The sequence below is a fragment of the Gobius niger genome (genome assembly GCF_951799975.1).
Source record: "Gobius niger genome assembly, chromosome: 11".
NCBI classification, from domain to species: Eukaryota; Metazoa; Chordata; class Actinopteri; order Gobiiformes; family Gobiidae; genus Gobius; species Gobius niger.
In genome coordinates, this window is record NC_136862.1 from 20,254,233 (window position 1) to 20,398,411 (window position 144,179).

Below are 144,179 nucleotides of genomic sequence, written 5' to 3' on the forward strand. Positions count from 1 at the left end.
CTGGGGTGATGTGTGAGCGTCTGGAGGTGTTGGAGAGGAGACGAGCTGCTGCGTTTTGTACCAGTTGAAGCCGATTGAGGAGTGATTGGTTAAGTCCAGTGTAGAGGGCGTTACAGTAGTCTATCCTCGAGCTGATGAAGGCATGGATGGCCTTTTGCAGGTCAGCTCGGGACAAGAAAGACTCGATCTTACTGAGGAGCCTTAGCTGGTAAAAGCTCGCTTTCACAACTGCACCTATCTGCTTGTCAAAGGTCATGCCGCTGTCAAAAATAACACCCAGGTTACGGATGGCGGGGGCAAACTGAGATGTAGGAGGACCAAAGCTGGGAGAACTGTGAGGTGAGTCCGGGGTGAACAGGATGTACTCAGTCTTTCCTTCATTCAGGTGAAGGAAATTCTGTGAGAGCCATTGTTTGATGGTGTGAAGGCAGTTGTAGAGAGGGTCCAACGCAGCACTGTTGCTCAGAATCACAGGCAGGTAGATCTGGAGGTCGTCTGCATAGAAATGAAAGTGGACGTTGTGTTTAGAGATAAGTTGACCAAGTGGCAGCATGTACAGTGAAAACAGAATAGGGCCAAGAATGGATCCTTGGGGCACACCGGATGACAGAGGAGCAGCTGAGGAGGAACAGTCATTGAGCATTACTGAAAAAGTTCTGTTTGTGAGATATGATGAAAACCATCTGAGAGCCATGCCCTGCAGACCGACAGTGTGTTGAAGTCGGGAGATGAGGATGGCATGATCCACGGTGTCAAACGCAGCGGTCAGATCCAGTATTACCAAAACCACAGAGCTTTTACTGTCCAGGGCTCCCAGGATGTCATTATGGACCCTCAGTAACGCTGATTCGGTGCTATGCCTAGACCTGAAGCCGGACTGGAACTTATCAGCTATTGCGTGCAGTTGGAGGTGAGACTGAAGCTGGGAGACAACAAGCTTCTCCATCAGCTTAGACAGGAACGGCAGATGAGATATTGGGCGGAAGTTGGACAGTGTGGAGGGATCAAGGTTGGGCTTCTTGAGCAGCGGTCTGACAATGGCATGTTTGTGAGCAGTGGGAACAGTGCCCAAACTGAGACAACTGTTTATAAAGGAGACAAGGCAGGGACCCACGATGTCAATAGCCTCCTTCATGATCCTGGTAGGAACAGCGTCTAGAGGGCAGGAGGTCGCCTTCAACTCATGGACTTTTTTGAGGTCCACAAGGGTAACTGCCTCAAAGTTCACCAGCATACATTGCACCGCTTGGGAGGGCATGATAACAGAAGGGGCTTGTGTGATGGATTGCCTAACAGATGAAACCTTGTCCAAAAAGTACTGTTTGAATGCATTACATGTTTGTTCAGATACATCAGTCAAACCAACAGACACCGGATTTATCACAGAGTTACTAGTGCTGAACAGGATTCCAGGGCGATGGCTATTGCTATTGATGAGATTGGAAAGGTATTGTCCTTTAGCTTCCTTCACTGCTGTCTGATAGGTGGCAAGACTGTCTCTAAACATCTCCAGTGACACCTGCAGCCTATCCTTCTTCCATTTGCGCTCTGCCCGTCTACACCGACACCTAAGAGCCCGAGTTGTATCATTGAGCCAGGCGTCTGATGGGCCTTTGGTACCCATTGCCTTGTAGGGCGCAACAGAGTCCATAATGTGGGAGCAAATGGTGTGAAAGGAGGAGAGGAAAAGGTCAGGACATGGAGGCGATGCAAAAATCAGCAGTAGAGCAAAGATCAGAGACAGTAAAGGCAGCAGTAAAGTCATTAACTGTTGATGAGGTAATGATGCGCCGACGTTGGGGGGCAGTGGATGTGGGTGCAGGTGGAACAGCACGGATGTCAAACCGTATGAGAGAGTGGTCAGATACGGGAAAATCCAGGACCTCACAAGTTGACACTGTCACCCCACGTGAGATGATGAGATCAAGAGTGTGACCTAACCTATGAGTTGGGCAGGATATGGACTGGGTCAGATCTAGTGAGTCTAAAAGTGCCTTGAAATCATTAGCAGATTTATCAGAGGGGCAACAAACATGGATGTTAAAGTCACCACAGATTAGGATGTTGTCAAACTTTGGCAGAAACTCTGACAGAAACTCTGAAAAATCATTTAAGAAGTCCTATCCCCCCGCGCCTACCCGTTTGCCGTTTCCAGAAATCAGCAACACTCTGGAACTTTGGGTTTCTGAAATATCCCTTTAAGTCTTTTCTCTATTCCTGCCTTTGGTATGTCTGAACAGCTCAAAAGGACTTTTCCACAGCATTTTGTCCAAAAGACGAAACTCCTGTTCACAGAGTGATGTACACGCCATTCAATGTGCGTCCTTCTTTAAACGCCACATTCAAACAGTCTGTCCCTGAGACATAACATGTCCCTGAACAGTGGTTATCAGTAAACCAATGATACGCCACATTCGATTTTTAACATCTGGGGCCACAGATAGGTCAAGCTTATGAAATATTATGGAAAAAGTCCTACGTACACACTTTATACAAGTGTATAATGCACTTGTATAAATGCAATATACAACTTTTTAAGCAGAAAGAAAACCATAGTGTGTGTGTGTAATTTGTGAGCCAATGGCTGTATGTTAGCTTTCCATCACGGTGGCCTCTATACAGGATCGTTGTTTTGCAGACTTTCTGGGGAGGGGGTTAGTCAGTGGTGAAAACTACCAGAAACTCTAAAAACATCCTGGGTCCTGGAGCACAGAGGAAACTGTGATAGAAAGTAAAGGCGCCATGCTGACCACACTTTTTTTTTCTCCACATAAAAAGTCCCATAATGCACCTTTAAGGCATGTTTCCTTTCTCCGATTGGATTATACATTCATGCTGTTTTAACTTAAAGAAACACCTCTTTACAGTATTAAGTATTAATGATATAACAACTACTAACACTAGCATTTCTATAATAGCGGTATTCAGGGTCAGACTGAAAAGTAGAGAGTAAATTTTACTCTGTTCAGAGTGTATTTGGTCCCACTCTTCTCAGAGTAACTGTGCGTTGACTCTCTTCAGAGTTACACGTCAGGTTAGATAATCTGACACCATGAGTGACCGTAACATGGGCAGCACGGTGGCGCAGCAGTTAGCGCTCACGCCTCACAGCTAGAAGGTCCTGGGTTTGATTCCCACCTGGACGGGGCCTTTCTGCGTGGAGTTGGCATGTTCTCCCCGTGTCTGCGTAGGTTTCCTCCGGGTACTCTGGTTTCCCCTACCACTAAAAACATGTACAATAGATTCCCCTCTGGGGCCAGGACTCCCCTGAAAAAGAGATTCTTAATCTCAGTGGGACTTCCTGGTTAAATAAAGGTCAATAAACATGACGTTAAACAGAATGTGTTAAAAACGCTCACGACTCATTGCACAGTCTGTTACAGACCGACAGATGAAGAAGCAAGAAATCCAACTAGGCCTTCAGCTGGAAGTACAAATTAAATATTGAAAATCAAGCAGTTATTCATAACAATTAGGTAAAAAAAAAAAAAAAAAGCTCCAGTATTGTATCTGATGTAGGGTCATTTGTGTCCCTGTTCCTCTGAGTCATGGTGGACACAGCAGACGTGGACAGGACTGTGGTATCCGCAGTTTTAATTTGGAGAAAGTGAACTGACCCTCAAGTGCACTCGGCTGTAACATGGAACCTGTCCACATCAGTCATGGTCCACCCTGACTCACACTTGACCCTGTAATAACGACACTCAAATTAAAGGATTTTGTTTGTTTGTCTCGTTATTACAAATGATGAACAGGCCTTTTTGCACGTTACCATTTAAGGTCTATATTTGATTATGAAGTCCCAGAAGCTCTGCCTAATGCAAAACTTGCATGACTTCCTTCTTCACCTGTCGGTCTGTGACAGACTGAAGTGTGGCCTCAGCACTTTATATTGAAAACAAAGAGCCCATTATATTAAGTGTCACGTTACTGTCACTCATGGTGTCTGATTGTCTAATCTGTTTTACTCTGAAGAGTCAACTCACAACTCTGTGAAGAGTGGGACCAAATACACTCTGAACAGAGTAAAATTTACTCTACAACATTTACTGTGTACTTAGTCAGTTTCTTTGCTCAGCTTTAAAAATAAAAATGATAAAACTCTGATTGAAACTGATGTATTTATTAGTAACAGCATGTTCATAACAACACTGAATTAAGTCATGAATCGCAGCACGTTCACAACCTGCTGCTCATGAGAGGAAACCACTGAAGAATTACATTTCTGAAACAAGCAAATCAAACTGGAAATGTGCTTTTTATGACTGATTGTTACAAGATTTTATTAAAGTTTGCAGTTCGGAGAAGCGTGATGCACATTTCGAAATAATACTTGCAAAAGATACTAAACAGCAATAAGAATATCCATGGATTAATATCTGTCACAGTGACAGTAAAGGCTGTAATAAATCACATTTAAGAAAAGAGAATAGGGCTGCACAGTCTATCACCAAATTATTGTTATCTCAATATCAGGAGGCATTCACACTGCGAAAAGCAGAATTGCAAAACCATTGGCTTTTCATTTGACTGAGACACATTTTGCTAAAACTGAAAATTAAACAAAACAAAGAACTTAAAAATGTGCAAAAGCTCAGTTTTAGTCATGATTTTTCATATTTAGTTCAATTTTAGACCAGTTTTGTTCCAGATCTTATATTACTTTCAAAGTGATAAAACAACTTGTTTCAAATGTTTTATTTAAATTCAATGAACGTATGGTTTAAAAGGTTTAGTAAAATATCGCAAAAATAATAATATCACAGTATTTAAGACAGTTATGGAATATCAGAACTTTCCCCTCATATTATACAGCCCAAATAATCAACCCAAAAAGAAACAACTCAAAGCAGTTTAATGGAATGACTGGACTTCATAGCACAGATAAAACCGCTCTGAGTTTCATCTTGCACGCACACATTTTCACACGTACACGGCGCACTATTAGTAAGGACATGAAAATATCCAACAAAGCACATTGGCATGACTGTGACGGTAAAACCACCACCCACTGATGGGAGCTCGCAATGCAGTGACGGACCAAAACAGGTGCAAAAAAAAAAAAATCACAAAAGTAATCAGTACAATCTTTAGCACATACAGTACGGGTCTTTATGCTGTGAATGACAAACTCGTACAAACATTCTTAGAGCAAATGTGGCTGAAAGAACTTCATAGACTACAGTTAAGTGTCTCCAGAATGAAAAAGCTTATAAATAGGAGTTTAATAATAATTGTCCGCTTTAAATTCATCCACAAAGAGACACAAGCCTGTGAACTCAGTGTGCCAGTCTCAAGATGAGATACGTTGGGGGGGCATCTGGCATAAAAACTTAAAGTGCAAATCCCTGCATACTAGAATATAGCAGATGTTCTGCAATGGCACAAAGCTCAAACCAACGAACATGTGAATATTCACAAGTTAATGAAGTCTAGATAAAAGTAGACAAAAGCAAATAAAGTGGTAAAATCTTTCAGTCTTGGTTTGCTCAAACTCTGTAAATAAGAAGCTCAGACTCAGTAATAGTGGCATATCTGCATCCTGCTGCCGGGGTCGTTCTTCCCGGGGCTGAAGAAGGGGAACACCGGCTCGTCAAAGCAGGTGTTGAACATGAACAGTCTCTTCATGGTCACAGCGTCGTAGAAACTCAGACGCCCGTTGTCGTAGTCGAGGTAGACTCCAACGCGAGGGGAGTTCCAGTAGTCTGCCACAAGGATGCGCCCGTCCTCCCCGTTGGCATAGAGACGGTCCTGAAGACACAGACTCCAGTAGCCGGCGGAGGGGGTCAGATTGACAAAGCCCTTCCTGTTGCTGCATTCGGTGGTGACTCCCAGGTACCACACGCCCTTGTCGCGCACGTCCACCTCCCAGTAGTGCTGCCCACTGCCGTACATGGCCGTGGCCAGGACGCCGCAGAAACGGGTAAAGCGAGCCGGCAGGTCAGGCTCCTGGATGCGGATCCTGCTCTCTTCCACTTTAGTGTCAAAGTCCGAGATCAACAGGTTTGGATGGGCTGTGTCGGGGTCCAGGGTGAGGTTCTGAGGCACTGAAGGGGCAAACAAAAAAATACTCTTGGTCAAGGCTTGCAATGTCTGAAATCTATGATTCAAAAGGTAAAGGTGATCATATATTTGTCCAACACAGGGACATTTAAATGTCTTGTTATATTATTTTCTATGTCTGTGAAAGGCGCTATATAAATAAAGATCTTCTTCTATATAAATAAAGATCTTCTTCTATATATATAAAGATCTTCTTCTATGCAGTTAACTTTACACTTGCATTATTGTTATTATTGTTTTAAGTTATGATATTTTCCAGTGCATACACAGGATCTGTACAAACATGTTGCACTTTACTTACAGCAGAGGTAGGTAATAGGATGGAAATAAGCATGGTAACTAGGGACAACCTGAGATAATGCATTTTGCAGTGCTACCAATTTAAGTACTGTAAACATACTTGTATGTAACACATGCATCATCTTCTTCCACATGATCAGCTGGAAGGGCCCTGAGAATTCAGAGAAGTCCGTCTGACAATCCACTGGTTCAAAGGATTCAAAGAATTTGCCGGATATAGCTCTGTCAAAATAAAATACAATTATGTAAAGTATAATTATCAGAAAGTAATTTCAAGATGAATCTAAAAATAACATGATACTTACTCATTGTATGATTGAGACAAGCTCTGTAGGAAAGAAAAGAACAATGTCAAAGATGTACAAATATAAACAACATTTAAACCAAGGTACAAGGTTTTTTACTAAAACTGGTACTGCCAAATCCTGCAGCTACTACTGGACTACTAAAACAACAAAGAGTCTCATAGAGTCACAAAGAAACAGACCTCGAAGCTCGTCTTTCCTCCCAGGTGTGAGTGGATGTCAGCGATGGCTTTGCTCACGGCTGCATGTTCTTCCTCAGCTGATTTCAGGTTTTCATCAATGACCGCCATTGTGACCACTTCCTCAGCATCAAGGCTGTCCAGCAGCGAGTCCCTTTCATCCAACAAAAACTGCACCAAAGCCCCAACATCAGCCTCTATCTTCTCCTTCAGTCGGTCCTTCCTCCTCTGGAAGTCATAAGTCATAAAGCCATTTTGTGTTATTAACAAGAGCAATGGAATAACATCAGGTATACAGCGGCTAACATACCCGGACTTCATCTTTGGTGCGTTTGTCTGCACTGATCACATTCATGTACTGCCCCTTGTGCCAGTTCAGCTGGATCAGTCTGAGTTTTAACTCCATCTGCAGAGAGAGAAAAAACAAACAAAGTGATGACTGAAAATGAGGCATTGAAAGAAGTTACCAAAAAGAAAAACGGCATTTTTTTTAAAGGCCTGTATAATTTCAATGGCTACAATTAGCAAAATGCAAAGATTGCAATAATTGTGGATACAACAAGGAAAGGATTTATCAATGTATAAACAATAGGCTTTGATGTCTCAATGTACATGTTCTCAAACATCTGGGATTCTTGTATTAGTTTATTTCATGTGCTAATGCACCTTGATGTGTTTAATGTGCACTGTAAACAAAATGTTTATTTTAAAACCCTTATCTAATTGTGTAGTACTTATAATACTCTTTTTCCCCTAAAAAAAAAGAAGCTTTTTTACCTTCATCTCATTTGCAACTTCTGGCAGCGGTGCAACCTCATGGTGTCTAAAATGAACACACACAAAATATAACATTAAAACGCACAAAATAACTACCAACCTAATACTGTCTGTAAATTAGATTTTTCCCCGATTGCTCCAGTTGCTATATTATGTTCTCAGAAAAACCCCAAAGTCCTAATTTTCGTTCTTATCTACTCATATAGTGTCTAAAGCAGTTCAAGGTTAGCCATGATAGTTAAAACAGAGCCTGGTGGAGCCTGGTATATCACTCATAGTCAAAGCTGAGAAGTGATAAGTTGTGCCTTCCAATAACACAGCTGCTGAGTCATATGCCACCCGTGTTCCCTAACAGATTTCTTATAATAGGCTTGAGAAGCACTGGTTTCTATAGCCAGTGTTTTTAACATTGGCCACAAACAATATAAAGAGAAGAAAAAAGCGCTGCTTAACAACTGCGTCAGCTGCTGAGTCACTGAAGGCAAATACTCCATGTCGGGTCCCAATGATTTTTTGTGATCAATAACACCAGTATTCTACATTTTAAGATGAAAAGAGAGAAAAGCCCAATCCTTTATTTAATATAACATTAACATATTTATCAGAATAATTAGCGGTTATGACAGCACAATCCAGACAGGGCTTTCTTGGAGAGGTTTGTGAAAGCTCAGCAGCAGTAGATATTTGTCAACAAACGCTATCCAGGGCAAGCTGTGCTGCCTTTAAGGTAGATTGTTGGATTAGGGGCTTGGATTTCTCTTTTATTTGTTCTTTTTGCTGAGTTGACAATTTAGTCATCATTAATAACAATTTCTTTATAGATTGAGTAAGCATAAATATGACTAGTAAGCTGATGAAAACTCCTTCCTTCCCTAAACAAACCTGTGTGCCCGGGACTCCCTGCAGACCACACAAATGGGCCTCTTGTCACTCTGGCAGTACAGCTTCAGGTCTTCCCCGTGCTGGTCACACTTCCCATCCACTTTGGTCGGGTTGGGAGCTTTCGGAGCTGAGCCCAAGAAATTCAGGTCGGTCATTCTGTCCACAAGGTTTTGCACTGGGTAGTTTTTGGTGAAGGTCCTCTTGTTAAAAACCTGGACATGGCAGAACGTCATAAAGCATCAACATTACTTTTGAGCATGTACCTGTCCTCCTTACTCTAACTTCTGAAGGACAGTAGCGTTGATGAGATCAGTAAACTTTTGTCCTATCTGTTACATGCAGGGAAAATTGCCAAAACTTGTCACGAAGAACACGCGTAGGAAGCAAACAAAGTGTGCTGGTGAGCTAAGCGCAGTTTGTAAAGAAGGGATTTTAGTTCGAAGAGAAATAAATAAGACACAGTTGAAAAGGAAACGCTGTTGCCATGACGGGGTGCTGAAACTGACCGTTCTGCACTCTGGACACTGGTATCCGTAGTCGTCGCCATTTTCATCCCAGTGCATACAAATACAGAACCGACAGAAATTGTGTCCACATTTGAGAATAACCGGGTCTTTGAATAAGTCCAGGCAGATAGCACACGTGAGCTCTTTTCTCAGGTCGTCTCCAGCTGCTTTTGCCGTCGCCATGTTTACACCTGAGCACAGCAGCAGCGCAGCCTGCCCGGAAGTGAAGCCCGGTGCGCACAGGAAGTGGGGACGAGTGTGACGCACGCAAACTAAAAAAAAAAGAAAAAAAAAGTGTATATCTTTTTTTCCCTTTTTTTGTAATCACTGAAAATTATAATTAGCGAAATTGATGCAAACATATTTCATTTTGAGATTTAATTAATCACACATTAAATAATTAAAAATGTGAGAGTCACAGATTTTCTGACCAGCAGGCAGTTTGGATTGACCCTGGACTTAATTTTAGGCCAACATACCCAAAAAGCAACAACAACAAAACTTGCTGTACCAGTCAGCATCAATATTTATTTTTAAATACATATACATAAAAACCCATTCATAAAAAGACACAAAGTGGATATCAAGTTTGATTGTGCTAAAACTGTTGTACACATAGAGAGAATCTGCGTGTGATGAGTACATTACATTGCATAGTTTGGCATGTGAGGAGTCAGTGTGATTGGAAAAAGTGCGTACAATGTTCGAAATGGTGCTATTTCCAAATTTTACAAGGCATTCATTCGCAAACAGGCAATTTACCACCCCTCACTCATACATAATTAATCAGATACAGTCATTGCATTAGTAACTCTCGCCTTGAAAAATATTGGAAACAAATTATGCAATGATGACAAACGACACCAGAAGAAGACACACAAAGACATTGCAATATTGACAATCCACAGGCAGATATAACCATGTAAAACAATTACGTAACCAGTGGCATTGACTTAGTTGTACAAATAGCAGTCTTGAATACGAATCACATCAATTGTACTCTTGTTGCAGGTCCCACGCTTGTATAAATAGACAGTTGAATTAGAATATAAGTAATTAGCCACATATTTTGATAATACAATCCTGAGATGATCAGTTTGATAAAACATAAGCATTTTATGAATAAATAAAATACAAACAGAGATTAACACGTCATAATAGAACCAGCTGTAGCATGTAAACAATTTAAGGAGGTAACAGAAATGAGGTTTAAAAAATATTTTAAGAAATGCTATTACATCATTGACCCAACACAAACATCTCAGTAGATTTTGGAACACATTTCCAGTCAAAAACATATGACAAAAAGAACATAGAAAAACATTGTTACATAGCTCAAAACAATAATATCAGAGGTTTTGACAGTCAGGTATCTCTCTAGTCAGGCTTATCCAATTCCTAAGCCTACTTTAATGTGAGTGTTGCAACAAGAGGGGCACCTGACGTAAAAAAAAAAAAAAAAAAAAGAAAAGAACAGCAAAGCACAGATGATTTGCTGCAGCGTCCACGTGGTAAAAAAAAACCCAGAAAGGAAACGTTGCGATGTGTGATTAATTAGAAATTCCTTTAAACTGTCTAAATGTGCATTCTGTATCGAGCTGCTTTAAAAACTGCTGTGGTCGTTGTGATATTTGACATGTGAGAGCCACTTGTTTCGGTTGCTGGGTGCATTGTAGCCTAACCCAGGAAGTAAAACAGGAAATACCACAAAGACGGTTAAGTGAAGTTTCATCAATGTCCGACAGAGGTGCTGTTTTTATGTAACCTTTTAAAATACAGTAAGGGAAGTAATTCTGTGTCAGTCTCCATATAACAGACATACACATATCCACCAACACACATGAACACGTTTTTGGTGTTATGAAAGTAGTAAAAAACAAGAAATACATTTTTATAAAACCCCCACATGCTGATTTTGTATTTTGAGTCCATTTGTCCATTTGAACATCTCTCAGACCTCCGAGCTATTTTGGCAGTCCTGCATCCTCACAACCAGCATCGGCTCTGTGCTGACCGACCCCTTCACCACCTCCTGGACGCCCTCCCTCCAACCCTCTTTCCCATCTTTTTGTCTCGATCTTAGGACAAGTATAACAATGACAATTATTAGAATGGTGAGCAACATGCCAACTAAAGCTCCCACAACAGTCACGATCCCCTCCTCTCCCTCATGTGCGTTCAATTCGCTTGTTTTATGTCCACCCTCAAGCAACGTGTTGGACCCCACTGCTCGCCTCTTGGTACGATCCAAAGCAATGTGCATAATATTGGTACCGCGGCTGTTTTCAGCACTTATATCTTCAGCCACATCCGGGATCTCGTCGCCTACGGACCGTTTGGAACGGTGACCGAGGCCGTGTGATGATAAGGCTAGTCCAGCATCAGCAGAGGCAAAAGAGTGGTACTCAATACTGCGCTTTCCTATGCCCCTGTTGGCATTCTCCCTCGACCGCACTGTATAGATGGTGTGGATGAACCACTCACGGCCTGCAGCAACCTGAACAAAATAAAACAAAGTAAAAATCATATTAAAAGAAAATTATTGCTAACAGTATTCTATTATTTATTCAAAGCCGACCCAGACAGAGGTAGACTATTACTACTTTGAGTGTCTAGAAAAGTGCTATACAAACAAAATGTGTTCTGACAGATTATTTTCTGACATACCCCTACATACCTGGAATTGGGACAGGCACAACATATAAATTGGCTTTTAACCATTTACAGTTTATGGAGCACTCCAGATATTTATTTATAAAGAGTTGTATTTATAATGATTAAAACTGTATTCAACTACAACTATTGAAAAATGCCTGCTTCCTTACCTGGAACATGGCAGTAGAGTCCACTCTGAATCCATCAGATCCCGATTGTCTGACCAGAGGCAGAGCTGAAGGGTCATCCAACGCCAGGACCGCATTAAACGGGACATCCCCAAATACTCTCGCCTGTGTCTCGGGTTGAGCTTTGTCCTACAGAGAAAGAAGATTTCTGAAATATGTACGGTAGTATTTCATTGATCACAGCAGCTTTTCTTTTCTGTGGTCTTACCAAAATCTTAAACCTGTAGAGCAGTGATGGAGAGTCAGCCAGGCAGCCAAACTCAAACTTAGTAGGATTGTATTTTGGCACGTATCCATCTGCTCCAGTGCAGAGGAAGACCTTCTCGATGCTACAGAAGAAAGAGTCGCCCAGGTTCTGCACAGGGTCCACCATCACACGGCCATAAATGGTATCCCCTGTGATAAAATAGAGTATGAGTAATGGAAAGAAAGATAAAACAGTCTTGCACCTTTCACTAATAAATATTACGATACACCCCACATAAAAATAATATCTAAATAATCATTTTAATTAATAACTAAATACATTTTTCTACAAAACAACCGTCAATTCTAAAGAAAACAGAGAGTACTTTACGAAATAACTTGGCTAACTCATTTGACAACCATTTGACTTGGCCTCTGGACTTTCTAAGTCAGGATAATACATTGTGACATGGTCAGCTGATAGTATAAAGAACCATTCAGGAAATAGCATAGTTGGCTTGGAGTTCTGGATATGTAAATGGTAAATGGACTCAACTTATACAGCGCTTTTCTACCTTCATCAGGCCCAAAGAGCTTTACAGTGAGAAACCAGTCACTCATTCACTCTCTCATTCATTCACCAATGTACGCAGACACTAGAGGCAAGTAGGGTGAAGTGTCTTGTCCAAGGACACAACGACAGTGTGCATTTTTTTTTAATATCGTTATTTGAATTTGCAAGAGCTTGGATTCGAACCCACAACCTTCCGATCATGAGACGACCTACTCTATCACCCCACCGTCGCCACAATGTACTGTATATGTGCTGCAATCTAATCCCAGGGCATCACACTATAACTGAAATTATAATAGATTTGATCTCCTTGACTCACCTTCTGAAAAGGCCACATCACTCTCTTGGCCAAAGCCCATGGATCCATCTGACAGCCACAAATTCTTCTTTGACAACAAAAACATCTGAGTGTTTAGACTGAACTCCACGGCCACTGGGTCACTCACCTGCGGACACAGAAATTATTCAGGGCTGTTTTGTGATATTTGCCACTTTGAGATTTCATGTGGCTATGAAACATTAAGTCAATTGTAAATAACAGCGAACATCTTACTTGCTGGAAGCGTATATCCAGATCAAAAGTCACTGGTTCTCTCGGACTACACACGGGCGGGATAGTGTACTCCATATTCTGGGCAGTGGTACATGGGATAAGCCGCACTGTGTAGGTGCCAGAGTAGTCTCTTACCTATGCAGAGTATAAATAATGAACACAACTAAGTGAGTGTGATTCTGATTTATAATTTAAAAAACAAAAAGTCAAGCTTCAGTTTACAGTACACATTTTAAACATTCAGGGACATTAACATTTGAGAGAAGCTTCAAATATGAACTTTTGACCTAATACAACAACCACATGCTTTTCAAAACCTTTTCAGTTTGTGGAGTTCTAAATGATAAGAAACATAAATACATGATGTAATAATATATAATAAGTAACTCACTGCAAAATCAGAGGTGAAAGTCCACTGCTGCACTGGCTGGTTGTATGTGGGCTCGCTGTGCACCAAAGTTAGGTTGAAGGTGAGGCCAGGGTGGTCCACACTCATCACCATGGAAGAGACTTTATTGGCTGAGCACAACATAGTAACATGTGAACAACGCCGCACAAGGGTAGATAAATACTACATACGCGTTCCTGCACACACCTGCTCTTTTTATTATTCCAGCAGAATGCAACTCTACAAACATCCCCCTGAAGCGAGCCTTGGTCCTGAAGTTCACCACCAGACGTCCCTGCTTGTTGATCCTCATGCTGGTGGGGTATAGGGCGCCTGGGACAAGCAGATACATTTATTACAGGTATAGTTCTGTGGGATGAATTTTCTGTTCTCTCACTGTATGGTACTACATTGCAAAGTACTACATACTGTTCTGGGTACAGTTAAAGGAACAGGCCACCGTTTTTCCATACTGAGATATGTTCTTACCTGAGCTTAGACGAGTTGATTATTGAGTATTCAAGTACAGTCACACAACATGAAACAGGTTGATTTTCTTGTTATTACTTCATTTTGTGTAACTATACTTGGATCATGTAACTACTCACGTGACCGTATTTAAATGGTTGCTTCAAACTTCACCCCCATTTGGCCCCATAGAAGACAGGAGGAGAGGCTAAATACCAACAACATCTTTGGTCTTTTTACGTGACAGAGCGCACAAGTAAAGGCCAGACAGGTACGCATCAACTCGTCTAAGCTCAGGTAAGAACAAATTTCAGTATTCCTTTAAAGGGGCTAGATGGTCATTTTGTACACACTACTGCCACCTCAGGTCGTATGTGTAACTGCAGCTTCTATATTAAGCTTGTGTATGACGGCACTTCGGACCTGAATTAACAACTTTTTGAGTGACAGTGCAGGTTTTAGAAGCAGTTGTGGCTCATTCTACACATTAGGACATGCTGGAATATGTGGGGAGGAAAATACTTAATTTTAACATATTTAAACTCTTTATAGTCCCTTTAAGAACTGAATCCCAGTCAGTGTCTCACCCTGGAGCTCTGCTTGAGGAGGGCTGCCGATGCCGTCCCGCCACAGAATGGCCGTGTCATACACAAAGGTGAGGCGCAGCTCGGACTGCAGGTCAAAGTGCTGCCAGCCCCCGGTGCCCACAGGAGAGTGGAACACATAGGACACATACAGAGGGACGCGCAGGGTCACGTAGGACTGGACCAGGTTCAGCACCTGTCAAACGCAGACACAGCATGAGCATAAAGTGACAATAACAATCCATCCGTAATAAAACATCATGGGGAACAAGCATTAAAAGCATTGTCTTAAAAGGTTCGCTCTGTCAATGTAGGTAGATGTGATATAATAGGCTGTGAGAGCTGCAGCAGATCAATGCCGTGCCTCCACAAGGTGCATAACCTCCCACTCAGAGTTATCAAAAAGCAGCATAAGACTTTGCCGAGTTACTTTAAAACAAATGTGGGTTTCACCTCTTTCTAGCATTATTTAAACGTGCGTCTTTATTGCAAAATGTATTAATTATAGCAAGAGTTTTTAACATAAAAGTATATCAATTATGGTGAGATCAGCTGTTTCATATAAGTTTGATGTTAAAACCTATCAGCCAAGTCTTTTATTTAAAGCTGAATATTTATTTAATCTGTAGCATGTGTACTGTTACATACATTTAAAGTAATGCATTATTTAGGTCCATGCACTATCAAAGACCAGCCACTAGATGTCCCTGCTCACCCATAATGTCGAACTTCAGTTTGGCTATGAAAAACAGTGATCACAGGTTATTTAATTTATTTCTAAATGGCATTGAAATAATTTGCAGGCGTGAGATTAACAGATAATCTTCTGGCAGACAGTGCGCAACGATTTCAAACACAAATTACTACTTGTGAAGATCTGCATTCTCTTTGTGTCTGACTTTAATACAACTTCAAGCGTGTAATAGTAAATAAATAAGTCTACAGCTTCAGAGAATAGCTCAGTCGACTCAAGGATAATTGCTGCTCAAATACACTGGGATCTGCAAGGATTTTGTGCGTGTCTTCCTACAAAACTTTCACACACACAAAAAAGCTTAACAAATAGTCAGTCTCCTTAATAACACGGACTAAGGAAAAGGGATGATGGGCAACAAGTGTAACAGGCAAGTGCAAGAGTTTCCTGCTATGACTAAGACCAAGTAACTATTTCTCTGGCTCATTCTGTCTGTGTGAGGTCCCATACACGCTGATCTGCATGCGCACTCATAATTCAACAGTGTTTTTCCAGCAATGAGCGGCGCGATGATCAAAGCCCGGGTGCACAAAAGAGCAGCAGGACATGAGCAGGGGAGTGAGGCTCAGTCTTCGCCGTGAAAACACAGCTATAACAAAAACAATTGCAACAGCCTGCACAGTGATGCAACGGCAGATACGACTGCTGCAGGGAAGTGAGGACCTAATTGACAACCAGTGTCAAACAGTGGCACTAATGGCACATTGTTATGGAGTATGATCGTGAGTGTGTTAGTACAATATGAGGAATTGATGATGTACAATGTAATAATACCGATATTCTCATCATATAGTGCATCATTTTGGAAGTAGGTTCAATATTTCTGTATGACAAATCCCTCTAGGCTAACTAAGAAAAAGGTTGACTGTATTCATTAGTATGGTGGTGCAGCATGTGAAAACATTGAACTATGGACTATGTCAGTGGTTCCCAAAGAGGGGGTAGAGACCCCACGCGGCTCACCAGCACTGAACAAGGGGTTCCAGGACGATTACAGGATATAGTAACCTTTTATCACCCGCATTAACCGAGTGTATTCTCTTCAGTTTGGCTTCACCAAGTTTAAAAGCTTTTCGACTGGAGCTCACAGCCTATAGGCCAGGGTAATGCCTCTTTTGAAAGCTAAGGCCCACTTTTTTTTAAATCATATGTTTGCTATTGTTTTGTTTGCACTTTTGTTGATTCTTTGTGGCCTTTCGTTTTTTTTTTTTTTTTTCACATTTTGACACTTATTTGTTGTTGTCGCAATTTTGTCACCGTTTGTCAAGATGCTTTTAGATTTGGGTAAAGCCAAACTGGGGAAAATGTACTCGGTTCAGGTGGGGATTTAGAGGTTAAGGAAATATAATGAATTTGTTATACATTTCAATCTCAAGCATAAATTTGTGAATTTAGGGGAGTGTAATGTAAATGCATATTACTACACCAAATGTAAAAAATATTTCTGTTTTATACTATTTACACATTGAGTGCCAAAAACGGAAGAACTCATTTTTGCATTTATTTATTTACCAAACTAGACACTATAATACACCTTATGTGTGATTTTGGTGGCTCTGTAATGAACAGAAGTAAAATAAACTTGTGAAAAGTCACAACTGGACATTTCATAATATTATTGCGTTTCTTTTTTTTGCTTTTCTTTTTAGTCCGAGGGGGCGTGGTGTTGCGCAGCGAACAGCTGTAAACCCGAAACTTCCCTCTCGCTCTCTGGAGCGCGTTTCACAAAGCAGAGGGGCTCCGCATTAAAAGATCCAAACAGAGATTTTAACGTTTCTCTGAGTTTTTAAATGGTCAAAATCGGTCCAAGGACGGCAGAGAAACATCCGGGTAAAGTCTTTGCTGTTTAAATGCACATGCGATAAAATTCGATCAATCTGCGGCAACACGCAGTGTTTCAAAACGTGTCGTTGACGTTAAATTGACTTGAAAAGAATATATTTAGGCCTGGGAAATGTTTCATAAAAGACGCATTATCTCCGTTTCTAGAAAAAAATCTTTGATTTTGATCAAAACTCGCCTCTGTTTAGCTTAGATTTGTCAGGAACCGAGGCACGCAGAGTTCAACTGTTTTCACCAACGGAGAGCTTAGAGTCTTCAAACGGGCCGTAGCATGTGTCCATAACACAGAATACGCTGTGATGCTACAAACATCTTGAAAAATGGTCTGTATTGCTGGCACTCAATGTGTTAATCTTTTCATTTATTTTTTGCTTTTTGTTGCATTTTTCATTGCTATATTGTCATATTTTGTCACGTTTTTGTTGCTTTTTTTTCTCTGTGTTTTCACCTTGTCTTTGTCACTTTATTGCTGCATTCTCATCCTCGTTTTCTGTGCTACTTTCAAACTTTTTTTTAAGCTTTTAGGTTTTGGGTAAAGCCAAACTGGAGAAAATGCGCTTGGTTCAGGCGGGTAAAGACGTTAAAAACCTCTGTACAAAGTCATCACTGTGCATTCATATTACATTTTATTGAGTTCAGACAAGTGGGTTAAATGTCTCTCTTAAACAAACTACTGTAATACATCTAAAAAGACTAAAATGAATTCAAGAGAGAATACTGATAATGCAGATCTGTTATCATACTTTCCATTCACTGCAATGACAGAATTGAGATCTGTCTACACAAACGGTGACTCATAATCAAAAGTAATTTAAATGTCGCTGCCCTGTCCTCGTTGTAGTGACAGACAGAAGGCGGCTGTTTAAACTTGGACACCGAAGATCTCGGCCTGTGACATGTCGAGAGACCTGCCGGGGGGTTGGCTGGTTAACACACGCGCACCATGAATGAGATTGAAATGGAGGTAAACAGATGTGGAGCCGCTCTGTCTGTGCGCCCTTTTCAATCACATCACTGCAAACAGACTGAACACACACACAGAGCACACAGAGCAGCACGGGGGACACAGGTAAACGAACATCTGCCCATGCGCCTATTAGTGGTGGTCATAATGTTAGTCGAATTTCCAATCTCAAACTTGGTAATCCTCTGCTATTGGCATGGGACATTATAATCGCCAAGTCAATGAGCCAAAATAGAGACAGCAACCCACAATGACAGATCTGTGTGTGTTAAATGATGCTGGAGTGGAAATGAATCAATGTTTTGTTCTGTGACTTGAGTTGAGATTTAAAAAGTTCATCTTGTCTATGTTAATGAATCATAGTAAAAGCTATATTTATTTGTTTGTAATGTGATCAAATAAAAACATGTAGTAAACTGAGATCAATATGAGGAAAAAAATATGCATATGTCTATTCCAGTGGTTGCCAACCTTTATTCTCAATCTCTCTCATACTATTTGGACTTTTTGTTGTTACTCTCCGCCAGCTCAAGAATGCTACTTTTTATTTAGAAAATCAACTATAACTTCTATTCATTAGAAAAATGAGGATGTGTGGGTAGTGCAAAAAAAAAAAACACTCCCAATTCACATCTTTTACTGCACTGAAATAACATTCACTTGAGAATAATTTTCAAATACGATTAATTTTCACCTTGGCGTGGATTTCCCCCAGCAAACCTTTTGCGACTTTGGAAACACTGGCCAAAGTCGAACTAATCTAATGCTAATTTTTCATCCTTCAAACACTTGTGGTTTGTTCACTAACAGCCTACTATATTTGGCTGACCGGATGAGAATATATCTGTTATTTCACTTGTCAGTCAAAGGAACATAACACAATCCATCGAAAAGCGTGACCCATACACAAGCTCACTGACCTGTCCGTCCGTGCCTATAGTGCCCCCGCAGTCGGTGAGCAGCTCGGACATGTGGTAGTAGCTGCTGAACTCCCACAGACACGCCTCGAGGTTCAGGTTCTTGTAGAAGCGCAGGGTGCTGTTTCCCCGCAGTTTCCCGCTGTACTGGTAGGGGGCAGCGTCTCCCATGCTCTCGGGGCTGCGGGTCAGTGCTGTGATGAAGCTGTGGCCCGTGGTGACTTCATTGTGGTCCAGGAGGTTTGAGCAGCGGTGGTTCCCAACGCGAGTGCCGTCGGGGGAGAGGGTGAGCTCAAAGTTCATGAGGGGACGAGTGGAGATGACCGGGAGCATTCCTGTGAAGGGACGCAAAGACATTAGCTGGACTCAAAAAAAGGGATGGAGTGAAGTTTCTTAAGTCTGCATGAGAGTGGATTTCAAGGCTGAGGTTCAGTTATAATTTATTGCATGAAAGTATAACTACGACACCTCTTCCTTTGTTTAGACCCTTTCCTTTAGGCAACGTGAAACAAATGAACACAAAACCCAGTAAAAGTAATTCTCAAATACTGATTAATAGAAACATCTTGTCCAGCATGTATTTAAAAATGTGTCCGTTCCAATGATTTTGGTTTTGAGCCAAAAGCAATAGTTTGAAATGTGTCCATAGATGTTTCTTACATTCAGTAATTATTAGAAAAAGACAAATTGTGTATTTTTCAACAAACAAATCTTTGGAATTTTGAGTGCAACTTCAAAATGAAAGTGGTGCACATACACGATGTCGGGTAAAACTCGAACGATAGCGAGTGAGAAGGAAACCAGGGGAGACGAGGCAGCAGCAGACATTAAAAATCAAGAAGTGAATGTTGAGCAGCACGGGGCTGGAGGCTCTTACAGCAGGTTTTCCATACAACACTGTGCCATCTATATTCTGCCCGACTCTCGCTGTTCGGGATCCCCCCGATCCTGAATATTACACATACATCCAGAGGTAGTGTGGAGCAGAGGTGGTGATGATTTACATTTACTCCAGGAAAAGAGTTGAAGAGTGGGGAGAGACATTCTGCAAATTGTCAGAGCAGGATTGGATTGTGCAATGATGAGATCAGTGCATAACTGCTTTATGCTAAAACAATAAACATAAGTTACAACAATTAACCCTTTATAGGGATATTCATTGAAATAAATCATTTCAACTTAAGAGTGTTATTGGGGGACATAACACACGTTTATTTCTGCTGTAACATTTTTCAAAATCTTTCATTATTATGCAGTAAATCAATGTGAGCGAAGTTACCATATTTGGTTCCTTGCCCTAAACTGGTAAAAGAAATTACTGTAAACAAAGCTACGAATGATCACACCTGTCATAGGCAAGAGTTTTTGTCATGTGATTGTGCTTTATGTGTGGGCGGAGTCAGTCACCTCCAATAATGTTTGCCTAAAAATTTTACTAAAAATAAACTTTGGCTACATAAAAACATAGTCCTGGGGTTAATTTGTTCTTTAGTCAAGAAAATGCTTCAAGCATGAATAATAAGTACATGGGGAGGGCATGCCCAAATATGGTCAAAACTAATTAACTTTACGTTTAAGTGATCAAATATGGTGCCCTCCTTTTTATGCTGTAATTTCACTTCATCACTACGTCCTCCAAAACCAATACATATATCATCACTTAGCACAATTATTCACCAATAAAATGTGTGAGTTTCATCAACTTACCATGGTTAGTTTTCAAATTCTGTAAAGAAATGTCCATGAATTTAGCCAAAATTGGGTCTTTTTCAGACTTCAGAGAAAGGAAGTTGAGAGAGCGACAGGTCTCTGCTGATTGGTCAAATTCCACAGTAGTGGGATCTGTGATGTCTTCTGATTGGCAGGGTGGCCATATGTAAAGTGAAATGACCAAAAATAGTCACTTGCCCCATAAAGGGTTAAGTAATTCACACAATCTTGGTAACTTTTAATTAAGTTACGGTAAGTTAATTCTGTTCAAATCCTGGCTGGAAACTGAACTGAAAGTCCTTTGTCTATGTCTATGTTTGATGCTTTTTCTTAACATATCCTGCTTGCAAATTAACTTGTCTGGTCTTGCCTAATTAACTGTTATTATTTGATAATAGTCTTTAAATTGTATTTAAACACTGTACGATATGTTTTCCACGCATCTTTTCTGCCTCTCTGTAATATAAACCTGAAATAACATTAAATACTTGCATTATGGGTGACTGTACACTACAGCACCACAGGCACTCCATCAGTCCTGTCATGTGCAGGTCCACTCACCGTCGATGTGGGGCATGGTGACAGTGACTTTGATGAGGTTGAGGTGCTTGGGGTCGTCCGCTCCGGTGTAGCGCAGTTTGGCTGAGAACGGCTCGGCTCCCACTGTCCCCATTTTACGCGGCTGACACATGCCTTTGAATGAAGGGGGAGAGAGACGACGTGTCAGTGAGAGGACATCATGTACAATCCACCGGACACGAGAAAAGCTATCAAAAACCTGTCTAAAACATGAAGCACGGGGAAAAAGTTGAAAAAAGGTTATCTCAAGGTGCTTTAAGTTTTTATAAGTAATTATTTCAGAAAGAAAACTGGAATCAAAGAAAAAACGATGTGAGCCTTATTTAGGTCCAAGGATCACTGACAATTTTCACACAGAGTGGGTTTGTGACCTTTAAAGCAGAACTAAGTAACTTGTTTACCTTAATACATCCTTTTTTACTGTTTATGGGATGATTGGGGGGTCTTTCATCTCCCCCTGGTGTCTCTGGCCAAAAAAACACACTTGCAGCTTTCCCTGCACCGGGCCGGAGGCGCAATACACACTAATAGAATCATGAAGAAGAAGCTAACAGGCTAACTGCGGCAAGCGCCACTTAAACAGTATTTACAGCCAAGTTTGAGTGAAAAAAAATATCTCTATTGTGTAATTGGGTTGTGGAAAATTTACAATATCCCTCTCTCTCTTTGTCTTTTCTGTCAGCGTAGTATTTACTCTCACAGTATTTACTCTCTTACTGAGTAAAAAAATGCAACATGCTATGACAACTGCAGTGGCAATTATGGCCTCTAGGGGCATGAGTTACTTAGTTCTGCTTTAAATTCTAAGTTACTCCTTAAAGGAATAGGCCACCGTTTTTACATACTAAGATATGTTCTTACCTCACTTTAGACGTGTTAATATATCCCCGTCTGGTCTTTGTCCGTGCGCTCTGCCAGGCAAACGGAGCACATACGCAGCCTCTCCCACATGTCATATAGCTCCAAAAAAGCTCACGATAGAAGCTACCAAGCTCTTCCACGTGTTCCCTATTTAAATAAAGTTACGTGAAGTGTTTTCATGCGAAGTATATTTACCCAGAAATGTAGCATGTCGATTTTATAAGCAAATAAAAGGGGGGACTATATTGTGAGGCGTAATGATACGAGGAGTAAAACGTCCGCGCAGTAACTCCTAAAGGTTATTGACGGAAGTGAGCGGGGGAAGTCTTTAGGAGTTACTACGCGGACGCTGTGCTCCTCGTATCATTACGCCTCACAATATAGTCCCCCCTTTTTATTTGCTTATAAAATCGACATGCTACATTTCTGGGTAAATATACTTCGCATGAAAACACTTCACGTAACTTTATTTAAATAGGGAACACGTGGAAGAGCTTGGTAGCTTCTATCGTGAGCTTTTTTGGAGCTATGTGACATGTGGGAGAGGCTGCGTATGTGCTCCGTTTGCGTGACAGAGCGCGCGGACAAAGACCAGACGGGGATATATTAACTCGACTAAAGTGAGCTAAGAACATATCTTAGTATGTAAAAACGGTGGCCTATTCCTTTAATGCTCCAGGAACAGTTTAAAATGTACACAGTGAATTGAAACATGAGGCGCAATAAATACATATTGAGATTATATCACAATGAGATTTGTAGGGCATTAGATTTCTAATACTAAGGTTCACCGAAGACCAGTGTTCCTACAACTGACGGCATTTTTTTTATTGCTTTAGTCGTAGTTCAGACACAGTTTTGTCCTGTAACAAACTAACTTTTTTCTTTTGGTGGTTCTTGGTGTGAAAAGTTGGAGAACCGCTGCAGTAGACCAAAGATCTAAACATCATTAATCATTGTAACTCCCACGTTAGTTGGCACTGGGCATCACTTCTGCATCCTCACCTTCCTCGTGGCTTACAGTGACAATGGGACTGCTGAGCTCGAGGCCCTCGTCCCCATTGGAAGTGACAGCGCGGGCCGCGCACTGCACCCTGGAGCCGGCCTGGAAGTAGATGGAGTCCAGGGTGATGATTTTGGACGAGGTGAAGAAAGTGTCGAAGTCCACCTCTCTCATGGGGCTGGTGACGCCGTCGGACCCGGTGGGGGCGCTCACGAGCCAGCGGTAACGGGTCAGCGTGTTGTTGATGTGCTCGCTGACACAGATGGACCCCGTCTTGTCGAAGTCCGAGTATTTAGTGTCACAGGCCTAAAAGGGGACAAACAGGGACGGACAGAAAGAAAGTTACATTCACAAAAAAGACTAAATAAGAATACTGCTTTTATTTTTCCAAACTAAAGATAGTAAAGCATAGCTACTCTATACTGCATTATTATGAAAACTTTGTGTTCCTTCTTTTTAACAAATCATAAAGCAGTTTCATAAAAGGTTTATCTGAAAGACTGCCTGCTATCATTTATTTTCTTGTGATACGGACATAGAGCTGATTCATATCTCAATAATTTTCAACATAATGTGCAGCTCTGCCACATAATATGAAAGAAACTGGGCAGATCAAAGCGTGCATGAATTTAGCAGAACTGGTGTGTTGCATACATAAACACAGTGCCTTACCATTTGACTCTAGGGATGGGCACAGTTTAATTTTTAATAAGGCCTTTGTATTCCTCCATGTTTTTGGCTGAATCGGTAACATGCGAGGTGTTGTGTGTTTTGATCCTGTTGGCTGCGTGTGCGTTCGAGTGCACCTCTCCACTCCTCGGTTTTAACAAGACTACTTCATTTTGTCTCCACAGGGAGCCTCCTACGCAGCTGACCAAAACACAGGCACACTGCGGTGGACGGCGGTGCCCACAGCTGTCACCTGAGCGGCGGAGGACTTAACGCAGCATGGAAATCCATTTAAGTATTGAACTTAGCCTTTAGCAGCTCTCTTGGGTGTAAGCGCATGACAACTGTGGCCTAATAAAGAGAGTCTTTAAGGACAGAGACTTCCTGAAGGACAAGCTCTGTTACACTGCACTTCTCACAGGAAACTGGCTTTAGAAATGAAGTCACTGTTTTTAAATGTTGATTATAGTGTGTTACATTATTAAGATATTTGTGAGGTCTGCATTTGGAAAAATCTAAAGTGTGAATGTTGTAATTGTAGATTTGCAATAAAACAACAGAACGTTTGCTATTTTACAATTTCAAGAAGATACAACAAGAAGATAAATTCATCCTTTAATCTTTATCCTATCTGGAGTCACCAGAGTGAATCTCTTGCTGTGCACAGTGATTTGCCATTGATTGCACCTACAGCGAATGGTGAATGCCTGAGGCCCTTCCTGACTTAATCCTGTCCAAATATTGCATTTTGGGTCTGGATTTTCAGCTGAATTTTGAGTTTCAGAGAAAGGCCTCTCGCAACAATCCAGTTTACAGCGCAAGGTTATCTGAGGTCATAAACAGTAATGAAAAAAAGAACAAGAAAGTTGGTATCTTTTCTATTTCTACAGCTTGATGGTATTGACGGGGAACATTTCTTGGATTTGAAATTGTCCCGAATTCACGAGTGGATGATGTCAATTTTATAATTTCCTATCCAAAAGCGGTGCCTCTGTCCCCCTAAATTCTCTGGCACCGTGGCACTAGCCTTTTTGAGATATTTTAGAGTGTGGACACATTTGGTGGACTGCCAAACCTGAAGCAGCAACAGCAGCAGACAGACAGACCACCGACCAGGCAATAAAACGGCAGGTAGTGACAGCCGCGAGAGGACATGAAGTTTACCAGATGCAAATTGTGGATCAAAGTGAGTTTGAGAAAGTCTGACTCATGATAGGGCTGTACAATATGAGACGTGCAATAGTTGTCAGGTATTGCAACCAAGTACTAGCCTGCGAAAACTGGGTGGGTGGATTAAAATTACAGGTGGGCAGCGTGGGCGAAGGTAATACATTTGATTAGGTGAGCAAAAATTAGATTTGGCTATTGCTGAACTAACTTGGACACAAATTGGCTGAAAGAGGAATACTTTCAGTACTCCAGAGTACACTGTAAATCATCATTTAGTTCCTTGTGTTATGGCATTTGCTATTACTTTCTGATATATTTAGAGCAACGACAGTCTAACTGAGTGGTTCTCAAACTTTTTACACCAAGCACTACCTCATGTTGGAGGACGACTTGTCTAACTCATACTGACACAGATGAATGGTTATCTAAATGTGGGTGGGCAGAGCGAGTGTAAGGCTGTAGCCATAGCCGTAGATATAGTTAGTAGTAACAATGCCAAAACAAAACATAACAAAACATAACATAACAAACATAATCATTAATTAATTACATTATAAGCGAGGAGTGCAAAAGAAATACTTTCAGCCGTCATATGCACTGCGAACAACAACAGCCTTAATTTGAAGTACTGTAGTAGGAGTTGAGCTGTGTCTCCAGATTTGATAAGCATAAAACTGAAACAGCCTCACCATGTTTAGTCCTGACTCTGAGTACCAGCAGGAGACCACTCCCGAAGCCGTAATTTGGTGTAGTTACTAATAGGATTCACAGATTATTGAGTAGTCATAGTAGCAGAAGTAATGTGATGTTGTTGTAACCCTTGTAGCACTGCTAGAAGAATCTGTAGATGTAGTAGTGGTAGTAGTGCTGTAGTACCAGTAGCACTGGTTAACTGTATTTGTACTCACAGTGACGCAGACGACGGGGTATCCGGCTGGTGGGCGGAGCTTGTCCTGTGTCCTGTCGATGTCGTCGTAGTGAAGCAGCGACACGACGTGAGGCAGAGACGGAAACGTGACGTCCGCCATGCTGTTGGTTTCCTCAATGTACACGATCGCTTTAGTCACCTGTGGGAGGGCAACTCATAAGAGCTTCAACTCAACTTGACACAAGAAGGAATAAGAAGCGGAAAGATACTGAATGTAAAAACCTACTTGAGATATGTTTCTAGCTAACAGTAACAGTGGTAGAGATGTCAGCAGTAGAACTATTCGCAGATGTCGTGGTCCTATAGTATCTAAAGGGTCTTTTTGCAGTCAGACGCTTCAGAAATGTCTCACACAAATCTGTTTCTTCCAAACTTCACTACCCTCAAGAAAAACACTTTTCAAGACAGCCTCTTATAATTATATTTCATTGTCTTTAAACCTCTTTGAGAAGCACCATAAAAGCATTATGCGTTTTGAAATCAGAGCCACCTCTATTATAATCAAACACCTACACTACATGTGCGCTCGGCTCAGTCTGTAGAGGAGTTCAAAACCACCTTTTTGCTTTGGCCTTCAGTTCGATGTAGACAGTCGTCACAATTTGTACCTTTTTAGGCAACGCTTTATATTACGGTGTGCTCGTATGCTTGTAAAGTTTTAACACTCTGCGTGTTATACTTTTATCTGTTAACATACTAATAGGCCATTAATAATACGCTTATTCATAGCCAACCCTTAACCTAACCCTAAAATGATTACTAATGCGTATTAATGCTTAATGAGCACACTTTAATCTAAAGCGATACCCCTGTGTCTAAGTTTTATATTGTACATATTGTTACTGTACCTGTACAGCACTTTGGTCAACTGAGGTTGTTTGTAATTGTGCTTTAAAAATAAAATTGACATTGACATAGACCAGGACAACTAGGCACGATTGTATAAAAAAATTACCTTAAATGAGACCTTAAAGTTTTGAGCAGGTTTGGACTACCTTGAAATCAGATGGCCAATGGAACAAGCATGTATCCACTTGAAATAAGAGAAATTTACTTGCACACTTAATAAGACCAAATAACAATTGAAATAAGAATCCCAATTATGACAAAAAGTGCTTGTTTAAAGAGACGAGATGCAAGTTGGACATTTTATGCTCACTACTGCCACCTCAGGTCTTACGCGTAACTGCAGTTTCTATATTAAGCTCATGCATGACGGCAATTCGGACCCGAAGTAACAACTTTTTGAGTGACAGTGCAGGACTTTAGAGGCAGTTGTGGTGAACAGGTCTGGGCTCATTCTACACATTAGGACATTGCTGGAACATATAGGGGGAGGAAAATACTTAGTTTTACCATTTTTAAACTCCCTATAGTCCCTTGAATTGACAATACATTAATCTAGTCTGAATCAACTCACATTCTTTTAATTCAAGCAATTTCAAGTCATCTACATTTTTCCCAGACAGTGTTGTTAAAGTCCACAGTAACTTGTGCAAAGCTTAGTTTTTTTTTTTAAACGTCTTCAGTAATGTTTAATAACCCATGTCACCTTAAGACAGCATTAAATGAATAATACTGTCATAGCCTGTTAGTATCTGCCTTTTATTCCCCACATTTCATTTCTTTGTGTCTGTTCTCATTCTTACAGCTTTTCTTTGCTAATCTATTATTTAAGGCCAATGTTTTCATCCCTCTTTTGGCTGCCGTAAAGTGCTGCCGATGTCTGGTCCAGGACACTCTTGTAAACCTGATCCCGGCTCTCGGAGGAGCTGACCTCCATAAATATGGGTCGATAAAAACCATAAAAAAACTTTTCTTATCACTTTACAGCGGCGTTGGCAGGTATACTTTTCAACTATAACAGAACACTCACTGGAAACTGAAGCGGGAGATTTTAGGGTGGTGATGTATAGTTGGCGAGCTTACTGGCTTGACAACGTTAATAATATTATATGATAAGATAAATGAAAGCCTTGCTCTGTATCTTCACCTTCCCATAACTCATTATACGTTCATCTGACCTGAGTTTCAGCCACCATGTTGTCGTCTGGCTTCAGGTGCAGCGTGAAGGCCTCCCTCATCTCCCTCACTCCGTCGAACAGCACCTCCACCTCCACCACGTGCTGCTTCTCGCCCCGCTTGAACTCCACGTCTGAAAAGGCACACGACCTGTTTTAAATGTAAATCCAACCAACACAACGCCGCCTCGCGAGTCTCATTTGAATTTGTGATAAGTCAGATGAGTTTTTCGAGTCATCTCCCTCGAAATGAACGGGGGGGCTTTGATAAAAAATGTAAAGCTGCAGAAGTTATCAGAGTTTGTGTTTCATTGGTCCAGCTCAATACACAGTTCGCTAAAAGGCTTCATCGGTCTCTCTTTGCAAACTGCCAAAGGTGCTCTATCTCCATTATATTCCTTTGCATTAGAAATATGCTTTGGGGAGAGAAAATATCGAGCAAAATGAGATATTTAACGCTGTGTGGTGTGAAAGGAGGGTCGGCACATAAAATTTGAATATATTCCTATAAATATTTCAAGCCATGATTAAGCAAAGAAAGGTGCTCAAAGTTTGACCAACACGAGGACGGTTTTACCCTGCTGACAAAGCTTTGACAAAAGTTGAAATTCAATTAAAATGTACATGGGGCTCTGATGGACTATTGAGAAAATTACCTTTGAACCATTTGGGGATGGAATTGGCAATCACCGTTCTGGTCCCAAATACAATCTTTCTGCCATCGCTGACTTTCATTAAATAGGAAACTATAGGTTGAGCTCAGATGCACAGGAGACGCGCCAAAACTGCAGGAGGTATTTCTTTGCGCGGTAAGCAATGAATCCTGCGGAGCTTCAGACCACAGGTGCTCTTCTTTACAAAGTCCAAACATTTATTATTTACATGGTTTTTATCCGACATTTATTCTAAGACGCCAACAGTGAAGGAAGAGTCAAGCATTATGATAAAGCATTGGCCTAGAATAGTGCGTACTCTCTTTGAAGTTGTGTAATTAAAACTGTTCGTAAGATTATACAATCCTTCCTCAGTTTAGAGACCTTGATTAGTTCTCATTTAATTTACTTCAACGTTTGTTCTCTGCTGATTGAAGCATCTGTTTTCGAGGTTGACCTATATGGGTTTTTCAATGCCGATTTTTGGGGATTTTTATTGGCCAATAAGTGCGGCCGATATTTTTGACTGATATTTCTGGCCGATTTTTTTCAAATGTCTGGTCTATCTATAATCCTGTAAAAACAAAAAATGCACACCAATTTTATTTTATTACTTTGACTATCATACTTTCTGTCCCAGCTTCTTTGATTAGCTGCCGTTAGCATTAGCATACTTTTCCTAACCGTGGCAGTTTTTTTGCGACAATCAAAAATACATTTGTGGAGGTTAAAACTAACTCAGTGATTGAATTCTCCAGGCTCTGTGATTGAAAAGGACGTCCATATTGACTGAGGTTTGGTGAAACTTGTGTTTAACAAAGTTGTAGCTAACCAGTTTTCATCACAATGTTTTTCTGTTCCCCTAGGGAGCTATGAGTTGACTCGTTTTAAAGGAACAGGCCACCGTTTTTACATACAGAGATATGCTCTTACCAGAGCTTAGACGAGTTGAAGTGCTCATAAGGTATTATTACGCCTTACAATATAGCACCCCTTTTTATCCACGTTGAAAATCAACATGTTTCATTTTGTGTAACTAGACTTGGATTGTGTAACTTTCATGTAACTGTATTTAAATAGGGAAAACTTTGAGGAGCTTGGTCGCTTCTAGCTTCACCCCGTTTTGGAGCTGTAGGAATATGCTGGAAGAGGCTAAATGCTAACAATGTCTTTGGGCTATTTGCGTAACTGAGCGCATGCACAAAGACCAGACAGTTAAGCATCAACTTGTCTAAGCTCAGGTAAGAACATATCTCAGTGTGTAAAAACGGTGGCCTGTTCCTTTAAAGCCTTTACTTTGCTCTTTCCAATACAAAAAAACGGGAAGTCTATCACTTCCGGTCCCAGAGATGTCATTTTTTATCGGCGTTAGATTGGCCGATATTATATATATTGTAAAATCTCCAAACATTGGCCTGATATATCACCCGGCCGATATTCGACCTCTAATCTGTTTGATTCAGTAGTACTGGTTTGCACTTTCCTGAACAGCACAGAAATATCATATTTATAGGAAGGAAACAATCAGGAACAATGGATAACATTACATTCTACACCATGTTTCAATATTATTACAAAAATACAAATTTGTTTTTATACTGGGTTGGAGCTTATTTGTTTGGTAAATCATTATCATTAAATAAGGTAAAATAGTTGCATAAGGGATTCACATGCCATTTTCAACCTACAATACTTCAGAAAATGGCAATAATAAAACTCACTTTCAGGAACAACAGATAAGAGAGTAAGAAAAAGTAATCTGTGTTTGTGTAGAGTTATGGAACCTATAAATGCACTGTAAAGAAAGCGCAGGAAGGTGATGTGTCAGCAGCAAAATAAAGTATCTGTGCCTCCCTCACCTTGAGAAACTGGGTGATAGTCCTCTCCGGAGACCGCAGACCCGTCTTTGGTGTGGACTCGAACCACTGACACTTTGGACGTGTCGCCCAGGCGCACCACGGGGACCTGCACCATGGCAACAGAGCCCGCCTCCTTCGGCTCACTCACACTGAACTTAGACTCAGAGAAACGAATGATGGGCTCTGAAGGGCACACATAACACGCGGAATATATTTGTGAGCATTCAAACAAATTAAAAGTACACTTTCAGTAAACAGCAGCAGAGACACCCAAATGGCCAAAGTGATTGCACTGATTATATGCAGTGACATGCTTCTCATTTGTATCATAATTCAATGTCTACAAATAGATGACTGTATAAGCCCTGCTATTGCGTTCAGTTAATATTTGTTTCATGCATATATAACAAAACAGAAGCAATTAAAACAATCTCAATACAATTATTCTTTGTTTTTGTAACCATACTTTAACTATAGAGCAGATTTTAGACATAGCCACCAACCGTTTTATTTACAGGAGCCTTTTGCATGTGTTCATTATATGTTTTATTTCTAATTACCCATTGTGATTATTGTGTTTATCCTTTGATCCTAGCATGAAGCACATTGAGTTGAATGTAGCTGTACTTTATCCCGCACTCCACACAGTGCTATTAGAACGTACTGTCTGCAGTGTCCTTGATCTTAACCAGAGTCTCATTCAGGTCTCCAACTGACGCCCCGAACTGTGAGTCGCTCTTGGGGCTGCCCAGGACCAGCCGCAGCTCCTCTCCCTCCTCGAACAGGGAGTCGTCCACCAAAGACAGGACGCACGGCTTCTCTGCCTCCCCTAGAAACACAAACCAAAAAGTTATTAGTCACTGAGGTCAATCAATACTCTCATATTGGCAAGGCAAGTTTATTTGTAGAGCACATTTCATACACAAGGTAATTCAAAGTGCTTCACAAGTACATAAAATTATAAGAAGGCAGGTCAAATCAATTGAATATTTATGTAGTGTAGTTTATGCAGTGGTCGAAAAGAACATAATAACCTTTTGTACTGCTCTATTGCAGTATGTGGCAATGTGTGGTATATCCACACTCATATCTGCTGCTAACACTTAATGCACCTTTACCTAATCTTATAGTTTTCAATTTTCATACTTAATTGTTTATCTACATTATGTGTACGTCATGTATTTTCCGGACAATAATTCGGCCTTTTTTTCATAGTTTGGCTGGGGGTGAGACATATACTCAGGTGCGACTTATACTGTATATAAAAATACGTAATTTCACATGTTTGTTATTTTCACACTAACAGCGCTAGAGGGCACTTTAGGCTTGTGTACCAGTATCTGCTACACCTGTGCGGTTGAACAATGACAAATAAAGCACTCACTTACATACGTACAGCGAAAATTTCAAAAAATTGTAAAGTTTGGAAAGAGCGAGAAACTAATGAGGGACTGGCGAAAAGTGGAGGTTACCCTTCCTGCAATGAAGAGAACAAAAAAGCTAATGGCGGGCTAAAAGCTCGATGGCCACAGCTAGAGGAACAAGTTTGCAAATGAGTGCTTGAACAACGTGCTGCCGGGAGATGCTTGTCTACGCCTCCATGCCCAGGGAGTTGCCAAGGCTGGTGCGACTTACACTCGACCGAAAAAAAAACGTAGTTGTGAACCTGTTCATAACCATGGCAATAAATACAATTCTGATTCTTAAAGCCACTACCTGATTTTTTTTTTGTAAGAACATTTGTTTTGTACTCATTCCGTATATTCTAAACAAAGCTAATTGAAGGAAAAAGACATCAAATTACAAAGCATTTGGATCAATTGCAGGAACTTGCAGTGACAGTTCTCTGAAAAAGTGACCCTGCTAGTTGTGTTTCACTTAGAAAGGCAGCCCTGTATTGAATTGGGATGTTAAAATTGTGTTAGGAATCTCATGAGTTTAGACCACAACTGACATTTCAAATTACCGTATTTTCCGGACTATAAGTCGCTCATGAGTATAAATTGCACCAGCCTTGGCAACTATCTGGACATGGAGGCTTAAAGGCACTGTTGACAAGCCTCTTCCTGCAGCATATTGTTCAAGCACTCATTTGCAAACTCATTCCTCTAGCTGTGGCCATCCAGGTTTTTAACCTGAGATTAGCTTTTTCTGTTTTCTTCATTGCAGTAAGTCTGACCTAGGCTTTTCACCAGTCCGTCTCAAGCTTCTTGCTCACTCCACACATTTCTGCTGCTTCATTGCTGTTTTTTAAATCTTCAGTGGTACAAGAGTAGCAGATACTTGTACACAAGCCTAGAGCGCCCCCTAGTGGCTGTGAAAATAATAAACGTGAAATTGTATGTTTTGATAAGTTGCATCCCCAGCCAAACAATGAAAAAAAAAGCGACTTATAGTCCGGAAAGTACGGTACTCACTCTCTCTTGCATTGTAACGAAAATGGCCTTAATTTAATTTATTCAGTAAAAGTAAAGATACTCCTCGTAAATATTACTCCAACTGAAGTATTTTGTCAAAATTATTTTCAACATAATTCAAAATAGTAAGTCCAAATGATCTAAATCCATTCTGTTTCAACAACAGTGCTTTTTTTAATATTACATCTTCACATATCCAAAATTGTTCTGCAGTCTAAAGACAAAACACAGCCAACGTTGTACTTTTTTACTGAATATATTATACTGAAGCCTAAATAGAAATGCAATAGCGGGGAGAGATTTTATTATTATCTTCCCAGTGTCTTTTCAAATGTAGTGGAGCAAACGAACAAAGCGCTCACATAAGATACAGATCCTTAAAACTGGCTAAACTAAATCTACATCTAGTTTGTTATTGACCTCCTCTGGATTTGTGCATGAAAGGTTTTTTGTTGAACAGTCTGTTGCATAGCACTTTTCTACCTCCACTCTACTTCACACAAGGAACCATTCCTGCATTCACTTCATGCATTTGCACTCGCATTCATCCACCAGTGAAGGCAGAGCAATTAAATGAAACAGATGATGAATGAATTGTATTAGGTATACCTGTTTAACTGCTCGCATCGATAGTGTACCAGCCAGCCTGTGCTTTAAAGCTTATAGAAGAGAACGGCGGCTTTCAGAAGTTCAAATCGTGCATCAAAAGGAAGAAAGAGGATTTAAGTGACTTTGAACGCTGTACGGCTGAGTATTTCAAAAACTGCTGTGAGACTGCTGGGATTTTATGCTCAACCATCTCTTGGGTTTATGAAAAATGATCCAAAAATCACACTTGTACAGACCAAAAAGAAGTTGAATATCCCCCAAAAATTACTGCTGGCCTCAAAGGAAAGGAATGTCAAACTTGAACTCGTAAGGTGTACCTCTTAAAGTGGCCAGGAGGTGTCTGTTTATCAGTAAAATAATAACCAAATTGCGTGGATTCGATGGAGGAAAAACTCAACTGTATAATATTGTCTCTCTTCCTCACTTCTCCAGCTCCTTTAGACGTTAGAGAAGCTGTTTGCTTACATACAGAGTGGCAGCGCAGCAGGTAATGTGTTACTTTGTGAAAGTGTTGACGTGGTGAAAAAGGTGACAATTCTCTAGAGAGCTGTTTCTTAAATTAAAGCAGCGTCAAGTTTGGTGAGAAAGAAAGAAAGAAAGATTTGCTTAAGTTCACCTGGCTGAAAGGTGATTACAGAAGCGTCGGTGTTGGGACGCTCTTCAAAGTCAGAGCCGACCTGAGCCGAGCCCTGTCTGGTGTAGCAGCGGACGCTCGATTTGTGCCGGATGTCGCCACTGCGGTAGAGCATCGCCGAAATCCGCCCATCGCTCTCCTCTCCGGAGTACAACGGCTCACGGAACTGCACCTTTGGCACTGACGAGGCAAAAAAAAAAAAAGAATGAAAGAAAGAAAGGCGCATTGTTTAGTGTTTTCAGACAATATAATAGATGGCAATGTCACAGCAGGTTTGGTTTTATGTAAACTCTGTAATTAATGTTGTGGAAATGGTGAGAGAATGATGAGATAAACAAATTAGCATGTTAAAATGCAATACACTGTTGAAATATCCGCAATAACACAGTATAATTATTTCAAGCTAAATAAAATGCTGTCAATTTGGCTAACAAAAGAGAATAACACAGTGCTTTTATATTTTACTTGTGTGTCATGACTTCCTCTATGGTGTTGGGGGAGGATTTATGCCACAACATTCATCATAGGCACTGGTATTGTATCATTACTCAGTGCCCTTAATCAGTGTACAATAACTAACACTCGCCCCCATAACTTTGAGATGCGCCTCAAGTAATTCTGAAGGTAAGGTCACATTCACTCACGGTCCGACACAGAATCGTTGATGAGGACAGAGGCTTTGGCCGGTTCCCCCAGCACCCCGTTCATCGGCATCCGGAGCACCAGATCAAAGCTCTCGGGCCCCTCCAGCTCGGGACGTCCCAGGTCATCCAGGATGGTCACTTTGAAAGTCTGCATGCTCACGCCGGGCGCGAAGTCCAGGTTACGACTGATGCCCACATAGTCCACTCCGGCTGTAAATTCAGGACAGTTTCATGAAGAAAGGAGTCAGTTTTGTGTGACAGGGGAGTATTTGTATATATTCTTGTGTCATTGGACAATATGCCTCAACAATGTCAATCTGCTGACACGCTTCAATAAGGGACGTTTCGACTGGCTGGTGAACTTGTGGAAAAATTCAACATCAAATGAATACAAGACAAGATGTTCCACCTGTAGGGGAGGTTTGAGATACGATCGGCCGCTTACCTTCTGCAGACACAGGCTCAGACTTGCGGGACCGGACGGTGACTGTCCCGGTTTTGGATAGGTCTGTTCCTGTCCTCCACACTTTGACCTCCACATGTCCAGCGCTCTCATCCACGCGGTACTCCACCTCACCAAAGTAAAAGACGGGAGCTGTGAAGACAACTTTACCGTCAATTCAAAATCGTGGTACAACACAGCTGAATGTAAATCAACAGGTCTTCCAGCCAATTCAGCAGTAAAAGCTTTCACCTTGGAGGAATAAAATGGAAGCCTAATTGCGTTAAACGGTACAGGAGAAGCAAGCATTCATTTGCTTTCAGCTAGCTCGCCTACTTGTAGTCTTTATACATAAATGCTGTATTGCTTCATACAGGACAGTTTTAAATGTATATCTAAGTTACTTAAAGGGGGGGTATTATGCAAAATCAACTTTTCAAGCTTTACATCATGTTATTATGTCATTCCCTCATTAAAAACATGCCTGAAGTGCTGCCTTGGCACATTCACGTATTTTTGAGTAATCTGTAAAAACTCTGATGGCAGCCATTTTAGGGATAGGTTTGCCTGAGTCCTCCTAGGAACGCCCCCACCTCCTGGACACGCCTCCGAGCTTTCGTCACCAGCCGAGTAACCGACCACTGCTCCTCAGCAGAACCCCCTCCCCACTGATGCCACAGACAGCGTGTGGAGGGGGCGTGTCGGAAAGAGTCAGAGGTTCTTAAAGAGACAGAGGCCTATTTCAAGACATTCACTATAGCCATTTTGAGAGAGCAATTTTATACAAGGCAGTTATTCTAATTTACTGCATTTCCAGACCAACAGAAGGTTTGGTCATCATTGTAGTGTGATATAGACTGGTGCTAGGTGATTGAAAAAAGCATAATACCCCCTCTTTAAAGCTACTCTGTGGGACATTCCAGGTTAAGTGTCGTTATACGTGAGAAGAGCAATTACACCGCCGTAAAGGTTAAAGAATAAACCAACATGCCAGTGAGATATCACATGCTCGTTTGCGTAGTGTGTATTGAAAATGAGCAAATGGAAGAGGACTTAAAGTATTTAAATCGTATGTAATGTCATCTCTATGGAGACGGGCTAGTGATGTCATACCAGAAAGTGATCAGTCAGGTGTGAGAAGAGAAGAACTCGGTTTACCTCTTACCCCCCACCTTAACGGAGCGCATTTTCCCCAGTTTGGCTTTACCCAAATCTAAAAGCTTCTCGACTGGAGAGCAAAAGTGACATGCCTCATTTGAAAGCTAAGACCTACAAAGCGTTTCAAGCATTTTTGTCGTATTTTTGTCCCTTTTTTTTGTGGCTTTTTGTTGAGTTTTTGTCACATTCTTGTGTCACTTCTTTGTCGGTTTTCGTTGCTTTTTCATCGTTTTCGGTTTTTTTAAATTGATTTTTGCCACCTTTATTGTTGTTTTTTTTAGCTTTTTAGATTTGGGTAAAGCCAAACTGGAGGAAATGTGCTCGGTTCAGGTGGGGGTTAAGGGCATTGTTACTGTATATGGCTCGCAATCTGTGTCAACTCATGTTAAAGACCCAGAGAGCACTGTTTTACAATTTGAGGTATACGATTATAAACTGTGACAAAATAAAGGCATGGATGCATGTAAACAAACTGATAGACTCATATTCTCAAAGTGAGTTGTCAGTTGTTACTGCAGCAAAGTAAGTACTGTGTCCTTGTTCCTGTTTGCTGCTCTGAAGTGTGCTTATTCCTCTTTATGTTCTGAGCTATAGTAGATACCTACAGAATCCATTATATCCATTTGATGCACTAACGTAACAAACAACCTTCAGTCTATTTTCAAGCGCTAAAACTCTGTTGTCTGGCTGTCCTTATGTGCACCTGTGATAACACCAGACCTGTGCTCAACTTGGACAGCTCTCATTTGTACAAACAGTCACCACACACAGAGGTCAAAGCAAGACAGTCCATTAGTCTGACTTAAACCACAGGGAGGAGGTGACCTTTAGCCTTTCGCTGCCCCCTCCTGGCCTCTGTCCCTCTTTCATTGCCATCATTCTTCAGGACTAAAACCTCTCTAAGTACCTGGGGAAGCAGTGGCATGGAAAACAAAGCGTGGATGCAGCGTGTTCAGCCTTTTTCTAATTATTATTATCAGTTTGATATCAGATTATTTTTAATAGTGAAAAAAAAAATCTACACTGGCGATGATTACCCTTCATTACAGGGTTCTCTTATCTGTAAAAAGAGCCACAACCAATTTTGAATTAGCATGTGAATGTGGAGACAAACCAGACCTAAACCAGTGGTAAATTAGATCTAACTAACCCTAGTGAGACTCAATTACACCATGACTAAAACGTTTACAAACCTGGACTGGACCAGGACTACTTTCCCAGTGACAGAAGTATTCAGACAATATACAACTGCATTTTAGAAACTGAAAAGATCAATCCTCTCGGTCTCAGTCATAAGTTTCATAAAGCTTTGAAAGGAACAGGCCACCGTTTTTCCATACTGAGATATGTTCTTACAGGAGCTTAGACAGGTTGATACGTACCTGTCTGGTCTTTGTGTGTGCCCTCAGTCACGCAAAAAACCCAAAGATGTTGTTGGCTTTTGGCCTCTCCCAGTATATTCCTATGGCTCCAAACGGGGGTGACATTGGAAGCTATCACGCTCTTCCACGGGCACGCACAAAGACCAGACAGGTACGTATCAACTCGTCTAAGCTCAGTATGGAAGAACTGTGTGTGCTCAATCATACAAAAAGACCAAACATGTTGCTAGCATTTGGCCTCTCCCAGTATATTCCTATGGCTCCAAAACGGGGTGAAACTAGAAGCGACCAAGCTCTTCCACGGGCACACACAAATACCTGACAGGTGTGTATCAACTCGTCTAAGCTCAGGTCAGAACATATCTCAGTATGGAAAAACGGTGGCCCGCTCCTTTAATGTACAGCCTCTATACAATGCCTGGGTGAATATTCTTATTTACAGTTTATTCAAGAAGAAAAGTATGAACATTTTCAGTATTCCAACAAAGAAATAAATGGCAGGGAATGAATACTTCCTGAGCCCACTATATGTGTGTGTGTTTCAGGTGGTATAGTGAGAGAAAGCGGGCCCCCAAGACTGCTCAAAGGCTTGTTTGAACTGGCATTGTTTCCTGAGGCAGCAAAGAGGAGGCAGGCCAATGTGGATTTAACAACTTCATACTCTCACCGCCGAGCCCAAACAACAGACAGAAATGAAAGTTATCCCGCACCTGTTTTAAGCTCTTTCCTATAAAGTGAGCGGCATAGTCCAGAAATAGCACATTACATTTAGATACAGAATAATAAACTTGATGGAGGCGACATTTTAAGTTGAACGAATGCAATTTTAGAGGAAGGTATATTGCTTTACTGTAAAGTGAACGGAACTGCCTATTGAAGCCGTCTCCGTCCAGGCAGAGCACATGTTAGAGTTCACGTCACGAATCCAATACTGCTGCAGAAAAGCTATGAGGAAATCACTGCACAATAGGAGACAAAGGGGTAAAAACGCCTGAAGGATAGACTGACCGCAGTAGTTAAGACTTTTGACTTGACTGACTGACACCCAAATGTTACGGCATACGTCCAACACTTCACCTGTGCCCTCCTGTTTCCATCTCAGACCGGCTGTTGTTTCCCTCCCACACACTTCGCTTCACAAAACAGATGTAAAAGCCAGATTGTGATGCAAATGTGGTATTAACAGAGATGAAAACAAACAAGCAAACAAGGAACATACAGACTGTGTAGGAGGGGAAACATCCATGGGTGAACAATGGGGTGCGTCGGCTTGTTTGTTCAGCAGTAATTGTTTTTTTCTGAGTGTTGATAGTTATTATTGTGTGTATTTATCGCATTTCTAGGTTTATGTATCAAGTACTGAAGCGTTTACAAACAGCGAAGTCAAATTTGCTAAAGGAAACTAGATACGTTTGGGGTAAATGATGGACTGTAGTGCCCTGACCAAAGCAAGTGTATGTATTTTATCCATAACACTAACATTATACTTTCCTGCCTCAATATATTGAACTTCAAATTTGTTATCGTGACAGGCCTAGCACGATAAACGATATTATTGACTCTAACAATACTAGATGCTGTCAACTCTCAGGTATAAAAATGACAGTAAACCTTTGCTCTAAAACTGCATCATCATATACTAAAACCCCACACAAGCTGCAATGAACATGAAATATAATGTAACTCACTTTTCAGTTAGAAATCAAAGGGGAAATGCTAATAAATGCACAGACGAGAAATATCGAGCCCAAAATATAACCTTTATCTGTTATTTTTTTTAAACGATAGGTCGATATAGTAATTATCGTGACAGCCCTACTTCCTACCACAACAACTAAACAACACATTGTTACTAACCTCTTAACCCCCGCCTTAACCGAGTGCATTTTCAGGTGGGGGTTAAGAGGCTAATTTGACATTTAAAATAATCAACACATATTCTAGAAATACATAATTGTTCTGTACTAACAAAACAATTCATACTGTCTTTTGTACAGTCTTTAATGAAATCACAAAAGCGCAACAGTAAATTATTGTTTGACAAGCGGATTTATCAAAAAATAATAACTGCAGTGCTACAAAAGATCATACGTTTGCCTGTAATAAGTCCTATGCCAAAGGATCCTGGTTTGTGAGGCATATGACTTTAACCCTAAAACAGGAAACGACCACTGAGCCGCGTGTTCGCACATGCCCCGAATGAATCTTTTGAGTGATGAGCGCGACCCTCTCCCTCCAGGGGCTGCGCAGCTTCAGCACTTTGCTTTAGCACTTAGCCTTGTGTGAGGGCTGCGAAGGTGTGAAGCCAAATTGGGATAATTACTGAGAGTGTGCGTGCGCTCGAATGTAGCATATTTGTGTGTGTGTTGTTAAATACCGTTTACAGAGCATTCTCAGCTGTCTGTGGAGCGCGGATGGAGAAGGATGTGACTAACAAGACCTAAGTGATGCTCCTTTCTGCAGCTTTTATCCTCCACATGGTAATTTCAGACCGCACATTTCTCTACTATGCGTTATAGGCGAAGGTGCTTATTTGACAAGTGGGAAAAAAAAAACATAACACGTTACATGTATTTAGGGTAAAACAGGAGACTGCAGGCCGGAAAATGTAAAGAGGGAAGTTAAAAACGTGTTCAGTCATGCAAAGAATACATGTATTATAGATGTCTGGGCTGATCAGGAGTTTCCAAAAATAAATAGCAAAAAGTTATCTGCATATTTTAGTGCATTTTTTTTCTTGTTTTTGCTCATTGCTGGCAACGCTACTTAAAGCAGTAACTTGTTTTCCTTAAGTTACTCTGGGGGTAAGAGGTGTTAATGTGATGATTGGTGGGGTCTTCCATCTCCCCCTGGTGTGTCTGGCCAGAAAACCACAACTGCAACTTTGCTGCCTACGGGTCAGAGCCACCAATACACACTAATCGAATCACGAAGAAGAAGCTAACAGCTTTACAGCCCAGTTTGAGTGAAAAAAATGATCTCCATTGTGTAATTGGTTGTACAATATCCCTCTCTCCCTTTCTCTTTTCTGTCAGCGTAGTATTTACTTTATTTAGTATCTCACGGACAATTAATGAGTAAAAAAAACGCAACATGATACGACACCTGCAGTGGCGGTTATGTCCTGTAGGGGCATGAGTTACTTAGTACTGCTTTAAGTTTCCCCCCTGGAGCACTTCACTTGTAACATTCTTGAATGTCCAAATAAAGTTAGACTGCAAGTTGGTTATTGCATTCATTGATAAACATTGAGTCGCTCCCTCATGTTCTATGCACCTCCTCTAAGTAATTGATAAGTCTTCTGTTCATTCACTCAATGTAAATAAGGCATACGAGGCATGCAGGGTACGCAGCCATACATAAAAACACGGTAAACCATGCACAACAGCCTTCTTTTATTAAGTATGGCCTGCCAGCAAGTAAGAGATTTAAATGAAAAGTATGTTTTTGAAGAGTTAAAAATGGCAAAAAACTAAATAGGAAATGGGTCACAGCTCTGGAACTGATCATCGTCCGGAGGTAATGCTGCCAAAATCCCATAGTTGGCAGAACCATCATTGCTAACAGGAAGAAGCTTTAGCTAAGTAGTTTTCATACTAATCACTAAGATCAATGCCATAATTAAACAAGATATGGATATTATGCGCTACTCAATTCAAATGTGCTTGCAATGGTTGTATTACAGTCTGTGACTTAAGCTTCCTCGCAGTTATTTGTAGTAGTAATACATTCATTTATTCTAATAAATGCAAATTGGTTGCTACACTTTATTAACTGTATAGGAAGTATATATCGCTAATGTCTATTGTCGGATGTGTATATGCATGAACCCATGTAAATTATGTCAAGTGTGATTAAGCTATATCACATATTTTGCATCTTGTTCACAGCGAATGATAAAAAGATTAACACATCAAATTGTGGTAAGTGTTGTTGAAAGAAGCCAATATGCAGACAAGCGGTATAGTGGCGAACTGGAATAAGCTGTCCACAGCAAACTCTTAATGAAATTCATTTTATATATGTTCCTGCTGCTTTGGGATTTGCCCTTAAATCATTTAAAAAGTACAGTATTTGACCAATGCACAATAGCAGGAGGCTGCGTGTGTACTCTGTCCTTGATAGGGGGCAAGGAGATGTCACTCGGGCTCATGACGTGGGGTGCAGCCATGCAGAGCACAACTCCCAGGCAGACTGCTACTATACACCGTAATCTGATAAAGTACTAAATCTAGCACTGACACCCCTGGGCCTTTTTCAGCTAAAGTGAGAGAAGGGAAGGAGGAGATGGAGGAGAGCACAGGATGAACTTGACTTTGACCCCAGGGGAAGGGAAAACAGGGCCAGAGAGGACTGTAACGGTCACTCCTGGACTCTTCCAAGTGCACTTAACTTTGATGTCAAATTTAAAGTCCATCTGCGAGTTTGGGTAAACAGGCAGTGGTAACTTTAATGGGCCATTTTCCTCTGAGAGTCAGGGTCAGATGGAGACTTCAATATAACTGTGTGAATGTGTGGGTGCACTGGTAACCTCCAAGCAGAAAAATGGCACAAAATCTTTCAAAACTGTTTTTTGTTGTATTCAGTAAACACACTTCAGTGCTCTTTACTTATCTATTTAAAGGCACACTGCGTAACATTTAGGATTATACTGATGGCAACAATCCAAAACATGCTCCCAATGACCAGTTCAATGCAGAAAATGCTATTTTTGCAGTGGGCAGTCAAAGAATGGATTTGAATGAGGACCTAACCTATTTAAATCTCATATTTGGCTTCCTTTAGTCAACATCTCCTTGGAGACGAGAGGGAGATGTCTCGCTCCCAGAAGAGTTACCATCAGGTCTTAGGAGAGCAAATACACACGTTTTTTTGTACACATTTCATTAATGAAAATTCACATAGAACACTGGCAACTACAGTAACAAGAGACAGGACAGAGGACAAGGCAGGACAGGGGAGACAGAGAACAGGCAGGGTTAGGCAAAGACAGAGAGCATGTAAGTAAGGATTAAACAACAAGGAGCCGTGCTCGATACTATAATTTGATGCACGGCATCATCGAGTTGTTTAATCCACTTATACCACGGTCCCACAAACATTTTCTAACAAATGTTATTTCATTTACTAAACTGGCTAGATATGCCAAACTACCGGGAGCCATTCTCTCGCTGCTGTGAGGATCTCCGTCAGGCTCAACAAAACAACATAAGCACACGCTGTATCGCCAGGATCACAACACAACAGGACTAACCCAGCACTTTTCCGTGGAAGTAAACATCGATATTCAGCACTCCTGGCCAGGAATTATTTCACTTTCACGCTGTTTAACCTGAAGTTTTATGTTTGACTTTACTTATCCATCCAAATATGCTTAAGTGCAGGGATCATTTAATGTAGGTCTGAAAATAAAGAATAGTGCCTTAAATGTTTTCAATAGAAATGGAAAGCTCATATTTGCTTGCTCTCCTCTACTTTCCATTCATTAAAAGTTTTGTTTTGGCCAAAAAGGTTTAAATGAAACAAAAAAATCCATCTCATTCGTTCCTGTCTGTTTATCTGATTTAGCTGTGTTATGCGTTGTTATGCGTTGCTACGGCGATGCCCGAGGGGTCGCTGCGTTCAACGCCCTAGGACGAGTTCGTTCAAATGTGTTACTCCACTCCGCTGCGCGTCGTGGTGTTCTTGACTCCGCGTCGTGCATTATAACCGTCTAATGCACGGCTCCTCGTTGTTTAATCCTTACATATAACCGGACTATGTGTGTGGTCATACGAAAATAACGCACGCCAGCTAGCCTTGGAAAACAGTTTTAATGCACTTCGCGTCACGGCGAAGTAAAAAAATAAATGTTGTAGGTGGTCTCAGTTTATAAAGTATTTATAATGCAGTGCACCTCCACAAGGCACTCAAAGTGAGGAAAAAATATATAATTATTTTCCAAACGGTGCCAATTACAGTAGTTACTGTAGGAAATAAGCATCTCACTTGTTTTGGTCATTGGGTGAACTATTCCTCCAATGCCATACGAAGCTGGACTTTTCTTCAAGAATTGAGCGACTCTTGGACTTGGACTTTGCAAATGTACTTAACTCTGGCTGTGAGCTGCATGTAAGTTTGCCTTCACAGTAAGTAAACAGTTTGTGGCGGCCGTTTTTGAAACCATTCATCGTGAATGAGTCAGGGTCAGGAGCAGACTGCTGTGTGACTGTCTGGTGCAGGTATTAGAGCTGTATCCGGCGGCGCACTATCCTCCGGGAGGCTAAAAATGACACATCATCTCTCTCTGGAGTTTCACAAACACATTTCCATCCCTTTGAACTCCGCACCACGACTGAAGTCCTCTGACAATTTACTAACTATGTGACAGCGTGTCATGTGGCTTGTTAACCAGCCTCTCGATGCCTGCACACGCACTATCCTATTTGACGTGGCACTATTGTTTTGTAACCCTAAGTGAGTTCCCCTTAGTAATCTGTCATTGTATTATTTATCGAGCTGCCTTCTCCAAATTCCTGCCCTATCTTTTCTGATAGGGGTGACAATTAGACGGAAGATGAAGAGAAAAGGAGATTTTACTGGAGCGGCGAGGGACTTCCTGCTCTTTGAGGCACAAATTAAGCTGGCAGACAGATATGCCGCTAGAAACTTCAACTGCAATTTCAAAGTGAGAAATTGATCACACTCAAGTAATGTCTTCCCAAGATGGAGGCAATCATTAACTTTCAGCGGGTAAGTTAATCATATCCATCTATCAATTGATCTTCATATGAAAAAAAAAGAGCACTAAAAGATGTTACAAAGTTAATCGCAACTTTGTATAAGTGAGATTGAATGGCTCTCCTGACCTCTGGGATCGTCACACTGCGTACTTTCTCAAAACCAAGATGTTGCGCGGTTCAGAGACGGTGGCAGTGAGAGAAACAGACGCAGTGTTAGAGTGTAGACAACGTGAACATGGTCAAACAAGTGAAAGTAATCCAGCTGTAATATATATGCAGACAGATCGCTAGGTATCATGCCTGACGTGGCTGAAAACATTCTTCGGTGTACAGTATTAATATGTTTAATCTAGGGGTGGGACTTTAACGCGTTCATTTCCATTAACGCATTCGATTTTTAAACGCCATCAATCGTATTTTCCCCGATTCCCCCCGCCCAAGTCGGAACTCCCGAGCCGGAACCTTTCTATTTGCGTGTTTCTGGTACGCCCATGTATCTGACGCACATCCGCCCACAACAGCAATGGATAGCGACGCTTCACTCCATAGATATATATAAAGGCTAGTCTTAAGGCAGAGTCACTTCCGGCATAACGGGCGGCCATCTTGCCACAGGGAAGCTTTCTGGCGAGTTCAAGTAACAAACACAAATCCTCATATCTCGCTCAAATCTTCACGGATTTACAAATGGTTTGGTTTCTTACAAATGTTATTAACGCGGCTATAATTCTGAGTGGAACATGTTGAAACAAAGATTTTATTCATATGTATGCAGTGTCATACCTACATCTCTGAGGTTTATAACAAACCATTTGAAAATCGGTGAAAAATTGATTGGATATTTAAAAGTACATGCACCATAAAACCCAATGTTTTGAGTGAGCGAGCACCCTGTGGCAGGACATCCTGATGGGATGATAGACAGCTGTATTGTTGTATTGCTGTGTGCAAGTTGTGTAAAAAAGAGTTCACCTTCCACCGTAGTTACTCAAGTCTAAAATACCATCTCAATGCAAAACGTGTTGGGCAAACACAGAGACGTCCTTGATGCTAATGTTAGCATTAGCCTAAAAAAAACGCTCCAGCCACGCCCACTCTGAGCCACAATAACCCTTGTCAGTGTAAGAAATGGCCCTTTGATTTCAGTTTAGCAATTGTTAAACACTTAAAGGCGCTGTTTTATGGCCCTGTTGCTTTATTTTCATTTTTTTTACTTTTATATAAATGTAACTATACAAATTAACAATAATAAATACATTTGTTGCTGACTCATGTTTCTATCTAATTATTGTATAATTTAGGTGCAAAAAAAATCGCATTAATTAATTAATTAATTGATTACAGATCTGTAATTAACTCGATTAAAACATTTAAATCGAGTCCCACCACTAGTATAATGATTTAAATAATGCCGGCTGGAGCGGACGTGGGGACAAAATGATAACTCAAACTGCATGAATGAGTGTTTTAAAAAGGGCTCGAGTTTCCCAGTTAGTATTGGGAGTTTTGAATATTACGGTTTTGTATTTGATCATATAAACCCGGTTTTGATAATAAAAACACGAAAATAGCAGTTTCCTAGTTTTGAGAAAACTGATATCGCGGCATGCATATGCTATTGTCTGGTTTTAAGAAACTTCTCATGCGCCGTTAACAAACATGGCGGCGGCGGCGAGTCTGAAGTGCTCCCATTTCTGGAGTTTTAACCATGAAAGAACTAAAAGTAGTGAATATTTATGATGGAAAGAAGCATCGTAATGTGGATTTATGCTAAACTGTCGGCGGCCGTTTGTCCTCCCGGACGCAGCAGAGTGGGGTCCACTACAACACAGAGCCGGATAAAGTTCCACTAACTATCGGTGAACTCCATGAGCTCCACTCTCTCACACCAGCCCCGGCTTCAAACCTTTACCCAGTGCTGCCTGGTCCGCATCAGTGGCAAAGACAGCCCCAGCAAAGGTAAACGTAAGGAATTATCCGCAATCTGCCATCGCTGTCGTCTGACGTAGCTCAGGATGTAGTGGATGAACAAAACATTTAGACGAAAGTGGGCATTCAAAAGAACAAGCCACACAACAAGCCACACAAATTTATGCTTTTCATATTTTTACCGTATTGTGCTAAAAAATATAATGTATGTGCCTGCACGGACAGAGCTTAAATACTAAAAGCCGGGTTTCCTTATTTGATCATGTAAACAAGGGATTTGAGTTTCCCGATTTCTCAGTGACATACTAACACCACATCCCGAAAACTGCCATAACCGAAATATAACTAATAACCGGGAATCTCGAGCGCTTGTAAACACACACAATGATGCAAAGTGCTACACTAGGGGGGATGCTCTGAGAAAAATACAATATGGGGTATCGGCTACAAATATCCGATACTGAACCGATTTTTGGCTCTCACCACTTTAAAAACACAACTTTCACAGACTTAATGAAAGTGAATATGGACATACTGTATCTCATCTTGAAGCTAAGAACCTGGAGAATTCAATTGCTGAGTTAGTTCAACCTCCGCAAATGTATTTTGCATCGCTGCACATGATGCTGCGGCTAGCAACAGCATGCTAAAGCTAGCGGCAGCATGCTAATGCTAACAAGAACTAATCACCGCTGGGACAGAAACTAAGATAGAAAAAAGTAGCCTAATAAAATAAACCACTGCTGGAGTGGCCAAGTGTTTGGGTTTTAGTTTATGAAATGCTGTTAAAGAATAACTGATCTAACACATTTAAATGCACACATTGTAATGATTAGATCACTTTATGTTAGTTGTTTATATTAATGCAACCTAAATGCCTGTCATGTAGCCAAGTATAAAAAAAATCCAGTGATCCTTGTTAACTGTTCTCCATTGGTTTATTAATAGATATATCTGATAACTGATGACAAGAAAAGATAGGACTTTATTGACCTTAAAATGAGGTAAAGAGGACCTTTCACTTTTCACTCAGAGAAAGCCACTTTTATGAAAGTCTCTTGGTATCGGTTAAGATCAGATCTCGGCAGATACTCAAACCCCACATATCGGTATCGGAAGCAAAAAAAGCTGGATCGGTGCCTCTGTAGGTGCAACACTGTAAAAGCTTGAAAAGTTGATTTGACTTAAGTTATAAACAATAGCTACCAGTCATTGGCAAGTAATGATTTCTGATGCAACTGTCTCTACACCACCTTGTGACATCATTATGTGAGAAAGCAAGTATTGTGAGCTCAAGAATGAATATGCAATAATAACACAATTAAAAACTAAATGAAAAAAACCTTAAAGTATATTGAAATTCCAAGAGTGGATTGAAATAACATGAAAAGAACAGATCAATTTTTGGAGATCAGAAAGACCAGACTGTACAGAGGAAGGTAAGTGAATATACTGAAGGAGGCATTATATAAAAGAAAGCAGTGGGTCTAGGAAAAGTATATGGTGTAGATGTATAGATATAGAGGAAATACTTGTAAGGCGATGCAGAGGATAGGGTTACACGTAGGCAGACAATTCACCGTGGCAACACTTGATAGTGGAGTTAAAGATGCAGTGATGTTTCAAAGGGTAGTAACTTTCGTTGGGAGTGATGGAAGACGAGCTCATGCAGAGGATGGAGTCAGACTGATGCAGTGGACCTGAAAGTGCAGGCGGACTTCGATAGGGTTTGCCGACATTTCTTTTCGCCTCTAAAGTAAATCAATTGGGTATAGTGAGGTGTCGGGCGCGCCTGTAGATTGGAAGAAAGCTCCCTGCGGCCGTGATGTCCCAGAATTGATATCTCTACATATTCCTTTTAATCGAGTTTGTGATCTTGTCCATACGCGATGCAAACTTGGGACTTGTGCAATGATACACTAGTCCCCGTCGGGCCCTGTATGTGAAGTATCCAGTATAATTAGAGAGTAAACAGACCTGACGATGTGCCAGAGGGGTGCGCGCCGTGTCACGCTGCTTCAACCCTCATCTCGATCACTCAAATCGTGGTACGCAACACTACTTTTGGACAACCCCGGGGAAGGAGAACTAGCTTTAAATACTCTCCACTGCATTAGAATTGAGGATTAAGTATAGATGTGCTATTAATGCCAATCAATGTGCAACAAATGCCCTGCTTTTCATAAGACAAGATAAGAGTGGATATTTACATGGCACTTAAGCACACACATGATGCGGTGCCAAGTAGGTTATTTTTTTCTGGTGTTAGTTTTGTTGTTTTTGTAAGGCAATCTGTAGAAAGACTTTAAAAAGTGCCTGGATTTTTTAATTGGGGGTGGGGGGGGATGAAGAAAGGATAAACATATTTTGCAAGGAACACTATTGTAACACTACAAGCTCTATAATAACCCCCTTTAAGTTTACTTTCTTCGTATTTCTTCATTAATATAACTACTCAGAGTTGTGGGTAAATCATGAGCCGTAACATTTTAAAGTCACTTACCATCATCTGCATCCTCCAGAATGGTGACTTTGCTGCTGGCGTAGTGCGTCCCTAGTCTGCCCCCTACAGGCAGTGACAGGGTGACGTTGAAGCTCTCCTCCGTCTCGTACAGAGAGTCGTCGATGATCACCACGCGACAGTGCCTCTCCCTTTCGCCCTTGTCAAAACGCACCATGCTGCCGTGCTCCTCGGGACGGGAGATGAAGTCAGAGTATGACAGCACTGTGGTAGGGACTGTCCCAGTGGCAGTGCCTATAGATGACAGAAAATAACTTATAATGTACTGAGTACTAACAGAAAGTAGGACAGTAGGTGTGTTTGTTGGTTTTACACTTGATCTTTCAAAACAGATTTACTTGACTTAAAGTGGATATATCATGTATAGGGGCTCAAACATAGACTTAAAAAAAAACACAGGATCCGGGCCTTGTTAAGTGTGACACATAAGCTTCTTACGGGTCCACAATAACACCTTAGGAGCACGTTGACGTCCGCACAGTAAAGTCAAAGTGCTCCTCAGGTGTTATTATGCCTTACAATATAGTACCCCTTTTTATCCGCTTAGAAAATGGACATGTTTAATTTTGTGTAACTATATTTGGATCGTGAAACCGCTCACGTAAATGTATTTAAAAAGGGAAAACGTGGAAGAGCTTGGTCACTCAATCCAACAAACTCATGATTAAAAGCCAGGTGCTCTACCTACAGAACTAAACAAGTGAAGCATCTCGCATCCGCCTCGCCTAAAGTAAATTAATGCAGCAACCTAGCGCTTGCATGTTAAAAGAAGAGAGTGACGGCTTTCGTGATGTACATGTTATAGTCATTGAACCATTTTGTAATAGGGAATTTGCCTGGGTGCCCAAAGATTTGAGTGAGTGCATAAGCCCTTGCCTGGAAACCAGTCTGGCGACCGTGGCATCAACTGCATTTCCACAGCGGTACATGCACAAGCAAACAGGAAGTGGAGTAAACCAATCAGCGAAGGGCGGGCGTCTACCCATGAGGCGGTGTTACTAGTGGTTCTGCGTTAATATTCGCGCAGGATTATGAATCACGAAACTCACCCACTGTCGATGTATTTTTTGGCAATTTACCGCCGATTGGGTGAAAAGCTCTTTCTCTCTCCCATGCGCCATCTGTAGATTGTTATTGAGGGAACTTGCGTGTCCCGTGTGTGACGCTGCTCACGAACAACACGTGACCGCAAATAAACAAATCTGCTTGCATGGGCTTGTTTGAGTTTTCTACTGCCGCCAACAGTAGCGAGTGGGTCCCAGACTGATATTCCTCTGTATAAAATAGGTAAATGAGGGGAGGCATCAGTCTGGTCTCACCAGGCTACTTGAGCCCGGCAGCACCCACAGGATCGGCACCTTTGGTAACAATGAAATACAGGCAAGAGCTTGAGAAGACCTTGACTGGGGCTCCTCCTACTGGCAACAGTAGGAACAACTTATTTAAAAACTACCTTTCAGTTTTTATTTATGGTATGGTCTAGCCCGGCGTGATGAGCAGAGTTACAAAAGTACAAAACAGCTCAGAATCAATGACGCAAGTGTATCCCGGAAATACAGAACTGACACCATAGAAGAAGAAACAGCTCAATTTAACAGGATTAACTCAAAACTGCATGATATGTCTGACAAGTAAACAACGTTATAGCATGATCTAATTAAAGCTCAAAAAGTCGATTTTGCATGACATGTTCGGGCTTTCATTTTCCCTCTACTGCCATTGGAAGTATTAAAATCTGTCTAGTTTTTCATTGATAATTATTGCCAATTCTTGCCCGAAAAGCTCACAGACTGGATATGTCATTTTTGTGGTTGTGTCTACAAAGAATGAAACCCTACATTCTAACTTTCCCAATCATTTCTGAACTTTATTATAAAACTAGCGAGTGACTTTAACAATAAAACCTTATGGCTCAAATATGATTACAGATTTCAAGGCAGACTTTTACTATTATGTCTTTTTGTGACCTTTAAGAGCAGAGTGACTTTGAGGTGAGCCTGTATTTCATTTAATGTCAGAACATGGTGTGAAATCACGTCCCCCCGCTGACTCTACGAAAACATTAACCTGCGCTGTCCTCTGTTGTCGCTTAACCTTAATCAGAGAAGAGCCATTATTTAGATCATCAGCGCACTTTCAAATATGATTTAGCGGGTGTATTGAATATGACCACTGAATAGAAAACCAGATGATATTGATAAACTGGCGGAGGGGCAGCAGCGGAAGTTTCCCTCGGGCTATTGTCACCGGGAGAAAGAATTACAACTTGTCCTTTTAGCAATGAAACAATGATCTTCGCTGTTCCGAGATGTTCTTGGCAATCCAAAAGAAAAGGCCAGAGAAATAAAAAAAAGCCCTGGTAAGATACGGTTCATTTGAAAAAAGTTGGATTGCACCTGTGGGGTTTTAAAGGTATCATTTGTGAAAAAAAATGATGAATACATTTGAACGATATGAATAACAATTTCACACGCTCTGACTGGCAGCCAAAAAAAATACGAGGGATAGAGGTATGCCAAGAGATATTACAAAAACATGTGCGCAAACTGAATAATTCAACCAGACCTTACAGCAAAATGTGTTTTCAGACACATTTTGCAGAGGGAAGAGATTGATCCCCGACAATAAACGCTTCAAATTTTATTGCTTTTTTTTTTTTAACGCCTGTTTTTGAAAGACGTAAACAAGCCGTTGTTTGTGAAGCAACAGTTTTTGGCTCCCCTCTCAGACAATATAAGAGTATATGGAGAGGCTTAGCGGGTGAGAGGAGGTGAGAAAGACTAGTCCGTACCCTGCTGAGTGAAGCAGACCACCATAAGCTCCTGGCTGACGTCTCCGCTGCGGTGAACCGGGATGAAAAGCTCTCCAACATCCTCCTCCACTGCGAGGCTCTGCTCCGGAATGAACACCGTGGATTCTGCCAATGAGAGAGGTAGAAGGGGGCAATCATTATTTAAAGCAGAAACATGAAAAGGTCCAAAATATTACGCATTATTTAGGCTTTATATAATACTTTTGGAAAGCGATATAGGTGTTATTTTTACTCATGTGCATTACTCATGTGTAACATACTCTTACTTGAGTAATATAACACTTTATCCACTATGAGTATCTTGTTTGAATATACATTTTTTGTGGAAAGAGGAGGCAGGATGTGAGTGGATTTTTCTTTCCTTTGTTCAAGCTTTTTAAGTGTGTTTGCATGTTTTTTGTAATATATAACTATAAATAAATATATATATAAAACGAACTACATTAATATACACAAATCTCTCTGACAGATACAACATACTGACTACCATCTTTTATGCTTATGCACTTGAATAATTATTAGTGTGACTTTTAGTGGAACTACTTTTTTGTAAAAACGTAATATTAAAGGAGCACGCCGCCGTTTTCCACATTGAGATATGTTCTTACTTGAGCTTAGACGAGTTGATGCGTACCTGTCGGGTTTTTACGCGCGCACTCAGTCACGCAAAAAGACCGACGATGTTGTTAGCATTTAGCGTTGAAGTGCTCCTAAGGTATTATTACGCCTCACAATATAGTTCCCCTTTTTATCCGCTTAAAAAAACGACATGTTTAATTTTGTTTAACTATACTGGGTACCTCGTGTAACTACTCATGTAACCATATTTAAATAGGGAAACTGTGGAAGAGCTTCTAACTTCACCCCCGTTTGGCCCCATGGAGGAGGAGAGGCTAAATGCTAACAACACACGTAAAGACCAGATAGGTACGCATCAACTCGTCTAAGCTCAGGTAAGAACATATCTCAGATAAACGGTGACCTGCTCCTTTAAGGCCGATAAATCGTACACAACTCGATCAATCATTTAGCAACTCAACCCACCTATAACTGTTTTGGACAGTTTTAATACAACTGAAAACTTCAAATATATTTAGCTCAGTCCTAATCCACGAGCGCACACTGGCACAGACAACTTGATCCATCAGCCTCTGTTGTCACATGGAGTGAAGCACTTGAAATCAAGCAAAGGTCCACATCTGTCTGGTGTTATTAGCGTGAAATTATTATTAGAACAAGTCTGGCGAAGCAGCTGCCCGGACTGTAAAGACACAGAGGAGCAGCACAATGTGAACAATTCAGACGGAGATGCAAGATCACGAAACAAAAACACGACTTCAGGTATTTTCCATTGAATGACGTTATAACAAAAAAGCTCAAAAGACAGCACTGGCTCTTTAGGGCCATCGAGGACGCCTTTGTTCTGGTGTTGCATTAGTGTGTTTTGAGATAGACCTATTGAAGTTGTGCTCCCGCGGTTGGCTCATTCATATTCATAAATAACGGCATCACCTTTTTTTATTATGGTTTTATACAGGTTTGATACAACTGTCTTCAAAGTGAGACCCCTCCGGAAGTTATTCAGGCGGCCCGGCGTGTCGCGCTGTTACAGTTACATATGCAGCAGGTCCATCCACTCTCCTGCCCACGGAGCACATCAGCTGGGAGCCCCGGCGCATCGCAAACGAGGTCCAGCCCTGGTGCGCCCCTGTCTCATTTCGGGCTGCTCTCCCTTCTCGCCTCGGCAAGAGAAAGGATGTGATTGAGAGAGAGACTCAGGGCCAGTGAAGGCATCATCTATCAACAAGAAGAACTTAGGGGTATTAGAGAAACAATAAATGTTGGGAGCTGTTTTTCCACCGACGCGCAGGGACCAATAAAAACACTAACAGGCTGCACATTCAGATTCAGATCGCCCCAGAACCTACACCATTATTCTTCTCCACTGTTTTCAAAGTGATGTATTTAGATGAGTTGCTCACTTTGTAGGCAATAGCCCATTCATTTTTTACAAAGGCACTAACATAGAATTACAGACACTACTTTAATTGATTAACACTCCTGATAATAAATTTGTTGTTCTACTTTGTTTTTAAAATTTCCAAGGATAACCTATTTTTGTTTCTTTAATGATTAATACGTTAGCGGTGCAGTGCCCGCGGACCCTAATATAATATTTTGATTTTTGGTTGGTCAATTGTATTGCCTTTTGCTATAGTCGGTTGGCTTATTACACCATTCTATTTTCTTTAAACGCCGGAAGCCTGTATATGATTGAGTGGATGAATGTCGAGTTCAAAACGTTTTTTTTTTTCCCTTTTTGACAAAAGTGACAAAACGGCTGAGCACCAGACTGTGACAAATGGTGGAAAAATATATAGAAGCGGATGATTCTCCGGCGTAAAGAAGGGGATTGGGGCACCTGAGATGACTTTCTGCCAATGGAGCCATCAACATAAGAGTCTTACGCTTGGCAGGGGGTCAGCGCTGCACCAGACTCGAGCCTTAATTGTTGTCTCGGTACCTCAATCTTCGCCTCTCGTCTGCGCTCGGGCTTTCTGTTACTGCCCACAATCTGCGGCTCCCCGGGGTGCTCCATGCTGCGTCCACCCCTTACTGAATCCACACACAGCAAAACTAAGATCGCTCAACATCTATCCCGAAACAGACACACTCTTAAACTATGTGGAGTCAGATTAGGACTCATGATCGAATGGTCCACTACTGTGGCGTTGGTGGACGTGGAAACTGGCAAAAGGACAGGTGGACAATCTGACAAAAAATAAAAATAAATAAAATGAAACAATAATTTTGTTCTAAATCTAGGCAACCATTTTGATTTTTATCAACAATTTTTACACAGCTGGTAGTTTAATGATGATGAAGTCAGGTTAGGTTAAATCCGGCACTTACTGAGAGCGTGACCAATAGGGTTTGGGTGCGAGACAAATGGATGATGTGTGTCTGTGTTTGAGCATAATGCTGCATTATGGAAGTACGTTGTGAAGTAAGTAAGTAAGTGGGTAAGTGCTTTATTTGTCATTGTACAAGCGGACAACGAAATCGTGTTCAGGTGTTAGTCCTGAGCCGCCGCCACTGAGCCGCACCGCCACTGTGGACCAACCTGACCACCAGCATGTTTATTGGAAGAAATGGAAACTGTAGCACCCGGAGGAAACCTGGCTGGCTGCCTTCGGTCTCCTCTGATCCTCTGAAACGGTGCAGCGCCTCCTGGGTGTGTTCCTGTTTCAGAGCGTGGTGTCCTGCACTGGTCAGCTCCACCTCCTCCTTCCTCTTCCTCCTGCGCAGCTCCCACCGCTCCACAACAGTCTTTCACCATCTTCTGGGCTGAGCTTAGCAGTTAATCTGTTTTAGTCTCCAGTGAACGTCCATTAGCCAGAACAATAGAACGCTTGTGTGGCTTAGCTGTGAGTCTCACCCGGATACCTCCTCGTCTGACCCTTTTTGGTTTCCTGTAGCTCCTCTTGTGACGCCTCCTGTGCTGCAGGTGTGGGGGGCTCTTGGTGTCTCTTCAGTTTCTCAGAAGAAGAAATGTGTAGGTCTCAAATGGGTTTAGCTGGTAAGCTAGCTGTTTGTTTACTTTTAAAAAGCTGCTTCTTCAGGACCAATATGGACTCTCTGCAGTGAAAAAAAAATCCTCAGAATTCCACAAAAACACGGTGAAGATGTACGAATGTACCCAGTCAAACAAAACACAGAAACCACAAATGCAGTTTGCAGAAAAAGGCAAAAAAATGCAGCTGTACCGAGAGAGAGGGAGGTTGCTGCCTGTTTACACATCGCCATAACCATTCTAAATACATATTATTTTATTTTAGTTAAACCTAATGATGTTTTTGTACAGCACACTTCCCAGACGTAGAAGGTTTCAGACAATTTCACGCTATTTATTAGACTATGGTCAGTGCATTATTGGACCTGTAACTACAGTTGCAAATCACCCGTAGCATTTTAGGCATAATACTTGTGAAATTGCTATTGCTCAGGTCAAAAAATAAATACATCTGTCTTCCCATCAGACAGCTGTGAATGAGCGTCACAATGACCTTTGAGAGAGAGTTAGACAAGTGTCATGTAACTGGCAAAAAGTCTTTCAAAATATAAGGATCTTTTCAGATTGAGATGCATCACAGGGTCATCACATCACATAATAATGTTTGCCCTCTTGAAAGACGTTGTCTAAAAATGGCGTAGCTGCCGTCGAACACTCGAAGCAAATCTTTCAGACAGGTGGGTCAAGCTCCTGAAACATTTATGCTACTAAAAAAACAACAATACATTCACCTGATCTACAGCAACAACTTTCAAGAAAACAAAATAAAAAAACTCATTCATTATAGATCTATTCATAAATATTACAAGTGCCCAGGGCCAAGTTTGTTCCAACACTTTTTGCAACAATGTCGGGAAGTCAACAAGCGGGCTCCAGAGGAAGGCTCTGCTAACGCCTCAATAAGGACGCAATTTGCAGTAATCACAGTCCGAGGAGGCAACACTACTGCAAATGTGCTCGGCCTGAAAGGAAATGCTAAAAAAAAAATAGCTGCAAATGAATGGCCTCATCGACAACCCGTTTGTAAGTGTTAAATTCCAGTTTGAATTGTCATAGTAATGAAAAAATTCTTGCTCATTGATAAGAGTCCTGTTACGTTGGGTGGATTTAGATTAAAAGCGGCAGAACAATATTGCAGCAGGAGACAGTTATTACCTGAAATTATTATGTTTCTTTGCGAAATGACAGCTCAAATGACAGGCAGAGAGCTGAATATGTGAAGAAAAAAAAAAAAGAAAAAAAAGTCCCTTCAATCATTGTCAGCTTTCCAATCGAACGTTACAGAACATAAAGCCTGTATTATTAGAATTGAAATAAGTTATCGACTGGAATAAGCAGATAAACAAAACGATTATAAAATTAGCCCGCCGACACCGCCTCATAGTAAACAATTATTAGTGCATCGCTGCCGCAGCACAAAGGGAACAAGCGCCTGAAATCCTTCTCCTCGTGATGAAGAGGACTGACCCAGTGTTACTTCACAAACTTGGTGCCGCGCGTGGTGCATCCTCGCTGTTGAGGAAACTACAAAAAAGGGGGCTGGAGAGGCCGGGGCTGCTGCTAGCAAACAGCCACACAGCGGGCTTTCCACCTTCATCTTGACTCAGCACAGTGCATGGATTATATATGAAAGAGAGTTTTTAGGAGAGAGTGGGCTATAACACGGTGTAATTAAAACGAGCGGGGTGGCTGCCGCTGCGCTGAGTGGGTGGAGAGTTGCTGAAGGACAAAATGCATTCTTGGTTATTAATCAAAAGCACAACAGGCTAATACAGAGGGGTTGAGCACTGGGGAGGTCGTCTTTTCAATGGAGAGGCTGGGGGCAATGGTGCAGATACTAGAAAACTTGTCCGTTACAACCAACTCCTGTTATGTTTTCCCTAATTTTAAGGCGCTTTTGCTCTTCCTCCTCTCCACTCCACTCTAAAGCTGGTCTTAGCTTTTTGACATGTCCTCTAGGGAGATGGATCCCGTAGGCTAAACCAGGAGAGCAGACAAAGGCAGTTTTCATCATTAGAGGAAGAGGCTAGAGCCATGGGCACAGCCAAAGCTTCACAGAGGGCCATTACGGAGCCGAGTGGCACATATCTGTCATGTTAGACCGTCCCGAGAGAGAGCGCAAAACAAGACAGCCCCTGCCCCGCATGACTCTATGTAATTAACACACAGGGGAGGGTGGGAAGATGAATGAGTGAATGTACCCGAGACAAATCAGATGTAGCGATACTAATGATGCCGTCGCGGAGGCAGTGAAACAGCAATACCTCATTGCAATGGCAGCATTACAGCAGAGTCATACCTTTGTGCTAGTCCCATGTGTGGATAAAAGGTTGTGTTCACAGTGTTTTAGAAATGTATGTCATAATTTTAGATGGATCTCAAGGGCCTCAGGGGCAATTCAATTCAACAGAAAATCCACAGACTGTATTTAAGTGACTTACTTTCCTTTATATAGTAAAGCTTCTTTTTAGTGCCTTCATTAATACCAGGCTCCTGCATGCTGATTGTTTTCACTGTGAATCACAAGTGATAATTGTACAATCATAATACTCTCATTGCAATTACCGGTAATAACTTTCACAAAGTCAGCAGATCTGTGAATTCCTCCAACCATTTTTCTGTGGCAAAACATATTAATTTGCAGGGTTTTTGCCACCCTATCGATCGTAAGGATTCTTTTTGCTGCTATGAAAGCAATGTTGTTTATCTTATTCTATTTTTGCCAATTGAGCATCTCTGTATCCCAATAACAGGTACCTGGCCATTGGGACAGGTTGACATAAACTTGTAGCCTGGCAATGCCCATGCTGCTGTGTGTGCATCATTTTGAACTGTACAGCAGTCTGGGGACCATGGACGAAATCTTCGCATGGATTTGGGGACCAATCACAGAACGAGAAGGGACGGCAAGACGATGACGCGCTATTCGGCGATAAAAAAAAAAATTTTTTACAGATCCAACATGACTCCATCAAGCTTTAACCATTTACAGCGGGTACGTCATCGGTAACAATTCATATAATTGGTTATGGCTATGTGCAGACGCCTACGATAGACCTTATAGCACCCATCACCGTGAAACCACACCTCTCCTATGAGAAAATGCATTTGTTGGTGGTCCCCAGACTAAACATAACTTGTGATATTTTGTCTAGTAAATAGCCAGGCTCATTAACCTGTGCATTTTCTCCGGTTCAGCTTTACCCAAATCTAAAATACGTTTTCATCACAAATTTTTGTCACTTTCCTGTTGCTCCTTTGTGGCTATTTTGTTGCATTTTCTACCCTTTTTTGTCCCTGTTTCGGTTCAGGCGGGCGTTACGAGGTTAAATCCCTTAAGGATCACACTAACTATTTGTGTCCAAAACCACTTGATCTCGGGGCAATGCCATAGCGTCCTCTTTGTTCACAACCTGCCCCGCACAGATCAGTTACTGTGGGCCTATTATTTTGATTTTACTTTTTCTGTGCAGCGTTTAAACTGTAACATCCTAAACCTTGCTGATTTTGAGTTTATGGGGTACAGTCCTCCATATACGTTCCCATTCGAACACGGTCGAGGCCTCTCCGCCCTCCCTCTAAAATCACGTGTCTGCACATTTTCAATCTGAATCCCGCAATGGGAGAAACAGTGGGATGAGAATGTGTTGTGTGCTGCATCGTTATTTGCATCTTTGCACATGTATAATTAAAACTAACAGAAAAAAGCAGACAAGAGGGAGAACAATCCGGGCAAATAATATCTCATAAAATTGCAAAAGCTACAGAGGAGAAAATGTCGCCTAAATGGAGGAGCGCCGCCACCACTCAATATCCCATTAACATTTCAATTTAAGGGGAAGACAGAGGTGGGAAGTAGCGAAAAAAAAGCAAAGTTTTTCAAAATGCTGCAAAGTGGCCTGGCTTCCTTCGCTTGACACTGAGATTGGCGTTTACGGTGAAAGGAGCACGGCTATTTAGAACAGATTCTTAGAGACCAGGAGATGTTTTTTGTAACTTGCATGCCCTGAGTGGCTCGTGTCAAGCGGGATTGGTGTTTTGTAGCTGTGGGCGCATTTAGCAGGACTTTGATCTCCTGTACAATATTTATGTTGACATTCTCACGGCCGGCGAGTGACGGTTTGTTGAAAGACTTCTATCATTGCTTCAGTCTTGACTTGTCATGATAAATGTCCTTTTAGAGAGATGCGGCTCGTATGCATTTATTTTTCGGCTTCAGTGAAGTTTTTGTGATTAAGGTTGAAGAAATAAAGAAATAGATTTTGAATTGCCTTGGAAAATGTCTGAATTCTGAAAATACTTTCTAAACACTGAAAAATGTTGCAACACATCAAAGGCTCGAAGAAAAATGATTCATGCGTTTGTTTTCAGCATTTGACGATGAAAAAATAATTACTTTTTTTGTCAGGTAAACGTACGGGTGTCAAGTATGCCTGGCTGATGTGAGGACATGGCCTTATGGGTGCTAAACCTAACACCATGGAAGACCCTCGATATGGTCTACTGTGCTAACCTAATATATTAGGCTCACACAATGTAAATGCAGTCATGAGTAAATGATAAACACTTTAGGGACAGCCGTGGTGAATTCCCATCACATCTTTTACAGAAAAACAAAGTCTGATCAATCCATTTTAAAGCCTTGCACAGAGGGACTCGAGCAAGACTGTTGAGGGCCCATATCTTATTTTTGGACAAGTGCTCGATAACTTAATCTTCCTGCTGACCGCCCCCCATTCACCACTCGGAGAGATGGGCCGAAGATGAAACTGCACTCACCGCTTCACATCACAAATCGCCTGTACTTTTGGCACAAATCTGGTGAGACTGAAGACTGATCATTTTTTGCAGAGGTGAAACAAGTCCAGAACATCGGTTATTAACAGATAATCAATTCGGCCTTCACTAATGTCTATTATAATTAGTCACATTGTAGAGTCAAACTACAACATTTTGATTGTATATGTCCATTCCACCTGTGGTTTACCTACATATCTTCTGATAAGCTTGTTGTCATTCCTACTTATCAACGTGATGACAACTGTTAGTTTCTTTTATGTATTGCCAGAGTCTGAATCATCAATGCTCTGTATGATTGTCCAGGCTTGAACTAAACTTCTTCAACTTGGGACATCCAGATCGTCTCTTGCTTTTTCATACATAATCCAGGATTATTGTTTCCCAGACAACATAGCCTACCCTACAAGGTGCTTTTTTTGTCTTTATACCATGGTCTGGGTGAATGCTCGATTCTGATTGGCTGGAAGGTGCTAATGTAACGGGTTTAATAAGGACAGTAGTTAAATCCCTGCAAATTGGCTGTGTTCACGGTGTTCAGAGGGGGTTTTCCGGACGTCTCGGAGCATGGGACTAGACAGCAGCTAAAACCACGCTCAGAATTAAATTTATTTTGTGTCACCTCGTGTAATTAAACAGAGTTTTGAGTGCCTGTTCCCTACTCCAAATTGAAGATGCGTCCGCAAGTTCCTTTTTAAGAAAACACAACGCAGAGCCGAACACCACTGTTGTACTGACAGGTGTGCATTATTTTCGTATAACCGCACATGTAGTCCGGCAGTAAAATCACTGGAATAGATACAGACGGCATCTCGTCATAGAAGGGGGCGTGGCTTCGCCGAGGGGGAAAATAGAATCTTTAGAGAAACACAATTTTCCACTCTTTTCAGCCATTTTCTGGTGGAATATGAACTTATTTACCACACATAAATAAAGTCAAGTGTAAATCGGGCCCCTAAGGATATTTTCTCACAGCAGATTGTTCAGTAGAAGTGAAAAAACGGCAGCTGTAGCTTGCGCTAGCAAACCGTTAGCATTAGCCCGATGCTAACATGAAGCATCAAGTTAGCATTCTCCGTTATTTATATATATTTATGGGCTGCTGAACCACTTTGCTCCTCCCCATGTCTTTGTATCTTTATTTAGTAGAAAACTATATTCATAATTCAGTGTTTGTTAAAGTAGTTTTTGAATAATTAGAGAAAGTTTAGATTTTTCTCCAAATTGTTTTCCCCCTTAACTGTTTTCAAACATGACCATATATGGGCAGTGCTTAATTTGTAAATTAGTATTTTCAGGAACACTTTTGGTCTGATGTGATGGATTGGGGGAACAGGCCAAAACATTTGCCGGAACACTCTCATTAGACACCATTATATCAGATACATCTTTTGCCGGATCCTCCAAAATATTTCCCGAATCCTTTACCTTGAAAAAATTTTAATTGGGGGAATGCGTTGCCCCCAAACGGGGGATCAAATTAAGCACTGTATATGGGCGATTTCAGAGATGCCGTCTGTATCTATATCACTCCGCTGCGGGCGTCGCCATAGCTGAATCAGATAAACGCTTAATTGACCCCTGTGGATAACTTCATATTATAACGCCGCCGCCCAAGAAGTGACTTCGTGTTTCGATCCAACACGCCAAAATAAAAGCACACAGCTCGTCTCATTGATTAGTTCAGCAGGTACTTGCAACATTACAAGAATATAATTAAATACACACATGTTAAGTGTTTTGTCTGTTAATAGTTTGGCAAAAAGAAAGTTTAACAAATGAACTGCTGAACTAATGAATAAGATGGTGCTTTTATTTTGGTGTGCTGGATTGAAACAGGAAGTCACGTCTTGGGCGCCGTTGTTATGATTTGAAGTTATGCACAGAGTCAATTAGTTAACGTTAGGTGACAAGTCGGCTGACTCGATGAGTGACAGGAATGAATAAGATGGACTATGTTATTCATTTCAACATTTTTGGCCAAAACAAAGCTATGATGAATAGGAAGAAGAGGAGAGCAACCAGGCTGTGTTAATTCAATAAAATAAATTAGCCTGGGCTAATTTGTAGGCGGAGCACCACTCTGCTTAAATTAATTACACAAATACAATTACAATAACTTCATAATAAATCAAATCCCTGAGAAAGAGAAACATTGTCATTTCTCACTTTGAACTCGAAATGCCGTGCACTCACCATCGTTCGGGTCCAGGATTTCCACCGTGGCGACGGAGGGGAACTCGAGGACTGCCATGACAGGCTCAGACAGAAGGATCTGGAAGGTCTCCGCCTGTTCGTACGTCCCGTCTGAGAGGATCCGCACCCTCCACGTGGCTGTGGTCTGACCCGGGTTGAACTGCACCTGCTTTTGGGACTTCCCTTTGAAATCCTGCTCTTTCACTGCCGTGCCATCCTGGGTCCCAATACCTGAGGGAGAGATGGAAGACTTTAAAGCAGGAGTGGATAAACTTTTGACCCAAATAGTGACTGACTAGTTCAAGATCTCTAGGTCCTCTGTCTGAACAAGCTCATTTACTACAGATTAGACAAAGAATGGCTTTTTCTGAATTAAATGTAAAAATGTAAATGTACCCAGACTTTATTGGATGGATTGTCAAAAAGATTGCAATAGCTGTTAATATCCTGTGGCTTATGAGTGATTACATTTATTTGGAGACACACATAGGCAAAAGCCGGCGCAGTGAGGTGACAGACAGAGGAGGGAGGCGGGTGGGAAACAGATGAGATATTTGCAGTCTTTAAGGTTCAGAGGGAAAACAACCGTCGCATATATTGTATTTCTCTTCACTGATCACTTACACAGCCACGGGAATGTGTGAAATGAATTTGTGGCAGAAGCGTTTAAATAAAGCGTATTCCACCTCAGCGAGACGGATTAGCTAAAATGTCTGGTTCCCAAGGCTAGATTTCTGAATGTATATGTTTCTTATTTCATTCATAATCACTCGCATTTTGCATCATCTCACTGTATCTAATATTCAAGCTCATCTCATCACCTGCTTTCAAGCCCTAAAAGACATAAATAAATTGCAGGTTGGATGAGCCGAGCTAAAAATGTGTTCCTATTGTTTTATGTTGGTGGTGAAGCAGTACAGCAGGCTGATGCATGCGGTGGCAAAAAAAAAAGAAGAAAAAAAGTCTTTGTGTTTGCTATATTCAGATGTTTAAACAAAGAAAAGAGGTGGTGACAACCGCTAGTGGATAATGCATTATATCTTACACGATCTATTGTATGCAAAGCTAAAAATATTCACTTGCACCAGCACGTATTCAAGTTTACTGTTAACAATACAAGCAAATGTTCAGTGCTACTACAAACAAACGAATGATGAGAATGTACAGAATAAAGTTTTCTGCTGAAGTACAAGAAATACAGTAAAATTCTACATGAGTATGAGCACTTTTACTCCTGTGGCACAGTGGACAGCCACATCTATAGTGGATATCTATTTTATTTCAATTTATTTATTTGAACAGGGACAATGCACATTAATCAACATCTCTGTGACTGTGCCAGTTCCAGCTCCAAAGCTAGTTTTCAATCGAAGTCCCTGCGCAAGGTGTAGATTGCCAGCAGCAAACAATAACAACAACAATCTTGCAAAATGGTAAAACAATTCATTACTATGATCTCACACACAACCTATGGCAACATTCAGTATACGCACTACATGAAGCATCATTTACACCAATTACACACAGGCAGAATTACACTGGCAGCACGAAAGCAGCAAATAAAACACATTGATAGTGATGTACACAAGTTTAATTCTCAAGTAACCATGATTTTAGCATATTTAGGGATAATAATCCAGAGCTGGACTGCTCTCACTGAAAATGCCGACTGGCCGAAGGCACTTTTGCTGAGGGCGACTAACAGGTTATTTGAGAGAGCGGATCTAGTTTGTCTCCTGCTCAGATTGACTAAATTAGAAAGTGGTGGAGGGGCAAAACCACATAAACTATCTTGAAATTCTAGTTCAAGTTTCTATGTGTCTGAAATACTGCAGTGGTGATACAATGACGAAGAGGTTTCATGTCCAGGACTTTCAGTGGACATTAAAAGCCTTTTATAGTACAAACATTTCCTAAACCAACAACAACCCAGCTCATGAAATGCTTAAGAAATCTCCAAAGCCTTGAAAGTGCCCAAAATAAAGCAGAGCATATTGTTAATGCAGTCTGACACTGGTCCTTGCATGAATGAGATGTTTATATACATTTCTTGGCTCTTTATAGTGCACTGTCTTGACTGCAGGCTTAATACGCCGTATGTAGGCGGATGTTTAGACCATCCTTTCAGCTCAAACTCCATAGCGTCTTATATTCATGTAGGAGGAGTGTCTTCCCAGAGCCAATGTCCTCGACTTATTTTTTTTGCAAAAGCCACAAAAAGAAAGGAAAAAGCTAAGAACAAGTAATTGCTTCACAGATGGCCACTACCACACTGAGAGCTCTGCAGCAGTATTTCATCTGGATAGAAGAACCTCTAAATCAGACACTTCAGTCAGCAATCTCAACACACCACATAACTTCAACGGTTTCACTTTTTTTTTTGCTTGTGGGGAGGACTGCTTACATTACTACAAATCTACAAAAAAAAATCCTGCTTCAAGTCAATTTGGGAATGTCTTGGATATTTATTAACCCTCACTGCTAAAATAGGTCAAGTTCAGATCATTTTAACATGCAAATACCCCCGAAGGCTACAGTCAAATATATACATGGGCAATGACTAAGTGGCTGCACATCAGAGTACGTCCCCAGGGAGAGATTTGGTGGATGGTGTTAATGATGTACCAGGATTATAACATGCTCTGCACAACCACACACGCACATTACAGGGAAATAATAAAATGTACTTCATTTCTGTGCCCCTGTATCATTAAACTGAATATATTATGCAAAATCAAATTTTTGAACTTGCCACCATGTTCTAATGTGATATCGTCAGCAAAAACAAATAAAAATGTCAGAGATGAGAGTTTTTGTGTTAAAAGAAATTACATCTATGGCCTCTATTAATATCCTCTGTTCTCATTTACAGTCAATTAAAGCATCTCAAGTATGAATTGGCAGAATTGTGAAGAGGAATCTAAAGCACAATCTAAAGTATCCCATCAGCGTCCTTTGTATTTTTCTAAATGTGGTCCGATAGAGTCCAGGTAACAGGAAAGCATCGGGGATTTGGTGAAGAAAACAGTGTCGTTTGATCAATGGACACATTTCTCCTCAGATTTAAAGCCTATTACATTTACTTGATTTGTGTATTTTTGTTGGTTGTATTCAAAGACCTATTCTTAAACTGAGTAAAGTACATCAGCTCGGTGCTCAAGAAAACTTCCAACATCGGGGTTTAGTTTCCCTATCACTGAAAATCAAGGGACAATTCCACTAGAAGCAGCGGTTTACTGTAGTACAATTCCCAGGGACACATCTCCATGTTGAGCTAAAGTCATGATCAGGACGACCTAGTAGGAGGATTATAGCTATTGTGCATATTTAAAGGAACAGACCACCATTTTTACATACTGGGATTATGTTCTTACCTGAGCTTAGACGAGTTGATGCATAGACCAGACAGGTGTGTATCAACTTGTCTAAGCTCAGGTAAGAACATATGTCAGTATGGAAAAACGGTGGCCAATTCCTTTAAATGATTTTTCTTTGTCTGAATGAATTGGATTTACAGCATCTCCTGAAAAATCAAATCGCTCCGGAGAATAAGTCGCACCAGCCACCCTGGTGCACCGTTGACAAGCCTCTCCCGGCAGCGCAATGTTCAAGCTCTCATTTGCGAATTCGTTCCTCTAGCTGTAGCCATCAAGCTTTTAGCCCGTGAAAATAACAACCATGTGAAATTGAATAAAAATATATTTTGATATATACGTCACACCTGAGTATAAGCCGCACCCAGCCAAACTACGAAAAAAAAGTGTGACTTACAGTCCGGAAAATACGGTAGAAAGAAGTACATCCACTCAATGCTCCCGAAAAGTGCTAATCCTCCACCTATTCAAGTAGTTAGCTTCCACCAGTGAAAATTAATACACTGCTTACACTCTTCCCTGATGGCACGGGCAGATTCCAAGATGACAATGATCATTTCACACATGGATTGGCCACAACAAAGTCCTGATTTTAACACCACCTTGTGCTGGAGAAGGCTTGCGCAGTGGTCACACTCTCCCATCGTGAATACAAGATCTTGGTGAAAAACTAAGACCGGATATTTTGACAATGCAGATGCTTATTGAGACATACAGCTGTAATCAAAGCCAAAGATATTAGCGCATGTGACCTTTCTTTCTTTCTTCTTTCTTTGACCAAATTAATTAGATCTAACTCCTAACTAATCCAAATCGCACAAAGGTAAATCGTGTTTGTAATTCTCTCAAAAGGCTTCTGGTGTGGCGAGCTGGAACGTTCGAGGTACAAAGGTGGGATGAAAATGTTCATCTTGTCTCTCTATGGGGGTCCAACACTGATACTTATCCTCCTACAAAAACTCAAAAGCTGAAGGGGAAAGTACAGAAGTGAGCGGACAGGAAGAAATCCAAACCAAATAGAAAACTGCAAATAAGTATATGGTGAAACAGGGAAATGGTTAGAAATAGTAATTTCAAACAGGGTTTATGTCTGTTTGTCTAAGACTGAATGGTTGGAGTGAGTAAAAAGACAAAGATAAAACAAAGATAGTGGGCGGAGGAAGAGCCAGATACTACTTACTGTAACCTAAGGCTATAAGAGAAGGAAGCAAGGAGAGAGGAGGCGTCTTTGAACAGCGAGAAAAACAAAAACTTCAACTCACAATTATAAAGCTGTCTACCAGGAGGCTATATTTGCACCTGCATTTCTTTGTTTATGCCAGCATTGTTTCTGTGAAGAATAAATAGTAGAGATATGGATGAAATTGCTTAAGAACTGAACCTGTGCATTCACAATAATTTTTACATTTACCTTTAGGAATGTTTTTTTTGTTAGCCAGAGGTCCCAACAACTAATCACTCAAATGAAGGAATCAGTTACAACTCATTAACCCCCGCCTTAAATATTTTCTCCAGTTCAGTGTTACCCAAATCTAAAAGCTTCTCAACTGGAGTTTACACCTTATTTGAAAGCTAAGGTCTACAAAACAGATTTAAGATTTTTCCCTGCGTTGTCGTCACTTTTTCATCGAACTTTGGGGGCTTTCCATCACTTTTTGTGGTCTTTTTTGTTGTCTGTTTTGTTGAGTTGTTGTCGCTTTTTGTTGATTTTTCATCACTTTTTTGTCACCTTTTTTATACTTTTTTGTTGCCTCCTCAATCAGTCAATGGTTTTGTATAGCCCAATGTCACAACAAGAGTTGCCTCACAGGGCTGCACCAAACATTAAAGCAGAACTAAGTAACTCAGGCCCCTAGAGGCCATAAGCGCCAATGCAGGTGTCGTAGCATGTTACGTTTTTTTACTCATTAATTGTCCATGAGAGTAAAGTCCTACGCTGACAGAAAAGACATACAATTACACAATGGAGATCATTTTTTTCACACAAACTTGGTTGTAAATACTGTTTAAGTGACGCTAGCCCGCAGTTAGCTTTCCCCGTTCTTCTTCATGATCCCATTGGGGCCTGGCCAAAGACACCAGGGGGAGATGAAAGACCCCCCGATCATCCCATCAACACTTGTATTACCCCCAGAGGGACTACGGAAAGGATTTATTAAGGTAAACCAGTTGCTTAGTACAATAACACTAAACAGTAAATACAACAATGTAAAGTTCAGGCAAATGAAGTATCCCGGCAAACATCTCGTCCTCATATACAACTTCTTTTTGTCACAATTTTGATGCTTTTTTCAAGAAGCTTTTAGATTTGGGTAAAATTGAATTGGGGAAAATGTGCCCAGTTAAGGGACATAAAGATGAGTCACACTTTGTTTTCTGACGATGATGGTAGTGTGAGTGTGTGAGACCATCTTTACGTCACTGTGCTGTATTTTGAATAATGAGCAAAAAATGAAAGTAACTGAAATTAGCACAAAATGTAAAGTTTAACTGGGGCGGATGGCTTAATACTAAACTGTAATAATAAACGTACTGCTGTTTTCATCCATGCTGCACATAATTCTCAGTTCAATTTTGTCCCGTGAGTATAACTTTATCTACTGTGAAACAACAAACATGTCCCAATTAACAGTTCAGCAGAGACAATGAATAAATCTATTGTTTTTATTGTGTACAGGATTATACTGGTTTTGAACTCCAGGAGGTTAGTGATTTGACACGTTCAGTGGGACGGTGTAACATGCGGCAATAGTGACAGATGACAGAACTCAATTAAAATAGAGCAGAGACTGAGACAGAAGCCAGACAGCCATGAAGCGTCTTGGAAGAATTTGAGTTTGTGTGTACTTGCAGTAAAAGGAGCATGAAAAGTACAAGCACAGGTCTAATCCCATCTTTTTCCTGCGGTCTGATCAGTGCTAAGCGACACCGGGGCATCTTTGAACCTTGATCCTATCTCCGCAGTGCCCTTTCCCTGATCCTCTTGAGCGGGACGTCCTGTGGAGAGACTGTGGATGTGATACACTGCATCTCTGCGCTCGCGGGGCACAACACGCCTTTTATCGACCAATCTAGCAACAAAAGCCAACGACAATTGACATCCTCTTTGATACCTGCTCCTAGTGCGAAGTGCGATCAATTTTCATTTTTTTTTTGCTCTTTCTTTTTCAGACTATCTTTCAACGTAACTCTCGGATAGTGCTTGATCTACTAATATAAATTACTTAAGTTTCAGATTCAGCAAAAATGTGTCCCAGAAGGGTAACTACACTCGCTAAGGTTTGAATCATAGGTCATAATAAAATCAATAAAATGTAGAAGAAAAAAGATAGTACAATAATAATATCATTACACTGCACCCACACATGTATTTTTCCAGTATCAACTCTTTAACACCCATATGTGCACAGTGCGTTATTCTTGGTACACTGTCAGATAAGTCAATAATAGCAGTTGATTTTTTTTTAGTTCAGCTTCTCCTTAGTTGAAATTATGCTGCAATTGTCACGTTGGACCAGGATGCTCACACAGTATAAATGCATTGCTAAGTAACAAACACCCACAATGTTAAAAGTCGGCTGCATAGAAAATAAAAGTTGATCAAATCAGCCTCACACATCAGACGACATCAAGTTTTATACCCATTATGTATTTTTTGACTCAAATACTTATTATACATATTAAGGGATTGTGCTTGCGGCATGAAAAAATATGAAATTGTGTATCTTGTAACATATCTTCAGGTCCATTGCTTTCATTATTTTTCATACAGTTGTGCTCAAAAGTTTACATACCCTGGCAAGATTATATATGGTATGGTGCACGTTTCATCATAGGCATTGTTAAAAGTGCACCATACCTATGTGAAATATGGAGGTGGTCGCTGATGCCACTGGCTCCAACAGAATAAAATGAAGGTCCCGTTAGAGAACCATCTCAGGCTTCTGACCTCAATATCATTGAACCACTGTGGGGAGAGCTCAAACGCGCTGTTCATGCGAGACAGACCAGGAACTCACAGGAACTGCAGGCTTTTTGCCAAGAAGAATGGGCCGCTTTACCATCAGAAAAAATAAAGAACCTGTCATTGATGTTAAAAGAAGTTTTTACACACTGAGATATGTTCTTACCTGAGCTTAGATGAGTTGATGCGTACCTGTCTGGTATTTGTGTGTGCGCTCAGTCGCAAAACAAGACCAAAGATGCTGGCGTTTAGCCTCTCCTCCTCTTCTCTATTCACCTTATTCCGCCCCTCCCACTTTCGACACTTTTTCCTTTGTCTCGGCACTTCTGTTGTCCTGACACTTCCGGTCGAGCGCCATGCCGTTAATTTCAGCGGCGAACGAGGGAAAATATTCTCCGCTCAAATCTGATGTTTAGTCGATTGATTTGTGTAAAATGTCCAACGTTCATTTGCAGCAACAAGCCAACACTGCAACGTTTCTCAGCGCGGCCGAATAACGGCTTTGTTTTCGTGTAGTAACTGATTTTATGTGGACTTCTCCAGTCCCATGTTAACAGATAGGAGAAAAGGGGCGGGCACAATTCATGGCGGCGCCCACGCAAACTTCCAGGATAAGGTGAATACACCCACACGGGGGTGAAGTTAGAAGCGACCAAGCCCTTCCCATATTTAGATACGGTTATGTGAGTAGTCACACGATCCAAATAAAATTCTACATTACTGCGCATTAATGTCGGAGTGCTCCTAAGGAATTATTACGCCTTACAATATAGTACCCCTTTTAATCCGCTTAGAAAATCGACATGTTTATTTTTGTGTGACTTGGATTGTGTAACTACTCACGTAAACATATTTAAATAGGGTGAATGTGGAAGAGTTTGGTCGCTTCTAACTTCACCCTTGCGTGGGTCCAAAGAGGAGGACATCTGCTGTGTTAATGCGTGACTGAGCGCATGCGTAAAGACCAGACAGGTACGCATGAACTCGTCTAAGCTCAGGTGAATACATATCTTCTTATTTAAAAACGGTGTCCTATTCCTGTGGTATGTAAACTTTTGATCAGGGTCATTTTGGTACTTTCTTTTTTCATTATGATTCAAAAAGAAAAAAAGAGCTCAGTTGTTTGGCTTCACACAACCACTAACGATGATTGAAAAAAAAAAAAAAAACGTTCAAAATTCTTCCAGGGTATGTAAACTTTGGAGCAGTACTGTGCACTTGCTTGCACTAATGAAGTATCTGTACAATGACAAGTGAAAGCGTTGGTGAAAAACAAGTTGTCACATATTACACACTGTTCAACACCGTCACACCGCATGTGAGAAAAGCCATCACACCTTTTGACATTACACATACACGTTTACATACTTACTGTTCTATAATGTGGAAAATCAAACTGAGCATTCAAAATCGTCTTGAAGCCATTTCTAATGCCTCTAATATGGTGATAATAGTGTGCCTCTTTCCTGCCATTGTACACAATATAGAAACAACAAGCGACTCATGTTACAATGAATCGCAGTCAGTTAATGGTTGAAGACTTAATAGCTATCTGTCAGTCCTAATGCCTCTAAGTGAAGCAGCTCCCTGTTTTAATTGACTGAAAATTGTGCAAAGTGCATAGGGAAAATGCAATTATTCAAAGCTAAATGTGGACAATTTAATAAGATGTTTTCTTTGGTACGATACAAATGATAGTTTTAATATTGTCTGGTTTATTATCCATCAAAACAGCTTTGACTATATATGGGAACTTTGTTAGGACTATAGAGGTTTCATTGATTTCTGAGCTGCCCCAGTTTTTGGCCACCTTCTCCATATCGCCACTATTACGGACCAATTCGCTGCAGTCCCCAGTTCAGCAGCGCAGTAAATTGAAATCTATAAAACTTATCAGACTGTGATCACTTTCACATGTTCAACCAGCATACATCTAACCCGATCTACACTATACTGTCTGCAGCCTCAATGAACACAATAGCTCAGAGTAGATATAGACTTTTGGAAACGCTGATCAGTGATGGCCCTAGATTAAGCTTTGAGTGAGGATGTAGATCTGTAGCTCAAATTCATTTTAGTAATATGTGCTCTCCGAGTCCTTGATAATCCTACTTTTGATCGTGAAGTGAGTGATGGTGTGATACTGCATACCTGCCTCTGGAACGCCCACGGCTTTTATTATGGAATATTTGGTAGTAGGTGTAGTGAAATTAACGGTACACCCAAGTGTTTTGCAAATGCACAGTATTTCATCTCTGCTTCTGCACGGTGGCACAGCGGTTAGGGCTCGTGCTTCACTGCTAGAAGGACTTTCTGTGTGGAGTTTGCATGTTCTCCCCGTGCCTGCATTAGATTCCTCTGGGAACTCCGGTTTCCCCTACCACTAAAAACATGCACAATAGGCCAGAATGAATGGAGTGAGTGAGTGAGTGAGTGAGTGAGTGAGTGAGTGAGTGAGTGAGTGAGTGAGTGAGTGAGTGAGTGAGTGAGTGAGTGAGTGAGTGAGTGAGTGAGTGAGTGAGTGAGTGGCGGTCAGAGGGGCTGATAGCACAGACTGGCAGCCTCGCTTACGTCAGTCTGCCCCCGAGTATGTGCCCAATGCATAATGACTCAGTGTAGCACTTTGAGAAACTTGGCAACACAGGCTTGTGAAGAGCAATACAAGTGTAAGCCATTATTAATATTATCATTATCATCATCATTATTATTACTATTATTAATATTATTATCATCATCATCATCAGTAAGTAAGTGCTTTATTTGTCATTGAACAATTGTACAACAAAATTGTGTTCAGGTTTCAGGTTAGTCCTGAGCCGCTGCGACTGAGCGAGTCGCCACTGTGGGCCATCCTGACCAGCATGCTTTTGGAGGGAGGAGAAACCGGAGTACAGCCTTCAGCGCTCCTCTTGGTGCCTCTTCAGTGTTTCAGAAGAAGAAATGTGAAGGTCTCTAATTTCATAAGCTTGCTGTTTATTTTTAAAAACAGTTTCCTTCACGGCCATTATGGACTCTCTGCAGTAAAAAAAAAAATCCACCAAACCTCACAAAAACACAGCGAAGATGTACAAAAGTATCCAGTAAAACAATGTGGAGCACAGAAACTAAAAATGTAGTTTGCAGTTGTATGTCAGGAGTCACGGTAGTGCAGCACTTAGCGCCTCACAGAAACAAGGTCTTTAGTCTGACTCTATATCTCCACTGTATCCATAAAAGAAGCATTACCTGACATGATCAGTCCTCCTTACATCTACAGCATCTGTGTGTTCAGAGCATTTAGACTTTTTGTGCGTTATTTCTCCACACTACCCATGAGGCTTTGCCACATACACAAGCCCACAGTGAGCACAATGTCTATGTTTACACCTGACTCAGCGATTAGAGAGGATCTGAATGGGAGAAGCAACACTAGAGGTTGAAAAGCTGCTTATACTCGCCTTAGCATCTCCCAGGGACTTATCTGGAGCATAGCAAAGTGCAAGGCTAAGCGCCGCATTCAGGGACATTATGATCATCTTTACTTCAACCTTGGTGGATTCTCTTGTCCAAGCAAAAAAAAAAAACATGCTGTGGTGCCACTTCTAAAGGCTGTTGTATTGGCCTTATGTGATGGGCAAAGGCTTATTAAGGTTTCACATATCGATTCTTGTCAAGCTGGCTGGATCCTCCGCTCAGGCCAGCTCTGAGCCAGCGGGCGTGTTGATTGGTCTGTATGTCTCGTACACTGACGGTTACTGCAGCATGACATGGAGCTGCTTTTTAAAACTTTGATTCTGTGATGTGGAGTTGTAGAGATGAGAGAGGAGAAGGTGCAGAGAGAACGATGAAGCATCTCTTTAAAAGTATCTATAGGTGCTGCAAAGTTTGGAACAATGCATTGCAGTTTTTCTGATTGGCATTGCAATTAATTCATGTTTTAAAGGAACAGGCCACCATTTTTACACACTGAGACGTGTTCTTACCTGAGCTGAGACGAGCTGATGCGTAACTGTCTGGTCTTTGTGCGTGCGCTCAGTCATGCAAATGTTAGCATTTAGCCTCTCCCAGCATAGCTATATTATATTAACAACAATTAATAATATTATACTATTATATAGAAGCTACCAAGCTGTTCCACGTTTTCCCTATTTAAATAGAGTTACTAAACTTGGATTGTGTAAACGCTCACTTATTGTATTGTATTTAAATAGGGAAAATTGGAACAGCTTGGTCGCTTCTAACTTCACCCCAGTTTGGAGCTATAGCTATGCTGGGTGAGGCTAAATGCTAACAACATTTGCGTGACTGAGCGCACTCACAAAGACCAGACAGTTACGCATTAACTCGTCTTAGCACAGGTAAGAACATATCTCAGTATGTAAAAACGGTGGCCTGTTCCTTCAAAATGTTAAAGTACTACAAGAATCAACAACATTTCAGGACATGTTTTTAGAGCTAAACTACAAAGTTAGCTGGTTCCATACATGATAAATACCGTTTTGGTTGGCTGGCTACAATACCTAGTTAAACAATAAAAAAAAAGAAAATCAGCATTTGTGGTTTTGAGTCATAGTGAGGATTTTATACTTGCTGCCCAACAAATGCAAACAAGTTAGCAAATGCAAGATCAAATCAGTACATATTGTAATTGAGAAGTATTGATATACATTTCTCTTAGTCGTGTATAGGAAGCATTCATCAACAATGCCTTAGGGTATCCCAAGGATACATGGGGTGTTCATCCAGTGGACAACTATGTCTAATCAATACTGAATGCAGTCCACTGCAACTGGCTTTTGTGACCCCGGAGTGGAAAAGCAAAAAGAAATGATCTGGAGTTTGTTCATTGTTTACAGAGATTGAATTGCAGACCTTGGGATCATTTACCAAGTGTTTGCTCATGTACAAAATGAATAGCATTCCTTTTTTTTCCACACAGCAGTCTATGGTTTATAAATCAGATGTGTGGCTCCAATGCTGTATTGTACACAGTTTCAAAAGGTAAATTAGGTGCAGCATGCCCACAAATGCTATTTTCCAGCTTGCACTTAATATTAGGCACATGTACATAAAAAGTCCTCCTTACCTTGAGGCTTATTATTGTCTCTTCTTTATTTTCTGTATTTGTGTAAAATTAGCTAACGCATAGGCAAGCTCATTAGTTGTCATTACAATGTTTTGTTTTTGCAGAGCTGATGAAACGTTTCATATTTTTTAAACAAAATAGGGTCACGTTTTACCACACATTATGTAATTCAATCACAGTTTTTCAGTTGCCCTTTTTTTTTAACATTAAGGTCATATTTGTTTGAACGGCATGTTAAGACTGTTGACTTTGTTTGTCCATTTGTAGATGAAGAGGTACTGACCTTGCAACTTCCTCATCAGCCCCCTCATACTCTCCATAAAAAAACCTTTTACAAAATCTCTCAAGATGCCCAAGGCCGAACAGTACAACTTAAGGAGAAATCAATTTACAATGTGGTGTAGCTGCGACGGTCAGAGACAATGGAGGGCTTTTGTGTTTGAAACCCGATGGCTATAACTTGTAGGCTATTTCCAAATGTTTATGTACCGCGTGTGCTCTTGAAGAAATAAAGGGAAAACAGAGAAATTAACTTTCGCTGGAATACACTGAAAACAGGACGGATAGAGAGGCTGGAGGACAGCAACGTCGACATAAAGGCACAAAGACGCATTTTCGCTCACTATTTCAAAACTTCGCTTCACGAACAGAACTCAGACAGACTGCGTATTGATCCGGTCAAGGATACAAAACATCCGCTGAATAGTTCAATAGAATGGTTTACATGACAGTGGGCGTGAAGTTTAATTTTGAAAGCATTTTAGTTGGGCATCAAATTGAACTAAACTCTATGAAAAATGTGTCCTTGCTTTTCTCCATAAATACTGTGCAAGTTATTCAAAGATGCCAAAATGCATAACAGCTAAACATGCCAGGATTTTATAGACGGTGCCCGATTTCCCTTCATGTTGCTTGTTTTTGTTTTTGTTACGTTTGTTTCTATTCTATTCTACTTGAGTAAACCCATTTCAACATAACATCACTCATACTTGCGTAACTACTTTGGCCACTCAGTCCACTTGTGCTAATAGCGACCTTTCACAATCTTGCCGCCATACTGTTGACTTACCAATGAATGAGGTCTCTCCCAGGTACCCCCTTCGTCGGAGCGCCACCTCCAGGTACTTGTCCTCCTCGTCCACCACGTAGTACTCCTTCTCCAGAGAGATCCAGGCCCAGTCCAGCCGGAACTGCTGCCCCTTCAGCTTGTTTCTGCCTGCACAAAACACACTGTATATCAGCGAATTTAGGCTTTAATATTACAGTGAATTGAATACTGCTTGCAAGCTGCAACTGCATACTTCCCAATCTGCCTTTCTTTCTTTCTTTCCTTCATTTGTGAGATTAAAAACTGAATCTGCTGTGACCCTCGAGAGTAATTAGTCCAACAGTGTAAATCGATTTTAATTAAATCAAACAAATCTGCTGTTTTTCCACTTGTTTGGTCAAAAACAGAATCTCATCTCGAACTTTAAAGAGGTGTTGTTGGCACAGGAGCCAGTAGCAATAACATAATATGAATCTGGGAGTTATCAATAAGGCTTATCTTTTATTCAGCAAACACTATGACAGATGGTCAACCATCGCATACTGTTGACAAAGCTTTCTCAATTTAACTTTTCAGTTAATGCCATGCAATGGTTTCAGTCATACTTATCAAATAGATCTCAGTGTGTCACTATAAACGGAGAAAAATCCCAATGCCTCAGCAGCGATGTGGGAGTTCCACAGGGCTCGGCAGTTGGGCCTTTGTCCCACGTTAAACGTGATAATATACGCATACGATGCTGTCTGGGGCTGTTGCTGCAAAACTTACCGCTGGGCTTAGCAAAGTGCATGATTGGCTTAAACAAAACTGCCTCTTGCTCAACCCAAAAAAGACTGTGTGCATAACCTTTAGCAAAAAAAAAATAATTAAAAAGAGAATCTGTGACACCAGCACGAGATCCACAACGAGGGGGGATTGTGAGGTCCAGCTCAGGAAAAGCACCTTTGCACAAAACGTTCTCTCTGTCAAGGGTTGCACAAGCTGGAATGCACTGCCCATAGCAGTCAGGGACAGCGCCACCTTTGTTTCATTTAAGAAACAACCTACTGGATACTTGGTAACCAGAGTTGTAATCACTAGGACTTCTGTTAGACACCTTAAAAGTGCAGCATCCTGTACTATGTTAGAACAAAGCAGCATTTACCTCATTGAACTCAGCACTTTAGTGTAGTGTGACTTGTACGTTTCGTTTTGTCCTTTGTGACATGTATGTTTCATCTATGTAATGTATTTCTTGTGACATGTACCGTTTGTCTCTCTGTGTACCACCCCTATCCCATGGGACTATGGATGGAAACTAGCCTTGAGCTAAATCCAAGTGTATATACATTAATACATGCTGTCTCATTCAAAAAAATAAATAAATAAACAATAGTGTTTATTTTAGCAACAACTAACAATTATCAGTGTAATCTTAGTCCTGGCTCAGTCCTGATGTAGTTCAAAGCAGATCTTAGAACTGTCACTATTTGTAAAGAATGGATGTTTTTTGTGCTTTTAAATTATCCACCGACTGTACATAAAAAAATCAACAAGTTCTGGCCTTATGAATGAAAAAAAAAAAAGGTTTTGTTCTGCACAAACAGAGCTTAACAAAGTGGGAGAATCACTTAAGTGCAAAATATAGTGTTTATGTTGGCACAAGGGTAAACAGCACAGGTAGAGGACTGTGCAGGAAATCGCATTAGCTCCAGTAAATATGGTTTCAGAGCTGTTTGTTGTTTAAGATATGGATGCCTGCAGTGCTGCGCCTGGTAAAAGCAGCAGCCTTCATAAGCACTTCACCTCTGGCAGCTCCAGGTCACCTCTATAGACAGAGGAGGGAAAGAAGGCCAGGAGTTCAAGCAGAGGAGCATTTACTCTCTGAAGTGTGGCTCCTATATAAGGTCAAATAGGTTCAGGTTCAGTGACGTCATCGAGGTGTTATTAAAGACTAAGCATGAAGAGGCAATAGTGAAATATATATAATTACATCTAATCATAATTACAGTAAAAATGAAATGCACATTGGGGTCATTTACCAAGGGTTTCTTCATGTCTCACATATCAGATTTGTGGGACTGACATACACATGTAATATACAAAGATCCCGCTCCAGTAATAACAGAAATATATATTTTTTAAAAACTTCTCTTAGACGTTTAATGCTCCCTGCATTCGTACCCATATCTACTTTTTTAAGTTCACTGGCACTTACTTCTCTGGTTAAAAATGCCACCGTTACGGAGGTTGATTCTAAAAATAACTTGTCCATGCAAACTCTGACCTTTCTGGCTCCTCACATTTGTTATCATCACATAATGTCACACACTGGTTACTTTCCTCCTACTGCCGTTTCATGGGTCCCAAATTTCCAAATGTCAAGAAATCACCTTCCACTTTTGCTTTCACAGTTGCACATCCACCACTTCTACACTCTGAATGCTCTGTTTGAACCATGTTTGTGGATGTACCACTGAAACACCACAGGGTGAAAAGTTCAGGTCGAGGTTGGACCTTGGGGAGAAAAACAGCCAATGTAATTTCATGATACAACAATTTATTTTCACCGCACACTCTTTCACACCTTGCCAGGTTTGCACTTTGCTATGTCCACATTCTGTTTCCCCACAGCAAATTTTAAGTATTGAAGTACAATACAACTAGTCTTAAAGGGGATAAATCATGCATATATGAGGCTCTTTGGGTAACTCGGCATTGATAGTTTACATTGAAATACTGAAGTAATATTGTAAAGAAGAGACAGCAATGAGTGAGAGACTTTCCTAGGGGGTGTCTTGTCCAAGGACACAGAGACAGTGTGCACTGTCTGCTGGGACTGAACTGCCAACCTTTGATTCACCCTGATCTTCTTCCCTTCAAGATAATATAAAAAATAACGAGCTTTCAGAAAAACTTAGGAAAAGAGTCTGTGAGGCTAATCAAATACAACAAAATGATTTGTCAACTTTCTTTCTGTAACTTTGGCAATTGCACTTGACCTTGTCAATCGGACCACCTAAGAATGCGTTCAGTTGAAATAACTTAGCCATTCCTACTCATGTAGGATAAGATGATACTAAATGTTTCTATGGAAGGTCATTCAATATATACACTCATCCGTTGATTTTGCTAATTAAGAACTTTGAGCAAATGGACCTTGACTTTTATAGGAAGCCCTCCTCCTCGCTCCTCTCTCTATGCCCACATCTTTGTGTATGTGTATGTGTAGCTGTGCAGTTTGTTTGCGAGAGTTGGTCCTTATGTCTGACCTCCCACTGCACACAGGATGGAGGAGACTGTGCTAGACAATAGGGATCCGAGTCCGTGGGCTGGAGACTGTCTCATCGCTGTGCTATCTCATATGGGGATAAAAGACCTCTCGTGTGCTGACCATACAGAAAAGCAGCTTTGAAATCATCCTCAATAGAGCAAAAATCACTTTCAAAGGCTTCACAGACAAAAAACTCAGCACAGGGATTTTTTTTTTAACCAATTAAGGATCATAGTTTCAGAATAAAGTACATTTCAAGGATCAATGTGGTGGGCGTAATACTCAGAGAAAACTTTGAAGCAGGAGTTTTGTGGCTCCGTGTGAAGTGGCTTTAGTTGGAGAATGCCCACTGACAGCTGTCCAGCCAAAAGACTCAAGCATCTCCTTGGTCTGGGTGGAATGTGGGGGTAAATGGTCAAAGTAAATGAAGATCTCTCACAAAAGAAAAAGCTTGGAGATTGTGTCAATGAATTAAATGGACAACTTATGTCTGTGCTCTGACTGGCAGCTGTCCAGTACAACAAGTATTGTTACTATAGTAACCATTACTACAGCTATACTATTATTAAAACCAAAGACTTTCCCCTCGCAGCAAGAAGGTCACAGGTTCAATTCCCAGACTGTGTGCTCCCGTTTTCTCCATCCACCTTTAACGTTCATCCAGCTATTCCTATCCTCTTTTATATACCGTATTTTCCGGGCTATAAGTCGCACCAGCCAAAAAATGCATAATGAAGTAAAAAACATATATAGGTCGCACCAGCCATGGCAACTACCTGGGTATGGAGGCGTAACGTCACTGTTGAAGAGCCTCTCCCGGCATCACTTTGTTCAAGCTCTGATTTGCGAACTCGTTCCTCTAGCTGTGGCCAAGAGCGCCCTCTAGCCATCCGTGTGTGAAAATAACGTAAAATTATGTATTTTGACATATAAGTCGCACCCCAAACCAAACTATGAAAAAAAATGTGCGATAGCTATTAAATTATACATTATATCTTTAATATAACTATTTGTATTACTATATAAATGTTTGTAATTAATTTTCATTTTCTCCATTTACTGTACATAATTTACACATGTTGTATTTCTGGTCCTCAATATTAGTTCAATGTTCTTATGCAATGTAATTCAACCTTTGAAAATATTCTTTTCCAGGGAGTACTGCAGTTTGTGAAATCTATATTTCTTTGCGAGGTCTTTCTTTAGCTTTTCTAAAGGGCATGGATCTAAAGCAGGCCATAAAACACACACAGTCTCTGAGCCTCTGAGCTCCAATTGTTTTAAACTGACAGCCTCCAGAGGTGCATGCGCCTCCGACCAATCCACTCTCAGCCCACATCTTTCCACTTCCTCTAAAAATAATAGATGCTCAACACAGGGCCAGATTATTGCTTTTCTAATGCTATGTGAATACTGCATGAAAAATAAAGGCTGTGGACAAGTAGAGGCTGTGGTGGAAAGTGACACACACCTAAAAAAATAAAATAAAAAATATATAGTTTTTCTGACTTTTTCACTAACGTGTAAAAGCCAGCATTAGTATTTTCTCCTTCACTACATTTTTAAAAGGATTAAAAGTTTTTTTTAGTAGACAAACAAAGTAAAAACAACCTTAACCTGGGAAATACATTTGGCTTTAGACCGACACCGACCAGATTGTTTTTAAGCAAATGGATTTTCTCCACGTTTCCAGAATATGCCAAAGGTATTTCCAAAAGCTGCTTGTTTCTCGACAAAACAAACACAATGAGCCAACAGCAAAACAACGTGTCTATCTAATTATTATGCCACAGTGCCAACAGCAGGATTGGCACATCACACAAACGCAAATGGTCAAGAGTAAAATATAGAGGGGATTGTGCACCATGCAAAAGTCAGTTTGCTGAAAAGTGATAATAAAAAAGGAGAAAATATATCGACGGCAGAAGGGATTTAGTCGATGCTGTGGTTATTTGATCATGGCTAAATTGATTGGGTTCAGATTTAAGGATAATCTATAGTTCAGGAGTAAATACTTTTTCTTTGGTCTACTTTAGTGACGGCTGTGATTAAATTACTCAATTATCTATTTAAATGAGAGAAGTAAATGTGTTATATTGAGTCTCACAAAGGACCCAATTCAGATGTCAGTAACAGGAGTGACGTTAGAAGCGACCAAGCTCTTCCACTTGTCCCCAATTTAGTTATGTGAAGACTAGACTTAGATCGTGTAACTCTTCATGTAACCGTATTTAAATTGGGAAAACGTGGAAGAGCTTGGTTGCTTCTAACTTCACCTCCGTTTGGCCCCATAGAGGAGAGGAGGAGAGGCTACATGCAAACAATACGCATCAACTCATCTAAGTTCAAGTAAGAACATGTATCTCAGTATGGAAAAACGGTGGCCTGTTCCTTAAAAATATGTATTTAAATTATATGAATGGTAAATGCTCACAACTTTGTGACGTGTCAGCTGATTTGAACAGTTTCTGGCTCTGTCTTCCTGCTTGTAGTTGCAGTCCGACTTCGTCAGAACTGTGTGTGCTTTTTATTTTCACATAATCGTTTGATTATGTGAATTGTGTCTGATACTGGATGGGAACTGGGTGGGAATCTCTGGTACTGCTCTAAACTGGTTCAAGTCCTATCTCGAGGACAGGACGTACTTTGTTGAAAATGGCAACTGTGTCTCAGACAAAATTGCCATGACCTGTGGAGTACCCCAGGGATCAATCTTGGGACCCCTTTTATTCAACTTGTACATGCTTCCATTGGGTTAGCTAATAAATAGCAACAATGTGCCATACCATAACTACGCAGTGTCACTGATGGCAGGTGAACATGGGCCTGTAGATAAACCCTGTCAGACTAAACTCAGACTAAACTGATATAATTGTTTTTGTCCCACAGACACAAACATCAGGTTTGAAATCTAGAAAGTATTTTATCTGCACTCCTGCGTTTTACTGTAATTGATTAATTTTTATGTTGATGTTTTATTGATTTTATCGGTTTTCTTGTAATTTTATGCAACTGTGAAGCACTTTGAATCGCCTTGTGTATGAATTGTGCTCTACAAATAAACTTGCCTTGCCTTGATACTTGAGCAACAATCAAAGGAGATTTTTCACACAGTGGTTTCTGCCGCACAGTGTGGTTCTGTCTGCTGCTGCGGTGACTGTCCCCTCTCTGTTAGGCCTCCATCTGCCATATAGATTATACCCAAACATCTCCAAACCATTACTGAAAAATATGAAAGCTGTGATCTGCAACTACGGCATTAAGCCATACTAGTTCTAACCACATCGGAGAAAATAGCCAACCAAAAAAAGACCAAAACTGCACAGACATTGTATTGTCATCTGTGAAGTTGTTCAATTATCATTATGCACAACGCGGCATCAACAGCAATAAATGTCGCCGTTTTCCATTTGCCAGCTGTTCTCACTTTGCATGCCAATATATTTACCAAATACTGGGCATAGTGATGAGCCCTGTTTTGTTATTTTCCTTGTTTTCCACAACAACAAATTAAAAAACAATTTCTAACGCAATCTCAGAATTTAACAAGATGGATGTAGTTACAAGTGATGTCAATTTATTCATTTAGTTTAAGTTCATCTCCATAGAAACCACCGGGGGTCACATCACGAAAGAGCAGGTTAAGTTCGAGTTTTAAAGATAGAAACATTATTAACCAATTACTATGCGGGTGTGGAGGTGGAAATGAGAGCGAGCGCAGGAGGTCAAAGCAGAGCTACAAGAGCTACATTTGATTGGAGAGAAATGTAGAGCAACAGTGAACTTTCAGGCATTTTATTGAAAATTACCAGATTAGCTATGTTTGCAGCGTAAAAATCTATTTCTGGATAGAGCCGGGTTTACATTTATGGCTTTGCTATGTTAATATAAATCTTGAGTACAACACTGAAGTCTATGGTGCTGCTTTACCTAAATAAATCTTTTTCGTAGTACCTCTTGGGGTAATGCAAGTGTTGATGGAATGATTGGAGGGTCTTTCATCTCCCACTGGTGTCTCTGGCCAGAAAATCACAATTGCAATTTTCCCTGCACCGGGTCAGTGGCCCCAATACACACTAATGGTATCACGAAAGAGAAGCTAACGGGCAAAGCTAACTGCGGGCTCCGTTGTAAAATTGGATGTACAATATCCCTCTCTCCCTTTGTCTTTTCTGTCAGCGTAGTATTTACTCTCACAGTCTATTAATGAGTAAAAACAGGGACATGCTACGACACCTGCAGTGGCGCTTATGGCCTCTAGGGGCACGGGTTACTTAGTTCTGCTTTAAGAGAAAATTATGGCGCCACATGAGAAAATACATTTTGAGAAAATTAAGTTAAAAAGAAAAGAAAATTAAAAGAAAAGAAAAAGAAAGAAAACTAATGAATGAAACAGTGAACTAATAAAACACCTCATTGTGTAGATCATTATTACTTTGTTTCAGATGAAAACCTTAAACTTGAACAAACCTAGTCTTGCGTGCTTTGTCTCCCCTTAATTTCAGTTTGGTAAAAAGGATTGTTAAGTAGTAAAAGCAAACGCATGCCTTTACTGACGTCTCTGGGTAAATAAAACAAAACTTGTAAGTATGATAATAGTGAAAAGTGACACGTCCCTTTTAGCGAAGCGACAGGCAACAATTTCTCAATTTCACTGTTACAGATTGACCAAAAGACAAGGAAACTGCAGAAAGGGTAAGTGGACTTGTATGTCCCAAAAATCAATCATGCCTGGCTCAAGGCAATCCAATTCGCTCCCAGTATGATGGGAGGGAACCTGGTGTGAATATCTAAATTACTCAGGAGCTAAATCAAAGTATATGCTATGGCATAAATGTGAAGAAATGAATGACAGCTGCCGATACTACGCACTTGTTTGGCAATAAACAAATAAATGACAGGGCTTTTGCAGAATACATTTAAGAGAATCAAGCCAGGACTTAAACAGTATATTAGGGTCATATGGAGACGAAGAAAAAAAGAAGAGTAGTCCTGAGTGACAGGACACTGTTCTTTGTTTAAGTAATAAGCTTGTACTGCTTGTACTGCTTGATTCAGATTAGGTATAATTACCACAGGGCAATCGTATGCGAGCAGGATCTTGTGGCGATCTCTCAACAATACCAAAACAAACCAACTTCCACTTTCCTGTTTTTACTTCTTTTGTATCTAGAACTGTCTTCATCCAAATGTGCTTAACCACTTTTGTAAACCATCTCTAACTGTGCCAAATGTATTATAATGTACATATTATTCTGGAGCCCCGCATACTGTATCTTTCTGAGGTCCTCATGTACTGTTGATATCCAACTAGCATCCAAAAACCCACCAATATTTTAAATGTGTAAATGTGGCATTAGAATGTTGCTAAAATAGCCCCAGATAAATATGAGTTCACTTGTTAATAGCGGCCCACGCTGCATCTATCCAGTGTAGTGCTGCGGTGCATAAATCTGATGCTTGTCAAAATACACACATCCTCCGCCTCCACATGATTTTCATTTGACTCGCAGGCAACAACAAAAGCTGATGTTTGGCTGGGGAAGTCACTGCTTGTCACTTTGACACCCAGCATTGATACGTGAATGACTGTTTTTAGATATTTGAACAGTTGTGTTTACCAGGTGCGCTGCTGCGGCTGCTGCTATGCATTGGGAAGGAGAGTCCATTTACGGGTCCAACCAATAACAAATAGCAGCTCATGTTTGCATGGGGTTTGTGTTGCCACCTTCTAAGCTTGCCTCAGGCGCTCAGTGCAGAGTGGAGATGTGTCCAGAGTAAGTGATCAGAGGATTGACTAGGGATCCACCTTTACAAGCATTAAGTATTAAAAACACTGCTCCAGTCCAGGTGAAGGAGACGGCGGGCTTATTGGGGGAGGGTGGGAGTAGCACAAATTAACCTTTAAAGGTTAAGTTGTGCATTTGTCTAAGTGGGAGGAAGACAAATAGATTTAATTGCTTCAAATCAGATACAATAAACATCATTAGTACTAGTCTTTGTAAAGGATATGGAAAATTACCTCAAAAGCATTAAGTAATTACTGGTCATTAATCAAGTAGTTCTTGTTTTGCACAAAGCATGAAGCACTGAATCAATTTATAAGATACAGTCTGGATTTAAGACATTTTATTCCAGTGTAAACACTTCATCACAGTGATAACAATCCCATTTAAGCAAATTCTTAGTGACTGTGACAAGCTTTAGTCATGAGCTTTAGCACAGAATCTTCAACTCGATCTCGAAAACATTTCAATATCTTTCTCAACACTGTTGGCACAAAAGTAAATGGCTTAAATAACAATGTTGATGTTATGAAAATCGATATAAAAGTTCTCTTACAAACATTTCCAAACCAAAGAAACATCAACACCCCAATACATACAAATAAGTAAAACACATTTGCTGATACTTAAGCTGGAGTCTAATATCAAGCTCCAGTGGCTTTTAAGACCTACACGTCACATTCTGTTTGACAAAATTGTTGTATTTTCATTGTTGTTTCCCAATGACACCACATCATAACATTAAGCCTAAACCTGCTGTTTTCCCCAAAATAAGATGATGATATTTATCACTGCAGGATATCTTTCCTTTGTAGTATTCGGTAGCCATTAGGCATGAGAGTGCACAGGAACACCTGAGGCGACCCACACAAGCCTTCACAAACTGACGAGTGAGGTGCTGGAGAGGCCCCTTTGAAGTGACTGAGACGCTCTTAATAACCAGGAAGTTCCTATTGAAGTCTACAAAGAGTGGCACATACAACCGTGGGCAGCGCTTTTGGGCAAACGCTCCGGGACTTGGAAAAACTGCCTTCCTTAGTCTATAAGGCATGTCTTATATTTCTAAATGATTAGAATATTGCTGTTTGGCGTATCCAGAGGTGGAAAGCAACCAAGCCTCAATTTTCTTTGTCAAGTGAAAATGTGGGGGGCAAAGACTCACACTTTGGGCAATAGTATCAGAATTCCATTTGATCACAATTCATGATCTTCATTCTTTATGCTGGTACACAAGTGTAGGGCAGCAGGAAAGTCTCTCCATCCCCTTCTGTCCTTCGCATTCATCTCTGTGTGATTATTAGGATCCTTCATCTCAGCCTCTACTTTCTGGGTAGGTCTTGAGGTGTCTTGAGGCGTTATGTCTTTCCTTCAGGAGTCCAGAAGGGCTGCTCTGGTGATAGAGTCAGTGCTCCTTCAAACACGCATGTTCAGACGGTTGCAGCAGCCAAACACAGTCCTCCACAGTTTTCGCACCCGGAGGATCCATCCATCCATTTTCTTCCACTTGTCCGTTTCCGGGTCGTGGGGGCAGCTGATACTCCCAAGCCTAGTGCGGCTCGATCTTTAGTTTGACACAGCTCTTGACCGGCCTTTTGTGTCTCTTTTCTTCAAGGGGAATGTTCTCCTCGTATAACCCCGTGTGCCCCACCACGTGCATGCGCTTCACTTCTCCCTGTGTGGTGATGGAGAGCGCTAGATCGGTTGGTGAAAACACTTAAACACTTGCGTTACTATCTCCGTGACTGTGAAGAACCGACTACTTTCTCTGGTTAGCCTTGAGTTGCTGTTGTTACCACCTTATTAAAGCGTCGTCCCCCGCACGTCTCACTCCCCTCGTAGCAAACGCAGGCGCTCCTCATTTGTTCAAATGTGAAATACCGAAGAACCACTGGCTTTTTTTGACTTGTGTTTACAACTCGGAGCAGAAGAATTGCGGTCTGCAGCAGCCACAGATAATCTGTGTGCACTCTTTGTGCAAAAGGCTTTGGTGTGAAAGAGAGCCAGCTTTATATTGTCTCTATTAAGTAACTGCAACGTTTTGTGTCATTTCAGAGTGCACTTCAGAGTGTCTGGTTATCTCTGCCCATCACACGCTGAAAGCTTGACTGAAGCTTAACAATGGCAGTAAAGTAAATGTGTGTTATGGTAAAGAACTGCACTAAACAGAAAATACCTCATTTTGACAATCTCACAAATGGATGTATAACCATTCAATTTTACATCATCACATTGTCCATGCACCCTCCCAGAACAGACATGGATATTGTAAAGCTTTACTGGACCATAGATGGACTGATCCTCATGCAACAAGTTCACTGTGGCAATCCCTGAACAGTAGTACGACTCCAAAATGTTTTATTATGGCGATAAACCATGGTAATAACAGACATACTCAGTTAATTAATTTCAAAATCCTCTCAATCTATTTTCAATAAGCCCTATTGCAACACCAGACAGCTGACAAGGCTTTACTGGGTCTACAACCTTTTTTCCCTTGCATGTTCCTTCAACAACATAAAAATATCACAGAGATATGGTTTGTGTAACGTCGAGTAACAACTTTGCCAGAGTAAAGAGCAAACACAATGATACATCCTCTTAATGGTCCTCTATTATGTTTTATTCAGACTTTTATAACTCCTCTACACACCTTAGTCTTGGAATTTGTAGTGTTTTAACTTAAAATTATAAATATGTTATACAAAATGTTTGCAGAGGGAGCACTTCTTTCTCTCTTGCTCTAGTGACTAGAGCAAAAATGAAACTTTGTAAATCATAAGCTACCTGTAAACATCTGCGCAAGGAAAAAGAGAGTTTGATCACGGGTCCAAACAGGTTTGGTGAACCCAGACAGATATATGCATAATTCCTGAAGAATGCACGTTGATAGGTTGGAGACCCCTGATACTGATTCATTAGTGGAAGTGGTAGTACCCAAACATTTTAATCTTTTACTTCTACTGACGCTGTCATTTTGAAGTTATAGTTGTTATATTTGAGCTGACTGACTTTGAATTCTGTGTCACTTTTATCTGCGTAAACCCAATGACACTTCTGAGAGACAGCTGGAACTGCATTACATGAAATAACATTTGACACATTTTTTTTCTTGCTTTTCTCACGTTCCCAAACTCATTAAAACAGAAATACATTTTGGCTCTTCTTTCCCGACTTCTGGAATGTTTACTTTAGATATATGGTTTTTAATAGGGTTTGGAGGCATCTGTAATAAAGATGCGCTTGATGGCTCCCCAGCGCATTGAGCTTCATAGCCGACGCGTGAAGAGAAGTGTAAATTAATGTATCGCTTTATATGATTCGTCTCATAAAATTCAAATATAAACTGCACAGCTATGTTCAGCGAAAATTAAAACAGTGTAGAATACCGTGAGTACATTGGGAATCATTTCAGAAGAAACAACTCTGTTAAAAGAATTATAAGAGCCTTATAAACAAGATTTCTAGTTCAGAGATATACATAATCATTGACTCTTTCATTCCACAGTGAAAGAAACGGTTTACGAAAGCCATCCATTTGTATCTTTACTTGTAGGTTTTCTGACTTGTGGCATGAGAAAGTATTGACCCTGTCTTTCAAAGGGACCAACACCATTCAAACTCTTTCAGAGAGTGTCTGCTTCTTGCTATTTGTGCTGCTGCTGCTGCTCCTACTATCTAAGAGCAATTTCATTCTGGTTTTGTACTCACATTCACGGTAAACACACCAAACCAGGACAAATCCATGTCTGAACCAGGTCTAGACTTGGTCTAAACAAGACAGAAGATGAAGGCTTTTAAATCGAACTAGAGGGAGGAAAAAGTAAGTGAACCCAGGGATCTCGCTGAACTGCAGCAGTTTTGTAAAGAGAAATGGTCCAAGATTGATCCTGATCGTTGTGCACGTTTAATCTGCAACTACAGAAAAGCAGTTATTGCTGCAAATGTAGGGTCAGCCAGCTATTAAATACAAGGGTTCACTTCCACGCTGTTGTGAATGTCTCAGGTTTTTCTGCAAAATATCTTGATAAACTTGAAACGTGTATTCATTTTTTCCACTGATGATAGCACGTTGTCCAGGCCCCGAGGCAACAAAACAGCCCCACACCATCATTTTCACTGCTCCATACCTCACAGTGAGCAGAGGGCTTGATGTGCTGTTCCAGTTTTCCTCACATGACCTGGTGTGTTCCTCCCAAACTATTCAACTTTGGTTTGCGAAAGAGCACTTGGATGCTCCACAGCAATACTGGCAAAATATTCAGTGGACTGATGGACCCAAAGTCGAATAGTTTGGTTTTGCTATCATTACTTGGAAACTTAATTAAAAGTTTATCAAGCTATTTTGCAGAAATGTTTGGGTGGTATTAGTTTAAGCAGGCACTGTTAACTCATTCTTGTGATTTTAATAAAGATCAGACCACATTTTATGACCAATTTAGGCAGAAATGCGATATGGTCGTGACGTATGTAATGCGCCCGAGTGAGTGAAGCAGCCATCATAACTCTTGGGGGCATTCCTTACGCATTCCAAGGCTTCAGTTTTAATATCTGGATATTTGGGAGCTGAGCCAGAACGTCCATTACTTTCGTATCCACCGCCATTGCCAAACAACAACCAGCAAATTGGTCACGTCACCTTCAACACCCGCCTCCCCCGCTCGCTGAATGGTAGGTAGAAAGTCAACCGATGTAACGCGGCCACTGAGATCAAGCCCAGACGTACATGTAGGGAAATTATAATTGACCGGAGTTTACGGATGGCTAAGGCAAGTGTCCCCTTGTCTTCGGGGCAGAAACAGAAACAGCTCTGACCAATTATAATACAGTGTTTACAGTATCATAATATACTTTTTTTTATACCTTACTTTAAAGGTAAAGACTAACAAATCATTGTGGTGTGGACTTCATTTCAGGCGGTGACCAATTTAAGTTAGAGTAATTACTTGTAACTAAAAGCAGATTTCACTCAAGACTTTTTTTTTTTTTTTTTTTTATCATTTGAGCAAAACATAATTAAAAATCTAGTTTGCATAGTATTCTGTCCACTGGTGCAAATATATATAAATAAATTGAAGTATTTCTCATTATAAAAGACAGAGAACAATCAGAGGTCGTTTTATTTCAAGTGTTGATGCTGCTTTTATTTTGGTGGAGACAAAAAGAAGAAAGAAAAAAGGGTCCCACTCTAGATTCGCACCAATCACACGGCACTCTGATAATGAAGTGTGTCCCTCACCAAACCGCTTCACATAATTACCCAAAGCCAGAAGTGGAGGAAGTTCTTAGAATGTGCACGTAAGCAAATAAACAAGTAATAGAGTAGAAGTAAAAGTACATTTGTATTGAACTAAAGCAACTAACTACTAATCCATATTACAAAAAGCCAATAAGTGAGTGGTATATCTAACTTCATTACAAAAACTCAAAGTAAAATGTCCATTGAAATCAGTTACTTTGCACTTCTAAATTCCAGGCTAACCAGGGAAACGTGGTGAAGACAGTTTAGGTAGATCCATTGTTCCCGTAGGGTCATTTTGAGTCTGTGGTATGTCGGGAGCAGCGTGAAGAGGGCAGGTATCTGAAAGAGCCTATTGTTTAGAACCAGCGTGCAGGAACTAGACGGAGACGAGGTGATGAGGGGAGAGGCGCAGGAGTGCAGGTAAGACTAAAAGGTTTCTTTGGCAGTACGGACGCTCAGATGCCAAACATGTCTGACTAAATCAATAAACATGGATTAAGAGCAGAGTTTAAGTGGCAACAATTCATGGTAATGACACGGCGGATCAGTGTAGGCTATTGTTGTGAGTGACCAAATTAGTTTAGTTAGAACTGCTAGAAGACCTTAAATATAATGGAGATTATTGATGTAGAGAAAGAAGGGGTTGACGTCATGCTTATGTTTTTGGTTATTTTTTTTTACAGGAGTTGATAGCGAATTATGGCAGGCTTTTCCCTGCATTCAAAAATTATTACACTATATATATACTGTATATACACATTATTTTCTATAGAGTTGCATGGGAAATTTTCAAAATGCATTTTCCTCATCTCACTCACAAGTTAACATTACTGCTTAAAGGCACACTGTGTAACATTTTCGACTATACTGTTACCATCAATACAAAACATGCTCCTACCAGCTCGACACAGGAAATGCTATTTTTGCAGTGGGTAATCAAAGAATGGATTGTTTAAAGGAATAGGCCACCGTTTTTACATACTAAGATATGTTCTTACCTCACTTTAGACGTGTTAATATATCCCCGTCTGGTCTTTGTCCGTGCGCTCTGCCAGGCAAACGGAGCACATACGCAGCCTCTCCCACATGTCACATAGCTCCAAAAAAGCTCACGATAGAAGCTACCAAGCTCTTCCACGTGTTCCCTATTTAAATAAAGTTACGTGAAGTCTTTTCATGCGAAGTATATTTACACAGAAATGTAACATGTCGATTTTATAAGCAAATAAAAAGGGGTACTATATTGTGAGGCGTAATCATACGAGGAGCACAGCGTCCGCGCAGTAACTCCTAAAGACTTCCCCCGCTCACTTCCGTCAATAACCTTTAGGAGTTACTGCGCGGACGTTTTACTCCTCGTATCATTACGCCTCACAATATAGTACCCCTTTTTATTTGCTTATAAAATCGACATGTTACATTTCTGTGTAAATATACTTCGCATGAAAACACTTCACGTAACTTTATTTAAATAGGGAACACGTGGAAGAGCTTGGTAGCTTCTATCGTGAGCTTTTTCGGAGCTATGTGACATGTGGGAGAGGCTGCGTATGTGCTCCGTTTGCCTGGCAGAGCGCACGGACAAAGACCAGACGGGGATATATTAACTCGACTAAAGTGAGGTAAGAACATATTTTAGTATGTAAAAACGGTGGCCTATTCCTTTAAATCTCAAATTCTGCTGACATCTCCATGGAGACGAGCTGGAGACGTACCCACTCCCGGTAAAGTTACAGTCATGCCTTGGGGGAGGTGAGCCGCTAACAGCAAAAGCATCAGGCCATTTATGAGGATTTTTTCAATGATGAAAATATCACTCATAAAATAAATGCTTGTATTTCAATTTCATTTATTGAGTGAAATTCTGGGCAGTGTGGCTTTAAAGTAACACCTTCTCTAGTCTAGTTAATTGAGCATTTTACCCCCATGAAGGACAATTAAAATAAAATAATGTACAGACTTTTTGTTATAGCTTGTTTTCAACTTTCAACCTCTCTTTTTTCAGTGTGATTTTTGCATAAGATTAATGTTGTTTTTCTTGTGTCAGTGATCCACACAGTTTTAAAGTAATAACGGTGACTGGGTGTGATGCTGCTGTTCAGTTTAAAAAATAAAAAAAATAAGGAGATTGTACAGTCAAAAAGTAAAACGCCACTCCGAAACAAGAAAGAAATGAAAACACAGCCCAACTTAAGGACATTTTGGGGTGAACTAAATTCCCCCATAATGGAAGACTTGGAAACTTGTGTCCCTCCATTAGCAGTATACCTTTACATTGACCTATACTGGCCCTTGTTATGCTGATTTTATAGATAGTTGTGTCATTATCTCCTCTGCTGTGAGAGAAGGGGAGAGAGAGAGAGAGAGTAAGAGGATCCTGGGAAACAGCCCATTGCTACTTAACTACTCGGATCCATCTGGACTTAACCTGTAACACCAGTTGTCTCCCTCCTCTGCCTCGCTCCTTCAGCCTGTAATAGGGTCACATAATCACCAGTGGCTGCCTTCGAGCACTGCCCACTTCCAACGCCCCGGGCCCTCATTACCAACAATGCACCTCAAGCTCTTAAATATCAAACGGTTTCTCTTGCTTGGAGGCTCTACACAGCCCCTCAGCCTCTAGGCCACAGCCCCCTCTCCGTCTCCGTGCTTGCGTGACTGCACATGTGAAGCGGTTTTATAAGTCATATTTAATATATAGTGTGGTACCTGCATGTGTGTGTGAACATAGCATTGAGGTGGTCATAAAGCAGGAGCCCCCAGGCAAACAGCAGCTGATTATAGGAGGCAACTCAGGAATGCGCTTTTAATTTTTTTTTTTCCGGAACTATAGGTTTGTAGATACATATTAAGCTTCGGGCGAAAAAGACCAAGCGGATTGAGGCGCTAATTGTGGATATGTCAGACTAAATGCACACACTATATGCCTGGAGTGTGGATATTTTAACTGGGTCTGGCCAAGAATATGTGATGATTCATTGGCAGAGGTGGAGAAAGTCCACTCCAAATATTATTTATAGGAGAAGTTCTGTTGCCAACATCGTTCAAGGGGAATTACTGTTGCGTTCACATGACATCACAACACTCTAAAGAGTATAAGATTTATACTGAAGTCGTTAAAAGGTCAGGATCCGATGGTAAACTGTCAAAATGCAGAAGTTTAGACCTGGTTTATAGTTAGTATGTCTGTAACTACAGGGCTTACTACATGAAACTGGCATGTTCTCTCTATCTGCAGAAATGAAAGCAGTTCTAAGTAACTCATGCCCCTTGAGGCCAGAAGCGCCACTGCAGGTGTCGTAGCATGTTGCGTTTTTTTTACTCAATAATTGTCCGTGAGAGTAAATGCTACGCTGACAGAAAAGACAAAGGGAGAGAGGGATATTGTACATCCAATTACACAATGGAGAGATTTTTTTTTCACTCAAACTTCGCTGTAAAAACTGTTTATGTGGTGCTCGCCCGCAGTTAGATTTGCCCGTTAGCCTGTTAGCTTCTTCTTCGTAAGTCTATTAGTGTGTATGGGAAAGTTGCAATTATGGTTTACTGGCCAGGGACACCAGTTTGAGATTAAAGACCCCCCAATCATCCCACTAACACCCCAGAGGGACTAGGAAAAGGATTTATTAAGGTGAACACTTAGTGACTTTTGGCCACTTGAAGAATATTCATAGGCACCGTTCGGTTTTGCCTGTTCTCACCGCTCTTTGCCTCTAGGGAAAGCTGGTTTGGGAAACTTCTGGTAAAGTTTTGATTTAGATACTTCAGTGCTAATCTATCTAGAGTCAACTGTCAGTTAGACAATGTTTTCCGAATTTAGCACTGGTGAGCACTACTTACAATGTGTGAATTTTCAGGAAGAGTTGGCACCACCAACAAAACATGATGGGTTTTGAGATTGGTGAAATCCCTGTTAATAGATTTCTCAGGTTTCCGAAATGCCGCTTTTTATTCATGGTAAAAGTGATGCGAGCTTGTTACAAAGTTAAGCCTTTATTTCCATAATGCATTTTAATTCACTGCATTAACGTCCACTTGCCCTATAGAGCATACAGCACAAACATCCTCTGTGATTTTTAAACATATTCAATTAAAATTAACGTAATGAAGGCAGTGCACGGAGGAAAGGTTTCACACTTTGTCTCCGGAGTAATTCTTAAACATCTCTCTTATGTGAAAATCAGCACATGAGACAAACCAATTACTCAGCCTCGCACCCATTTACCCTGCAAACGTACTGTATCTCTGTTCTTTTACATAACACACGCCACAATAAAACGCCACCGCCTTATCTGGAGCTAACATTAAGCCAGGAGACAATAAGCACAATTCACAGCCTATTAAATATGTGCATAAGTGGTAAAAGCAGAGGGTCCAAGCACTGAGCTCAAATCTGGACGATTACCACAACCTATTATAAACAGTTTTTTGAATTTCATGAATGTTTTATCACAGCTTGACCTTTGTGTGACTTTCTGTTATACAAATATGTATTTTTTATGAGCGTCTTTTAAAAGATTGAGTTCTGACGGGGTTTTTTCTTTCTTACGTTGTCCGAAGCAATTAATTTCTACAGTATGGCCACAGAAGGCCGTGCCTTTTAATTTTCAATAGGAATGTTTTATGAATACAGTATTTCCCCCAAAAAAAGTTATATCGAGTACTGTGCGAGGAAAGATGTTCTAGTAGGATTTTTCCGTCGTAATTAATAGGCTCCCAGCTTGTGTGTTACTCAAGTCTTATCTCATCTCTGAGAAGAGGTAAAACTTCCTTAACTCAAACAACCCAGTCCAGTCGTCGGAATTTGAAAACTTCGACTACGACGCAATACAAAGAAAGGCCCAATTCAGTTGTATAGTTCAGGCGTAAATGCTCTACTGGATGCTCACTTTGATTCCTCTTCTACTTCTGTTTGTAAGAGTTTGGGAGTGAAATCTATTTATCGTTAATACTTATTAGTTTCGTTGGTTTATTGTTCGAATTTAGGGCCAATATAGTCACATGGGAAGATATTGGATATTGGCCAAAGGTTTGCAGATATCCGGCACGTCCAAGTTTGATATACAGTATCTGGATCAAGTCTTTTTACAGACAGAAGGAACACATTAAAACATAGCATAAATAATTGATGATAATGCACAAAGGCCACAAACTGTAGATCATATTAAACTTATCTAGTCTTAAATGAACAGGCCACCTTTTATCCACCCTGGGATATGTTCTTACCTGAGCTTAGACAAGTTGATGCATATCTGTCTGGTCGTTGTGCGTGTGCTCAGTCACGCAAAAAGACCAGGTAAGAACATTACCTAAGCTCAGGTAAGAACATTTCTGTGGCCTGTTCCTTTAAGGGATAACTAAAATTGTGAAAACACACATCAATATTAATGTTAAGATATTAATATGTAGTCATTAATAACACTGTTTGAAAAAATCAATAGAAATTTTAAAGCTCATCATATTGGGTGAAAGTGCAGTTATTTAAGAATGCATGTGTTCCAAAGCATCAGACGAAATAAAGCTATTAAAAAGGATTTATTTGATCACTTTTGTCTTTAAACTGTAACATATATGGAATATTTCATCACTGACAGGGTCAAAGCACTGTGGCTTCTGCACCTGACAGCTCCTTGTATAACTGCTGTTTAACAAAGCTCAACGCCCCATGAGGACGACACGTATATCAGACAAAATGGCTAACTGGCATTGGCCTCCGAAAAATGCAGACGCAGAACTAACTCCACACCAAAGCAGCATCACCAAACTGCAACATGAATAATGTATCTTCACTTTTACGTGCATTATAGAAGTGCACATAAACTAAGTGTGAAAAAAGTAACACCTCTTGATTTAGATGGTGGAGTTCGTAAATGTGTGAATCCTGTTATAATCAAAGCGCACATCTGACTGTGCTGAACTTTCTGAAGCTAAAGCAAAGTGTGATTATAAGGATAAGATACCATTGGTGAACATTATGCACTGACTCACTTATGAGAGAAATATAAATGAGGTTGGTACGATTTTGTGAAAATTGCAATTTGTGTTTTCAAACCAAGACTCAGTTCAATGTGCACATTTTAAACACATCCAGGAATATTAACATTTGATAATAATAATAATACAAGAATCACATGCATTTCAGAATATGTTTGTAGAGGTCGTAATTACAGGGTTAGCAGGTTGTGCGACTGCATGGAAACTGACATTATGATTATTTGAAAAATATTTGTAACAATTTGTTAATTGCAACCATTCAAGTAACAATTTTTTTTGGATTGCGATCCACTGCCCTAAAACTAAATCAAAGAAAATATTATAAGTTTAAGCAATTAACAAGGATCCCGGCGAGAATATTAGTAGTAAAAATCAGTGAATCACGGTCAGGAGAGGCAAGTGAGGCAGTCATCATGAAAGGAAAAAAAAATAGAATATATGAATACAAATTAATAAATACAACAAATTTTATATAAACAAGTTATTTTTCTGATGATGATCGGGATTTCCAATTGTTTTCACAGTTGTCAATATCATATAAAAAGGCCGAGGCGGCAGCGAGCCTCCGATGTCTCCACACACACTGATCTGGGCTCGTTCATTCAGCGCACTCTCTCCCATTCTGTGCCTTTTTTATCCCCAAAATATTAAATACATTTGTAAATAGTCTTTTTGTTTCAGCTTCAGTTTTCTATCGTCTGGAGAAACAATCTGGAACATGCATGATACATGTTTATTTGACTGCAATATGATTCATATGATAGTCATTTACTATTGCAGGTCTTTCGGGGGTACAGCTCTAATGCACTGCCTGATGATGAGGGGGCCTGTGTCTGATCACACATTTGTACAACAAAAAAAAGGACTACAAGTTAAAACCAGTCAATTACATTTCTCCGCACGGTGTAGGAGAACCGTTTCAAATGTAAAGGGATGATTAAAAATGAAAACATTATTGACTAGGACATGCAAAAGGAAAGTCTCACGATGACGACACGGCTACCAGAAACTGCAAGTTACATCTTCCTACAGTTTTGTTGACTTTATATTGGAGTCTATAACATGTGCCTCACCAGTACGCATGTTGTTTCAAAGCCAATTCTACTGATCCAAGCAACAACTGACCAAACACATCTTTGGACAGTGGGAGTAACACTAAGTCCTTCTTGACACAACTCTTTCTTACTGACTGTGAACTAGCGCAAGATAACTGGGATTTTTGGCCAGTGGATTCTATATGAACTTCAAAGGCATATGAACCTCAAAGACACGTAAGACCAACCTTTTTATTGAACAGGGAGGTCAATTTTGCATTGCGCTGCAAGCTTGATTGCTACGGAATTTCCTCTCAGACTCTCCTCGCCAGGTTATTCAACTACAGCGGTGAACAATCGCGCAGACATAACTCAAGACTAAAACTGGATATTACAAGGCCTGGCAACCGTTAATTCAAATTCCTTGTTTGTTCTGGGCATCTATAAAATGCACTTGGGAGGAATATGAACTGTAATTTCATGGAAGGATAAAAAAATTATAAAATAAAAGGTTTTACCATTAAGACAGGGTACCTTGTTTTCAAATTTGAAAGCCATTCATAGACTTCTTTCTTTCAAGCTTCAAACATATAATTGAAGGGAATGGGATGCAGCGTTGGCTTGTTTGTGTGTATTATTTTTTTCTTTTGTCTATTCCCATTTTGGAGTTTTGTATTTTCGTCTGTGCTCAGTATGACAAGACCTGTGTGCGTAGTTTTGATAATAAACATACATGGCTGTGGCACTGTATTCATTATGTTTGTTGAGCTGGGAAATGCATTCTGCACAACTGGTTATTCTCAATCGAGATGCACAAACTCCTGATTGTGCCGTGCCGTGCGATTAGGGCCAACTCACGCAAAGAGGTTTTCATTTTGCAAGGCTGTTTTAAAATGAACGTACAGTCTATAGCTCCGGAGAGAGTGCTTCCCTCTGCCAGCTAAGACATATTCACAGCCGCGCCATATTCATAAAGAGGGCCTAAGCAGCTAAGTGCGTGTGCCTATACCGCTGAACATTACACTCTTACCTTTATCTTCGACAGAGAAGTGGAAGAGGTCCGAGGTGGCGTTTTCATCACTGCGCAGCACGTAGCAGATGCTGAGGTCGTCGATGTCAGCTGGGAGGGAAACACAGGCACAAACAACATCAGCACAGAGAAGGCAGGTATAATGCCGGGCGCTGAATAACGTGATGTTTTTTGTTTTTTTTGTCGAGGCAAACGTAGGGTGCTGTAAGCCGCACGGGCAGATGTGGTGCTGTGATTAATGGTGTAATGCAAATGGAGTCCGGATTTTGTTTGAAAGGTTATAATGGTGTTGGTGTAACTGTGATGCATGCTGAGAGAGTAAACAATAGCCAAAGGTGGAGGAAGTCATCAATGTGTGCACTAAATAAGCCTGTAATACTGTAATATAATGTAGGCACTGCAGCTACTTCAGAAACGACTACACAAACACTACTTCCACTGTGGCTTTGCCCATACTGCTTATTAAAGTAATGCAGAAACTATTTTAATGGAGAGTTGAACAATATTACTATCTTATCCGTAATGCTACCACTATTACTAAGGCACAATGTGAAAACAAAACTGCAATATTCAACAACTGTCTTGAACATTGCAGCAACAATATTACATTTTTACATAACCATATACAGGACAGTACATTACATTTAGACACAAGGTCATAGGCAATTTGGTTTTCTTCAAAAAGTGTTGAAAGAAGAAGAAGAAGAAATTAAATCTAAATCAGGACCAAAACAAGGCAAAAACTAAACACTAAACTTCTGCGCATATTTAAGGCTGTGTGTGTAAATGTGTAAATGTGTGTCAAATGAAAGAACTACATGATTACGATGATGTTTGTGGCTTTTTGTTATATGGGTATTGCCTAAAATTGAGATTACATACATTACTAATATTATTACTACTGATGCCAATACTGGGGTTTGAGTAGGCCCTATCTGTCGACATCCGATATTTACCGATATCAAGAGACTTTCTTAAAAGGGTCTTTCTCTGTGTGAAAAATGAAACTAAGTCATATTTTATTGTCATGATGTTACAGATCAATTATATGTATTAATAAACTCTTGGATAAACATTTAACAAGGATCACTGAACTTTTCAAAATTATCCTTGGGTATATGACAGGCTTTAGGTTACATTAATATAAACAACTCACATGAAGTGAGCTGAGCATTACAGTGATTTCTTAAACTAAAATACAAACACTTGGCTTCAGCAGTGGTTATTTTATTTTATCAGGCTACTTTACTATCATAGTTTCTGTCCCAGCCTTGATTAGTTTATGTTAGCATTAGCATTAGCTCCCGCTAACTTTAGCATACTGATGCTAACTGCAGCAAAAATACATTAGCCTAGGCTAGATTTCGGTGGTAAAAGTTGTGTTTCAAGGCGTTGTGAGCCAAAACTGGTATCAATTCAGCATCAGATATTTGTAGCCGATACCCGATATCGATTTTTTCCCCCTATATTTGCTCCGATATCTACTACTATTACTAATGCTACTACTAGTTCTGTATTGTTTCAAAAGAGAACTATTACTGGGTCTAATAACTACAGCTATTACATACTTTAACCTCCACCTTAACCAAGTGTATTTTCTCCAGTTCGGCATTACCCTAATCTGAAAGCTTACAGATAGATAGATAGATAGATAGATAGATAGATAGATAGACCTTTATTGTCCCACAGGGGGAAATTTGTTTTCACAGCCGTCACAGAGACACACACAAAAGACACAGAAGACAAGCCAAAGACAGTAACAGTCTATAGGCCAGTGTAACGCCCCTCTTGAAACCTAAGACTTACATAACTGATCTCAATGGATTTCCTTGCGTTGTTGCCATGATCTCACTTTTTCATCGCTTTTTGTCAGTCTTTTGTTGCAACTTTGGGTCTCTTTTTATTGCGATTTCGACCCATTTTTGTCACTTTTTCATTTGATTTTTGCCACATTTTCATATTTTTTGTCACTTTTTTGTTGTGTTTTTGTTGCTTTTGGCAGCTTTTTTATTGCTTTTTAGTCACTGTTTTGTGGCTTTTTTATCGCAATTTTGCCACTTTTTCATTACTCTTTTTTTATTTTATTTTTACATTTTTTATTTAGAAAATGCCAAATTAGACAAAATGTGCTGGGTTCAGGTACTGGTTAAGAAGTCAATGGTACTATATTTTTAGAGTAAGTAAATGTTCTCACAAATGTCTCCCTTTGTTGCCATTAGCTTCAGGACAAAAGACCCATGTCGTGTGATTTACAAAGGCGCTCATGTGAAGTTCCATGCTGCTCTTAAAAATAGCCTCAAACACACTTTGAAGGCTGTTTATGACATCTTCTTAGCACACTTTATTTTCTGTCAAATCCTTGTTCAAAGATAGGAGATGTCCTGCTTCACTGGTGTATCACTCAGTGTAACAGCAGGTCTGAAAACAGCTCTGATCCTGCTTCTTATCAGCAAAAACCAACAGCACTTTTTAGCAGAGCGCATTTTCAAAGTCATGCATCCATAACACAATGATAAGAGTTCCAACTAAAAAAAAATAAACAAAAAAAGGCAAAGAGAATCTTAAAATGTCTGCTCACAATTGTCATGTATTTTTCAGTGACAGATTGGGTTAGAAATATTAAGAGAGCACAACAATAGTTAATATAAAGTAAAGTTGTCCTCCATATTTGACCCTGCCTTCAATGTCACTGGGGGAAGCTATCAGAAGCAGCGGGAAACCGCACAGTGCAGTGCCCGGGTAACCTTCTCGCAGCATTTGTACATTCACAAACACACAAGAATGTTTGGGCCAAATGTAAACTAATTAAAAACGCTGCTACATACTGACAAACACACATAACCATTGATTCAATCGGCAGCAAATTCTGCTCCAAAAATGCGTCTCTCCCCGAATGATTTAAACCGGAGCGATCCCAGATTGATATCAGTGCTAATGTTGTTGGCACCGTAACCTCAATCTGGCTCTTGGTTAGTGTCCGGGGACCCGACTCCAGACCGTGAGCTAAGTGTGGAAGTAGCCGTAGGAAGCCCCTGCAGCTACAGGAAGATCATACAAAGTCGGCCCAGGAACCGAACATGGGACTGTGTGGCCATTAGATTAAAACATCGCCCACGCGTTTCAGCCGTAGTAGGCCTTCGTCAGGGCAGCACTCGTGGGACTGTGTTGGTTTGAGTGAGGACTAGTGCTAAGTGTTAACCACAACCATTCCACCTAGACACAGATTATGAAGATGGCATTTTTACTGAGGTTATGCCTATGACATCCCAGCGTAGCAACAGCATGGCAACAGAAGACAGGTGAGTGTCAACTTTGAGTTGATTTGCTATGACACTTCATTTTACACAACCTTGATACATTGTATTTAACTAAATTTAGTACAATGTAATCTGCTTTGTAGCAATCTGTAATAACTAGTACTTATGTAGTACTAGTTATAATGCAATGGAATAATGCTTTTTAGTACATACAGGTGCTCGTCATATATTTAGAATATCATGAAAAAGTGCATTTACTTCTGTTATTCAACTTAAAGTGTGAAACTAAAATATGATAGACTCATTACATGCAAATTGACATATGTCAAGCCTTTATTTGTTATCATTTTGACTATTATGGCTCAGCTTCTAAAAACTAAATATCTTTGAATATTTAAAAAATGGACTGTAAACTATAATCATCAAAATTATAACAAACATATGTCACTTTGCATGTAATGAGTCTATATCAAATATTAGCTTCACAGTTTAAGTTGAATAACAGAAGTAAATGCACTTTTTCATGATATCGTAATTATATGACAAGCACCTGTAATGTATTCACTCATTAATTGTCCGTGAGAGTAAATACTACGCTGACAGAAAAGACAAAGGGAGAGAGGAATATTGTACATCCAATTACACAATGGAGATACATTTTTTTCACTCAAATTTGGCTGTAAATACTGTTTAAGTGGCGTTAGCCCACAGTTAGCTTTGCCCGTTAGCCTGTTAGCTTCTTCTTTGTGACTCTATTAGTGTGTATTGGGATTACGAATGTATTTATTAAGGTAAAAAAGTTACTTAGTTCTTCTTTAAAGGGGCTAGATGCAAGTTAGTAATTTTATGCTCACTACTGCCACCTCAGGTCTTACGCGTAACTGCAGCTTCTATATTAAGCTCGTGCATGACGGCGCTTCAGACCCGAATTAACACCTTTTTGAGTGACAGTGCAGGATTTTAGAGGCAGTTGTGGGGAACAGGTCTGGGCTCATTCTGCACATTAGGACATGGCTGGAACATGTAAGGGGAGGAAAATACTTAGTTTTAACATTTTTAAACTCCGTATAGTCCCTTTAAGGTTAGGGGCTTACGTAACCCATAGGTACAAGTTATTACACATTGTTATATAAATTTGGCAGGTACAATGTATCAAGGGTAGTGTAAAATAAAGTGTTACCAGTTTAACTGGAAAAGCAATTACAACAACTACTACTACTACCATTTCCTAAATGATATTATATAAATTTACTTTCTCCACATGTTCATTTCAAAAAGAGAAAAAGCATTAAATCTTGCTGACGTTGATGCCACTGATTTCTGCGACGATGTGCCTGCGACTCAACTTACAAAACCATTTTTTTTAAAACACATCCGGAAACTGGAAAACTCTTAAACCCCAACAGTAGCACTGACACATTTAAAAAGCAGGTGGATTTCTTTAAATGACAGACGGGAGAGAATGTTAAAAGCAGGATTTGTGGCCAGGATCTACACTAACATCTGTTTTTTTGAATTACAGGGCTGTCCGTTTTTTTCCACACTGCTCTACAAATGCCTATTACTCTGCAAGAAAGGAGGAGGAGGGGGGGGGGGCTCACGACGCGAGAAAGGGCTTGGCCTCCATGAACTAGCACCTCAATAATGGATGTCTGAGAGAGAGAGGTTCATAAAAGTATAAACCCTTGACTTGGGCACGAAAGCCTCTTTGGTGGCTTCCTGTCACCGCACTGCTCCATTTAGCTCCAAAAAGCGAGTGACAAATAAGCTACGTCCCCCTTTGCACTCCCTACTTTGTGCTTTTTGTCTGTTTGTTTCAAATTATATAAGCGTTTGTGGGTGTTTCATTGTGCAAATCTAAAGTCATCAGGGTCAACCAGTGGGCATGCTCCTTATCAAATATTTAGAGTTCTTCCGCGCCTGGTGGGATGTGCTGAAATGGGACGGTAAATACGAGCGGGGGCTGTCTCTTTCACCTGACTGACTCCTCTGACAAGACGCCTCGCCCTCTGTGTATCAAGCTCCTCAAAAGCAAGCTTCATTTCCAGCATGCAATTTTGATTTTACGCAAAAGCATCTCTTCCTCCCGTGCCATTGTTCGACATCAAGATCAACAGGGGAAAGAATGAGATCTGGGGATAATAATAGATTGTTAGATTTTCACAAAAATGGGTCAAATAGCCAAAATGTGAGAATCTAGAATAATTATATAAGCGTAAGTAAAACCATTACGCAATAGAGCTTCACAAAATCCCAGATATCGAGTATGGACATTGGACACTTAAGATTCAGTTCTTGTGTTTTAATGCTGCTGTCAATATTGCTTAACAAGGACATTAAAAGATGCAAATGATTTACCGCCTTGTTAGAAATGGGCTTTGTGAGTTATAGACAGCAGACTCGTGATAGACGGCTTTGTATCTTGCTGCACTACAAAGCATTTTAGAGGCTATTATGGCTCATTTCGCTGTGTCTTTGAGCCCCGGCACCCTACCTTTATACGTGTTTCATACCAAATTGTCCACCATTTCTGAAAGTTTGCTTTTGCCTCCACCTCTACCTGTTTTGTTCGACTGCGGGAGAAGGTGGAGCCGCTCGCTTGTTCAGATAAGTGCCTCATCATGGGCTGAAATCGTGCATTGATTGCGGCGCTTTACATCTCAATCAGACGCATTGTTGTCGCGTTTTACACCACGATATCAATAAGCAGCTCTGCCCACATTGGCAAAATGTTTACACAGATTAGGGGGCATGGCTCAAAATGCTTTACAAGGCTGAATGAATGCACTAAATGTCATGATAAATAGGAACACATAGATTTAAATTGTTAGCTGCGACAACTCTCGGGGAGCAATGCTGTCACAGTAATGCAAACAACAATCTATCATTCTTAGCTTTACTTATGGGGCATCTCTTGTTGAAGTCATGCGTGTCCAAACTATAGCTCAGAGGCGTGAATGTGGTCTGCCGATCAATATTTATTGGCCCTCAGGATTCAGGCCCAAAATGCCAAAGGTGAACTTTTTAAATAAGCTTTTTTTTTAAGTGCAGTGACAGAAAGGAACACAGTAAAACCTCTGTTGCACCGATTTGAATAATTTATTGTCTTCTGAAACAAGAGAGCTGGCAAATTTGTCTTCCTGATGATGAGTCGAGACATCGTCAGTGTGGCCCTCCACCTCAGATACAGTACTTATTCATTCATAGGCTGCTCTCAATGAAACACACCCCTGCAGCTATATGTTACATCAAATGTTAATCTCAGCCTAACCTAAATATGTGTGTTATATTTTATATGCACATAACCTAAACCTTTCTTTTTATGCCAATGCAGCACTTTACAGTTTGACCCCATTAACCTGTTTCGCCTCAGATTTAAATATATACCAATTAATACTCGAGCAATAAATGGTCAGAGCTCAGGATGTGCCGAGTGCCAGCGGAGTGACCTTTTGCGCATGATCCTTGTTTCTATGTCTTACACTTCATTTAACAAAACCTCTACAGAGAGCATCAGATGTGAGCGTTTCCCCCGGAGATGGAGAAACGATAAATTATTCATCCCGAACCGTCTCCAAGACATTTGTGCAAAACATCAGCCTGTACTTTGGACTGCTAATTATGATTTGATGAGCAAGGCACATCTAAATCAGGCCCACAAATTAACTATTGAGACTCCCTCACCGACACTCGTCACACCAGCGAATAATTATTACTCCATAAATTAAAATCTCAGCTAAGAAGTGTGAATGATTAATCGAAACTTGCAGCGAAAAGTGACATTTTGAATACTTGGCAAACTTTGTGTGTTTTTGAAAAGGGTTTCGCAAAGGTGAAATTAAGATGGATAATGGAGATGACCCAGGGCTGGGTAGTGTGACCTCAAAAAGGTGCAGCAATTAAGGGATAGAATTAACAGCACCGTGTTGCCCTTAAATCTGAAATCTAAAGTAAGCTTTTAATGAGAGGTGATTCTAGAACTGCACTCATTTGCATGTCATTTCAATTCCACAGCAGATGCCCTTCCAGATGCAATCCTTTTTCACTGACTGGAGCTTTCACCCCACACAAAAAATGAACTTCTATAGTAGTAGTAATAGCTCATATATTAATACGATTCATGCAGTGCTCTCAGGGAAGTAAATGATATTTAGTTTAAAACATAATCTTGATCTTTTGTTTTTGTATTTACAGGATACTATACAACCTAAACAATTGCTGCATTTGCGATTTGATAACTCTCACCAATACAATTGCAATTTAAACCGATCACCGTTAATTGTGCAACCCTACCAAAAACAAATTCCATGTCTGACAAACTCCAAGCTCAGTTATGTTCGTGTGCACTTCCAAAATTGTTACATTGTGTCGCAGCTCTGACAGCGAAGGATAAGCAATTTTCCACTCTGACAAATTGAATATAATAGACAATGTAGTACTACGAAGCGCAGAAGTGTAAGTAACACAAACAAATGCTAATCTCAAGTAGATTTTAGGACTTTCTCCATTCACATTTTTCATACCACAGTTTTATTTTCTATTCATGTTGCTTCCAAGTGCAGTTCTGGAACAATAGTTTGTCAAAAGTGATGTTAAAACTTGGCTTGAGTTAATAGTGGCAAGTACACAGCTACAGTAACGATAATTGGAGTAGGTGTGTTTTTCATAAAAAGTCAAGTGTACTCTATGTTTATGTTCATTTATATAAAAACTGTTGTATTATATTAATTGTGTTGTTTTTGTTGAGTGTAAATTAAAATGTGGGAATTGTGTCTGCTCTTACCTTGGCTGAATGTATTGATGGAGTTGTTCCCTTGTCCCATGTTGATGACGTAGCCATGTTTGGGTTGAGTGGTGATGCGAAACACCAGCGACACAGGGCTACTGTCTCTATCCGCCGCCCTGAGCACTTTCGGACTCAACGGGAATCCCACATGTCCCGTCGGCAAAATTTTCAAAGTGGGCGCTCCTTTATTGACGACCAATTGTGGGGCTCCATTGTCCAAACCAACTATTGTGATTTTCACCATTTGTGGTCGCCTCGTCTCAAAAACGGTATCGGGGAAAACGTAAAAATCTGCGTGCGTTCCGTCTGTGATTGTAAATGAAAAAGAGTCTTCGGACGACTCTGTGCCGTCGTGCTTGTAGCTTATAAGATTTTCATTCAGGTCTTGTTTGCTAAAGCTTGTAACGGGCGTAGATTGGTTGTACAGTAACTTCCCATGAACTGGGAGTTGAGTTACTGTAAATTTCAACAGCTTTTCTGGTGTATCCTGATCTTCAGCGGTCAACTCGAATGGCGTGATAAGTTTGGTCTGGCCTTCGGTGACTAGCAGCGCATTTATAGTGACTACTGGTTTCTTGTTATCGACGTCAACTATGGAGATCCTGAATGTCCTGAAGATTGGATTGTAGCCATCTGTGACTTCAAACTCAAAACTGTCCATTTTGACCTCATCGTCCGAAGTGTGGATGTAGTAGATTTTGCTGCCCGCTAGCTGAAGTTGGGTAAAGGACACTATTGGCATCCCGGGACTGTCCGTGCACTCTAAATGTCCTCTTACAGGAGCTCTGGTAACAGTAAAGACAAGGCTTTCATCTGGGCTGTTCATGTCAGTTGTACTAAGAAGATCTGTGGTCAAAGTCACCCTACCGCCTTCTTTAAGGGATACACCTTTGCTGACCACATCTGGGAACACCATATCGATACTGCCAATGGTGATATAGAAATAACGATCGATCAGCGGATTCATGCCATCCGTGACGTCGAATTTAACCAAATCTCTGATGCCTTCTTGTCCGTTGTGGGTATAGCTGACCAGACCCTCGTCAATATCGGCCTGTGTAAAATTCATCCCGACTGTGATATTTTCCAAAGAGCCAGAGGGCGTTTTTCTCTGCAGTAACCCCTGACCTGGGCCATATCTGATAATATACGTGAGCGTGCTATCATCTGAATCTAAATCTGTAGCTTTGAGCGCTCTGTTGTTGATTCCTTTTGTCTCCCCAATTTCCACCTCAAGCCCGTCGTTGATAAGCATTCTCGGGGTCTCGTCATCAACGGATACGATCAAAACCATAGCCGTTTTCTGCACCGAGAACTTCCCATCCGTTAAAATAACTTCAAAACTGTCTTCTGTTGTTTCTGAGTCGTCGTGCTCATAAATAATGCTTGATGCCTCTCTGATCTGCTCCAAAGTGAAATTCGTCACCAGTACGGACCCGGTAGAAAGCTGATTCAAGATAGCGCCGTGTTTAGGGGGCTTGGCGATTGTGAAGACAAGATCTTGAGGCGGGATGTCTCTGTCAGCGCCGTTTAAAAGTGGCGTGTCTATTACAATGTTCATGCCTTCCATAACTACAATCTCGCGCAAGTAAATTTCCGGTTTTTCGTCATTTGCTGGAATAATCACAATTGGGAAGAAATGGTTTTCAGAGTAATTTATGCCATCTGAGCACATGAACGTAAACCTATCTTCAACTGGCTCTACTCCTTTGTGGATGCTTTGGACATAGTAAATATTACCCTCTCGAATGTCTCTGATCGTGAACGCGCTTATGGCTGTTCCCGATCTTGATTTTTCCGATCCTGAGGCGGGCGAAATATTCTCGACGTATCCCACGTTAGGTTGGACAACAACAGTGCAAAGTATATCATCCGAGGGTGTGTCGCTGTCATCTGCGTTCAGATGCTGAGGTCCTATCGCGTACTTTTCACCTTCTATGACGCTAAACTGCTCCACCACCCCCACTTCAGGAGGTTGGCTATCTACTGGGAGGATGGTTACTCTAACTTGGACTCCGTTTACTTTATTCCCCCCGACTGTCCAATCCTCCGACATGTCTGTGAGGGTCAAATTGAAACCATCGTACTGCGACGTTAGCCCGACCTCTCCACCTGTGTGCGCGTATACTACTACCCCATTGATAATATCAGCCTGGGTGAATCTATTAGCAGGGACGCCTTTAACCAAGATTTCCCCCATAGCCGGCGGGTCCTCAACAATAAAAGTTAACTCCAGGTCATCCGTGTCGTCATCATGGCCTTGGATCACATTAGTAGTGATTTCCGTGGCGCCGTTTTCCAAGACGTCCAAATGTGATCCGATTGTTCCCGCCGGCAAGCTGACAGTTGGGATTTCGTCATCTATGGGCTTAACCGCGACTCTGACTGTCACCGGGAGAACATGCATGCCATCGCTGACATCAAGCTGAAACTCATCTGCCACGGTCTCCTCCCCGTTATGAACATATGATATCTTGCCTTGCAGAATATCATCAAGCCTGAAAACCCCCTTTAAACCGAGATCTGAGAAGGACAATTGAATCTGGCCGTGCTTTGGGAGACGGCTAAGCGTAAATGTAATTTGCTTGTGTTCAGTATCGGGGTCAGTAGCGTCCAGTTCGGCTGCGGTGATGATGTGCATGCCCCTTTCGAGCACTGTAAATCCGGTGTTTGTGATTTGCGGCGGTTTGTTGTTAACGGGCTGGAGGTAGATTGTAAAAGCGCCGTCCACTGTGTTGCCGGCTGTATCCTCTACTAAATATCGAAATTGCACAACATGAGCGGTGATGCCCAGCTCTACATCGGGAGGTCCGTAGGAGATTTTGTGGTGATTAACTTGAGCCTGGGTGAACTCGCTGACTTCAGTCCCGGGGCTGTCGGTCAGGACTAAAGAACCGAACAAAACGGGATTATTTTCATCCGTGTCCATGGGAGGCTGGGTGATTGTGTATTTGAGGTCACGGTCTTCGGAGTCCAAATCAGTGTAGCGCAAAACTTCCTTACTGAAATGGGTTAGCTTGTACTCTTGAACGGTCATTTGCAAAGTGGTGCCTGGGAATAGCTCCGGGGGCACGTCGTCTATGGGCAGCACTCTGATTAAAAACACACTTTCCCCAGATTCGTTTGGCGGATCGTTATCGTCTTGAACTGTGAACATAAACTGATCCGTGACCGTTTCTGTGTTGTGCGGCCCTACGTGTTTATAAAACAACTTCCCATCCGTAATATCTTTCTGAAGCCACTCTTTCACCTCCTTCTCATACATTTCGTCGTCTGAGTTGAACTTCCAGGAGGAGGGGTCTTCCGGGGCATCCGATTGCCTGAGAAGCACCGTCCCGATCGTGGAAAAGGGCGGCACAATAATGAATTTAATAGTTGAGTCTTCAGAGTCTATATCCGCTGCACTTAGCATGAGGGGAGAAATAGGCATCATTTGATTTTTAAACAAAACCAAACCCGTATTGGCATTGATAATTGGGGGCTCATCATCTGTTGGCACAATTGTTATCGGGAACAAAAATTCAACTTCGTGTTTCCCGTCTGTCATTTTGAATACAATATTGTCACTATATGTGTCGCTGCCGTCGTGTTGATAAACCACTACTCCGGTCGTGAGGTCGACCGGTGTGAAAAACTTCCTGTCTGACCCCAGCACCATGAGGTCACCGTGCCGCAGCCCGTCCACTACTGTGATAGTAACCAGGTCTAAATTATCTTCATCGCTTATTTCTAAGTTATGCGCACTGAAGAGAGGTCTGGACTGGCCCTCATATAGGAGCTGCCCTGTGTTGCGCGTGACAACGGGGGCCAGTGTATTCATGGGTTTCACTACTATCATAAACGCAAAGGGGTCTGAGATCGCCCCGTCAGTGTCTACAATTTCAAACTCCAGCTGGAAGATCCTCTCTGTGTCTGAGTCTAAAGAGGGGGGCTTGTATGCTATTTTCAAGTCACGCAGGTCTCTTTGGTAAAAAGATGTGATGGGCAGGTTTCTGTCATCTGTGCTGACAATATAGCCCTCCTCATAGGAAAGAGGGGAGGTAATGTTAAAAATAAGCTCATCTGGATTGGACTCGGCGTCTTCCGCTGCCAGCATGTCTGAAGTGAGCGCTGTCATTACAAACTGACTCACCTCCATCATCATCATAGACACGAAGCTGGGTTTCGGCGGCGTGTTTTGCTCGCCCTCTCTAATACGAATCATCAAGTGAAAGTACTCCTGTTTGACTAAATTGCCCTCCATGTCGTGCAGCTCTACAACCATGGGGACGTAATCTCTGTTGGGGGATTTGCGCTCAAACGTGTGCTCGTAGCGTATGTCAGCCTGCGTAAACTCATCACAGTCCATCATTGAGGAAAGTTTCCCTCCGTCTCGCAGACTTCCATACCTGGGCAAGCCGCTGCCGCCGGACAGAAACGTCACCTCGCATTTGTACAGGGCTCTGTCGTACGTGAACTCGAGTGTCTTTTTGTCAATGGGGTTGCTGGTGCCCCTGAGGCGGTCAACCGTGAGCGGCATGTTCTTGGTGAGTAACTCCAGCTGCGTGAACACCACCTCCACTTCCATCATGAAGGGGATGATGACGGTCTCGGTCTGGGCATCATACCTGAGCTGCAGCCTCACTCTGTCCCTGGCCGGACTCCGCGAGCCGTAGTGCGAGTAGGTCACGTCGTTAGGGCCAAAATCACAGGGAAACTTTTTGGGCGAGAGGTGCCCGGGTCTCTGTGACAGCGGGTCATTCTCCAGCACCGTGATGCTGCACCTGTCCCCCGGCTGCGTCTGGATGACCAAGTCGTTGATGGGATCGATGTAGACGGACCTCCCAAAAGGCACGCGTACTCCGTTGTTGGCCACGAGTATTGCATCCTCTGACAGTTCGGATCTGAGCGCGTAAAATAATCCCTCGCTGTCCGCTTGAGACGAGACGAGACCCGCCGCGGAGACGCACAGGAGAAGAAGTCTGTAGTGCCACATGTTGGGAAAAGCACAAAACATCCAAAGCGCTGAAAATGTGTTTGCTTTATGAGCGCGGAGTCAGAAGGGACGGATCAGGCGGTGACTCCCATGTGCGCAGCTTCCACGTTCTCCGGCGGAATAGCGCGGAGCAGTTTCAACTTCAGGTACTTGAGACGCTGAGGGGAGAGAGCTACCGCCCCTCTCCGCACATATTGGAGGATGTTCGAGGGTTTGTTGCCCCAGGCGCGAGGCCAATAGGCGCGAGATCTTGCTGTCACGACGGGGCGGGGCAAGAGGAAGCCCCTTATCCTATTTAGATGGGAAAGATCTAAAGCCAATATTGGACTCTTATAAGTGATACATATTAGTGTGTAAAGTGTCTATGTCAGGACTTTGTTGGAATACGTGAATGCAGAACATTCCCTGCACAAAAAAAAGTTTTAGATATAAGGGTTTTTGTTTTTTATGTCAAAGTTATTATTAGAAGTATTTTTTTTTATGGCTATTCCTTTTTCCTGGATGCACACTGTGGCTTGTCTCCAGTGGCTTGTACTGAGTCAGTTACCAGTGAGTCACATCCTAATTCTGGCCCAGTACAGAGGGGGCTGGTGTGAGAATGAAAAAGACAAATAGTGAAATTTTGGCAGGTGAGATTTCCGTTTCAGATATCAGGTCAGGTTCATCTCTTGCACCGCCACATACTAGACCACAATAGCACTCAAACACGGTTAATCTAAACAAAAAGTGTTTTGTTTGAAATGACCTAATACCAGGGTGGAGAGAGTGTCTTGATTTGCCTGGGAGCCTTGGGGTCACCCACAGAAGACCTGGAGGAGGTGTCTGGGCCTCCCCTTAGACCACTGCTTCCGTGACCCAGTCCTGGATAAGCGTTAGAATATTGATGGATACAACTCTTTCACTGACTATTGTCCCATTGAGAAATTAATTCTCTTCATTTGTAGCCTTCAACATGGCGGCTGAGCAACGGTCATGAGCAGCGGTCGACCACATGTGCAGTGTCTGGGGTCCCATATCCAGATCTTCAAACATGCAGATGTGCCAGTTGTGGGCCATATAACACCTTCCAAATAGATGTCTTCAATCCAAGTTGATTAATATCTAATTATTTTTGGCTTAATCTTTATAGACCTCTGTTATTGCTACCCTAACAGATGTCATTGTGGAGCGTGTTTATTATTACATAAAGATATTTTTAGTTTGGTTTATTTATATGAAGGACAATGAACAGTTGCATTAGAAAGATGGCTGCAGATTTAGCACTCTGCTCATTTCCATCTGTGATCCATGATGTGTGTTTTAATTGTATTTTGACCATTTTATGGTGTGCATTAAATTAATATATTTGAGCTTCAAATCAGTGAATAAAATATAAATTATCCTGTCCTCTGAATTGGTTATTTGATGAGTGAGCATTTGGCATTTTATTTTGTGCTTTTAAAACTCACATAATTCTTAGTTAATGGCAGAAAAACATTAATTGTTGAACATTTTCTAAACTGCCCAAACATACTTTTGCCATTTCTGTTGTAGAAGTCGTCTCCCGTGACATTCCTGAAAGTTTATGCTCTTTATGAAAAGAAAAATGATTGAAACATTGTTTTAGCCATTCAGTCCCACTTTGGGCTATGGCTGCTGCATCTACAGACGAGAAGTATCATTTTTATGATTACTATGACCGAGGCCGAGACAAGAGTAAATGCAATTACCCATATCGGTTAAATCCTATCGAGGTAGGACAGAAGCATTTCTTTGGAGAGCTGTCACGAACCGCTGTGTATACAAATATCTGTAAAAACAGCATGGATCTGTGGTCACTTAAATAAACATGTCCTATGGTGCTTTTGGAGACTGTATGAATAGGCAAAGTGGGATTATTTCAAATGAATGCGGTCATTTATCCACTTATTTATGTTTACTTCGATCAGCAAAAAAATGTCCTCTAAAATCTTCTGACCTTCCTTTGAGCAAAACGTAATGGCCCTCACTCATAAAAGAGCAGCATAAATAAAGTGTAGCACTAACAGGATGCAGAAAGGTGTGTAGATTTGGCTGCAAGGAAAAGGCTTTAGTTGTTTGTTTTTTGGGTGCATGGCAGTGTGACCTTGGTGGCCAGTACGGAAATAAAACAGATAAATTAGATAGTGCATGGGAAATTGCAACTCACGGTCAAACAATCCTTCAGGTTTTTTGGTAAAATGGCAACATGTCTATGTGTTTGCAACACACCTAATGAGAAGATGGACTTTCATCTGACCAGCTTCAAGTCTCGTAATACAGTAGCAATGCTTCAGTGTTTTACTTGTGGGTTGTGTCTGTTGGTTAGTGCCAGGGGTCAAGAAGGTCTTACTTTTGTATATTTGCATTCATAGTAGTAATGATGTGGTTGCATTGTGCAAATGTTCTTACGAATATCCAAAGCGGGGCACGGAGCCTGAGACATGTCCAGGAAGCATCTGGAAAAGGTGCCCAAGCCACCTCAGCTGGCTCCTCTCAACGTGGAGGAGCAAGGAACTTTACTCCCAACTCCAAGTTGGTGACGGAGATCCTCAACCTATCTCACAGGGAGAGCCCATCATGGAGTGTTAATGCTCATGATGACCCAGAGTTCAGCAGTAGATCAAAAGCATTTATCTAAATGTTTTGGATTGGTATATTTGATGAAAGGAGCAGGTAAAGGTAATAGAGAATGTTATGTTTTTCATTGTCTACGTGCACACTATAGTCACCATTGATTTAATACAGTTCAATAATCATGAGGGGTCTTGCTCTGTAGTTGCTCTATTGTTTAGTTCAGTTTTGTCAGTGCAAGAAATTCAAACCTGGATAAATACATAAAAACAAGATGTAGTTCAATTGAAGTGTTTTCACATTTTTGAAACTTTCAACAAAACATGTTTTTGATACTGCACAAAGGAACAAATGGCTCTGAGGCACAATTAAACTGTTGCAAAGCGCTCGGCGGGCTGTTCTTTCTGAGTTCACACTGGAAGAACATGGTGTGTCAGCGTGCCATAACACCAAACTTCTCTGATGCCGTCATGTTGAGGGTGCAACCAAGTCTAATCCTCACTGTGCCAACTTTCTGATTCTCTCACGCTTTTACATGTTTGACTCATGAATATTTGAGCGGTTTCACGCTGCTCCTGTAAAACTGACAGTCCCCAAGTCGTTTAAAATATAAGTCTGGATTTGAGCATCTTTCTGGGTCCTCTGCTGTGGCTGTTGTGATTACAGGGCAGGGACACCTTGTCATTTTATACAACATTTTCAGCTGTCTCCACATCTTTTGTCTTTTCTCTGACTTTGAAAAAGACAAAATACTTACTATTCATGTAGGCCTGTATCTGTGAATGATAGACCTTCACTCAAACTGAGGAGCTGGATTTTTCCAGTGTTTTTTTCTTTTGATAGTCCTGTGTTGTATGTAGTTTAAAGTATTGGTTTAGTTCTCAATTAATCTACTGATAATCCTGGTGTAGTTTTAATTTAGTCTTTTTTTTTTTTTCAAAGCTGGGCTGTAAGGGTCATTATTGACGGTGCGAATGAGAGACTAGAGCGGTTTCACCTGGTCGTAAAAACTGGGTTTCTTTCCCACAAAGACCATGTCATTACATTTGGCTATTTTTCTGAAGTGACGCTCGCAAGACTTGATTGTTTAAAACTTTTTGCTTGCTCTGAATATGGCAGTGATTCACCTGCAGAGCAACTTACTGTATCTGCTTAGTTTTTAACACAGATGTCATGTCTTGTGAACCCTTCAATTTATGTAGGCTTGAGACTGGCACGATCGGCTTGTGATTCATTGTGACAAAAGTACTGCAGATTGTTTGTGTCTCACATGTTCAGTTATTGGTGAATACAGAAGCTGGGGTTGGACAGATATAATTATTATTTTGTCCACAGAAAAATTTAACTTTTGACATAGAGAATAAAACATATGTTTTTTACACTCTATTCCACACAACAGTTTGTGTTCATATAAAAAGAAAAAACACTTCTATAGGGGCCACGCTGCTCTTGTCTTGGGAATGAGGCAGTTTCTTTGTCCACCTAATAATAATAATGATGAATTAAACATTGCTTGAGTTATTATTTGCCAAGATGTTACTACAGTATCTATAATTGCTCCTTTTTTTGTTATCTTCACGTACCATATTTCCAAATGTATTATTTATCTGTGAACATGAGCGATTGCCAATGTTCTGATTCCACTGGCATTTTTCAGGCTTTCATCCAACTCATTATCTCCTCCTGTTCTTGCAGACCACTGGTGCTGCTGCCTGCAAAACACATTATGAAACTTATGGACAGTAGGTGGTCCGATTTTCTGACGTGTTCATTTTGTGTCGACTGTGTGGGGGCTCGGCTGGCTCTTGGTGATAAGAGAGATCCCACTGTTGAAGCTGTTTTAGGGGCACAGGACTTAGCCATTGACAGGTAACGTGGGGCGTAGGCAGCTATCAGATAGTTGTATTTGCATAAAATCTTGCCACATGTGCCAGAAAAGAAAGCAAATCTACTTACCATAAAATAAGATTAAGCATTAAAAGCCATATGAATATTTAGAGGACCAAGCGGTGATGAATATTCAACAGCAGCGGAGGGAACGCAAAGCCGATTTCACCAAACAAACTCTTTGAAAGGGGAACGTATGGATAACACTGGTGGCATTGTTTTGTATAATTGCTAATTATCAAAAACATTAGCAAAATCCCAAATTACATTCCCAATTACAAGCAAGTATGTGACTGTACTACAGAGGAGTGAGTGTCCGCCTCCCACGGAGACCAAGTCTGTGTGCGAAATTTGAGGGATTTTAGTCTCCAAGCGCACTCAGTCTGCAAATATGTGTGTACAGCTATTTCAAAACATTTGACCTAAATGTGCAACTAAAATATACTAACTTTGATCCAAATGAACATTGACCAGAATCAAAGAATGTCCAAAACAGAACTGTACCAGAACTTTAGCAGATCACCTAAAACAATAGTATACTTCTACTGCGTTTGTTTACTCTTTGTCTCAGAGTTGAAATTTGCTTTTTGGCAGCAGTTTTTATATCAAATTAGCCCGCCCAAGTGTTCACTTGGGCCTTACTTATAAACACTTGGGCCTTACTTACGAACACTTGGGCCTTACTTACGAACACTTGGGCCTTACTTATAACCACTTGGTCCTTACTTATGAACACTTGGGCCTTACTTACGAACACTTGGGCCTTACTTATAACCACTTGGTCCTTACTTATAAACACTTGGGCCTTACTTACGAACACTTGGGCCTTACTTACGAACACTTGGGCCTTACTTATAAACACTTGGGTCTTACATATGAACACTTGGGCCTTACTTATGAACACTTGGGCCTTACTTACGAACACTTGGGCCTTACTTATAACCACTTGGTCCTTACTTATAAACACTTGGGCCTTACTTACGAACACTTGGGCCTTACTTATAACCACTTGGTCCTTACTTATAAACACTTGGGCCTTACTTATGAACACTTGGGCCTTACTTATAAACACTTGGGTCTTACATATGAACACTTGGGTCTTACTTATGAACACTTGGGCCTTATTTATAACCACTTGGGCCTTACTTATAAACACTTGGATCTTACTTATGAACACTTGGGTCTTACTTATAAACACTTGGGCCTTACTTATGAACACTTGGGCCTTACTTATGAACACTTGGGCCTTACTTATGAACACTTGGATCTTACTTATAAACACTTGGGCCTTACTTATGAACACTTGGGCCTTACTTATGAACACTTGGGTCTTACTTATGAACACTTGGATCTTACTTATGAACACTTGGGTCTTACTTATGAACACTTGGGCCTTACTTATAAACACTTGGGCCTTACTTATGAACACTTGGGCCTTACTTATGAACACTTGGGTCTTACTTATGAACACTTGGATCTTACTTATGAACACTTGGGTCTTACTTATGAACACTTGGGCCTTACTTATAAACACTTGGGTCTTACTTATGAACACTTGGGCCTTACTTATGAACACTTGGGCCTTACTTATGAACATTTGGGTCTTACTTATGAACATTTGGGTCTTACTTATGAACATTTGGGTCTTACTTATGAACACTTGGGCCTTACTTATGAACATTTGGGCCTTACTTCCAAACACTTTGGCCTTACTTACGAACACTTGGTTCTCACTTGTGAACTCTTTCTAGCTTTACTGCACTATATGGGAGGGGTAAAAGTGTAAGTAAATCAAAAACAAAAAAAAGTTGCAGAAAACCTTGTATATTTTTGAAGGAAATTATAGATCCCCTTTTCACAAAACTGCTTAGTTTATTTTATTTTTTCTGTTTTGCACAAATGTATTCAATCGGAAGCCTGTAACCCGTGTGAATAATGCATGTATGTAAATTGACAGAGGGAGGCGGGAGTTTGGTTGGAGGACCTGGATTTTGCACAGCTCTAAACTCACGGGCAACTACATTTCACTCAGAGAGGATAATTTTCCACTACACTGCGTCCCACTGGAGTGATGATAAACCATGAGAGATTTATTTGAAAATTTGACAGCATTTTTGGACAATAGCCTACTTTTTCCTCTCTCTCTTTTTTTTGTGTAGATTGTTTTACTAATTTGCTACTTTGTTGCCCTTAAAACTATGCCATGTGTGATGGTATGAATTGTAGAAACTAACACTTACCTGATACTTGTGTTCAAGAATGGAAAAAATATATATCTAAATGGCTGTATTCGAATGTGTGAGCATGTCTGCCATCGTTGTGCATGGTAGACAATAAAGTTTTTTCTATTCTATTCTATTCTATTCTTTTTCTTTGGAGATATAAGAGCACAAAGTTTATACCTTTGATGGCTTTACTGAAATTTAAGAGCGCATTAAATTCATTAAATTTTAAACACAAGGTCGGAATTAAAGTCACTAAGTTACGGCACTAAATACACTTTAAAATGTATATCTTTAACTGAACAAAAGTCAATGACAGAGAGGAACTACTGGGATCCTGCATATGCCACTTATGAGCCTACACTTAGTGAAACACAAGTAATGTTTAAAAAGTACACATTACGTTCAGTGGGAGAGATTTTTCCGAACTTTTACTTAAGTGACGGACTGAACTCCTTTTCCCAGCGGAGAACACCCATAACACAGGTGTTTCTCCGCAGCCTTTTCAACAGGTAACGCCAATGACAGGACACTCCTGCTCTGTCCTCACCATCTCCATCCCCACCTCCGCAAACCTGGAATCATGCAAACATGCAAAACTGCTGATTCTAAACAAACTGTTATTACTCCTAGGCCTGAAGTCTAATGGGAAAGCCGCCGCTCCCTCCTCCTGACCCCCGTCTTCTGTCTGGACACACAGGTCGTACAAACTTGGACACATCGACATCTGGTCTGCCTTTGTGGCTACATTACAGTTGTTAAAAATCTCCATTGAAGAGGACACAAGAGGAGTGCGTCTCTCCAAACATGCATGACTCTCTGTAATCATGCGCACAATGAGTGACTGAGCCCGTTTACTGCTGTTCAGGTAAACGTTTACTGTCTGAGGGAGAAACTGCAGTTTGTTCCTGGGTCTCTCTCACGGTCACACACACAGTACATTGGGGCCTTTTCAGAGGTGGATCTAGAAAAAAAATCACGGGGTGGCAAGCAGGGTCAAGGAGATTATTATTTCCATCATTATTTATTTTGTATTATTATTTTTATACAATTCTATGAGCTGTTTTCTATGGCCATTTTTTCTGTTTAGATGCCGACTGAAAATTATATTCATATAGCATTGTCCATAATATAAGTTGTGGGTTTTTAAATCAGGTAAAATTAAAAGTAAATAAAAAAACTGGCTGACATCAATGGGGTGGCAGCTGGGGTGGCAAAGACCTTTAGTGCCACCCCAGTTGATCCGCCCCTGGGCTATTTGGAATCATTACAAGAAATTTTGGGTAAATATTTGAAAGTTTGGTTGATTAATTCCTACCTTAAAAAATGTAATCAGTTTCTTAATTTTCTCACATTACTAACCAAAGTTTAAAGGTCAAGGCACCCTGGTCGGGGGCTTTTCAATTTCACGCTAATAGCAAGAATCAAAGCCAGGGAGTTATATTTGTCTGTTTTTTATTTGTCGGTCAGATCAGCATGAGATGGTTTAGAGGACAGAGGGACAATCAGCAAATTGTCAGAGCCAAGACTTGAACTTGAACAAGACACTGAAGCAGGCACTTATAATTTGGGGTTAAACAGTTATACTTGTACTTGCAGATGTACAGTACTTGAACAGCTTAGTAAATAATCCATATAAGCTCAATTCAGTTAATTTTTCTACGAACAGCAGGCCTATATTCTGCCAACTAGAGTAGATTATAAGTAAAACCTGGTCATTAAATGCATCATTAGCTAACGTGTGTAAAACGTGTGCTAGATGTATCAATTAACAGAACTATCCTCAGACCGCCCCCCTCCCCTCCCAGTGACCGGTGTCTGACAGCCCCATTATTCACTGAGAGGAGGAAACAGTGTTTACTGCTGTTAGCCTGAATAATCAAACATTTACAAGAGCACAACATGACCTGAGTGAGTGGTCTGTCATTTAGCTCAGCTGGAAGGATCTTGACTTCATCTAAAAGCTTTTCACATTTACAGAATAAGACAGGCCCATGTGTCGCCGCGGTTTTACCGAGAACTATTGACAAAAGATATTCCAGGTAGAGTTTAAACCTGATTCTGCCTCAAAGTTTAGACCTGGAGCAGTCCTGTCATGAACCTGGTTTTAGTGGACACTTGGTGTAAAAAGTTTAGGAACTATTGGTGTAGATTTATAGTTAAGTGATTCTTGTCTCACATATAGGGAAAAAGCCTGCTATCACCATGATTGCGCTTTGAGTGGTGATTCAGGAACTGATCAAACGGTGTTATTACTAGGCTACAATTATACTTTCTTCAAATAACAATAACCACTTTTATGTTGTAGCATACTTTTGACCAAGCTAGAACTCTGCTGTAAGGACACAGTCTTTCCCACTCTTTTCTCTCTGTAACAAAGCTTTTAATGACGAGGAATAAATCACACCATTTAAACCACAAATTAACAATCTGATTGACATTTGGACAATCAGTGCTGCCTGAATGAGAAGTGCAGCAGTGGGGTATGGGCACAGAAGTTTTGTCTAAAAGCTCCTTTCTTTTCCCGTGCGTTTTTCAGGACACTTTTGTAATTGTTTCGTTTTTTTCTTTTTCTTTTTTTTTTAAAGAAACCTTTTGAAGCTTAAGTGCAGACGAATAAATTCCTCAGACAGGCAGTAATTAACGGGAGAACAAAGAAAGTTCCCACCACGTTAGTTACACCGCTCAAGTACAGGGCCCCCGGAACCAACTGCACTGTCTCACGAGATCAGTCTTTGAATATGTTTGCGCGTAAATACAACGGAGATTACGCGGACGTCAATGCGTAAAGCTATACATTTGGGTGACGCGTAAAACCATGCGTTAAGTACGCTCAGGCTTGGACACGGTTTTTAGGTAATAGCTTACTGCCCTCTGGTGGTTCAAAAAGGAGTGAATAGAAAACAGGGTAATTGGACTGTGACGTAAATGTGATGGAAGGCTTAACCTCTTAACCCCCGTCTGAACCGAGCAGCTCCTCTTTACCTGAATCTAAAAGCTTCTTGAAAAAGCGAGGGAAACGAGACGTGAACAAGGATGAAAACACGACAAAAACACGTCAAAAACTGTGACGAAAGTGATAAAAAAAAGCAACTAAACATGTGACGAAAAAAGTGATAAAAAACGGAACGAAAAATGTGACAAAAAGGGATTAAAAAAACAACAACAAAGTGATGAAAAGTGACAAAAATGCAACTACCTTTTTTTTTTTTTTTTTACAAAACGAGACAAAAAGTGTCAAAAATACGCCAAAAACTTAACAACAACATGGCAACAACCTAATGAAAAATCTCTGTTGGTCTTAGCTTTCAAATGAGACAGTACACTGGCCTATAGGCTGTAAGCTCCAGTCAAGAAAATGTTTAGATTTGGTGATGCCGAACTGGAGTTGTGTGTGGATGTGTTCGGAATGACAATCATTTAGGAAAAAAATAATGATAAAAATAATAATGCTGAAAAGACAAAAGCAATGTTGAAATTGCAACATCATTAAAGATTTTTAAGATTCAATAACTCGTTCTCTCACACAGAGGCTATTATTAACTGTTATGTGCCAGTCGGGACATATAGGGACATTGGGACATTTCAATCATAGTCATACTACGTCCTCCACACACCACCACCACCACCATAACCTTTTACCATTTCCAGTTTCACCCTTTTTGCTCCAATTAGCCGCCCCAATGTCTGCAAACCTGCTCTCACGTCTCAGCAATGCTCAGTGACATTTAACATCTGAAAGAAGAGGGGAAATGCTCGGTGTCAACTGATCTTTCGCATTGTGAGTGTGGAGTAAGTGAGACGGTGGATTCTAATATCATTAATATGAGGAGGCTTTGACACAGAGACACTACCAATGTTCCTTTGTGATTTTTCAGCTAGATATTTCACTGAAACACCTGCATGCAGCACCTATCTTTAATCTACACTGTGGAATTGGCACAAAAGTTACAAGATGAGAAAACAAGTACTTGTTGGGGGGAATTAGATACAGGCTGTGTACCAGTCAAATATTATTGTATTTCATGGTCAGGGTTAACATGCTGAAGGCTATTGCCTGCTGTGCATGTTTTGAAGGAAACCCTCCTACACAGGGAGATCTTACAAGCTCCATTCAGAGAGGTCTTAAACAGTGCAGAAATCGAACCTTAATGCTTCTTACCCTCTTTATATGGTAATATACACAACATATCGTACCACCAAGGTTCAAATACCATTTACATGAAATCAATTTTTGGGAGAGTTTCAAATGTACCAATATTCAACCAAATAAAAGATGGAGCTATTCCTTCATCTGGTAAGCCTATGGAAGTGACCGCCTCTCGAGAAATAATAACGTTTTAGCTGGATCTCACAAAGAACAGAGCAATCTCGTAGTGACAAAAGGAAATAAGCTCAGGAGGTAATCACCCATAGGCCATTGTACGCAAACAAACAAAACAAAATACATTATCCTTTGTTTGTCCCATTATGCTACACTTTTCATACACACAGCATGTGGTCTGAATCAGCAGTAAATCTCAGACTGAGCTTCAGGAAAATCTACAAACAACATCTTCTTTCTCCTGTTTGTGCTGTGTCCTCAAAATTCTCTTCATTAGACTCGCTCGGCAGCAGCAGCAGCAGCCTTTTAAAAACATAAAGCAGCAAGCAAGTGAAAATCACAACGGATGAGAACAGTTTAGCTCTATAGACTGCAACTACTTTCAGATACAACAGTGTACGGCATAGAGAATGTTAGACCAAGATCAGAATAATGAGACTATATGTTAAATGACTGTTGGTTTAGTCTGCCTGTGAATAATTGTGACTCATGTATCTATGTCCAGGTTCATTAAACTCCATCTTGTGCCCAAATCAGGAGAGACAGCCAGTAGCCACTCAACACAGGAATAAGCAGAACAGAGGAGAGGATCCGAGGCACTCTGACTTGCAAAACAGGGTCCTTTCATTAGGCTATTGGGACATGCCAAGAGAAGTGGTCTCCTTCAGGACATACAAGACAGGATTAGATTCATGTGCTGTACCAATATGAATGATTGGTATTATATAAAGAATGTTCATATTTCAGTCAATAACAAAATAGGGTGTCTTATCACTGTACATGTACACACAAAACTAGCTGCAAATTGCTTTTTCTCAAAGTGCAAAGACGAGTCATAGTAATCAAAGAATTTATTGGTTATAAAAAACAATATCTAAATGTCCTGGATTTCATAAATGTTTGTCATTGGAATTGCTTAGGCCTACTGTCTTCCCTAACAACAATTTCACATACAGAAGTTCGTAAAATCTAGTCTACAAACTAGTTTTAATGACATTTAGAAAAGCCTCAAATCATTTTAGGTTGTTGGACACTTACACAAGTGCAGAGCCAGGCTATTTTGGTGCCCTAAACATGTGTTAGGTGGTGCTCGGCTTCACGGTGTCTTACAAAGGACGGGCAATACCAGTGATTATGGATTAGATCCGAGAGCAACATTTTCACATTCAAATGCAGTGAAACTCGGGAAATTACAGAAACCATAATCTCTGCTGCTGACCTTAAACTGATTGCACAAAACTCTAATAGGCTTATAACATTTGAAAATGAGCAGAAAAGCAATATTGTAATCTGTCAATTCAATACGTTGGTTATAACACAAATACATTTTAAAGACATTTTAAGGAGGCTATATCTACATTTAGACCCATCAATGTTTCAATACTGCCTTCCTCCAGTATGAAATGTCAGTATTTTAGTGAGGTAGAAAGTTACACTACAAGACTGCGTAATAGGAAGGAAACTGCTTTATAGCCGAAGTGCAAAATGTGTTCAGTTGATCCTAAAGGCACAAAGTGTAGTAAGATGTTCCGATATTCTCTCCATTCCTTTTTAATGGCATACTGCCATAATGCCAACTCCTAGTGCTTTTTAACTGACAGGTCTAGGCTCATATGGGCAAATGTGTAAGTGCTGCACTAAAGATGGAAACCGCGTGGATGGCGGATATAGGTCGGAGGGGCCGTTTCCATCACGAGTTTCCTGTGGAGTTCTGTGCGCTTCAGTGACCCTGCAGCTTTATCTGCGCCACGTCTGAGGAGAGCCATCAGATTTCATTTGAGATGGGCGCCGATTCCTAATGGGGGCCAAATGTGTGATAAGGATGTGTTAAAGTGTACAGGGATAGGAAGGGAAGGTCTACATGGGGGTGTGGAAGTTATTTTTTTTTAATGATTTATTGATTTATTTTACCTTAAAGAGGGGGTATTATGCTTTTTTCAATCACATAGCACCAGTCTATAGCACACTACAATGATGACGAAACCTTCTGTTGGTCTTTAAATGCAGCAAATTAGAATAACTGCCTTGTATAAAATTGCTCTCTCAAAATGGTTGTAGCGAATGTCTTGAAATAGGCCTCTGTCTCTTTAAGAACCTCTGACTCTTTCCGACACGCCCCCTCCACACGCTGTCTGTGGCATCAGTGGGGAGGGGGTTCTGCTGAGGAGCAGTGGTTGGTTACTCGGCTGGTGACGAAAGGTCGGAGGCGTCTCCAGGAGGTGGGGGCGTTCCTAGGAGGACTCAGGCAAACCTATCCCTAAAATGGCCGCCATCAGAGTTTTTACAGATTACTCAAAAATACGTGAATGCGCCATGGCAACACTTCAGGCATGTTTTTAATGAGGGAATGACATAATAACATGACGTAAAGCTTGAAAAAGTCGATTTTGCATAATACCCCCCTTTAACATGGACAGTAGGCAATCGTGCACAAAAGGAGTCCAACTCATAAATACCTGGACACACTGCGACTCTGTCAGTCAGTCAACAAACTGTAGCTCAAAATGACACAACACTGTCATTGCAACCAATAAAAGTCTGTGGAATGTCTGGAGATGTTTACCATTTCTATGTGTTCGGTATTGTATCAATCTATAATTAGAATGTTCACGCAAACAGAAATGTACTGGAATTTGTCTTTTTTAAGTTGTTAGGGAGGATTTAAGGAGGACTGGCACGAATGTGTGCAGCCAAACCTCTGTTGGTCTACCCCAAAGGGCATCTGTGGCTACAAACATAGCTTAACACCACTGTGTGCGCATTGACTGAATAAAAATCTCCCATCCCTGTGTGAAAAACACTTTGGGCGACTGGTGTGAAAATTAAGATTCCATTATATTCCATTCCATTGGTACAGTAGCCTACTCACACGTAAAATGTTCTTTTGATGCCCCAAATTGCTCTGAAGTGCTCCGTTTCTGGTGCCTTTACTGCATCTCTGTGTGTCAGTGATTCATTTTGTTCATGTGTTTCAAGAAAAGTAGTCAGTTAAACAAAAGTGAATCACTCTCCAACATCTCCAAACATCCAGTTGTTTCTAAAGGCCACATTATCATTATCCATGTACAAAATGACGCGCTTAAACTTTGTTTTATTCTGTGAAAAGACATTAATATTGACATTTTTGAGAAGCATTTGAGATCTGCAAGTTAAGGTACATACCAACAATGGCAGTTTCTTCATTTTACACTTTCATATATAGAATATATATATAACTTGCTTAGAGCAGGATAGACTTTAGGCACTTTTTTTTACACCAAGTTAAACAACTCAGTTTACCTATGTTAATATTGTTAAAAGCATGATTAAATCATTATTAGCTACAATGACTAACACTTTTATTGTTTTAGCGACTCATCCACTCTCTCTCTCAGAGACTCTGCCTGTGCCCATTTCTCAGGTAAATTTCCAGAGAATGTGCCCGGCGATGACTCTGATTAAAATAGATGAGAAAATCCATTTGTACCTTTGCCTGTACTCTCCTCCCCGTCTGGCTCTAACACTGCTACAGACTGCACGCATCATTATCCTCACTGCCAGATAGTAAACCATATGTTTATGGTTTACTAAACCATGAATCACAAAAGCAACATTGCAAGAAAGAGATACTGCAAGTCATGATTTTAATTAAAAATATGTAACTTTAAATAAATCAAGCAACAGTCTTGACAATAACATATGGCAAAAGACAAGTCATCAGACACCTTCCACTGAATTATTTCCCAAATGAAAAGCACGTTTTTTTTGACCATTTTGACCTCACTGATGGTTTTTGAATCCCTTTAGTTTCATTATTACCATTTTAGAATCTAGACACGTTCGTTTTCACCTGCATCCTTGCCCCCAATTAAGCTGGTAGCGGCGGAAAACATGTTTTTTAGATATTAAACTTTGAGGCAATCGAGCTAGTCACAATGGACGGCTATAGGGGGCAGTAGAGATCCATGTCATTCTATTATGTTCTTTTCTACAATCCCTATAACTGGTCCACTGAACGTTTTGAGAAAATGTAATTGTTAAACACTTTTCTCAGAAAATTACATTTGGAAAAGTCTGAAATGGTTGAAATGCGCAGCAGAAATCATTCGTTTTTTAAAAGCCCAAGGACATTGGTCATTTTGGTACAAAAGCTACAGCGGTCCTTCGATGGTATTTTGAGGAAGTACAGACAGGTATATCTTCGTATCTCTACACCATGGCACTTATTACACTTTGTTGATTTATGGGTCCGAGAATCTGAAAAACTGCGGCTTTTGGAGAGTGTTCCTCCAGTATATCAAGAAAACATAGTACATGGTACTTTGACGGGAGCTGTGTGGGTATAACACATAAGACGAATAGGTGATGCTGCGCCTGTCAGTCAATTAATTTCAAGAGTGATGCACAAATTACGTAACTCGGCTGGAGGTTAATTTGCATATCACACTAATTCAAGGGTCCAATCCTCTTCCCACAAAAAACACCCCAGACACGGTGTTGCACGTACTCTATTCATGTTTGAGCAGTTCTGCATGTAGTCTGTCCCCTTTCAAAACTCAAAACACCTGCCCCCACAACCCGTACACTTGAGATGGGACCAAAATATAAAAACTCTGGTATTAGGTATGATTTCTGCACTTGGATATGAGGTTAATTCGCACCTTTATGATATTTGCCAAAAAAGTATCTCTTGACTGAAAAAAAAGCATAATGTAGGACCTTTTAGACATCCACACTCTCTCGTCTCTCTCAGCATGGGTCTAAATCTAATAAATACACGGTGTTAGTGTGAGGAGTTCCCTGGTCTCTGTGGGCTGTGGTGAGTCAGTCCATCAGTCTCCTCGTCCTCCCACTCTGTCTCTGGGAATAAGTCGTAGCTCCGAACCGTGCTTCAGGAACACGTTTCCTGCAACACAGGATCAGAGGGACATGAGAAACAGATCAGGGACAAACACTGAAAACAAGAGGCAGGGGCAGCGGTTAGGGCTCGAACCCAGTGAAGAAAGGCGCGCTCAAAAAGCCTGTGGGAATCTGTGCATTGCTTAAAACAAGGGAATGGGTTTTGTGGGGAGTACCTTGAGTCGTACACCCCTGATCAAAGGACATATTAAGGCTAAATGTAAAGAAAACATTGTGTTTCATGCATGTAGAATTGCATTATCCAATTAAAATTAATAACTAAACTTAATGTGGTCTTACCTATTGATAAATTCTGTGGAGAAATGTATTTGGATGTGTTGACTGCAAGAAGAGATCATTCATATTTTCATTTGGGCTGCTTGTCAGGAAAGATTAGAAGTGGGATCTGAAGCTACACTAGCGGAGAACAACTTAAGACTAATTTCTGCTCTTTTGAACAGACAATAAAGTTCTATTCTATTCTATTGCATTCGAACCAAAAACAAAGGGTCTTTTGTTGTTGTCGTCTGCACCCCTGGACCGTTGGGCCTGTGGATGAAGGCTTTAATTACCTGAGTCAATGTCACCTCGTTTATAGTCCGCAACTTAAATTGCACATAACACTTGAAGAGTTTTAAGTTAGAAGGTGCGTCTTTTGGGGCACATCCACGGTGCTGCAGGTTATATTCTCACACAGGATTGTCTGGACGCTGTACAGTATGTCCATGGGTTTTGATATTTATTGAACAACTGATATGAATGCACTCATTTATAATGAATAATAAAATGCATGGTTGTCTTTGGGTTTCAATTTGTACTTTAAAGGAGAATTAATTAACTCATGCCCCTAGAGGCCATAAGCGTCACTGCAGGTGTCGTAGCGTGTTACGTTTTTTTACTCATTAATTGTCCGGGAGAGTAAATACTACGCGGACAGAAAAGACAAAGGGGGAGATTGATATTGTACATCCAATTACACAATGGAGATCATTTTTTCACTCAAACTTGGCTGTAAATACTGTTTAAGTGGCGCTAGCAGTTAGCTTTGCCCGTTAGCTTCTTCTTCGTGATTCCATTAGTGTGTATTGGTGACACCAACCCGGTGGCAGCAAAGTAGCAACTGAGCTAGAAAACACCAGAGGGAGAGGAAAGACCCCCAAATCACCCCATTAACACTTGTATTACCCCCAGAAGGACTACAAAAAGGATTTATTAAGGTAAACGAGTTACTTAGTACTGCTTTAATATGCATAGAGTAACAAAAACTATTTGGAATTTGGATTATGATATGCAAAAGCCGCCATCATTCACTATACTCTAAGGATTTGAGTCATGCAATGCGATCATGGCAAGAAGCTGCAGAGGGGCATGCTAAGGTGAAGTGGGAAATTGGGAGGGCAATTACTCCTCACTATTGGTGACAGGGGACCCAGGCACTACAGTGAAGATCCAGACCAATTACGCCACCTCACTTTAGCTCATATAATTAAATGACTTTACTTGAATATAACTGAATTAGATTATATGCAGTATGATATTGAAAAAAGCAATAAGGCCATAAAGCATAATGTGTGCGTGGACATCCCTAATCCAAGGTCCATTGCGTGTCCACAGCTGAGGGCGGCGGCGGAGACTTAAAGAATTGACAGAGGTGTCTGGGCTGCGGCTATTCTTGGCCCACACAGTGTGAACAGATAAGTGCAGCTGTGAAAGCCCCTCACCAACTCTGCACCGAGCCGAGGAGGACCTCATCTGTATCTCGCCTTTGGTCAAAACTGCCATTACCATACTCTCTTTCTCAGCTAAAACCCAGTGGAGTGTTACGCATATTTGTCCAAGTCATAACACAACAAAACAAGCAAATATAGGCAAGAGTTTCAAGGATGTGCATGTATAATAAGAAAATAAATGATGAATACATAGAACAGCCTACAGCGCAGACTGTCTGGGGTCACTTTTAATTGAATGTTACATTAAGAACAGATTCTTGGGGCCAAATCCATTTATATTCATGATTCAGTTATCACCATTTCCTTACAAACAACTCAGAGCACAGATGCATTTAGGCCTCATAATGTACAGCTCAGGGAATATGTAAGGAAGGTAATAAAGCAGACAAAGTATAACTTGACCTACTACATTATCACAATTTCTCTAATATGCAGCCCTGTTTTCAGAACTTCTTTAGTTTAGATGTCTGGGTCGTAATTTTTAATCTCCGTTATACTGCTCATGTTTACTAGCGTGACCTTTTGGTTAAAGTAAATTTAATTTCAGTGAAATGAGGCACAAATGTCATTACCTTTGGAAACACCATTTAAACTTCAAACACAAAAGGCCCCAAACCAAAGTCCATTATGCGGCTGCTTCTTCAGCCCTATATCAAAGCTTAAGCTGTTACAAAAAGCTGCTCAGATTCAGCAAACAGTGCACACTTACGCCGAAGCACTGCGCCATTAAGCTTTCAAGCACTTAATACAACAGAATAAAAGAGAAAACATTAAGCAACAATCTTGTTTTTAAAGATGTACAAATGCATTATGTAATTATTTCCATTAGAGGCAGCTCTCAGAAGTTTTTCTAAAAGGCTCAGACTTTTCACCTCACCTGCCGTCTGTGCGGGATTAATTCCTATTCCGTCTGCAAAGAAAGATAAAAAAAAATACAGTTGTAATGCAAATGAACATTGTTATTTGGAAAAACATGTAGCGCAATGTGATAGTCAACACAAGGTATGTGCTTTTTACATCTTATCACTGCTTAGCAAAAGCAACGTTGAATAAAACACATTCTATTATGCCTTTTAGTGCATCAATCCCATTACTTACTAGTACTACTAAAAAACAAACAAAATGCACACAAGGCACATGGTTTTGGTCTGTCTTCATCTCCATCTTACATTGGTAAAATGTGTTGACATTTCATTGCTTCTATTTTTTTCCAATGTATGCTTCTTTCACACAATTTACACTGTAATATGTTTTATATTAAAGGGATATTTCAGGATTTTGGACATGGGGCCTCATTTTCTAGTTATCCAGCGTCTTGTTGATTTCTGTTTAAATATATTTTTTTAATTCATGCAGTCTTTCTATTAGAAGAGTTTAGTGGTGCTAGGCTAGTGCTAGGCTAGCGCATGTCTATGGTAACTAGTAGCCTACATTAAAAACCTCTTCAAAATCCTCAAGTAATCCTCCAAACATTGCCATATCTGATTTGTAGAAAACTCCTTTGTAATTTCCACGTGTAGTAATGTCGGCTGCAGGTAAACAAACTACTGTAGATCCGGTTACCCTGCAGATCACTCCGCCGCGTAGCTTACAACGAGGAAGCTAATGCTGCTCAAATATAAGTTATTTTCAATGCAAAATGGTTATATTTAAAAATGATTCAGTCAACACAGACATTATATGGGTAGTTAAAAGTGATTTGCCACAGGTGCACTGTGCTTCGGTCAGACTGTTTTTAATGCAGGCTACTAGTTACCATAGACATGCCCTAGCCTAGCACTACTAAACTATGCTGCAAATGTTGGTACCGACATACAGTTTAATTTAAACTGTGTGGTTGGGTGTGATAGGGCTGTACAATATGACAAAATATATAATATGATCAATATAATATTCTTACAATCTACATCCCATGAATCAGAACAAATGCAAGTAATTTATTTGTATTTATTTTTTCAGAAAACTGTTAAAACTTTTGTACATTTATAAGTTACCATGTGTTTTTGTTGTAGGCTGTAAATCTCAGTCAGATGGAAGACCTCTGTGAGTTTGCAATTGATTGTAACTTCCTGTGATTTGGATATTGCTTCTTCTGACATGGCAAGGACTTTAGTTTGACGATGTAATGTGTAGCCCTAGTATGGGGTTAACAATGGTTATTTGTGCGTTAAACTTACCATTTGTGATAATCGCGCTAGTAGCTGCAGGCACTTTGAACTGCAACAAAGAAAAGACGGGTTAATTAACCCAAATACACAAACTGGCTGAAAAATTGCAAAGGCTTTTAAAGACATGCTGCTTTCAGATACAACTTAGCTTGAGGACATTGTAAGAGTGAGACTATAATGACTGTTGACAATTTACATTCAAGCTGTGAGTTTGTTTCGATGGATCTTTGTTGTCCAAGTCACACAGCTGTCAAACAGTCGGGCGTATGAGCCTGAGGGAAAGATCGCCGCACGCAGCAAAATTCATACAAAAAACATTCAGGGCAGCTGCGCCACAATACAGTACATGTGCTACTTCAGTGGAAAAGGAGTGTAAAGGAGAGGGCAGCTGGGGATCAGAGTGAGCTCAGGGGAAGCAGGCCGTCTCTGAGGAGATAAGTTCAAACCACTCTAAAGAAGTGAAGCTAATGTACAGCAGGATGAATGGACAGCAACCAAAGAAAAGGGAGATTATTGTGGTTGTCATGAAGCTTGGGAAACCCATGCAACAGCTGAAAAAGGGTGTTCAGATAGCTTTTTAATCCTCATTCTGATCTGATACTGAGGCTCAGTGTAATTCACAGTAGCACGTGCCAGTCCGATATCATGGGGAGTGGAAAAAAAACAACAGAGCGGTGAAAGACTGTACATCTAACAGCACATGGCTACTAAATACTTATATGCAAATATGTGATTGTAATGTATGAGTAGTGAAGTGACGTAGTGCATTACATCACTTCACTACTCAATTCTGCCAAAGTTCTGCTTCTGCTCTAAAGACTAAAGGAAGATATCAAAAAGTAGCATGAACACTTTCTCTATGATTATCAGAGATCCTACAAAACATGACCCAATACTTGATTTTGCATTTTCTTTTTAAAATGGAAAATACAATGAACACAAAAGTACACGGTTGTGCTTAAGGCTCATTCATACTTCATAAGATGCAAAAACAAAACAACAAACAAACAAACAAACAATAACAATCTTTCTTCATAAGATACAAGAACTTTGTTGTTACACCAAGAGCTGCAAGAACAAAAGAAAGTTATTTTTGCCTTGTAACCACGGAAACATCTTGTAACTGAAGACAAGGCAAAAATGACTTAGTTTTGTTCTTGCAGCTCTCGGTGTAAACACAAAGTTCTTGTGTCTTATGAAGAAAGAATGAGCCTTCAAGGTTCATATATCTGACAGCAGTATGTCTATCTGAACAATCCTATTATTATTCCATGTTGTCCACAGTTTTCTCATGGGGCTCTGAAAGGTTCTGTTCATTTAATTAGGAAGGGGGGGATATTGCTTACCGAGGTCTGTGTTAGTTAAATTGTAATCTAGACAGGTAAAAATGTGGTGCAATCAATGACTAATGAACCGATGATTTTTATTGTTCCTAACTTTTATTATAAAATAACATGAATAAAAGAAATGTACCTCTTCGGCTGCAAATTTTAACACTGCTGTGAACGGTGTGCTCTCTGGGACACTTAACCTGTAAATCAAAACATAGACAACAAACATTAAAAATATATATTATTATTCCTATATTACAGGGCACAGTACACATATTAACAAGTTGGTGCTTTGACAAAATTTGAAATACAAAAATTGGCAATGTAAGAGTCCTCTTGAAAAAAATATAAATCTTAATGCTCAAATGTGGCTGGCACCTCATTTGATTAAAGTGAACATAGCAGGCTGGTACCTGAACTCAAATGCCCAAATGTTCCTGAGCGGCTACATAAGAGCACTTCTACAGCGGACTATCATCCCGAATTGAGAAGAAAAGGGGGACGATTCCTCCTAGGGCCAAATTGAATGGAACATTATTTCTGTCAGCGATGTTTCTATTGGAGGATTGGAGACCATTTATGGAGCAAATGGTGATACGGTTCCAGGCGAACGCCGCACAGAAAGTATTCAGAGGCAGCAGTTTTCAGCAGGGAGCAAAGCACTCTAAAAAGGCTGGATGCCCAAAACAGCACGTCTCATTCATGTTAAAATAAATCACACAATAGTGATGTTAGAGCCAAGTATGGAGTGCAGAAGGTGAAAGCAAGTGAACAGATGAGTGTTAACATTTGGGAATGGCAATATATAGGCCTTCGATACAATATTCATTTTATCACTTTTGCAAATACAGATAAATGTTTATATCATGTTTATATCAAGGGCTGTCTAAGCCTGCATGATATAAGAAACAGTCACGTGTTGGAATTTGCGACATTATTGCACTATTTTACAAAACCCATTTAATCAAAATATGTCAAATTTAATAAAAAATCGTGAGCACTTTTTGTTTTTTGTTCTTTTTTTCATTAAATTGTGTCAAAACAAGACCAAAAGAAACCTAAAATAGAACTGAATGATAAAAATCATGAATAAAATGTAGCTTTTTCTACAGTTTATATATGGCATCTTGCAACGTTATCCAATAATGTGAAAATGATCTATTGTGCCACCCTACTAATGCCACATATATAAAATAAATAAAACTGCAGTTCGAGGCCATTTTCGGGTATTCATAAATAAACAGGCTTTTTAGTTCAAAGTCAACCATTGATCCCTGATGTAGATGTAAATATCTGAGTTTAAAAACATATTGGTGAGCACAACACTGTGTGTGATAAAAGGACCAGAACAATAGGTTTCTTCTTCTTTCTTTACTCAAAAAGCTCTCGGTTCTTCTACTTTTGCATTGTACTGCAGAAGTAAAGTAGAATCTTCAGAAATAGTATTACTTGTCCAAAACTGTCAGAGCCCCACTGTGCTTTAAGTGAATGTTGACTTGTTTGAATGTGGCTGTTGATTATGAAAAGAGCGGATGGAGCGTGTCGACTCTCTGCTGCCAGAACCAAAGTAATTTCTCATTTACTCATTATCTCTTCACAGTTCATGGAGAGGAATTAGCAGCAGCAGGGCCTTGGCTGACAACATTAAAGAAATGGCTCCCTCTCAGTTCTTGCGAGGACAGAAATGGTTTTATTGCCTACAAGATGAAGGCAGTTACCAAAATTACTGTCTGACAGTGAATCTATAATGAGAATCAGATAGAGCAGAGCAGAACAGGTCGCTGTCCCTGTGCAGAACTGACAGTTTCCGTCAACACCGTCATTCACACAAGGCGGCAAATCACAGAACAACATCTTCTGCTGTCGCAAAATCAACAAAGCACATACAAATCACAAGAAAGGTACTGATGCTGAAATGTCCACTTAGGCCCTGTTCACAATTTACTTTTTAGTCCGAGATTACAAATTTTTATTTAATTTTAATCAACATTTTATATACAGCATAGCATATATAACGCATGAACCAATGGAGATTTTAATGTAAAACACTGGAGTTATCATCCACATAAAAGTATTTGGACATTATAGTATGTTCGATGTATTTGCCAGTTAACAAGTTCTTCCATTTCTCGTTTGCATTTATATTGTTTTGCCTGATGTAAATTTATGAACAAACAAAGTTGCCTGCTGTCAAAAAAATGGTGGATTTTCCCATAATATTCATTTTGTATTATTCTATTCCATCTCTACTTTAAACATAGTAGTGGCATTTATCCAGAAGACAATGCATTAAAAACAATCTATTCACATAGGGGAGAGAAGGGTGGGTTGGGTCGCATAAGATATTTCTTAGCTTTACTGCCAAGGCTTTCAAAATTATCCCAAGATACGAAGCATGCACACTAGGGCTGAAACAACTAATCGATTAATCGACAACTAATCGATTACTAAAATAGTTGTCAACTATTCCTGTAATCGATTAATCGTTTTCTACTAAACACAGACTAAAATTGAACAAAAAAGACATGACAATTATGTATTTTGGATGAAAACCTACGTCGTTTTTTAAAGTGAGGATCTGCAGTGTTTTGTACATCGTAAATTTCATAAATATCTGTCTTTGTCTCGTCCAATCAGAAAGCAGAATTAGCATAAAGAGCCTCCCACAAACGTTTACTTTAAGTTTACTCCATCCATGTGTCCTCTAGCGGTGCCACTTTCGCTTTATGTGCTAAAAAAATTTGAAAAAAATACAATTTCCATGCACCTTTCACAGCCAAGCGATTAATCGATTAATCGTAAAAATAATCGGTCGATTAATCGATTACCAAAATAATCGTTAGTTGCAGCCCTAATGCACACTCTCCAGAACAATGAGTAGATACCACTAAATCATGAGTCGTTATTATTCAATAGAAACAGAATAACACAAATGTTTAATATTGCAATGATTTTACCCGACCCATCCCGTAACCGGGAGGGCTGGGTTAGTCCAAGGGGAGGGTTGGGTCACTATTCTGAACTAACACTGATCTATAATAGAATGATGTCTTATAGAATTTATATTGTTTATTTGGTGAAAGTTAGAATATTGAAAGCAGGTATACATATTTTACAGGCAGCCTCTCTTAATGTTAATGTTATGTCACAACATATGGTGGTGATTTCTCATTAAGTGGCAAGGGAGTATCCTACAGTAATGTTAAAACAATACACAGCCACTATTACTTTTGAATAATACATTAACCAACTAAATCCAAGCTTGTAGGTAAAACAGACTTAGCGTTGCCAAATCAGACTGCATGTTTATCGTTTGCAGAAATATTTGTTCCCATAACAAGCCTGATGAGAAAAAAAACAAACACACACACACACACACACACACACACACACACACACATACTAGGCCATTTGATTCTGGAGGATCTTTCCCAGAGTACAACTCTAGCTATAACCATAAAATGAAACATAATGTGTGGAGTAATGCTGTGAATGCTGAGCTGTCCCTGTACTTACACTTTGAATGGCAGCCGGGGATCCGACGTTAAAGTGATTTTAAACGTTACTTTTGACCTAATGAAGGAGACAAGCGGCATTAACACAAGCTCGATTATCAAATACGAGGATATTCAGAAAGAAATGAGATCTAATAAAGCTAAAACTCACATCTTTCAGACGAGCCGACAGCACTGGCAGTCTGTTTATCCAAACCCGGAAGTGCGAAGGACCCAACGTACACGTCATCCATCTCTTCATGATTTTGTTTTAATTTTTTAGAGACTGCAGGATTTATCGGGTGCACAATACACTTATTGTACACACTTAAAAAAAACAGAAAGTTAAAAATGGCATTTAGTGGTATTTTGAAAAGGAATTTGCTGTATTTTCATTTAGGCGTTTTCATAGGGAACCAAGACCACAGCGGCGAGATTTTCAGTGCGCTGCTGTCGCGCTTCTGTGGACACGGGGAGAGCATCATGGATCTATTATATTAAACGAGAGCATCCGCCGTGAAGAAGCTGTTGCATTCTGCCAGAGAGGCACGAGAGAGAGCGGCTTTTGTAGGAAGTGGACTGTTTAATTTAAAGTGTTTATTCATTTAGCGGTAGGCGTCACAAGTTGCAGGACATCTATGTTTTTTTTTTTTTTAAGAAAAAGAAAGAAAAAGAGAAAGAAAGAAAAAGAAATCCAAAACAACACAGATCAGTCAAACTCTACTTTACAGACAGACAACAGGGCACAGTGGGAGTCAATCTTCACAAAAACTAAACTAGATAGAAACACATGCTTCATTTACTCTGAGTCTGCCGAGAGAGGAAATTACTAGAGAGATGGAGGCAGGAAGCATCCCACTAAGACATTTTATGAACGTCAATAAGAAAATTGGACTTCCATCCTTTATCTCAGAAATCAATAACTTAAATCCCTTGTCAGGAGGAAGCAACTTGCAAGATCTCCTCTGAGATGCTCCAGGGAAGTTTTAAAACTCTACATTTGACCTCACTTTGGCTTTTACAGCAAAGACAGAGACCTGAGTTATTACCAAAGCCACGCACCTTTGTGCATATGTTGCTTTTGCTCTGCATTACTGCGATCCTCTCACTTGTTTAGGGGTGTTGTTTTTAATTCTATGACCGTCCGTCTCTAACAAAACTGGACTATATGTCAGAAATCAATAACTTAAAACGTCTGGTCAGGAGGATACAACATAAAAGATCTGTTTTGTGAGCTCATTAATATGCAGACAGCACGACAGTGTAAACACAGTCACTCCAAACATGGACACAGGCACAGTCTGGAAGTTGTAGGCTACTGGTGTTGTCCATTGTAGACGAAGATTCTTGAGTCATCATCTGTACGCTACAGTTGAAGTGTAGGACATTTCACATACATTACACGTACATTCACAAACTGAGACTATTTATTTATTTATGATTTCCTTCATTCATTCATTTATTTATCGGTCTATTTTTGGGGCAATGTTGCAACATGAAATACAGACTGCAATAACAAATCGTACAGGTCATGGAGAGCCGACTGTTATGATGTTACACACAAGCAATTTCATGACACAAATATATATCATAGAATGTAATTACTGGGGGGAAAAGGTTCTGGTCACCCATCATTGCATGCAATGATACTTAGAATATAGAGTATTTGGTAATTTATTGTTTTGTATTGCTCAACATATTCACTTGGCAGAGATACATTTTTATTCTGAAGAGGAGCGCTTGAATCATTGATGTAATCTGCTCTTGTCTTTGATTTAGCGGCCGCTAACGTTTGCCCTCTAAGCAAACACACATCTGTATGTAGTGCAGTGCGTTCAACAGCACACAATCACCTTGATCTATCTGCAGCAATCTGCTGTTCCTCCCACTCACAGAACACTCCACAGTTCTTCAAGGACGGCAAAATCGTAAAACCTGAAGAAAACTGTTTAAACGCCTAAAATCATGTTATAAGACAGCCTGCACCTATGAGCACTGAAAGGTGATATACACATCAAAGATTATCACTTGATTAGAGCACTTTCTTACAGATTGGACGTGTTGGAGCACTTGCTTATAGATTGGACGTGTTGGGTTCAAAATAGATGAACTGGGAGCAGGAAAGTACCGTGTGAGAATTAGATTCCGTCTGCCATTTTTTGCCACACTCTGATTTCTGCAAACTTGGTCTGAGCATCTTCAAAGCGACATTTCGTGTAGCATGCACCTGATGGGCTTTGATGGAGATCAAAAGTGGTCCAAGAAAAGGAAAAAACACAGTAAAACTAGCAACAGGCCATACACAGAGGTAGTAGAGACGGATCTAACAGTTTAATTGTTAAGTTACTGGTCGCCTGACATCAATGAAACATTAGTACTAGGACGGCAATGCCCTCCTAGTACTAAAAGGTCATGCCTGTTCAGTCTGTCTTTGAGCCTGTTTGGAGATTTTCCTTTGTCATTGCATTCATGAAGAGTTATCTCCTTCGAACACACTGCTGCAGTTTTCTTGCTGCTGGTACTTAAGCAGGATTTAGTGCCCTGGCTCCAACTTAAATCAGACTGAGCGCCGGGGTCAGCCATAGTTAGAGACAGTTCATGGCGACAGCTTGTTAGAGAAATCACAGCTCTTATTACTCTGCCATAAAGTTGTCAAACTGTCACCCCCACTTTTACCACTTTTACAGCTAATAGCACTCTGGATGCTAATTACCAGCTAATCACACGGCTGTAATGTTGTGTCAAGAGCATATGTGACAAGTCTGAACTCCGTAATTGCTCTTATGAAAATCTACAAAGAGGAGCAGTGTCTACGGATTGTTATCTTTGTCCTGCTGTTAATATTTAAAGATTGTAATAAACTGGATGACATTAATGTTAAACAATAATCCTCACTCTTTCACTTGGAGCAATATGCACTTATTTTGTCCACTCCAATGGGTTCAATTGTTCCTTCATTTTTACTCCCAGTCAGTATATTTTTCATATTACTGGTTATAATGCTAACTTTTCACCTTTACAAAGTATAGTAATGAATGTCTCAGCCAAAATAAGTTATTCAAAGTTTGTTAAGACACTATTATTCCTACAGGAAAGTCCTTCAGTGCCAATGGAGTGACTATCAGGAGCAGTGTGCCTGGTTATAAACCTATAAGCCCTAATAGTGTCAGTCTCCTCTATTTACCTCTTTTACATAATCCTCAGCAGCAGCTCGTGGCGGTAATTAAATCTGCTTTTGCATAGTGTTGACATGAAGAGGGCGTGATATGTATCATATCTGATGAACAGCAACGTGTGGCTCGACTTAAATGCAATCAGGACTCTTTGTACCACTGTACCACAAATGTGGCTGATGTAGAAAAACACATGCTAATGGGCATTACCTCATAAGATCATAAGTCTGTATGTTTGGCAATTAACTATGAAGTAGACGTTTCTACCATTGGGATTTGACTGTGATGAATGAACTTGCATGTATACATGTTTTTTTCAGTATATTTCATTCTGTTCTGTACTGCGAGGGGTGGCGTACCGTCCCCATGCATTGAGCCGACCAGGTGAACCCGTTTCTTACCAGCAGCATCTGCTGTGACTCCCGGTCGTCTCCATTGACTGGAGGATGGCTTCGTTGGATGGTCAGGAGGTAAGTGAAGAACATGATCAAACCAGCAGGTGCAAAGCTGCGCTGTTTTTAACCTTCATGCACCAAATCTTCACCCGGTGCCCTTATAGATGAGGTTCTCATTTTTTTGTGAGAACTGAAACATTAAAATGGACGATATGAAAGAAACAGTCAAATATCTGGTGTTTTTGTCCCTATCCATGCTTTGATTGCCCAAGTGCACAATCAGTTACTTCATAACCCACATTATCGACACTTTCCTGTTTGCAATAACCCTGCAAGCAGCAACATACCCGCCCCACTAATGCAGGCCAGATTTGGTTTGCCCTACATTACAAATTCAGAATTGAATATTTACAAGCACTGAGCATCATGTTTGTGTCACGCACCGCCGCAGTTAGAGAGGCCTTGAGAGATAGTGACAGGCATGGAATTAGATATACCCCTGACAACATATGAGGGTCATTTCTTTGGCTAATGATGCCAATGTGAGGGTCTGCGCCAGTGTGGAGAAGCCATATTGTATTGACTGGCTGCTGTTTACATGGCACCGACACTGACAGACATTATCGCCAGATGGATTAGGGCAATACGCTGCGGAACACAATCGCAATTCATCACAGTAACTTAGACTTAGGATCAATACGGCACAAAGCTGATGGTTTCAATATAAATAAATAAGACTTTGCATCAATTAAAAAGCTTGTTTCATCAAATGAGATCAATTTGACAGGTGTCATGACTAATGTTATCTTTGTAACACAGATCCTGTCACACATAATCATTTCATCCCACAGTAATATGAACGACCGGTGATGAGCAATTGGACATTAGAAGAATGTGCTTATGAAGACACAACTCAACTTTTGTGGTCGTTGTAGTTGTAGTAGTTCTAAGCCCTTTGCAACACTAACGAACAATGAATTAAGTCACATAGATCTTCAGGAAGGTCAGAGACGTCCAAATTGTCTAAAATCAGTATTCTGGACTTTTCTCTCCACCCACTCCACAATGCGCTGGGCAGCTGTAAGAGCACATTCAGCAAACAGACTGTTACTACCACGCTCCGGAACTGAGAGTCCACTGAGAGGCTCAGGCCAGTTGCCATCAAACTACTAGACTTTTACAAGACAGCAGTTTGCCCATCCTCCATCCAGAGTAAATTTCATGTTCATCCTAGATTTTTTTTACTGCATGTGCTATTGTTTGTTTGTTTTCTAAGCCATTAGTTATTGTATTTGCATAATATTTTTTGTTTCAATGCTTTTTTTTCTTTTCTTTATTTCTTAAACTGCAAAAGGATCTTATTTTCATTTTGATTCAAAGCAAAGTCATTCTGATACTGATTCTGAAATGTTAGATCATCTGAGGATGTTTTTGTTTTTTTATTTAGTTTAGTTGATTCAACTATTACTTACAATCATTATTACCATACACTTTCAGTAGCCACTTCATTTTCTGATAGTTAGATGTAAAAAAACTTTCAACAAACAATGGGACAACTGGAATCACCAAAAGACCTGACAAATATGCATACGCGTTCTTTCATTCTTAGTAGAACTTTCAACATCCCATACTCAGTGGCAAATCAATAAATAACAATGCACTCATTTTGCTCAGTTGTTATGTTGTTGTTGTTGCTGTTGCTGTTGTTGTTGTTGTTGTTGTTGTTGTTTTTGTTGTTGTTGTTGTTGTGATGGAACGCTATCTGCCATGCTGTTACTATGCTAACCCATCACACACCTTCTATATCTGAAAACAGATGCACTAAACATGTCAACATATTTTATACTTTCATTCCGCACAGCATGAGCTTGCCGCATCTGTCTCTCAAGACATCTAATTAAACGTTCTCCAGTAAAGACTACAGACAGTTATAAATACATTTATGGTGGTTATTTTTAGCCAACACTACCACATGGAAGACACTGTGTAACATTTGCTTATAGCTTAAGACTCAGTAATCAGGTTGCCATCGATATCAGAGACAATGCACTATGAAGTAAATCTAGTGAGACTCGACAGGTGTAAGGAGACTGAACATTTATTAAATTTTGTTTTGGAAGCAGCTCCAGCTCAGGCTGATCACGGTACATTGGTCTCTGTCGTCTAATTATAGCACTTTATATATAGGACCTGTAGGAGAGCGGACATCCAATCATAGACAGGCTAATTGATGCTTGCAGCCCCGTCTTTCTTACTGTGGGCTGTGATGCCGCATAAATAGAGCCACAGGCTTGCAGACACTTGAAACATTATTAGATATGACTGGGGCTGCCCTTGTTCAAGCCTAAATCTGATAACAGTCTAACTAAAAACTGTCTTTGTACCAACCCTTTAAAATGAACACACACAACTGAACAGATTACAGGTCTAAGCATCTTTCAGTAAATTTCTATGTGAAACAAAAATTGCAAGAAATGTCTGCGCCTTAAAATTCAATCTCCTCCGATTATTTTGGAATCGCTGCCTTTTGCAAACAAGAGCCCTGACAGATTGTTTTGTAAAACCAGCAGTACTTACCAGCTCACACAGCAACATGTCTGAAAGGGAAGAAAAAGCACAATCTCACATCTATTGATTCTGAAACACAATCATGACAATTCCTTAGTTTGACATTTCAGTTCAAACTTTTTTTTCGGGCCCTGTAACTTCACCGAGATTTAATTTCCAAAAATGTCAGATCGTTGCCGTGTTGGACAAGTGGACAGGTTCAGTGTAAATGATGAATTGCATCGGGCTAATTTTGGTGGCCGTAGATCACAGTCGAGCAATAAATCTGTCCATCTTTTTTTTTGTAACTGCGCCGCCATAATTTCCTCCCGTACCAGACTCTTGCTCTCCCTCTTTACATCTTGCCGCCTTCACGACCTTTAATTTCACTCCTCCCTGCACATCAATTGACCTGGTTCCAGGGCCCCTCAACTCACCCACACCTTCTGCACAGATGCATTCCTGCTTTTACAGCGTTTTCCACTTTTAACACCTTAAGCCACTCTTGTGTGGTGCAAACGATAGTATGACCCCGGCTTTTACATAGAATTCAGAAAGCTCCCTCATAGAGATAAGGCATTTTGCTCAGTAATGTCAGAGCAGTATATTATATTGAGTGATGTTTGTAAAAGGGTTATTTTCTCCATTTCCTAAACCCATAGACCGTGTTTCGTACTAATTCATTCTTTCACGCTTCATTACGTTCCGGTGACTGCGTTGCATTTGAATGTGGTTTGTGATAGATGTGTTTTTTTTTCCCCTGGTGCTATTTGTGATGGATACTTGGATGTGGTGCAGTATGACAAATAATCACAGAGTTCTTAAATGCATTAAAAACAATACTGTTACAAACAGATGAGGACTGGTCATTATTGTGTAATAAAAGTCCTTAAAAAGTAGTACGTTTTTCTTTGAATTAGTTCCAAACATAATGATATTTGTTGATTTTAGACCAGAGGGTAGTTGGTGAACATTATGATCACAACTGCATTTGTTGTCAAATACATTACACATGACTTGTTTGTATTTGACCATGGGAGTACTTTATTGTACAGAGTTTTTGGCCCGTAGGCTTTACTGGACAGAAAGAACAAGGTGACATGGTGAAGAAACATTGGTCAAATTGCAGGAGCTGGGGCTCAAGCACAATACGCTGAGGCTGGAGCAGTGTTCTATGTGCCAGGGGTTTGGAACTTAGTAGATCCAAAGAGCCTCTATTCCAGAAAATACTCAATTTTAATCTGTAAAGAGCCATTCTCACTTTTAATTTGCTTGTTGTGTGAGAATTTTCAAATGAACCAGAGTTAGACCTGCAAAAAACAGGACAATATCAGGTTTAAACAAGCACGGACTAGAGATTAGATCAGGACTAAAGCTGGATTTAACAAGGATTTTTTTTTACCACTCCACAATAACCAGAGTTCAGGGCTTAAGAATCATATACAGTGAGAACCATATGTTTACATACACTGCATAAAAAGACACATTTGCATTTTTTCCCCCTCACTGTCAGACATGAAACCAGAATTAACTTATTTTTCTTAGGTCAATTAGAATTTAAAAAAAAAAAAAAATCCCGAAGAATGACAGAGAATTTTCTACACTTTTTTTTGTCATCATTTTTTACAAAACCAAAAGTTTACATACATTAAGATTACTATACCTTTAAACTATTTAAGAAAGGCCAGATGACAATGTCATGACTTCGGAAGCACAAGTTTCAAGACACTTGAAGGTTCAGGTTCATTGGTTCAAACAATGATGGAAATGACCAGTCATCAAACAGAGCAGAGAGAACAAATACAAAAGACCTGGTGAAGATGCTGAACCTGGTAAGAGTTTGTCATTAAGTCCTGTACCGACATGGGCTGAGAGGGAACTCTGTCATGAAGAAGCTCTTGCTCCAAAATAAACAGGAAAAAAGCCAGATTGGAGTTTGCAAATTAAAAAGGGATAAAGACTTTAATATTTGTAAAGAAAGATAAAACACATTTTAAAAACACCAAATAATTACAACGTAGACACACTTCAGTGTGCTCTAAGTATTAAAAGCAAGTTTGAAAAGATGAGTCTTTAATCTTGATTTAAAAAGGGACAGGTCCGTGAGAACACGCAGACTGAGGGGCAGGCTGTTCCACAGTTTAGGCGCGGCAACAACAAAAGAACGATCGCCCCACCGTTTGTACCGGGACCTGGGCACATCCAGAACCATTTGATCGGCAGACCGGAGAGCTCTGCTGGGGCGATGTACGGTCAACAACTAAAAACCATGGAGGGCT

General features: G+C 40.5%; 3 protein-coding genes across 3 annotated transcripts; all 3 read right to left on the minus strand.

The window, feature by feature from the left end:
• Positions 1 to 5,112: 5,112 nt before the first annotated feature.
• trim47 (tripartite motif containing 47) lies at positions 5,113 to 9,242 on the minus strand. The gene is made up of 8 exons (XM_079566857.1): positions 9,013 to 9,242; positions 8,507 to 8,718; positions 7,625 to 7,670; positions 7,158 to 7,253; positions 6,851 to 7,075; positions 6,669 to 6,691; positions 6,464 to 6,585; positions 5,113 to 6,047 (listed from the first exon to the last, which is right to left on the minus strand). Exons 1-8 carry the CDS (start codon positions 9,193 to 9,195, stop codon positions 5,518 to 5,520), a joined length of 1,437 nt encoding a protein of 478 aa, XP_079422983.1. The 5' UTR covers positions 9,196 to 9,242; the 3' UTR covers positions 5,113 to 5,517.
• A 750-nt stretch (positions 9,243 to 9,992) lies between these two features.
• LOC306970884 (FRAS1-related extracellular matrix protein 2-like) lies at positions 9,993 to 111,511 on the minus strand. Its single transcript, XM_079566946.1, has 24 exons — positions 106,203 to 111,511; positions 98,163 to 98,252; positions 75,848 to 75,994; positions 62,376 to 62,606; positions 51,788 to 51,913; positions 48,979 to 49,230; positions 35,288 to 35,437; positions 34,843 to 35,052; positions 34,181 to 34,378; positions 31,203 to 31,367; positions 30,539 to 30,721; positions 28,030 to 28,160; positions 25,986 to 26,144; positions 23,241 to 23,544; positions 21,357 to 21,488; positions 19,089 to 19,420; positions 14,612 to 14,804; positions 13,764 to 13,889; positions 13,560 to 13,687; positions 13,169 to 13,303; positions 12,935 to 13,061; positions 12,064 to 12,251; positions 11,838 to 11,984; positions 9,993 to 11,509 (listed from the first exon to the last, which is right to left on the minus strand). The coding sequence occupies exons 1-24, from the start codon at positions 111,199 to 111,201 to the stop codon at positions 10,964 to 10,966; spliced, it is 9,399 nt and encodes a 3,132-aa protein (XP_079423072.1). The 5' UTR covers positions 111,202 to 111,511; the 3' UTR covers positions 9,993 to 10,963.
• Positions 111,512 to 126,740: 15,229 nt separating this feature from the next.
• Positions 126,741 to 136,034, minus strand: ufm1 (ubiquitin-fold modifier 1). The gene is made up of 6 exons (XM_079566421.1): positions 135,958 to 136,034; positions 135,808 to 135,864; positions 132,434 to 132,491; positions 130,970 to 131,009; positions 129,670 to 129,702; positions 126,741 to 127,069 (listed from the first exon to the last, which is right to left on the minus strand). Coding segments are annotated over exons 1-6 (264 nt in total). The 5' UTR covers positions 135,960 to 136,034; the 3' UTR covers positions 126,741 to 126,995.
• Between the last annotated feature and the right edge of the window lie 8,145 nt (positions 136,035 to 144,179).

Excerpts from the sequence above, each read along its gene's own strand:
- trim47 (XM_079566857.1), bottom strand. The coding sequence starts at position 9,195 with ATGGCGACGGCAAAAGCAGCTGGAGACGACCTGAGAAAAGAGCTCACG. Across the intron at positions 7,076-7,157 it reads GCACCAAAGATGAAGTCCGG|AGGAGGAAGGACCGACTGAA; the intron begins GTATGTTAGCCG and ends TATGACTTCCAG. Across the intron at positions 6,586-6,668 it reads TTGTCTCAATCATACAATGA|AGCTATATCCGGCAAATTCT; the intron begins GTAAGTATCATG and ends TTATTTTGACAG.
- LOC306970884 (XM_079566946.1), bottom strand. The coding sequence starts at position 111,201 with ATGTTTTGTGCTTTTCCCAACATGTGGCACTACAGACTTCTTCTCCTG. Across the intron at positions 49,231-51,787 it reads GGTCTGCTTCACTCAGCAGG|GCACTGCCACTGGGACAGTC; the intron begins GTACGGACTAGT and ends TGTCATCTATAG. Across the intron at positions 14,805-19,088 it reads CTATAGGCACGGACGGACAG|GTGCTGAACCTGGTCCAGTC; the intron begins GTCAGTGAGCTT and ends TGCGTTTGACAG.
- ufm1 (XM_079566421.1), bottom strand. Across the intron at positions 132,492-135,807 it reads CCCCGGCTGCCATTCAAAGT|GTTAAGTGTCCCAGAGAGCA; the intron begins GTAAGTACAGGG and ends TTTGATTTACAG. Across the intron at positions 129,703-130,969 it reads TAGCGCGATTATCACAAATG|ACGGAATAGGAATTAATCCC; the intron begins GTAAGTTTAACG and ends CTTTCTTTGCAG.